The 144,179-nt window shown below is 45.2% G+C and overlaps 1 protein-coding gene across 1 annotated transcript; it reads left to right on the plus strand.

Moving 5' to 3' along the window:
• Positions 1 to 7,585: 7,585 nt before the first annotated feature.
• Positions 7,586 to 98,101, plus strand: FNDC1 (fibronectin type III domain containing 1; the record flags this gene model as incomplete). The annotated part of the gene is made up of 23 exons (XM_080700800.1): positions 7,586 to 7,682; positions 28,527 to 28,721; positions 31,596 to 31,682; positions 32,354 to 32,422; positions 41,930 to 42,136; positions 47,774 to 47,872; positions 49,343 to 49,460; positions 52,128 to 52,315; positions 53,089 to 53,196; positions 56,173 to 56,361; positions 58,426 to 60,978; positions 62,789 to 62,889; positions 65,454 to 65,565; positions 66,809 to 67,294; positions 75,461 to 75,529; positions 78,207 to 78,350; positions 80,924 to 81,154; positions 84,836 to 84,944; positions 91,576 to 91,655; positions 93,409 to 93,438; positions 94,405 to 94,566; positions 95,917 to 96,039; positions 97,986 to 98,101. 23 exons carry the CDS (start codon positions 7,586 to 7,588, stop codon positions 98,099 to 98,101), a joined length of 5,673 nt encoding a protein of 1,890 aa, XP_080556926.1.
• Positions 98,102 to 144,179: the final 46,078 nt, after the last annotated feature.

Genomic DNA, 144,179 nt, shown 5'->3' on the forward strand with positions numbered 1-144,179 from the left:
AAACATGGGGATTGCATTTTATTCTGCCCTGCCGCATAGGAATGCCATGACAAGGTGCCTGAAGAGTGTTGAACTCTTTGGACGCATGGCTATTTAAAACCTGGCGAGAGTCAGAGGTAGAGTATGTGGATGCAGTCTGACGGGTGAAGCTAGAAGTAAACCATAGAACGAAACTGGAGGCGGGCTAGCAAGGGATTGCATGTTAATAGCTGATGCTCTGTCCAGGTCCAGAGTGAATCCTGCTCTGTTTTGTTTTGGTGAATAGAATAAAAGCATCAGCCAGGAGATGAAGAAATTATACGAAAAACTGTGAAATTAACTAGATGAAAATGTGTCTGTAGTTTTTAGATGACCCAGATAACTATAACTCTTAGATAAATTTTTGAGGTCTTACAAACCTAAAATAATGTTACTTTAGAAATATCTTAGAATTTATTTATTAATTTATTTATTTTTGGTACTGGGGACTGAACCCAGAGGCACTTTACCTTTCAGCTACATCTCCTCAGACCTTTTCTTTTTTTTATTTTTGAAACAGAGTCTTGCTAAGTTGCTGAGGCTGGCCTTGAACCTGAGATCCTCCTTCCTCACCCTCCAGGCACTGGAATTACAGGTGCACCTGGCTTAGGATTTTTTATTATTAAATATGCACTCTCAAATTTGTAATCAAATCAGAATTTAGAAGGAATTTTGCATTGTCCTTCACCCTGAAATGTCCATGTAAGAATGTTTCTGCCATAGGTAGCCTTCTGTGGAGGGGAATTAGTGCATGGCCATGTCTTGGAGAAGAAAGGACTCTTTGATTAGCATCTGCAGATTATGTCACAGAATAATTTCCGAATAATAATCTGAATTGAAATCTTTTTTTTAAAAAAATTTTTATTGGCATTGTAATCATATATCACATTGGAATACAAGACCTGAGAGGATATAAAAGCACACATCCAATTAGCCCTCATCCAGCCCCCATCCCATTCCCTCCCCCTCCCTCGATCCCATGCTTGTTTGGTGATTAACTTTGATACATTTGTTTATGTACCTCCTGCATTTTAAAGAGGCCCCATCCTCCCATATTCCATACCCTCTGATTGGTCACCTTAGTTGCTTCACTACAGGGCCCTTTCTATAGCTCGACCTCTGCCTGTTGCCCCTTTCCTCCTAGTTATTGCTGATTAGGGGAAGCATCTGATTTTTATTTTCTGCGATATTTCTCTGTGCATGCCGCGTTGCAAGTACTGATCCCACTCTTGACGGCCCCAGTAGTGGCCTGGCTACCCGGTGGACTGATCCAGACCTTGCTGGCTCACCTCATGGGAGGCCCCGATTCTGGTCTTGCTGGCCCCGACACTGGCCTAACCCCTCAGCTGGCTCTGATCCCGGCCTCGGAGGCCCCAGTAGCGGCCTTGCCTCACAGCAGGCTCCGATGCCGGCCATTGGCCCCAGCACCGGCCTAACCCCTCAGCAGGCTCCGATCCCGGCCTTGGAGTGAATTGAAATCTTAAAATAACAAAAGATCTAAGGGAGAGTTTGTGGCCAGCAAAGGACTAGTGTGACGTTGTACATTGCCAATTTTCTTTCTCCCCATATCCAATTAGAAAGTCCTCCTAGCCATCCCTTCAAGGTATCCCTTAAACTCATCCATTCTCTTGCCCTGCCTGCTCTCCTTCTGGTCTAAGCACTAACTGTACCCTAAGCACTGCTAGGATTACAGGAGCCTGCTTATAGGTCTCTCTCCCGGGAGGCTTCCCTCCTTAGGCTGGTGTGCCTTGCATCTAGAGCCAGAGACTGGGTTTATCTCAGACACTGTATCAGTCTTCTGTGGTTGCTATAACAAAACATACCAGACTCGTTGGCTTAGGCAACATAAACGTACACAAACAGATCTGGAGGCTAGAAGCCTGACATTCTTTCTTCTGGACTGAAATAAGGATGTCACAAACCAGGCGTGGTGGCGCACGCTCGTAATCCCTGCGCTTGGGAGGTGGAGACAGGGGGATCACACAGGTTCAATGCCAGCCTTGCTGGCTTAGGAGACCCTGTTTCCAAATAAAAATAATATAAAAATAGGGAACGTCCGGGAAGATGGCGACCGAGAAAAGCGGGGCTTAAGAGCCCCGCTAACAACCAATCTCCTTACCACAAAATCAGCGCCTTTCATAGCCAGAAAACACCATCAGCAGAGAAACAAAAAAATCACCAGGCTCCAGAGAGAAAGCGGACTGAGAACAGAGCTCAGAGCCACAGAGGAGATACACCGGCCTCACGCCCGAGGACGTGGCAGCAGCGCCATACTGCCGGCGGCAGCGGCGAGTTCATCGGACGGCTACAGCAAGCCGAGGTGAGCCGCTGCGGAACAGCCAGGCGGGATCTTTCGGCGCAGGGACCATCTAAAGCTCCCAGTGGCTGAGCTCAGCACACGCTGCAGGGACTCAGAGTGGAACCCAAAACCAGAGAAGAAAAAATACGCCAGCCTCACGGCCGAGGGCGTGGCAGTGGCGCCATATTGCCACCAGCGGCAGCAGCAGTGAATTCACCGAGTCCAGTACAGCTACATCTGCGTACTCAAGAACAGTAAGTCAAATTGCGGGCCACAGAGGAGAAATCCCAGTACTGTACTCACTGGGACTTGACCCAGTGGGGGAGTGGCAGTGGCAGAGATATCACACCATAGGAGAACGCCCAATCTGGCACCCCCCATAGTCTAAAGCAGCCTCTATCCACTCCCTGGGTCAGAGACTCTGTGATACAACCCAGTAAAGGAGTAGTGGGGTCAGAGATACTACAGACTCGAGATCCAGAGCACCTTAAGTGAAGTCATAGTGACCCAAGGGAAGAACCCAGAGAAGGCACAAACTTCCAAAATCATGGGAAAGAGGAATAACACTGGAGCAATGAATGCCCACAACCCCACAACATCAGAACCCGATAAAACAGAAAATCAGAGATTTCTAGAAGATCAAATCAGGAAAATAACTGTAGAAATAATAGAGGTGCTTCGAAAAGAACTCAGAGAGAGCCAAAAAGAGATAAAGGATGCAATTAATGAAGTAAAGGCCTCAATTCAAAGCATAAACAACCGATTAGACCACATGGAGAATAGAATCAGGCTCTTAGAAGATGATCATTCCAAAAATGAACACATAGTTTTTAATCTAGAAAAAATATCCGACAGCAGGAATCTGACATTGAAGAAATATGGGCCCATTTTAAGAGAGCTAACCTAAGAATAATTGGAATAGAGGAGGGAAAAGAAAGTGAAACCAAAGGGATCAACAATCTCTTCAAGGAAGTAATAGCAGAAAATTTTCCAAACATAGAGCAAGAGGTCGATACACAGATCCAGGAAACTTATAGAACTCCCTTTAGACAGGATCGGAGAAAAGGATCCCCACGCCACATAATTGTCAAAATGACCAATGTGGAAGCCAAGCAGAGAATCTTAAAGGCAACAAAAGCAAAGGGCCAAGTGACATTCAGAGGCAAACCAATTAGAATCACTCCAGACTTCCCAAACCAAGTCATGAGAGCCAGAAGGGCATGGAGTAACATATTCCAAACTCTGAAAGAAAACAACTTCCAGTCGAAAATTTCCTACCCAGCAAAACTTTCTATCAAATTAGATGGAAAAATAAGAAGCTTCCATGACAAACAGAAACTGAAGGAATTTATGTCTTCAAAACCAGCACTAGAGAAAATACTCAAACAGATTAACTACAAAGAAGAAATAGGTAACACTCACCAGAACCAGAGAAACAAGATTTTCCATCCAACAGACAACTAAGATTGGTTATCTGTGGAGATTCATTATTTATGTTAGTCTTTTACCTATCTCTAAATTGTATTGTTTGCCTTTATTGTTGTTAATTTTTAGGATTTCTAGTTGGAATATTAATATACCTTCAGATATAGCATTTGGAAATATTTTATCCAATTCTATTAATAACTTTTAACTCTGTTTACATTGTCTTTGGATATACAATATTTTTTTTTATTTTTTAGGGAGTTTGTATACGCTTCTGTTGCCTGTGTCATTGAAATCATATCCAAGAAATCACTGCCAATTTCAATGTTGTGAGGTTTTATGACCCAGATTTTCTTCTAAAAGTTTATAGTCTTAAGATTTATATTTAGGTCTTTTATCTATTTTGAGTTAATACTTGTATATGGGATTAGGTAAGGGTCCAATTTTATTCTTTTCCATGTAATTATTATTTTTCAACAATATTTAGTTAAAAGATTATTATTTCCACCACCAAATGTTCCTGGAAACCTTGTCAAAAGTAACTTGACAATATAGGGAAGAATTTAGCTCTAGGCTTGTATCTAACTCCAATGGTTTATATATCTGCCTTTAGAACAGTACTACACTGTTTCAATTATTGTAGCTTTATATGGTTTGAAATCAGAAAATATATGTCTTCTAGCTTTGTTCTTTTTCAAGATCGTTTTGGGTATCTAGAAGCCATATTCCATATTAGGATAGATTTTTTCTGAAAAATAAATATATAAATATATGATAGTTTCACCTAAAAAAATAGAAAAAAAATATTCTCTGGTAAGAAAGAAAGCAAAAAGAAATATTGAAATTATATCTTTAAGTCATCAAAAGCTTGGTATCAGACAAATGAAACTGTTATGTGATATTATCATTGTTAATTTTGGATAAATTGCTATAATACTGGATGTCAACCACTAAGCCAAGCATGGGAAGGAGGGATGGGGAGAGAATGGGGTGGGGATCGGGTGGGGGCTGACTGGGTGATGTGTGCATGTATGTCTACAAAAGTTTGTATCCCACTATGATGTATGAATACAGTGCACCAATTAAAAAAATAAAATATATAATAAAAAAATAGGTCTGGGAGTATAGCCTGGAGGTAGAAGGGCTTCCAGGAACCCCAGTACCACCACCACCAAAAAAAAAAAAAAAAAAAAAAAAAGTCACAAGGCCCTGCTCTCTGCCCCAGCTCTACCAGCTTCTGGAAGCTGTCAGCATCCCTTGGCTTGTGGCTGCAGCACTCCTAGTCATACCACTTTCCCTATGTGTATACCAACCAACTCTCCCTCTCCCCCTTCTTCTAAGTACACACGATTGCATTCAGTGTCCACCCAGGCAGTCCTGGATAATCTCTCTCCATCTCAAAATGCTTAATCTCAAGCTGGGCATGGTGGCGCATGCTTGTAATCCCAGCATTCGGGAGACTGAGACCTGGAGGATCAGGGTTCGCGGACAGCCTCAGCTACTTAGTGAGGCCCTCCGCAACTCAGTGAGACCTGGTTTCAAAAATAAAGAATAAAAAATAGGGCAGGGGGTGTAGCTTGGAGGTCAAATGCCCCTGGGTTCCATCCCCAGATCCGCAAAAAAAAAAAAAGCTTAATTTCATCAGTCTTTCCCCATATTAGACAACATATACAAATCCTAGGGATGAGGACCTGGGTATCTTTGGGGGGCCATGTTTCAGGCAACTGTGGCTGCGGCCCTTCAACACCCATACATAACTGGAGGAGACTTTTCCAGAGCTCCAAAGCTTGGGCCACTGGGGCCCTGAGCCAGTGGGGTGGGCAGGGGAAAGGGGACTGTCAATGAGAGCGGGGAGCAGTGACCATTTCCTAAAGAAGGCAGAATGGGGAAGCTGCCAGGTAGACCAGAGTAATAGCTCCGTTAGACATCATGCAGGGCCAGAAATGGTGGAGATAACTTGCAATTCCAGTACTCAGGAGGCTGAGCAGGAGAACAAGTTCAAGGCCAGCGCTTATTTCAAAATATGACCTTGTTTCAAACTATGAAATAAATTGGGTTGGGACATAGTTTAGTGGTAGAGAGACCCTGAGTTCAGTCCCCGGTACCAAATACGTGGTGGTACACACTTGTAATTCCAGCATTTGAGAGGTTGAGACAGGAGGATTGCAATTTGAGGACAGCCTCAGCTACTTAGGCCCTTCGCAACTCAGTGAGACCCTGTTGCAAAATAAAGAATAAAAAGCAGAATTGGGGCCAGGTGTGGTGGTGCACGCTTGTAATCCCCGCGCTTGGGAGGCGGAGATAGAAGGATCACTCAGGTTCGAAACCAGCCACACTGGTTTAGGAGACCCTGTTTCCAAATAAAAATATATAAAATAGGTCTGGGAGTGTAGCCTGGAGGTAGAAGGGCTTCCAGGAACCCCAGGATCACCACCAAAAAAAAAAAAAAAAAAAAAGAAGAGAGCTGGGGGTGTAGCTTGGAAGTATAATGCCCCTGGGTTCCATTTCTAATACACACACACACACACACACACACACACACACACACACGCACGCGCATGCACACACACGCGCATGCACACACACGCACACACACACACACACGCACACACACACACACATGCACACAGGCATGTGGGGACATGTTACAACACTAGGAGTAATGTAGGAAAACGTGTATTCAAAGATTAGGATGTTTGCAAACGGCAAGAGCTGTGGGAATTCACAGGGTAGGCAAGATGACCGAGGGAGAAAGTTTTCCCACAGGGAGAGCTGTCGGTGGATGCCTTTCCCAGGCTGCGGTCAGACCAGAGGGGGCAGCAAGAACGCCTGGAGGCTTGCTCTCTGCCGTTTCCTTTCAGAGTAAGGATTCTTTGCTTCCATTTTTGATCAGTCTACAATTAATTTTTCTCTCTCTCTGCAGAATGCCACAGACCACCTGGTCTAGTTTGGGGTTGTCACCGTGCAGAATTGGTCCCAGGCTCTGGGTAGCATCAGGTCTGCAAACTGGGTGCTGGAGCTCAGGCTTTCCTGGCTCTAGTCCTCGTCGCCCCCAGGGGCGCTGTTCGCCCGCTTGCAGGGCCTGTGCGGTTTCCCCGACGGAGAGCTGACCCAAACCAGGTTGCAATCCGGCACGGAGAGACCTAGGGCAGTGTTAAAATTATAGAAGTGGGAAACGTGAGGTCCTGAAGTCTTCGCCCTTATTAGGCGCACTCACTCGTGGCTTCCTTCTCGGTGGGTATCCTGAGCGCCACAGAAATTGCCCACCAGGAGCAAGTGTCCAAGACATCAGAAAAGCCCTCTCCTGTGCACACTGGCGGCGTGCAAGGAACGCAGGGACGACTGCCACGTGCAGATAGAGGTGAAGCTCCTGCCCAGGGCTCCCAAGGTTGAAACCAGAGGTATTTATTTAAGGGGACAAAGTGCATTCCTGGGCTTGGCAGCGCCTAGACGCCAAGGGCCACTTCCCCAGCCGCAAAGCGAGAGGGCTAGACGAAGGGAGGATCTTCCCTGGCCACTTTGCCCGCATAGCGACCACCGATTTAGCAGATCTGCCAAGTCAGGCCCGGGGACTCCCGAGCCCTGGGACCCGGCGCCCCGCCCGCCTGGGCCGGCCGCCACCCCGCGCCCCGCGCCGCCGGCAGGGGGCGCCCGAGCGCGGCTAAAAGGCCAAGGCGCCGCGGGCGCGGGCGGCCCCAGTGGCGGAGCGGAGCGCGGCGGGTGTGTGCGGGCGGAGGCAGTGCAGACGCACGGCCCGACGGCGCTTCCTTGGGGCTCCCCGACCTGCCTGCGCCCGCGCCCCTCGCCAGCCGCCCGCGCCCTGCCCGGGCGCACCCGCTCCCGATGGCCCCCGAGGCCAGGGCGCCGCGCCCGCTGCCCTGGACGGCGCTGCTGCTCCTGGCCGCGCTGCTGCCCGCCGCCTCCCCGGTGGCCGCCCCAGGTACGCGGCCCGGCTCTCTGCGCCCCGCTGAAGCCGCTCTGCCCGCCGCCGGTCTCCGGGACGCCGCCCCGCGCACCAACCTGGGCGTCCTCATGGCAGGGGCCGGGCGCAGGGCTGGCACGGGGCGCCCGGACCCTGGCACCGGGGATGCGGCGCTTTTATCGCGCACCCACCCGGGGGTCTGGAGCCCTCCGGTTGCCCGGGGAGTTTCTGGCAAAGGCAAAGGGAGAGGAGAGGCGACTCCTGCGATGCGGGAGGGGTATGACTTCATTGGCCCAGAACTTTGTGGGGACGTAGGTGGGCATCCTTCTTCCCTCGCAGTCACCTGTCTGCGGGCGGGATGGCTGCCACGGAGGGGTCACTCAGGAGGCCAGAGGGAGGCAGAGAGCCCGGGCCGGTGTGGAGGGGCAAGGGGAAGGCTGGAGCTGCGGGGGGCCTCGGGGGCCTCACTCTGCTCCAGGACGAGCAGAGCCGCGGGCAGTTGGAGCCAGCGCCCGGGTGGGCACTCGGGAGCTGGGGAAGCCTTCTGTCCTGAGAGGACAGAGAGCGGAGTGGGCACCCGAGAACCTCACCCTTCCCAAAGCCGAGGCTGGAGCCAGGGTGGACGCCTTCTTTAGGAAGGGGGCTTTGGCATCAGAAGATGCCAGCTCTCTCTTGCCCATCTCCTGGCATCTCACCCAGGAAGAGACAAGCCTGTGGTGTGTTTTCATCCTACGCCCTTGGTGGCCCTCGCTCCCACCTGCCCTGCGTGCATGGTCACTCTTGAAACGGTATGGATTTCATTTGTGCCATTAGTTTGGAGAAGTCCAAGGAGTGGACAATTTTGTTGGTAATGTTGTCTCCCAGCTGGATTATAAAGAATTCAACTGCTATTGGGACCAGGGGGACTTGCTTTGTGATACTTTTTAGTGTCTGCGTTGCTTTCTTGCCACAAAGATAAAAGGAGGGAAGTTGCGGGTCGTGGCTGTGTGACTTCTTGTTGGAGAAATCATGCGCTCTGCTTGGTTTGGTTTATGTCCAGTTCCCCAGTGCCAGATGCCGCTCAGTGTCAGCTGGAGGGTCTTTTTTTTCTTCTTCCTGCTAGCGATCTCTAGGAAAGCATTCACTGCATATTTTGTACAGTACTTGAAAGAATAAAACTATTTCAGGCTTCCAACTTCCCCACCTACAGCCCGTGGCTTTTGTTTTTCCAAGTTAAACTTTTCTGAGCACCAAAAAGAGTTTTTATTTCAAAAAACGACCCGAAACTGGAACTGGCACTAAAGGAGCTTCGTGGTGGCCACGGCTTTGTTCATTTTAGATTCCACCGCCACCTGCCCGAAGGAAGGGCTGCTGGCCTGTGTGAGCTGGGTGTTTGGGAGGGCCCTCGCGTCCTGCGAGCTGCGCACCCTTCCTTCTCTTGCCTTCTGCTCTGTGAATCACTGCGCTGTGGAATGCTGGGGCTGGAACGCTTGTTGGCGCTTCTCTGCACTGTGTTGACGTGGGATTTGCAGTAAAATGATGACCAGACTAGAACCGGACAAAGGAAGAAAAGCACATTTCAAAATGAGTATTTACCCCAGCTAAATTAAATAATAGAAGGAAAGGAGCAGACCTGTGGATAGCTCCTCGTGCTGGGGAAGATACCCAGAGGGGGCGCATAATTTATTCTGAGGATTCCTTGGGAAGGCTTCTGTCTTTCTTGCCATACACAGCTGCAGTCGCTGCTCCAGACTCGTGGTCCAGATCCAGCAGCAGGGCCACGGACAGACCGTTCCCTCTCTCCGGTTGAATTAACGCATGGATCCATGCGCGTCCCCCTCCTCTGCACCTCTGGGGCCAGTCTCTGTAAGGAGTTTGCGCAGAGCTGCGTTCTTAGTGGCAGACCAGTGGAAATCCACAGGAGCCTGCCTTATTGTGAAAGTGGTTTACAGGGCACAAACTCTGCAACTCAAGGTCAATAAAAAACCAGACAAAACAAGCAATCACCACCCACCCCCAGACTCTCTGCATTGCTGTAGTAGGCCACTGTGCAAACATTTAAAGTATGATGGTGTTTGCTAGTTTGATATGGTTTATTTTTCTAAAAACATGTGGATACATGTGTGCATTTATAATGGGGATCGAGGAACGGTTAAGGGTGACTTTATTTTCTTCTTTAAAGCCTAAACATCCTTTCAGGGAATCCTCAAGGTCAAATTATCTTAAAAGTAATACTAGGATGCTATTTGCCCTTTCCTCTTTTGAAATTTGCACCGAGGGTGCAGTTTTTCAGACCTTTGCAGTTAAAAAAAAAGGTACGTTAGTTTCAATTAAGAATGTCTTTGGTGCCGCAATCAAATGGTTAACTTCACCAAGTCTCTACCCTCAGATGTGTGTCTTGGAATATTTTGTGAAAGGAAGCGGGAAGGTCACATGCGGCAGTTCTGCTGGCTACCCAAGTTGAGTGGTAGCCCCAAGGAAAAGCACTGCTGTGATAAGTTGAGGTACAGATCAAACTGCTTCTAGATGGATACTGTACTGACGGTATTAACAAAAAAGAATGACTACACATAAGCCGAAGTTACTGGTTTGAGTATCTGGCAGACATTTTTATAAAAAACAAGCAAAAGGAGCCTACTGTGTCCAAAAAACAACTGCTAGTATTTCTTACCAGTGATAAAATTTGAACTTTTCAAGAGAATTTGCATTTAGCCAAGTTTTCTCCACTACTCTAGGCTTGAAACTTCCTGATACTTAGAAACTTTCTAATGAGATCCATGATGATAATATATGCGTGTACTTTTAAAAATATGTTACAAAACATGTCAACATTTGGGCGATTTGCAAAACCAACTGAACCAATAAATGTCCAATGTATAATCTTACAGTTTGTTACCTAGGTAAAGATTCATTTGAAGTGCAAGATGGCCCAAGGAATTTTTCTGAGGTTCTGGGATGGAACCCATGGGCTCGTGCATGTCAAGCAAACAATTTGCCATCGAGCTGCATCTTCAGCTCTGGCTCAGTGAACTTGTTTTTCTTGAAACAAGGTCTACCATGTTGCTCACTGTGGCCTCAAACTTGTGGTCCTCCTGCACCAGCCTCCCGTTAGCCAACATGCCTGGCCTCCAGTGGACTATTAATGTAGCAAAAAGTGAAAAAATCTTTGCATGGTTTCAGATTCTGTGGTGCAGTTAACCTTTAAGAAACTTCTCCTTGATTGGTTTTGGTGAAGTATCAAAGATTTTTCAAAATTACTCAAAAAGGATATTATAATAATTTTCCAACTATATGTCTGTGTAGATTTTTTCAACCAAAATATCACATAGCAATAGAATAAATGAGCAGACCAGAGAGCCAGCCATCTTGGTAAAGGAATTTGCTAATATGTGAAAACAGTGCTACTGTTCTTACTTTTTTGTTTTAGAAAATATACCTATTTATCATAAAATTGGGGGTTTTTTTGGTGGTACTGGGGTTCCTGGAAGCCCTTCTACCTCCAGGCTACACTCCCAGACCTATTTTTATACTTTTTTATTTGGAAACAGGGTCTCTTAAGCCAGCGTGGCTGGCTCCGAACCTGCCTGATCCTCCTGTCTCCACCTCCCAAGTGCGGGGATGACAAGCGTGCGCCACCATGCCCGGCTATAAAATCGATTTTTAATGTAAACATGTAAGGAATGGTTATTGTTATTTAAAATGAGTTAATAAATACATATTTTATTTTTAAATTTCTGTACTGAGGATTAAACCCAGGGCCCTGTGCCTGCTAGGCAAGTGCCTTACACCCTCAGCCCAAAACACATTATAAACTTCTCTTAGTTTGGTTTCTAGTGTAGTCAATAAGGTTAGATTAAAAACCCCAGGAAAAAATAATGGGATTTCCATAAATTTAAGAGTAGAAAGGGATCCAGAGGCCAAAAGTTTGAGAGCCGCTGGAGTAGACAGAGGAAGAAGGTTAACAATCAAGATTCCTGGTACATCTCAGCACCGCCCTCCATCTGATGCACCGTGGGCTAGCCCATCTTCACCGATGGACAGCCCCGCGAATGGAGAGCCATCCTCCTTCGAAGCCCTTAGGAGTTGCCCTGTGGCCCCACCTGCCTGCACCTGTCAGGGTGCCCCTCTTCCACTCCTCCCTCTCTGCAGGGAGGTGCTGATTGTGCCCTGCCCTCTGACCTTGTGCTCTGGAGCCTCGCAGATGGAAGGCCTGTTGTGTTCATTGACTGAGCTCAAAATTCATTGCCGGGAAGTGAGAGGTTGTGATAGGATCGCAGAGTGACAGGTCATGTCCCTAGAGGGTCATCACCAAGAGTGGCAGAGCATTATCAATGCCATTCACAAGGGCATGCTCCCCGGCACGAGGAGGCGAGGGTGGGAGTGGTGGTGTATCTTACTGCTCCTGTAGCAAATGGCCATAGACTTGGGGCTTAAAAGGACACAGATTTATCATCTTATAGTCCTGGGGGCCAGAAGTCCAAAGTGGGTCTCCCTGAGCTGTGTTCTTCTGGAGGATCTGGGATGGTCTGTTTCCTTGCTTTTCCAGCCCCCGAGGTGCCTGCATTCCTCAGCTCTGGGCGCTGGGAGAAGGACATCTTGGGTACCATTACTATGCCCGTCTCAAGGGGCGAGGGGTCTGGAAGCCCAGAAGGAAATGAGGCAGATAGGCCCCTTTGCTCCGGGCTGATTAGGGACCAGACCTCTTTTCATTGTTCCCTATGGGACTTAGGGCCATCTTAGGTTATAATTAAACCTATGCACCAGGAGCTTTTATTGCTGTTAAGTAATACAGAGGTGAGTGTTTAAAGGTATAATAGGAGAGAACACAGTATGTCTATGTCTGTTTTTACTTGTGAATGCATAGACTATGATAAGTTAGAAGTCAGCGTCAAACTTCGGTGCCTTTGGGAGAATGGCGGTGGCTATTCACCCATGGCTTTTACCAGCGTTGGTAGATGTAAACGAAAGCATTTGTAATCCTAAAGTCCTGGCATTTAGGAGTCCCCATCTCTCCCCAGGCCTGGCGGGAGGCTGCACCTGCGCTCCGCGGCCCTTAGAGGGCGCTGCTGGCCTTCCGGAAGCCTTTCCCTTTCCACTCGCCCTAGCTGGAGAGAGGACAAATAGGAGAAACATCTAGTTATTAACACTTGCTGTTTTGCAACTTTGTTACTCACTGGCGCTCCCCCTCAGATCCGACGTTGTCACCCATTGAGCCTACACGACTGCGTAGTCGTCATTTTCAATTCAACACGAATGGGAAAGGGATCTGATGCCTTCACTTAAAGCTGGGGGCAGCAGCTGGTTACAGTTGGGGTCCTCCCGTGCCCCTGCAGGCCCAGGTCGAAGCTGCAGCCGCTGGGAGATGGGGGGAGACCCGGGGATTTGAGAGGGAAACCCTCTCCTCTCCCGTCAGCCCAGCTCCCTCAGTCTCTCCCCTCCACTTGCAATGCTTATTTTCTCTACCAAGGGGAAATAATGCAAACGATCTAATCATAATACTTAGAATACATAATATGCAATTCAACACTTAGGAGAATAGCAAAATAATTCCAGAACTTTTCATGTTGTTATGAAAAGAAGAAATACATTTTTTTCTACCCAGGTGTCCGATTCATGGCAAAAGGTTGCTGTTGTGACTATCATCATAATTGACAAAGTGTAAGCTTCATAATTCTGTTTTCATCTTTATGAGGAGCTCCTAGGTGGACATTTTAATTTTCTTTTAATAACTCCTGGTGGATTGAGTGCCGGGGAATCTACAGTTGCCCGTGTCATCTCACTAAAATGCCACGCTCACTGGGTGAATTTGGTGATGGCCTCCTCTCTCTCCCATGGGACTGAGTTCAGAGTGGTGAACAGATTTCTTCCAAGTCCATTATCTCCTCTGTGCTTGTCCTGGGATCTGCACACAAACCCCACGTTCTCCCTGAAGGCCATGTGGGTTCTTGTGGGTCTGGCCATGGGCGGGGTTCCCCTCATTTCCTTCGCTAGCACCCACATTTCTGATTTGCTCAAAGCACCCTTCTGAGCCCACCGTCCCAGTGTAGCTGCTGCTGTTAAGAACTGACTCTGTGGTGTGCGAGAGTGTTGAACTCGGGTTGGAATTAGCTGAGGAGAAAGCAACAGGGAGTCTAGTTCCTGTTGCAGAATAGATGTGGCATGCGGAGAGGAGCAAGGTCCTCCTGTGGGGAGCATCCTGTAGGAGGTGGGACCTATTGAAACTTGCCCATCAGCCCCTTCAGTCCAGCCTGCCACCTCTGAACTGTTCAGTCCCTTTGCCGTCTAACACCGCTGCTCACTGTCACTGGTCCATTAGAACCCAAATCACAGCTACCAACTGCTGGGGCTGTGTTTTAATGAAAAGGTTCCCTGGAGCCACACTTTGTGCTAAGATGCTCATGTCTATTTACTGTGGACCATTTGATTCAAGAAACAATGCTGATAAATGTTAGTTGCTGACCTATGGGTTAACAGAGCGGGTGAGGTTAAGGCTAATATTACTAAAGGATTTTGAAGTTGTCAGAAGAAACTTGTCATTAAGTGCTGGGATTTGTTGGGCACGGTGGCACCTGCCTGTCATCTCAGTCCTTGGGAGATTGAGACAGAAGGATCACAGGTTCAAGGACACCTTCAGCAACTTAATGAGGCCCTTGGCAACTTAATGAGACCCTGTTTTAAAATAAAAAATAAAATAGGGCTGGGGATATAGCTCAGAGTTAGAATATTCCTGGATTCAATCCTCGGTACCTCAAAAAACTAAAACTAAGGAAATGCTGGGTTTTGTTTTTTAGGCTCTGTTTTATGTGCCCCATCTCGTTGTCCAGTTTTAAAAGTCTGGAACCAACCACTGCTTTGTCCCTTGGGACTTCGTCAGGTCACAAGTTTTCTGACCTTTTTATTATCTGCAAAATGGGGAAAAAAACCGAGAGATTACTAAGAGCCCTCTAATTCCAGCCTTGGGGGAGTCTCCCTTTGCAGGGTATGCATTCATTCATTCATTCATGTCTGCGTGCAAGAATTCATTCATTCAATCAACCAGCAAGTGTCAGTACATGTAAGACACAGGGCTACATACACAGAGAGCACATCACCAGGGCAGGAGAGGGATGACTACAGGTGACTCACGATGGCAGAAGTAACAGGTGTGGCAGCGTGGACCACCTGGAAGGTCAGGGACTTCCTAATTTGGGATGACACTCCGTTTGTCTGGGGATGATGACTCACTGATGGTCACCGCAGGGCTGGGCAGGAGTGATGGGTGTGAATAGGGGAGCCAGCAGGTGCGGTGCCGGGTGCCGAGTCCCCAGCGGCAGATCGTGGTATGTGGTTTCAAATAGGTCTGGGTTTGATATCTCTCTCTCTCTCTCTCTCTCTCTCTCTCTCTCTCTCTCTCTCTCTCTCTCGCTGGGAGCCCTTCTGGGTATTCTGGGTATTGTTTAGCTTTCTAAGACTGAGAGAAATTCCAGTGTGGTGCACAGAGTGGAGTGGGGATTCAAGGGAAAATGACATAACGGAGAATTCTTCTTAGTCATGCTGGTGTCCCCAGCTTAGAATCTGACACCTCGTGGGTCCTCAGTGAGTGTCTGCTGGGTAGTTGGATAGAATGGCTGGAACTAAGTGGACATTCAACCAATGTCCATTTCCTTTCTTCTCCTTTACTTCCTTACAATTTTTAAAAAAATTTTTATTGGTGCATTGTATTCCTACATCATAATGGGGTAACAAACGTGTGTAGACATAGATGCGCACATCACAACAAATGGACTCACTGAAAAGCCCGAACCTTTTGTTCATTGGGTGTGCTGAGCTTTTTCTCCCTCCGTATCCACGGATGGTTTGCTCTACCCATCGTAACCACTAAGTGATTATCTAAATGGTTTTAAAAGTGGCTCATGAGAGACCTGCCTTGCCCTGGGTCCCCAGGGCAGCTAGCTGGCTTCCGTCATGTCTGTCGCGTATCGGGTTCCTACCTACCTCCCCACAACGCTCTAAGGGTAGTTTTTCAGGAAGCTTTTTGAGTTAGGTGCATGGCAATTTGGGGGACAGAAATGCCAATGTGTTTGACATAGCGAGACAAATGTGACTTTCACATTTTGGGAAAAGGCATGAATTTTCAGGGAGTCTTTTGGCTGGCATGCCAAGCAGTTTCTAGTGGGCCGAGTTGAAGCCAGGCCAGCAAACCATGGCAATTCCTTAAGAAACTATTTCTGGATTGCGAACTGAATTTGAAGAATGTGCAAAAGATTCCACAAAAGCCTGGAAAGTACTCCTTTCTACTTGGGTCTCCGATGCTATCAACAGCAGGCATGAGTACAGTATCCCCTTCCCAACCCTAGGCATCGCTTCCAGTCCTTTGCGTTCTTATTGTTGAGATAAGTAAATGCATCCATGGAATCCCCCCCCCCCCGATTCATCTCCCTAAACAATTCTGGAAAGCTGGAGGGTAGATGAAGAAAATTTGTGTTTTATTTTATTTTTTCTTGCAGCAGTAGCTGTTGTTTGTAAATAAAATGTCCCAAAGATTTAAAGCCTCAAATCCCGAGGAGCAAGTTCTGCCAGCTCTGTGAGTCAAGTTAGCTCTACTTTCTACTTTCTGGCTGCATCCTGTTGGGGACAGATGGACGTGCTCAAGCTGATGGCATGCCGACAGAGTGCTGATGTGGTCTACATTACAATTTCAGGGTGGACCCCTTAAAAACAACACACACCAAAAGACTGAGGTCAACTTATAGTTCTCATTTAGAAATGTAGAGAAGAGGTCTCTTGATTTTCTGGATCCAGAAGTGACAACGTGAAAACACATTATCCGATCAACAGTGGCTACACAAAGTAAGGAAATCACTTACTTGTACCCCTGGGAGCAGAGAGACCAGGCCTGGCGGGGGGGATCGCCATGGTGCTGGGGACCCAGGACCACTCCAAGTCCCAGTCTGCCATCACTGGCCATGTTGACATTCTCTGACTCCCCACCTCATGTCTCTAGGTGGCTGCTGCATCTTCTAGGTGTCATGTTGAGGCCCCAGGAAAGGAAAAAAGGGAGGAAGATACAGACACAGGCACATTATAGCTGAGCTGACTCCTTCAAAATCCTTTTCTGGAAGTGGCAAAAAATTTTTTTTTTCCATGTGTGTATGTGTGTGTGGTGCTGGGGATTGAACTCAGGGGCATTCTACCTCTGAGTCACACCCCCCCCCCCAGCCCAGTTTTTTATTCTTTATTTTGAAACAGGGTATCACTGAGTTGTGGAGTGCCTCATTAAGTAGCTAAGGCTCTCCCCAAACCCAGACACGCCTGTCTCAGCCTCCCAAGTGCTAGGATTACAAGTGGGCACCACCACGCCCGGCTCAGCAAAGCATTTCTTTACCTGGGTCACTGGCTAGATGCTCATGTGTTTATCCTAGCTGCAAGGGAAGCAGAAGGGCTGCTGCTGTTTGGTGTTTAGTATTCTAACCTCTACAGTGGAGGGGGGCAAGAACCAAAGAAGTTGGGGCTGACTGGCCACGAGGCAGCCAGTTCATAAGATCTCCCACAGCAGTCTCCAGATTCCATGCACATTGCTAAACTGTTATAAATTAGTTAGGAAACTCGAATGGGATTCATAAAAGTCCAGCTGAAAGCATTTCAGAAACATCTTGAGGGAGAGGGCAGATTTATTTTAAGAGCATCCTTTGGGCAAACTACAGTCAGTTCCTGTTCACTTGAAAATTTGGTTTTAGGTTTCGTCATTTGCCATTTATTTTGAAATAGAAGTCCTTGATGTTTCCTTTTATTATTCCATTTTTATGTTTTCCAGCTCTGCTGTTCTTTCCCAGGTGAGAGAGGAGTGGGGAGGGAGAGTTAGAGCAGGAAGATAATGAAAGCAGATCCTGTAAGAAAAACTATCGATGACTATTCTTTTCACTCCAATTTCACTCCGAATGTAAATAGGGGACATTCTAGGCCAACTTTGTCATAAGAAGCTGTTAAGGCCCAGTGCATCTGAACCGAGGGCTCTGTCTCCTGCAGCGTGTGGCCTGGAGGAGGTCAGGTGGTCTTGGTGGACATCCCCTGTGCCAGCAGCCAGGCCTGGTGGCCTTATGTACAACCAGCTTAGGAGCAGCACCCAGGCAGAGCCAGGCGGTGTGGGGTTTGGGTGCAACTCCTGAAGTCCAAGTGTGGGATTGCCTTTGCTGACATGTGACTTGGAGCTTGGTCCCTGAAACTTGCCAAGGTGGACCATACGTCCCCAGGCACAGGGGAAGGGCATGTGGCATGAACGGCCTACGGTGGCTGGCAGTGGGCTTTGTCACCCTCTACATAAACAGTGGCATGTGGTTTTGTTTTAAGACTAGGATACTTCACCATCTGGCTTTCAGCTAGTAAAGAAGAAACAATGTGATTCACAGTTGTGTTCAGTGGCCCTCCAGGGACCTGTGAGCACACTGGCACGGGTGCACGGGATTTGACCTCCCAGCCCTAATACAATGATGCTCTGTTGCTGTGAAAAGCTGAAAGATGCCGGAGGGGCCAGGGACAACTGCAGGGAACTTAGGTTTAGCCAAGGTGGCTGGAGAGGTGAGCAGGGTGGTTTGACTGGCTCCTGGAGTCATGGGGGAGCCAGAAACAGGGATGCTGCAGCACCTGCCGGGGCCTCCCAGGTGGTACCTGCTGGGGCCTCCCGGGTGGTACCTGCTGGGGCCTCCCGGGTTCTGAGTCTCTATAGCTCCTCCTCAGTACACGTGACAGGGCACTTTGGGGCCAGGAGGTAGCATCCAGGAGGTTAGCATTGTCTGGGGAGTGATCGGGTGCTCAGGGATGGAAACCATCAGCGAGGTCTGCACAGCTGGGGTGTTTCCTTGGCTCTCCGTGCCTTCCTGGAGGCCAGGCAGCTGCTTGTCTTCTTGTCCTGCTGTTTCTCTGACCTGGTGATGGCACCGTGTCGGTAGGGTCAGAGGTTGTGTGTGCAGCTCTTCTAGCTGTTGCCTGGAGTGTTTTATGAGTTCAGATTCCAGAGACCTGGAGTTTGGTCCCTAAAAGTCAACACCCCTGTGGGAAACACTTTGATGAAGCACTTTGATGTTTTCTGTTGCATTCCCAAAAACAGCAGAAGGAACCAGGCTATTGGGGTTTATTTTGGAGGGGGTTGTATTGTTTGTTTATTTTTGTGGTACTGGGAACTGAACCCAAGGCTCTTCACCTACTTACCTACGCCCCCAGTCCTTTTTACTTTTTACTTTAAAACAGAGTCTCACCAAGTTACCTGACACTGGCCTCAAGGCTGTGATCTTCTTGTCTCAGCCTCCCAAATACTGAGAATACAGGTGTGTGTCACCATGCCTGACTCAGGCGATAGTCTGAATACTCAGACTGTGTCTACCCAACACCAACTCTGGTGACCCAGAACCAGTCATCTGCCTATTCTACTCAATTAGTTTTATGTTACACAGTTACAAAACAACCTGTACTTCAGTTCTCTTCCTTTTGGGCAGAGGGATGGAGGTCATAATTATTTGGCAAATACAATTCCAACATCTATTTGAGAAATTATTTAAAATTCAGTCAGTCATTTTAGTGTTTAGGTCATGTCTTGCCAACCATCTGGATGCTTCTGAATTTCCGAGTGTCCTTATCCTGTCTGGTATTATAACAATAAGAGCTGAGTTTTTCCACCTTTCCTCTTGAGTAATAGGCTCAGAGTTGTATATCACATTGCTCTCCCATCCCTGAGCTCTACTGTGGGATTGTAGTACATTCTAGCCTTTTCTGGCTTATTACTGGGATTTTTGGTCAAAGACTTGTGGTTACATTGAGATTTGTGTTTTATTCATTTTAGAGTCTGGGACATATTTGGCAATTTCCAGTGGAAAGTCAAACTTGAATTTCAAAGAAGGATGAAGTAGGGGGATTTATGTAAACATGAAGGTTTTTTGCATTAGAGAGCGCTTTTTGATGTACTTAATAAATCATTTTAACATTTGAGGGGTTTTCTGGAACTAGTCTATTTCAGAAGCCCTTAACATTCCTTTGGGGAGTTTCTTATTGTCCCTGCCTGTCCGTCTGCTCCCACTGCCCAGCTAAGCGGGCCATAGCAAGGACTCAGCTAGGAAGGGCAGCCACCACTACCTGGTGTGTGCCTCCATCTCTTGGGGGGAGGAGGGCTATACTGCAGCTTTTGTGACCAAGCACACTGGCTACTGGGGTAGCTTCCAAAGGTTTTGTTGACTTTCACAAAAGACCTTGCTTAGTAGTGCTGTGCTTTGTTGGTCAGGATCTGAATGCAGATGGCAAAAACTCGATTTGAGCTAATTTGAATTACAGAATTCATTGACCCTTGGGGATGTACCATGAGAAGGGCAGGAATTGAGCGGACCTCACGGAGACTTACAACCAGGGCTCTATATTTGTCTTTTTTCTGTTGCTGTAACAAAACACCCAAGGCTGATTGCTTTATAAAGAAAATATTTAGCTCAGTTTTGGAGACTGAAAGCCTAAGACTAGGGAGCCCTGTTCTTTTGGCTTCTGGTGAGGCCCCTGTGTTGCAACAGAATGTGGCAAAGTAGTAGAGGAGAAATTAATTTCATACAGAAGGGCCAGGCATATGGAGTTGCCTCACTTTATAACAACCTGCTCTTTGGAGAACTAGCTGTGAGCTGCATTAAAGTATCTAGCAAGTGCTACACTAATTCTTCTGAAGGACATGCCCCAATGACATAATTACCTCCAGCAAGGCTCCATGTCTTTTTTTTGTGTGTACTAAGGCTTGAACCCAGGGAATTCTACCTCTGAGCTACCCCTCATCCCTTTTTATTTTGAACTGGGGTCTTACTAAGTTGCTGAGTGGCTCTCTGAGTTGCTGAGTCTGGTCTTGAACCTGTGATCCTCTTGTCTCAGCCTCCCAAGTCCTGTGTTCCACCTCTTACGTTGCCATACTGGAAACCCAAGTTCCCACACATGAACTCTCAGGGATACGCCCAAGCCATATCTCAACCATGCCCTAAACATCTCTCAAGCTCTCTCTTAACCTCCAGTCCCTTTTGCCTGAGACACCAAGAGCTGGCCTCCCCCTCGGCAGCTTCTTGACCAGCGACCAAAGGCAGCAGCTCTAGTTAGAACAAACCCAGGAGGTCTGTGGGTGGTGGAGTCACGTGATCATAGGTCTTTAGGCAGAAGAAGCAGGGAAGGTATACTGGAGAGACAGAACTAAGTGTATCCTCTAGACAGCCCATTTTTTGATTCATTGACTCATTGAAGTTTTGGGGTCTTAGAACCCTAAGAATTCAGAAAAGCGGAGAGCTGTGGATTCAGCTGCTCTTGCTTTGGGGCATCCTGAAGGATCTGCACCAATTTCAGTGAAAGACAGCAGAGGCTGCAGAGGCTGAGGGAGCCCTGCCCCCACCTGGGCACTGAATTAACGGCCTCTGGCAGAGGACAAACAATGAAAAGCAGCAAAGGAAAGATATTTAGACTTTAATTTCTTTCAGTCTCAATCTATAAGACAAAGAAAGCATCACATTCAGACTTTAAATATTCCCTGGGAATTTGTGTCTCAGGAGGGATTTATATGAAAATTGGAGATTTTTCATATCGCTGGCATTGAATTATCAGAATATTTTTAGGCTACCGTGCCATTTCATTGCTTGAAGTGTATTGGGTTCTTTCAGATGTCACAAGCTGGGGAAAATTTGGGATTGGAATATAACAGGCCAGGAGTGGATTTTCATCCTGGACATCGACTTGGAATTGGCCAAAGTATGAGCCAAATGAGTCTGACTTATTTCAGAGCCTTCTGGTCCCTGTGCGGAGGTAGCCCCACCTATAACCCCAGGAAGACACTTGCTGGACGTGGGTGAGCACGGGGTCTCCTGAAGGTGGGGCGAAGTTGTCCTGATCCTTACCCTGAGGGGCACCTGCAGCTTAGCCATAGATTGATTGCTGGGGGGTGTGGAAGGGTCTTTAGGCACTGCTGTTCTCCTGCTTTTCCAAGGAGTCATAACTGGAGTGATGCTTCTGGCCTGTCTCCTAGCTCATCCTCCTCTGCTCCATGGTGAGCGGAGGGTCCAGCCTCCTTGGCTGACTTTCTCTACCTGGTGGCATTTCTGGGTTGGAAGCCACAGGCACATGACTCTCTTCTGTGAGCCTGCCCTGTTGCAGAGCCTGCATTTGGCTCCTCTGGGTCCCCACTGGGGAAGCAGCAGGCTCAGCAACCTTCTGGGTTCATCTGATGGTCCAGAGCTGGGCAGGGAGTCAGGGAAGAAGTGCAGTGTTGGTGGCACATTGGAGCTGCGCTTCATGACTCATCTTCATCAGCAACACACACATTTCAATTTCTGACATCTGTATTTTCCCAATTTGATGTTGAATCCAAATGCTTACAGTGAACACATCCATGACCCATGCTTCCAATTCAGGGAAAATCTGCTTCATAGAAACTTGTCAGGTGAAATAAAATTATAAGGAATTTGTTATTTATTGGTACAGTATGAAACATTTAAGCCCTTTCTATTGCTTGTTCAATGTTTTCTGTTTGCTATTTGAGATAGAAGTGGTGATTCTGAGAATCAGTGACTTGTGGAACCCAGAATGACGAGGAATAATGAGACCCATGGAATTACTCAAACCCACTTTTCAGACTGGGTTTTCAAATCCCATCATGCTAACCTGTAGTTACTTAATTTTCTTCAGTAATTACTAGGTAGGAAAAAAACCAATTAAATTAAAAATAGCAGTTTTTATTCTTACCTCTACCACATTGATCCAATATTTCTCAGGAAATACTTAGTTCTACCTCATCATCATTTTATTTGTGAATTTTCTACCTCAACTGTGGGTTTCAGCATCAGCACCTAAAAGGAATGTCAGTAGTCTCCATTTCATTGCAGTCACAGAAGTTAAAAGTTGTTACATGTTTCTAGAGAATAAATTGCCTGTAAATCAAACTTCAGGCATTCATTTATTCCTCGAGTATTTATTGATTGCTGACTATGTGCCAACACTTTCAGTGGTGTAGCATATTTGGCTAAAATTAGTCAGCTTCAAAATTACAAAAGAGAAAATTCAAAGTAAATGCCAAGTAGGAGAACATTATTCCTTTGTTTCTTCCTGGTTTAGTAGTGCTCTTGAAATCCTGTTCTCTCTCACACATCTATATTCCTTTCTCTTTTTATATAAGCATGTGGCAACTATATAGCGTTGAAGGAAATAAAGCAAAACAAAGAAACAAAGCAACAGAAGCAACATTTTGAATCCAGGAAGATTCAGTTACTGTTTTGAATCCCAGTGTTTCTAAGCATGACATCCCCATGAACTATGTCACCATTGATTCATTTTATTAACTGACTCTGAACTTTCTCTTTGTTCTGAGCAATAGCCCTTGACAGATTACTCTCTAGAAGAAACCTATTTATTTCCATCTGCTGTGGATGTGTTTGTCCACTTGAGATGGTTCTGAGCATCCAGCTCAGGTGTTTGAGTGGCAATGTCTGAACCAAGGGCAGAGCAGTAAGATACTGAGTTTCATTTTCAGCATGCTCAGCTTGACACTTCCAAGGAACTTTCATATAGGGATTAATTTCAAATTAATTTAAAATTGAGAGATTTCACACAAAAATCAGAATGTCTAGTTTCTTCCTTTCTTTTCTTTATATTTGGAACTGGGGATAGAACCCAGAGCGCCACACCTGCAAAGCAGGTGCTTTACCACTGAGCTATATCCTGCCCTAGAATGTCTAGTTTCTTGGTGAATAAAGCATAAACAAAATCAAACACAGAACTTCTAGGGCCTGAATTTTTTCGTGAGTGGGAAAAGGAAACTGAATTCTGCTTCAGGTGGTACCCACTCTTTATGGTGAAACCCCCTTTTCTCCATCTTCCTGGCCCTCCTAAGCATTTGAGTTGGAGATCCATCTTCCTGGACATTGTAGGCATTTGTGTTAGAGATGCTGGGGTTGATTTCAACAGTCTGACATCATTTTCTTTAAAAAAAAGTCTCAGTGAGCCCTAAAAGTGTGTTAGTAGAGAAAGATACGTCAAAGTGGGAAGGTGAGGTGTCCACTCTGAAGAATAGACCCAGCAGATGTTGGTCAGGTTAGCCCTAGACTTAGCTCTGTGCTCAGACTTCCTGAGGACATTCATTAGCCCTGGAAAACTGCCTGATAGATGTGTGTGTGGAAGCTTAAGACTGCCTGAGGACAGGCATTGGAGTTCAGAATTGATCTTTCAAAAGCCCTTGAAAAATCCTCACTTTGGCCCTTTAACTAAACTGGCCTTCGGGGGGTCCTCTGGGATAAGACCTGCAGTTTGGAGCTAGGCAAAAGTGAGGATTCTGGGCTGTGTCCTTTTCCTTTTTTAATTCACAAACAAACCAGTAGGCATCTCACAAAAGTTGTAGCACAGAAATATCCAGTTTCAAAACTGCTGGGTGTCTGAAAGATCACTAAAATATAATTTTGCTTATAAATCAAACTTCAGGCATTCATTCATTCTTCTAGGATTTATTGATTGCTGACTATGTGCCCACACTTTCAGTGATGTAGCATACTTGACTAAACATAAACATGCACAACAAAATATTCTTGAACCTGGAAAATGGACTGGTAGGAACTACTGCAATGACTTTGCTGTGGCGTAAAATTGCTTGAATCAAGCAGACTCTTGCTGGCTTCATCTTCTGTCTGGAGCACCTTACCATCTGTCTCCATTCAAGACAGCCTTGAATGGGGGAGATGGGGAAGGACGCAGGCAGGAAATTCTTTGTACTTAACCCTAAATCTCTTCAGCTGCAGCTCAAGCTCATTTCCTCATGTTGCATGCCACCAAGATACAAAGCAGCCTGTCTCGGCCCTGCCTGTCATGTGTTCTCTGAAATCACCCCCGATGGCCCCATTAGGCTTTATGATTCCTGTTGTACTGACATTTGGGTCTGTCCTTTTTCTTCAGAATCACAAAGTATATATAGCTTTAAAGAATGCACCCAGTATAATCTCCTGTAGATGAGTCTACTGAAAGCTGTTATAAAAAATTATACACTTCAGATGTCTGGAGTACAAGAGGAACTGCCCTCAGCTTGTGAGAATACTTAAGTGTCCACTGTGTTATATTTCAGCCTTATATGACCAGAATACCGAGTCCTTGCCAGGAATCTAGAATTTAGCTTGCAGCCCTGGAGCCACTCTCACCCTCCTAGCTTTATTTTCCACTTAAGGCTTATAGTCACAAGACCTTCCAAACAATGATTAAGTTTAGAAAATATCGTCATACTTTTTGCCTGAAAATATGTTCTCTGTCAGGTATTCTGAGTCTGTGCACATTGGGTTGCTCTGGCCTGAGCGCTAGCTTCAGTTATGAGTTATGTGCTAGTTTGATAAGTTCACTCAGAGCTGGGGCATTGGGGTGAGGGGTGGGGCTGGATGGCTGACAAGATCACTCTTACCAGTCTTGCTGTCCTGAAGTTAGCCCTGGGTTAACTTTGGTTTTTGGTTTTTAATATCAAAGTTGATGGGAATCTAGAAAATGAAAATATCATAACCAAGTCAAGTATTTTGAATCACTAGCTCCAATCTGTGTGTACTGAGAGGTGGTGTGTGTGTGTGTGTGTGTGTGTGTGTGTGTGTGTGTGTTGTTGTTGTTGTTGTTGTTGTTGGGTGTGATCTACTGGATGGATGGTCTTGAGAAACTGAAAATCTGGACTGATCTTCTGAGGATGGACTGTACGGTTGTCTTAAGGGTATGACTTCAGGACTCCAAAAGGCCTTTATGCTCCGAAATCACCTCCACCAGGTGACACTCTAAGGCCTAGAATTCCAACACTAGGAAATCACTCCTGTGGTTAAAACTTCAACCTAAGAAGGCAAATGTCCTAGTGAGACCCATGGTTCACTTGCTCCATCTTTCCAAAAAGAGGGAGGATGGGGTAGCCAACATTAGGTGAGCTGACTCCAGAGCAGTGCTGCAGAGTGTCCCCCAGAAAGGAACATAGAGGAGAGGGAGGGGAAGGGAAAAATGGTAAAATAATTGTGCAGACCTCACAGTCTATTTTAAGATAGGAATGGCTTCCTAAGTTTCTGTAAATATGGTAATTGGTTGTTTATCTTAAGGGACAGACTTCAAGGGTTTGTGAGGTGGGCTTTGGAGTTGGGCAAAGTTTTGCTTGCACTTAGCAAGTCTTCTTTGGTACAGCTGTATGACTCTGGGCTGTTCACCTCACCTCTCTGTCCCAGGTCTTGCTTTTCATGTCTGCAATCTGGAGTAAATGACACTTCACACGATGTGTGTTATGAACACCTCATGCTTAGAATGGCGAATGGCATGTGGTAGCCACTCACTAAGACCGTTGCCCATCCCTCCTCTCTCCTGCCATTACATGTTTTAGAATAGGCACACATGCAGGCACAGAGGGTTGAGTTGAGACACACAGTGTGGTGGTGCTTGGTTATGGCCAGTGGAGAACAAAGTCCCAAGTGAACTTGGAATGCTGATTGGGGAAGCGAATGCTATGATGCTCCTTAGATTTTGGCAACCAGAGGTATTTCCCCTTGCCTTCTCTACTTTGTTCATCGTATCAGAACTCCTGAGGGGTCTGAATGGCTCTCCCCGTGCTGGCTGATGTGTCCAGGTGAATGTGAACTCTCATGAGTTACAAATATCCTAGGCAGTGTGCAGGGACACATGCAAGGCTGTTATGGTTTGGTAATGAAGGCCCATGTGTTCAAGGTTTGGTCTTCAGCCCATGGAGCTATTGGAAGGCAGAGGAATCTTTAATAGCCAGGGCCTAACTGAAGGTCTTAGGTTACTGGGGTGCCTTTGAAGGGAACTGTGGGACTCTACTGTCTCCCTCCCTTTCTCATTTCTTGGCCACCACAAGCTAGGCAGCTGGGCTCTGCCATGTGCCCCCACCATGATGAGCTGCCTGCCCACAGACCCAAGAGCAATGAGGCCCATCGATGATGAACTAAAGTCCCCAAACTGTGAGCCCAAACGCTTTCCTCCTTGCAAGTTGATTATCTCAGGTGTTTTGTTATAGCAGTGGAAAGCTGATGAACACAAAGACAGCAGGCCAGAAAAACCAGTCTTCTTTTCAGATAGCAGTAAGAAAAGTCAATCATTTTCTAGCGTCGGTGGTTATGTGCTGACTGAATCACTAGTGCCTGCTAGTGTTTGGGCTTCATGGAGCTCACATTGCAGAATGTATGTTCAAAAATGGACTGCTCTTCAGGGAGCTTGGGAATTGGACGGTAAAGAAAAGCGTTATTCACGTATTTGTTCATTCGTCATCGTTCATTTTCTTCTCTGGGAGACACACCTACTAGAAGCTTCCCCTCGTAGTTCTTGGATGTCTTGCTTTGCTTCTGCACATGTTTTGGTCAGCGTGAGATGCTGGATCTCTGGGAATTATTTCTGATGAACTTTCTTAGAGTAGAAGAGTAGTCACTACTGCTCACTTATAATACCCTAAAAGCGACTGGCAGGCTGCGTCTACAGTCTGTAGCGTCAGTTTTCTTGCCTGTGTTTCCTCTATCCCAGGGTTCCAGGGCCCTCACGTCTGGAGGTGGGGGAGATGACTTGTGGATTGTATCTACATCATGCTTTTGTCTCCAAAATGGACGTCCTTTCTCTAATGCCTCAAAAACTATCGAGGTCACACTTTTTATTCTTATGTTGAATTTCTCCAATGAGATCTTGGTAAAGTTCTGCCCTCTGTGTTGGAAGGAATGACACAGATGTCGTAACATCTGTATATATTCCTTTCAAAATTTTCATTAAATATTAAAATCACATACTAACCAATGTATGTGCCATCACGAAACATCCTCCTTTCTCCTTCTTCTGTGAGATTTCAAATGAAGTTTTCTTAATGAAACTAAGTTTAAGGTTTTTCTCTTTATTTTTTTCCTGTTCTCAGAGCACCATGCATCATTTTCAGGTCCAAGTTTGCCAAAAGTTAGTTTTCCAGTTGCATGATATCTATCATATATTTACATTATCTTGCATTACTGTATCAGTTACATAGAGAGCTGAGAGGCTTGTTTGACAAAATGTCACATTTCATTCAGGAAATTTTCAAAATACAAGAATATTTTTAGAACCTCATAACTGAAGATAAAATGTGGTGGTGTTTCTTAATGGCTTATTTTTCTTCTGGGACAAAATATGGAAGCATTTAAATTAGATCTCTGGAGATGAAACCAGAAGTTTACTCCCCCCCCCTTTTTTTTTGGTGGTACTGGGGTTCCTGGAAGCCCTTCTACCTCCGGGCTACGCTCCCAGACCTATTTTATATTTTTGAAACAGGGTCCCTTACGCCAGCACTGCTGGCTTCGAACCTGTGCGATCCTCCTGTCTCCGCCTCCCAAGCGCGGGGATTACAAGCGTGCGCCACCACACCTGGCTGTTTACTTCCCTTTTAAGCCAGTAATGATCTTGGTTTGTTTTCTTTGTGGAACCTAATAAGTCTATTATCTAGCTGAATACAAAGGCTGTTCTTCTTAATATTTATCTTATTCTTCTCAGAGGTGTTTTCAGGCTTGTCTAAAAATTATCATACATGAATACTAAGAACTTATTTGATATGTGAATGCCTTTGGAGAAGATGACAAATACATAATTTTTTTTGCATTGGCATGTCAAGGTAATCAAGACAGAGAATGCCTAGAGATTATTTTGATTTGTTTCACTTTTGGTTTAAATTTACCACCCACAGTTATCCTAAGTACACAAAATCTTGTGGGTTTGATGTGTTTGTTTTGCTGCCAGACTGTTAATGATGTGCAAACATGATCATGCTTAAAACCTTTAGGATCAGACAGATTAGATGTCGTTTATGATTTTGCTAACAATATCAGAGAACATTCAAAAGCTTCTTTTCCCAACCTGTATTACTTCAAGTTGATAGTCGTGCTGTTTGCATAGTTGACCACCCACTGAAGCCAAGGCACGTGAAACTGCTGTCCTCTAAAATGGGCCTGAAGGTCATGTGGGACCCACCCAAAGATGCTACCAGTAGACCGGTGGAGTATTACAACATTGCCTATGGGAAGTCCTTGAAAAATCTTAAGTACATCAAGGTGAATGCGGAGACATACTCCTTCCTTATTGAGGATGTGGGTAAGTGACTGTGCTCTCGTTGTGAGTCAGAATAAAGTGTGCGCTAGTGTGTTCAGTGACGTTCATGTGGTAACTGTGTATGAGACAAAGTGTGGCCGGGCTCCAGGTACCTGTGCTTCCATGCGAATGGCAGCCACACTCTGAGACTTGTCCTCAGGCAGGTGCACAGCTGACTTAGCCGTGACCCCCAGCTTCCAACCATGCGCTGAACGCAAGTTTTCCTCTCCCCAAAAGGAAAGAGCAAACCATTTTTGGTTTCTGAATGTGGTTTTGGAAAATATATTGACCCATTTAGTTTCAGAGAAATTTGACTGCTAGAAAAGTTGGTAGCCAAATATGGAGACTTATAATTTATAAATCATCTTATAATTAGAGATTACTCAAGTACAGCTAATCCTTGAACAACACGAGGTTGAACCGTGTGGGTCTCCTTTATATGCAGATTGTTTTTTGGAGATTTGTGACAAGTTGAAAACACTTACAGAAGAATTATAAAGCCTAAAATATAAAAACTCTTAAAAATTGGATATGTAATGAATGCATAAAATGTATGTAGATAATAGTCTATGTTAGCATTCACTTCCAAAATACATATAAATCCATTGTTAGGAAATTAAAATTTGTCAAAACTTGTACACACACGTGCAAACTGTTCCTGATGGCACCCTTTGCAGTAGAGAGAAATCTAAATAAATGTGAAGGTATAATATCAAATTACAAATGGTAAAAATGAACTGTAGCACATACTGCGCTACTGTAATAATTTACCTCTGTAACAAACAAACAAACAAAAAAAACCACCTGTTGCTATTGCAGGGTCTAAGTGTTGCAAGTATCCACTTAAAACGCCATTATGTGATGTTCCACAGTGACCAGCGCGTCTCTCCAGTAACTTGTGTCTGCAGTGTAAAAAAGTCATCCCTCCAATTCTTGCTTATTTTTCACCATAGATAATATGTAACATATAAAATTTGTGTTCCTCCACCATTTATGTTATTGGGAAGGCGTCCTGATAAATAGCAGCCTCTTAGTAGCCAAGTTTTGGGGCTGGCAAGGTTACAAGCATATTTTCAACTGCATGGAGGTTGACGCCCTGAATTCTCAATTTGTCAAGGATCAACTGTTATTTCCTTAAAAGTGGAATAGACCGTTTGTCGCATCAGGTGAAAGATGATACCTCTTTACCCATTTAAGTTTTATTTTGATTCTGGAAGTTGGGAACATTTTAAGTCTCACCTTAATGTACAGGTCCTCTTCGTGCAGATGGAGGTGGTTTGGGACTTTGGCTGCCCCCTCTGTATCCTCTTCTTCCTGCTTTTGATCCCAGCAACGTGAAACCCCACTGGTTTTACCAGCGCGCCAGGGTCCAGCCTTTACATGGACCATTAGGAAGGAGCAGCGGTCAGCATAGAGAACACCAGGTGTCCCTGCGCCACACTAGCGCTTTGATCCTGTGGGTTGTAATCAGCCCGTGACTCCTTAGCAAGACCCCGGCCTCAGCCCGCTGTACTTGTTCCTGCTCCATCTCCTGCGCTGTAAGATAATGAGGCAGAAAGCAAGTAAAAGGGAGATGGAGGAGGCCAGGCGCCATTTCTCTAGGCTTCACCTGATATGCACCTCCCCCCAATCATCTGCTTTCCTGCAGCCCCTCCCAGTCCAGCTGTGAGGGTCAGTGGAGACCCCAGCAGATTGAAGGCATGAGCAGGGTCGTATTTGCTCAAACCTTGGGTTGCTCTGATTGCTGCAGAGAAGAAAAGCATTGGAGAGGAGAGCTGCAGAACTCGGTGGGCAGCCACCCAGCGGCTCACTCACGAGTTCACGGGAATCAGAGACACATATTCCATTTCTTTGGAATACAGATAAGCTTGGAGTGAAGAAAGAGCCTGCAGTAACCCGGGTTCTGTCGGAACCTGGAGCGTTTCCCCTGGAGTCGGCAGGTTATACCAAGCCCCAGCTCCCACCAGGCCCTGCCACAGGCTGACAGAAGTCACAGCAGGCTCCTGAGTGAGGTTCTGCTGAAGGGATGCCCCCCCCTTCTGTGGTTATCGTTACTGCCATGGTAGACGTTTCTCTTGCCTCTCCAGCTGCCTTCCCCAAGGTGCACTCTCGCTTACCTGTCACAAGACCATAATTCGTGTTGAAGAAAACCTGCCCAGGAGGTTTGCTTTCCCGGACTCTCTGTGTCAGGATGGCCTGGCTTCCTTCTGCAGCCTCAGGAGCTCAGCCAAAGAGACCTCTGCCATTTGACCTTGACCTTGAGATAAAAGTAAAAAGGGGAAGCCCACTTATTTCAAGATTAGCATTTTCATGAAAAGGGGTTTTCTAACTTTCTGTTAAAAGGTCAAAAATAATATGCAGACGTTATAACCTAGGGAATAGTTTATTATGAAAAAGGAAATTACATGAAGCTTTATGTAGCGTCATGAAGAACTCTCATGTGCTGTGGTTCAGGAGTCACACTGATATTTTCTTCTTTCTGGAGCTTTCCACTCAGAGCTTCCACGAAGGAAATATTATTTGCCGTTTCTGACACTGTATGTTCAAATAAGAACTAGCAGACTGTGAGTTCCTATTTCCTATGCCGATTCCACATTAAAAACCCTCAGAGCTCTTCTTATTGGCTGTGTTTGATCCAGAGTTAGCACACATGCCATGTGCCTTGTGCACTAAATAAATTCTGTGCTTGGGCCAAGTGTGTTTCTGTTGCATGAGAAGAATATTAGTGAAAACTGAGGAGGAAGTTACTGTTAGTTTGTCATTTAATACTGATTTTGATGTTTGGTTATAAATGGTATAAGGAAGATGACTGGTGAATCAAACTGTGTCGCTCTTGGAGATTTGATACGGTGGCTTGACGTGACCCGTATGTTTCAGAGCCGGGGGTAGTGTACTTTGTGCTGGTTACTGCAGAAAACCCCAGTGGAGTGAGCCGTCCTGTTTACAGAGCTGAAAGCCCACCCGGTAAGTCCTCTCTAGAGTCCAGGCAGTAGGTTTGTTACTCAGATCAGGAGAGATTTTCCTCCCTCTTTTTTCAGGTCCATATAAATTTTGCATTATTATTATTATTATTATTATTATTATCATTATTATCATTTTGTGATACTGGGGGTGGAACCCAGAGGCTTTCTACCTCTGGGTTATACTCCCAGACCTATTTTTGGAAACAGGGTCTCACTAAGTTGCCGAGAGCCTCACTAAGTAGCTGAGGCTGGCTTCGAACCTGTGTGATCCTCCTGTCTCAGCCTCCCAAGTGCAGGGATTACAAGCGTGCGCCACCATGCCCGGCTTTAAATTTTGCATTATTGAAGGGTAACCTAAATAGAATTTTCTAGACTAGTATAGCAAGCCAAAAGATGGTAAACTAGGAGAGGCTTATCCCTTATTTTATCCCTTATTTTATAGTCATTTTAATGTAGGTTATTAGCATTTTATCTGATTTTTTTCAATATGCGCTACAATAAACCCAAAATAGGTATCACCCATGAGACGTAGGTGTGGAACCACTCCTCGGGCCCGAGCAGATCCTCTTCAAGACTCTAATAGCTCATGTGCTCTGTGTTAAGGATGCACCGAGATGTAGGGTGTCCTCTGGTCCTTGTTTCTAACGACCAAGTTGCATTTCCCTGATTTAGGAGGTGAATGGATCACGAGTGATGGTTTGCCCAATAAGGGTCCAGGACCATTTAATGAAACGGCCACAGGTACCACTCGCTCCCCCGGTTCATGTCTTCACTGAAGCCGCGTCTCTCCGGAGGGTCGCGCTTCCGTCACACACATGTTCTCACAAACCTCCGTTCCGTTCCCATCGCTAAACTAACACACGTGCCACACAGTCTCGATGGACCAGACCGCAGCCTGTCACTCATCGCCTGTCCCCCCCTCATGTCCCCTCTGGTGGGGGGGCATCGGCGTCTACATCTGGGGAGACTGTCGTCCTGTTACTAGGCAAATATGGTGGCTGAGATGGTAATACTGGCCCCATTAGGAATTTTACAGTTCTTTTATCTGCGGGCATAGTCAATGAATGAGACCCACAAAGCACCATCTTTTATTGGCTGGTATGCTGCAGCTAGTCTTGCTCTCTTATGCGGCAACCTTGGGATAATGTTGTGACTTGTTAGATCACCTGCCTTCCATCTCTGCTCCATATTTGTATCTGTGTATGTCACACCCCTTAGATGTCGATACTGTCTGGTTGTCTTGTCGTACTTACTGAAGTACAAGCATTGACATTTCCTGTGTGTTGTTCCTCGAATGTATTTAATTGATGGCGAAAGAATAAGCACAATGAATGTAGTTATCCCAGAATGTGGCTGGGCAATATCCCAAAGGCAACACGACGAGGAGCTATGTCCTTTTATCCTGCGACATGTGTGTAAATATATCAATCTGGTGTTATTGTTGGGAGGAAGGTGAGTATGTTAAAACAAATGGCCACGTTATGCTTCTTAAATCAGTTCTGCTGGGGTAGACCATTCAAAGGAAACCGGCTTTGGGGAGAGGCGATATGTTCTTGCTCAGACGTGCCAGGCTTGAGGTGCTCTGGGGCGTGGCAATGCAGGTGTCTTGTAGGTGGCTGGAGGTGAAGGAAGTTGGAAGAGAGGAGTTAGAGCCAGGCATGAATTTAGAGCCGTGCTAGAGAGAGGCGGCTGAAGTAGAGTGTGTGAGTAGAAGACTGGGAGAGAGACGAACAAGAGACCAAGGAAAAACTCAGGAAACATCAACAACGCAGTGAGCCCCCTTTATCTGCAGGGAATACATTCCAAGCCCCCAGTGGATATCTGAAACAGCAGATAATACTGAACTCTACAGGTTGCTATGCTTTTTTTTTTTTGGCTACATGTGCATACCTATAATTTTAACTTATAAATTTGGCACAATGAGAGATTAACAACAATAGCTAATGATAAAATAGAAGAGTTATAACAATACATTGCAATAAAAGTTCTGTGAATGTGACCTCTCTCAAGATAACTGTTTTCACTGTATTCACCCCTCTTCTTCTTGTGGTGATGTGAGGTGATGTGAAATCTATATGAATAGGTGAAGTGCGGTGAATGATGTAGGCACTGTGAGACAGCATTAGGTCACTGAGTAGACACAGCTTGAACAGAAGCATGGTGATATGGTAAGAGTCAGTCTGGTGACCACAAGGCCCCTGAGTGCCCAACAGGAGGCAAGGGTGTACCTCATGGATATGTGACATGGAGGGTTGATTCACATCCTGGGTGGGGTAAAGTGGGAGGGCATGAGATTTTATCCTATTATGCAGAATAGGATAAAAGTGTGAAATTTCAAACTTGGGAATTGCTTATCTCTGGAATTTTCATTTAATATTATTGGGCCACCACTGACTAGTAACTGAATCCCAGAAAGTGAAACTTTGGGTAAGGGAGAATGACTCTATGCCTAGAAAATGTGCAAAGTAGGCAAAGAGTTTACTCCTGAAAATACACACGTAACCAGACAAACACTCACATTTTACTAATGAATGTAAATGCCTTATGTTTGACTCTCATAATTCGTATTTCAAGTGATGATTTTATTTTTATGCTGTTCCTGATAGAGTCTTCTTAATGATAGTAGTCTTAGAACAAGTAAATTTCTTGCTTTTTGGTAGGTAATTAATTTCTCATGCTTTCTCTAATAGAAACGTATGTGTGTGTGTGTGTGTGTGTGTGTGTGTGTGTGTGCGCACGTGTGTCCCTTCTGAGTAAGCAAGTGTTACTACAGAAATCCTGGGGTCAGAGGCAGTTATGCTCCAAATCATTTTTGGTTTTATGTCCAGTGCGATTATTTAGCCTTCTGCTGTAGGAACCTTTGCAGGCTGCAACTGCCAACGTGCTCTGCTAGAAAAGGCAATGCTCCATTTATTATATGGTCTGATAAAAAAGATACTAGGATTGCTAGCCAAAGCCACTTGTAGCACATGATAGAAAAATAACTTAAAAAACAAAACAACCCCTGAATATCTGGAAGGCATAGACTTGGTTATTTTCTTCCAGGTAAAAAGTATCACATTTCATTGTTAAGGAAGATGATAAGATTAATTTATAAGAATTTATTGATAAGTGATCAATATGTATCTATACTTTTACTTATTTTATTTTTGAGATTTTGAAAATCTGCAATGCCCTTGTTTTGATGAATAGTTTAATAGATGATAATTTTGTCAAAGAATAGAAGGATTCAGAGTTGTGCACTTCTTCATTCAAAAAAAAGGGATTTGTCTTCAAACACAGGACCATCCTTTTGATGGTAAGGTATTGAAAATGTTATTTAAAGTTTTAAAACAAACCTGTAATTGCAGTACTTAGGAGGCTGAGACAGGAGGATTGCAGGTTCGAGGCTAACCGCAGCAAATTAGCAATACCCTGTTGAATAAATAAACAAACAAACAAATAAATAAATAAAATCAAATAGGGTTGGTGGGTGTAGCTCAGAGGTAGAATGCCACTGGGTTCAATCCTCAGTACCAAAAAAAAAAAAATTAAACAAACACTAAAATATTATGGAATAGTCTACAAAATTCTAATATAATTTAAAAGTAAAACCAAGACTGCGAATAAACTGCCTTTCTCCAGCCTCCGGGGGAACACGTTTTTTTGTTCATTTTTGTGTGTGTGTTTAGGTATAATTTGGCGAAAAGTTTGAAAAAATAAAAAGCTTGGTTAATTGATACACCTGCTCTTTTGAGAAACACAAAAGCAAAGCGGTGGAAAACCAGCCACCCCGGGATGTCTTGACATGCTGGCTCTGTTCCTGAGGCAGACCAGCTAGGTTTCAAGGACCACATTTTGGCTACGGATGTCAGTGGCCAAGCATGAGCTGCGGACGCCTCCGAGTGCGCCATGGCTGTCTAGACTCACGCTCAGTGGGGCTTCCTGTGGCTTCCTTGTTTGAAGATACCCTGGACGCCTGCAGGATCCTGGAGACTGAGGAAGGAAGATCTCAGTCACAGTTCTAGTAAGCGGCAAAAATCTCCAACCAAAGGCTCCTTTGTTGGTTACTGTGTTTGCAAAATTTGTTTTAAGTGCTTTACAAAGGCTCTACAGACTTCTGCGACCTGTAATGTTATTACTGAACATTCATTAAGTTGGGGGAGAGTGAGTTCTTTTATCCCCATCCTGGTTTTCTTTTAAGACCCTCTCTCTCCTCCAAATCCTGAAAATTCAGCAAGGCTTCCCCGGCCCAGGCACCGGCAGAGGCTGCTGCGCCAGCGCCCTGAGGATGGCAGGGCGCTGGCCTCTTGCTTTGTTTCTTTCTGTTGGGTTCTGACCACTGCCCAGGGTGAGTCAGGCAGTGACCAGGTACGTGCCTCTTCGTCCCACGGACTGTCCTCAGAGCACTAGGTACACTCTAAGTTTAAGAGAACAGTGCAATGAGTTGATCCCAAGGGGACACATGGCACCGATTTTCCCGATGAGCAACCAGGTCCTTGGAAGCCTTGTGGACTCTAAGTGGCTGTGCATGAACGCTGTAGGCAGGGATTCCTGGTGCTAACGCTAGCTTCTTCACTGGCAGTGTTCAGAGATACCCAGGATCTTCTCCCAGAGTCTGCTCCACGATCATGCCACTGTATGGCCACTGGACACAAACATTGGCACCACCAGGAGCTTTGAACTCGAGCTGGAGCAGAGAGACCTGGGGCTGCAGGTGTGGTAGACCTGGCTCCACCTTCTGCTCAGCACCTTCTGCCACCTGTCTATGAAATGTCCCCTCACCTGGCTGAGCCTCCCTCTCTTATTTGTGACAGGTTGTCCTTGGCTGTGTCCTGAGGACATGCACCCAGTGTCTAGAATAAAGATACCTGCTGAGTGATAGTCTGACAGATTTTTTTTTCAAAATAAAGAAATGAGGTTCCCTTTTTCCTATATTTTTGGTAACTACCTGGGCTTATTTAAATAAACTTTTGTAAAGAGCTTAAAGTATGGAGCTCATTTATTAGAGGGGAAAACGTGGTGTTAAAGATACTTTAGCGAAAATACAATCATATGCTGCATAGCCACGGGCCACCCTTCCACATATGGTCCCATGAGTTTATGTCGTCTAGTGATGTCATAGTGGTCTTAGTTTGTGTAAGCACACACTATGATGTTGACGTGACAGAATTACCTAAGGATGCATTTTTCAGAATATGTCCCTGATGTTAAGTGACATATGATTGTACTGCAAATATTGAGTGTCTTGGAGAAGAGTTTTGTGAATCTATTCAAAGATGGTTCTGGAGGACTATGTGTCAGAATTTGCCCAGGAAGAATGGGCTCCTGGCAGAGATAGGCTGGAGAGACATTTGCTGTAACTCCAGCACCTTGGAGGTCTCATTAGGCGTCGGGGGCTGAGGCTCAGAGTGCAGCACCAAGTCCACGTCCTGCTGCCTCCTGGCTGTGGACAGGTGATGTTCACTGCTCTCTAGCGTCTTCCCTCCCTTTGTCTCCCCTCCTTCTTCTCTTTCTCATGCTTGATTTCCTCTTCCTTGTCTTGTTTATGTATCAGAAGTGCACTGCAGGCCAGGAGCCTCTCCGGGTCCCGCCAGTGTGGGCCTGGGGCGTGTTTTCACGGCTCCCGGTGAGTTTGAGCTGCTCGACTTTGCTGTAAGTATATGGACTCCCTCCCACCCTGCTGCTCAGTGTCCACATTATACTGAAGGCTCCAGTTGGCACAGTGGGGCAGTTGCCTGGGCAGAGGATGGGCATTGAAGATCCTTGAGCATGCAGGCCTGCTCCTTTAGGCCACGGGGATGGGGACGGGTTATCTTTGTGAAGCTTTGCGGTCAGCGCTGAGGGCCTTCGGGCAAGGTTGGTGGGACAGTCCAAGTTCTGTGGACTAATGGATGCCCCACAGTCTGCTGGTGTTCTTTATACTAGTGAGGAGTAGGGCCCTTGAGAACTGAGTATGTTAGATGTTGATGAAGATGATTAAGGCTTCTAGTTCATGATGCCAAAAAGTCATCTGAATATAGGTAACTTCATATTTGGAAAGACTGTTAGCGTAAAGGGTTTGGGGTAACAAGTTCTCTTTTGCTCTGATCGGGTTTTAGTGACCCTGTATGCGAGGCATCGAGGTGAGCTCTGGGACACACTCATGTACCTAGGGGCCTGTCCACTCAGGTCACAGAGCTAATGAAAGTGGGATGTCATTTTTTCTGTGACCACTGTGTTACTTAGCTTTATGTCACTGTAATGAATACCCCAGGTATCTAGTTTAGAAAGAGAAAAGGTTTCTTTGGACTCACGGGTTTGGAGTTCCACTCTGTGATCAGTTCACCCATTGCTGTGGGCTGTGGTAAGGCAGCGCTCAGGACAGGAACACACAACAGAGAAAAACAGCTCATCTCACAGCCAGAGTGTCTTCAAGGGCACACCCCCAAGGACATAAAGACCTACCACCAAGCCTCACCTTTCAAAGGTCCCCATCTTCCTTTAAGCTCTATCCTGGGGACCAAGCCTTTATCAAATGGACCTCTAGGGGTGCTTATCACCCAACCTATAGTTACCACAAACATAGATAATGTGCTCAATATATGCTAAATATGATCCTGAATGCTCTAAGTGGACTGTGTTACAAAACCTGGTATGCTATATAGCGTTTTACTGGGGAAGAAACTGAGGCTTAGGAAGAAGTGTAAAAGTTACCCATAAGAAATAGATTCAATGTAGAGTCTGAAATTAGAGCTGTTGTAAGCCCAACTGGGAAGCTGCCACATTTACCAGACATAGGATTATCAGTGGGCAAAGAATAGTGTTAATTTTTTTCAGGCTGGCGTGGTGGCACATGCTTGTAATCCTAGCATTCAGGAGGCGGAGATTGGAGAATCACAGTTTGCAGACAGCCTCAGCTACTTAGCGAGACCCTTTACAACTCAGTGAGACCCTGTTTCAAAATAAAGAATAAAAAATAGGGTTGGGGGTATAGCTCAAAGGTACAATACCCCTAGGTTCCATCTCCAGTATTGCAAAAATTAAATAAATAAATAAAAATAAAAATAAAAAAATTCAGTAATGGGGATGGAATCCAGGGGCATGGTACCTCCGAGCTACACCCCAGCCCTATTTTTTATTCTTTATTTTGAAACAGGGTCTCACTGAGTTGCAAAGGGCCTCTCTAAGTAGTTGAGGCTGTCTGTGAACGGTGATCCTCCTGTCTCAGCCTCCCAAATGCTGGAATACAAGCGTGCGCCACTGCGCCCAGATCAAAAGGACAGATTTTGATTCTGCACAACTTTCAGAATATTTGCCAATTTGTGATGCTGGTGATACACATCAGGAGGAATATCCCAGTCCTACATGGCTTTCTGATGTCTACTATAATCAGAAATAGTTTTGCCCAGCTGTGAAAAGTCTACTACACAAGTAGATGGTGTAATGACCGCTGCAGGTCTTCCATAATGGACCAGCTCTGAGTATGACTTATCTGGTTCTATTGCTCTGGGAACAGTGGAAAGAAGGTGTCTGTCAAGGGTGAACTGCACTCGGCGCTAGCTGATGTGAACCTGATGCTCTCAGCAGTTGTGACTTCCTGTTTTCAAGATAAAAGACCTACAGAGATTTACTAGAGAATCTCAGAAGGCTTTGGCGAGGCTCTCACATACAGCTTAGAGAGAGCACTTCAATAATTTAATTGCAAATGTATTTCAACCATATGGGGAACTTACTTAATGTGCACAGCAGCTTTAAAGTGGATTACCAGCTGATCTATAAAAAATGTTTGATGGTATATATAACTCAGAATACTAAATACAGGAAGGTTTCAAAATACTTGATGAAAAGGTGGTTGGCTTTTCGGAACCCAAAGTTTTGAGAAGCCTGTGTTTAGAGGAATGATGTCCTCACTCCGCCTGTGGTCTTCACCCAGGCGGTGAGCACTAGGTAGTGGTAGAATGGTCAGTTCTCTGGGGGTCACCAGAGTCCTTCTCATTCCATTTGCTACCTGCTAAGGGTCCTGTCTGGTTTTTTATGTTTACTGCCTGCGGGGTAAGGCGGTGTGTTCACAGGCTGCAGGGAGCCTGGGCAGCCCCAAACCCTGGTTTCAAGTTCATGAGTGGAAGGGTCTGGGTGGCTGGTGGACGGGCCCATGGGGTTGAGGAGGGGGCTGAGATGGAGCACAAGGCATCCTTAAGAGGGGACTCACTCGGGATCAGAATGGTGGCATCCATGCCCCTCCCTGCTTGGTACCAGGCAGCCTTGTGACCTCAGGTCAGCGACCTCACTTCTTGGGTCTCAGTTTTCTTGTGGGCGTGAGAATAGCTTTCCCTCTCACCTCGGGGCTATGTTGCAAGATGACCAGCCCTTGATGCAAACTGTGGAGCTCCATGAAGTGGGCAAGCGATGGGTTGGTGAGTCGGCCCTGTTCCCCGCAGCTGTGGGCCTGGCCCCTTTCTGGACCCCCGTGGAGTGGCTGGTGCCTGCGCACAGGGGGAGCCGTGGAGTCTGACTGGACGGCTGCACTCCCTGCCATTGGACAGAGTGTCTGAAGTTCAGAGGGCCTGGCATGTACCAGGACAGAGCCCCGGGGTGGCTACCTCAGGTGACAAACTGGTGCCATCTGTGACCAACACCCTTGTCCTTGGAACTTCACACCTTCTTCCCTGAGGACCCCATCACTTCAGGAAACTCCAGGGGTCTTTTTGCATATGACTGTTGACTGTTTTCTGTCTTTTTTTTTTTTTTGGTGGTACTGGGGTTCCTGGAAGCCCTCCTTCCTCCGGGCTACACTCCCAGACCTATTTTATATTTTTGAAACAGGGTCTCTTACGCCAGCACGGCTGGCTTCGAACCTGCGCGATCCTCCTGTCTCCGCCTCCCAAGCACGGGGATTACAAGCGTGCGCCACCATGCCCGGCTGTTTTTTGTCTTTTTACTGAGGACTGCCATTCAGAATCTCTTGGCCCTGAATAGAGACCTGCCACCATCTGCATGGCCCAGTGGTGACAGAGTGGTCCCAGGACCACTGTGTTTATTTTATGGTGACTCATATAAGACCTATCTTATATGAGATATAAGCACTGTAAACATCTTGTTTCATTTTGCTGGACTATATTATTAGATCAAAATTAAAAAACTTGAATTACTATTTTGTAGATTAGGGAAAATGTTGAGCATTACATGGTATTCTCTTAGTAGCCTTTGGGAACAGGGTGTCCAGTGATTGGTCAGTAACTTTAGCTGATCTACAAAAGAATATTCCTTTGGTTAGATTCGTGTCTTTGGAACCAGGTGTCTGGCAGAATAGCCATCTGCGATGGCTGTTTATTTACATGTTTTTGAGGCTCACACTAACTCATGACATTCGTTTTTATTTTTATGTCTTAGCTGGGAATTTTCCAGTCTCCTAAAATTGGACAGAATTGCTGATGGGGTAATGTACAAAGTACCAGGAGAATACTTGGAAGTAACTGCCTTCCACAGTTAGAAAGACCTTAGTCTGGTTGCATCCTTTAAAGAGGGCTAGCAAATGGTCCACGGTTAGAAATGGGCCATGTGGTAGTCACATGATACATAACACTTGTTTCCAAAGACAGCAGCTCTTAATTGATGTGGAAGCCAAACTTTAAACACTAGTTGGTGACCACCAGAACACATGGCTTTGAGAAAGTTAATAATGAGAGTATTTCTCAGTCAGTTTTAGCAAGAGGATTTCACGAAGCGGATTCATTTTGCAAGAAGAAAATAGATGCTGAGGCTAGCAGCAAGGGTGCCGCACAGTCAGGGCTTGCCTGGAGGGGCTGGACTTACACATGGAAGAAAAATGAACACCGCCAACAGAAATCAGTATTTGGTTCTTAGCAGTTCATTGCAAAGGCAAGGGAAGCCTGTCTTTTCAACATTACAGTGTTAAAGCTTTCTGGAGGACCATTATAAATAGTATGTAATGGTTCTCTGCTATGTTTTTACGTTGACCTTTAGATCTTGCCAGAGAATAGTTTTGGCCTAAAGGGAGAAAAAGGAAATAGATAAAGAGGGACACGGTAAGCATCCAGGGTTTCTGCCTGGCAGCCTGTCCACATGGCACGTTTTCATTTGGTCTAAAGCACTGTGAGGAACGTGTGGCAGGAGTACTGAAACCCTCGGAGAAAGTGATCTTACTGGAATCGGTCGCCAAGCAGGGGTGTGTTAAGCCCTGCATCTATTTGCTGAAGTTCAGTGAGCACCATGGCAGCCTCAAAGTCGTGTCCTCTTTAATGGTTTCTATGTCGTGTCCTCTTTAAGAAAAGGAAGTGCCCAACAAGCCCTTGCGCGTGCGGGTCCGGTCCTCAGACGACAGGCTGTCCGTGGCGTGGAAGGCGCCACGCCTGTCTGGAGCCAAGAGTCCACGCAGATCTCGGGGTTTTCTTCTGGGCTACGGAGAAAGTGGCCGGAAGATGAATTACATTCCACTGACAAGAGATGAGCGGACACATGAAATTGAAAAGTTAGGTGAGTTTAACGTCAAACCGTACGCGTTGCTTTGTGATGGTTGTGTTTGCTATTTCAGTATTTAGGGGCCCATTTGAGACAGGACGCTGTTCCAGTCGTAAGACTCGTGATAGCTTTTCAGAGTTATAACTCCTTCTCTATCACCTGGTCTCCATCACTTTAACCTTTAGTTACGCCTTCCGATAGCACAGAGTCCTTGGGTCGGGACGTTTTTCTGGATGAGGGGAGGGATCTTGGCCCGGTTTTCATCATTTTGTTCTTTGAAGCTTCATCTTAGCATCCTGGGCCCCTGGACGTTGGGTCCCACCAAGATCAACTGTTGTGCCGGGCAAGTAAAACCTGCACATCGGGCCTGCTCTCCTCTCTCCACACCTCTTGCTGGGCAAAGGAGACGATGGAGTGGCGTGCCGATGGGGAACACTTGCTGGGATCTAGAGGTGGTGTGTGCTTGATTGGATCCTGACCTTTGCTGACCCTATTGTCGACGGGCCTGGCCAGCACATGCAGGCCGAGCTCTGAGAGGATACCTCGTGTCCCTCAGGCTCCTGATTCTATTGGCTGCTGAGTTCAGACACCTGGCATTCTGTGTCTTTACCCCCATGAGGAGGCACAGGCATCTCGGAGTCAGACAGAACCTCAAGCCATCTCATAGTAAGGACCCAGAGTTATTCCAGCAAAAAAAACAAACAAACAACAATAAAACTCTCCAGCTACCTCTCTGCTCCCACGCCAAGTGAAATGTCAAAGGATTGCAGGAAGCCAAAGGAGAAATCCAGGCCGAGAGTGCGAGCATGGCTTTAGCATTAGCGGCAGGACCTAGAATTTGAGTCTGAAGTCATCTGAAACCACAGAAGGACACTCCAGTCCTTCATTTCAGAGCCGTCCTCTCCCCAGATGGTTTTTCCATGCAGGTAAATTGGCTCTGTTTGAGGGCTGGGAACCAAATTCCCCCCTGAGTCACTACTTCTGTGTTGTGATTCTTCCTGGGAGGATTTTTCACATGGAAAGCAGTCAGAGTGCCCAGTCTCAGGATGACGTTGTTTGGAGCTGACAAGTTTTTCATCTGTCTGGGTCTCCTACTTTTCACCTCATCCTCAGTTGTACACTACTGGCTCACCTGAAGGTTGCAGAGGGGATTTTATTTGGTTTGGTTTGTTTTTTAGCAAATGTGGACTCCAGTCTGGGCCTGAATGAGGACAGGCCTCTTGGGCTTCTGGTACAACATGTAGTCTTTTGAATTTTCTCCACATAAAAGAGAGGAAGAGGAGGTCTAAGAGAAACTCGCCTCATCATGGGTTGGGGCAGGATGGGGGTGACCCAGACTCCCATGGAAGTCGGAGCCAGCCCGCTGTGTCCTGGGAAGCCTGTCTGTGCTTCACCCTGCACGTGACTTCACTTCTGTTTACACAGAGATGCCACTGATCACGTGGCACTGAGACTGGCCAGGCATGAAGAAATCTTGGGGGAAAGCTGGCCTGAGGTCCTGAGAGCAGGGTCCCTCAAAGCCAGCCATCAAACACTTCTCAGCGGGGTCTTTTGTGTTCCGCACGGCCCCGGGTGAGGCAGCAGTGTTGATAAATGGAGAGAGGTGGCCTTTCAGAGGAGGCGATCGAGCGAGGACCTGCAGGTGGAGGGTGTGTGGGAACAAGGAGAGAGGGGGATGACAAGACCCGGGCCCAAGTAGGAATGGAGTCCTGATTAAGAGCAAGTGAGTTTGGAGCCCTTCAGAAAGACACACAGCCTGAGAGATGACATACAATCTTTGGCTTTCTGAAACTGGTTGATCTCAGCATAATATTTTCCAGTTGCATCCATTTTCCTAAAAATGCCATGACTTTGTTCTTTATGGCTGAGTAATTATTATTATTTTTTTAATTTTTTATTGGTGCACTGTATTCATACATCATAGTGGGATACAAAGAAAACTTTTGTAGACATACATGCACACATCGCTAGTCAACCCCCACCCGATCCCCACCCCATTCCCTCCCCATCCCTCCTTCCCATGCTTGGCTTAGTGGTTGACATCTAGTATTATAGCAATTTATCCAAAATTAAAAATGATAATCTCACATAAGTTTCATTTGTCTGATACCAAGCTTTTGATAACATAAATATAACATTTCAATATTTCTTTTTGCTTTTTTTCTTACCAGAGAATATTTTTTCTTTTTTTTAGGTGAAATTATCATATATTTATATATTTATTTTTCAGAAAAAAAATCTATCCTAATATGGAATATGGATACTAGATACCCAAAACAATCTTGAAAAAGAACAAAGCTACAAGATATATTTTTTTATTTCAAACCATATAAAGCTACAATAATTGAAACAGTGTAGTACTGTTCTAAAGGCAGATATATAAACGATTAGAGTTAAATAAAAGCCTAGAGCTAAATTCTTCCCTATATTGTCAAGTTATTTTTGACAAGGTTTCCACGAACATTTGGTGGTAGAAATAATAATCTTTTAACTAAATATTGTTGAAAAATAATACTTACATGGAAAAGAATAAAATTGGACCCTTACCTAATCCCATATACAAATATTAACTCAAAATAGATAAAAGACCTAAATATAAATCTTAAGACTATAAACTTTTAGAAGAAAATCTGGGTCATAAAACCTCACAACATTGAAATTGGCAGTGATTTCTTAGATGTGATTTCAATGGCACAGGCAACAGAAGAATATACAAACTCCCTAAAAAATAAAAAAATATTGTATATCCAAAGACAATGTAAACAGAGTTAAAAGTTACTAATAGAATGGGATAAAATATTTCCAAATGCTATATCTGAAGGTATATTAATATTCCAACTAGAAATCCTAAAAATTAATAACAATCAAAGCAAACAATACAATTTAGAGATAGGTAAAAGACTAACATAAATAATGAATCTTCACAGATTACCAATCTTAGTTGTCTGTTGGATGGAAAATCTTGTTTCTCTGGTTCTGGTGTGTGTTACCTATTTCTTCTTTGTAGTTAATCTCTTTGAGTATTTTCTCTAGCGCTGGTTTTGAAGACATAAATTCCTTCAGTTTCTGTTTGTCATGGAAGCTTCTTATTTCTCCATCTAATTTGATAGAAAGTTTTGCTGGGTAGGAAATTTTTGGCTGGAAGTTGTTTTCTTTCAGAGTTTGGAATATGTTACTCCAAGCCCTTCTGGCTCTCATGACTTGGTTTGGGAAGTCTGGAGTGATTCTAATTGGTTTGCCTCTGAATGTCACTTGGCTCTTTGTTTTTGTTGCCTTTAAGATTCTCTGCTTGGCTTCCACATTGGTCATTTTGACAATTATGTGGCGTGGGGATCCTCTTCTCCGATCCTGTCTAAAGGGAGTTCTATAAGTTTCCTGGACCTGTGTATCGACCTCTTGCTCTATGTTTGGAAAATTTTCTGCTATTACTTCCTTGAAGAGATTGTTGATCCCTTTGGTTTCACTTTCTTTTCCCTCCTCTATTCCAATTATTCTTAGGTTAGCTCTCTTAAAATGAGCCCATATTTCTTCAATGTCAGATTCCTGCTGTCAGATATTTTTTTCTAGATTAGAAACTATGCGTTCAGTTTTGGAATGATCATCTTCTAAGAGCGAGATTCTGTTCTCCATGTGGTCTAATCGGTTGTTCATGCTTTGAATTGAGGCCTTTACTTCATTAATTGCATCCTTTATCTCTTTTTGGCTCTCTCTGAGTTCTTTTTGAAGCACCGCTATTATTTCTACAATTATTTTCCTGATTTGATCTTCTAGAAATCTCTGATTTTCTGTTTTATCGGGTTCTGATGTTGTGGGGTTGTGGGCATTCATTGCTCCAGTGTTATTCCTCTTTCCCATGATTTCAGAAGTTTTTGCCTTCTCTGGGTTCTTCCCTTGGGTCACTATGACTTCACTTAAGGTGCTCTGGATCTCGAGTCTGTAGTATCTCTGACCCCACTACTCCTTTACTGAGTTGTATCACAGAGTCTCTGTGAATACAGCCGTGAGGCTGGCGTATTTTTTCTTCTCTGGTTTTGAGTTCCACTCTGAGTCCCTGCAGCATGTGCTGAGCTCAGCCACTCGGAGCTTTAGGTGCTCTCTGCGCCGAAAGATCCCGCCTGGCTCACCTCGGCTTGCTGTAGCCATCCGGTGAATTCGCTGCTGCCGCCGGCAGTATGGCGCTGCTGCCGCATCCTTGGGCGTGAGGCCGGTGTATCTCCTCTGTGGCTCTGAGCTCTATTCTCAGTCCGCTTTCTCTCTGGAGCCTGGTGATTTTTTTGTTTCTCTGGTAATGGTGTTTTCTGGCTATGAAAGGCGCTGATTTTGTGGTAATGGAGATTGGTTGTTGGCAGGGCTCTTAAGCCCCGCTTTTCTCGGTCGCCATCCATGGCTGAGTAATTAATCATGTGTATGTATCACATTCTATTCATCCATCCGTCTATTGGTGGTCACCTGAGTTGGTTCCATAATTATTGTGAATTGTGCTGCAAACATGAATACACATGTATTGCTAGAGCATGCTGACTTTGACGCTTTTAGAAAGATACCAAGCAGTAGTTTGATTGGGTCGTATGGTGGTTTCATTTCCAGTCCTTTTAAGAACCTCCCTCCTGATTTCCATAATGGTTGTACTAATTTACAGTGAGATTGAAGTAGAAATAAAACCTTTCAAAACAAAGAAAAGCTAAAAGACTCTTAAATAATAACTAAGAAAAATGCCCCTAAGTCATTCTATGAAACAGCATCTTCTTGATACCAAAATCTAATAAAGATGCCACAAGGAAAGAAAATTGTAGATCAATATTTCTGATGAACATAGGTATAAAATTCATGATAAATACTAGTAATTTGCATTCAGAGCCACATCAAGAAGAGAGTATACCATAATCAGCCTAGTTTCATACCAGGGATGCAAGGTTCATTCAACATATGCAAGTCAATAAATTTAATCAACCCTATTTAATCAATCATAAACAGAATGAATGACAAAAACCACATGAGCATCTCAATAGACAGAAAAGACACTTGACATACCAATACCCATTTATACTAAAAAACTGAAGAAATTAAAGATAGGAGAAACTTAATCTCAGCATCATAAATATAGTATATGATAAACCCAAGGTCAGTATCATACAGAAAGGGGAAAAACTGGTTTACCTAAAATCAGTACTAAGACAAAGTTACTCACTATCAGTATTCATATCAGTATAGTACTTGCAATTTTAGCCAAATAATAAGGCAAGAGAAAGAAATTGAAAGGATACAAATAGGGAAAGAAGAAGTGAAATTACCTTTTTCCCTTTTCTTGATGACAGAGCCCTCTTCTGTCTCTGAAATAAAAATAATCTGGAAGAATTATGTGGGCACATGTGCTATTTTTCTCTCTTTCTTATTTCTTTTTTATTCCAGTGAGATAAAAACCCATTTTCAGGAATTATAAGCCAAAATTCATTCCCCAATTTCAAACAGAATAGTGTTTTTTTGAGTTTAGTTATATAGTTCTTGAGCTCATTTTAATTGTACTAAAGAAGTGGGAATATTCCTGGAAAGATGGAATGGAAAGGGGGGAGGGGAAAGGAACGTAGGCCACCAGGGCACCTGTGCTCCTGAGAAGCCAAGCTGTAGTCTCACACTTCACTTCTTGGTCCACAGCCTCAGAATCAGTGTACGTGGTCTCCCTGCAGTCCCTGAACTCCCAGGGACGGAGCCAGCCAGTCTACAGGGCTGCCCTCACAAAACGCAAGCTTTCAGGTATGTTCCCGAGGATGCATTTGGGTGAAGAGGCCAGTGTGTTTCCACCTAACGCTGGCTGTGATGAATCCCATGGACTTAGTGGAGGATAAAGAAAACAGGAAGGCAGAGTTAACCAGGTTTCGGGTACGTGTGTGTGTTTCATATGCAGAGACTGGAGTGTTCTTGTGAGAAGTCGGCTTCACTGTGTGTCTGCATGGCTTCACCTTGCACTAGTTTTTCCACGATAAGAGGATCCAAGTCTTATTCCATGTAAAGGCACAGTCTGACCCGTGCTCCTGGTGCGATCTCGAGTAAAGCAGGAGAAAGTAAAGCAAGCAGGCCATGCACACAAATGTTATTTCAGCCAACTTTGCATAAAAAGGCATTACCGGGAGTGAGCAAAAATGTAATTGTAGTTTGTAGTAGTCTCATTGGTGTCTCCTTACTAAGGGACATTTTTTTCCCACATCCAATCATGAGTTATTTTCATTTTATTCATATATTAACAGATTATATAAACAATTTCTGGGCCATATGCCTTAATTTTAAAAAGGCAACCTATACTCTGAAATACTCATTTTTATGAATTTATAATGTTATATAAAATTTATTAGGCTTTTATATTGTATAAGTAATATTCACATATCTGATGTTTCATTTTTATTATTTATTAATTGCTGTCTTACAAAAAGTCTCTGTTATCACTATTAGGATAAATATTTACACCTTCACTTATTAGGTAAAATTTAAATTCTTTTGAAACATGGTTTCTGAAAGTGAAAAGAAAAAACAAACAAACCAAAAATCCCAAAACAAAAACCAAGAGATGAAAAAGCAAGACTGAAGACATTTTGTGAGCCTTGGTTTGTTAGGGACTGAGCTGAGGCCATTCCCTTCATGACTGTGAGGTATCCTACAGTCAACAGCCTTTGTCATTCTATAGATCTCTGCAAGAAACTGGGAAACTGGATTCTATCTTATATCTGCACATAAATTTTAATCTGCCATGCAATCATATATTGTAACCCCATGTGATTCTTACAGCCGCTTGAACCAGAATTTTCACTTCCTGTCATGATTGCCAAGAAAATGCAAATTGAGTTTTTCTTCTCCTAAACCTTTACTCTTTATATTTCTCTTACTGTTTTTCAGAAATTTACAGGGTCTGTGAGCAAACGTTGAGTTGCTCGGCGTGTCTTCCACGAGGCAGAACAGCCTGTCTGTGTCATTTTGAACGTGGAATGGGTTGGGCAGCTTTCAAAGTGAACGGCCCACTTTATAGGCTGTGTTTAAGAACAAGGGTGGCGATTTTTGTTTTCTGCCCTGCGCTTTGAAATAATCTCTCAGCTTTCTTTTTATTTCACCTCACCTGCTAAGCATACGCAATCTAAGAGCTATGCAGGGTGAGTAATAGACTCTGAAGGCCAAACGCGCTCAGGCCAGAGCCCGTGGTTAGACGGCCTTCCGCGTGCCCCGCTGTCATTTCAGAAGAGGACGAGCTGGACGTCCCTAAAGACATCAGCGCCCGTGTCATGTCATCGCAATCAGTGCTTGTGGCCTGGGTGGATCCTCTTGTGGAAAAACAGAAGAAAGTTGTTGCATCAAGGTACTTTTGAGTATTTCTTTGTCTTTATGTATGAGGAATACATTTTTTATGTCCTAAAAAAACATATATTTAGCGATTTTACTTTCTCACTTACATGAATGCTGGTCTCTTTTTTTCTATTTTTATTTTCGCGGTACCGGGGATGGAACCCAGGGGCATCCCACCTCCGGGTGACACCCCAGCTCTATTTTTTATTCTTCATTTTGAAGCAAGGTCTCACTGAGTTGCAAAGAGCCTCTCTAAGTAGTAGCTGAGGCTGTCTTCAAACCGCGATCCTCCTGTCTCGGCCTCCCAGATGCTGGGATTTCAAGGGTGCACCACCGCGCCCAGCTGGTCTCTCCTTTGTAGCTGAACAGTAGACTAGTCTCTGGCAACCTCATGTCCATAATGTGAAGGTACCAGAGCCTTGTGTGTGCTACACAGAGCAAGACCTCACACCCACTTGCGTGGAGTTTGTGTCTTGTGTCTGGGAATTCTCTAGATTGCATTTCTTCCTTGGCCTCCATGTGGGCTTGGCTCCATCTCACTGATGTTTTGTTCACGTGCAGCGTCCGCCTTGGGGGTGCTCTTACTGAATTGTTGCAGCAGGATTTTTATGTAGGGACATTTGTCTAGTGCCTTACACCTGGCAGTTCCTCATTTGACATTAGTTGAACAATGAATCACTTCACGTCCGGCTCTTATGTGCATAACAAATGTTCTCAGACGATGATGTTATGCTCCTCTGGGTTTTGACTTCGTTCACAACAGCAATAGAAGAAAAAACAATCACAAGGTTAAAGTAATTTTTATGTTAAAGTGACACTGGTGAACATGACCATCAAAATATGGTAAGATCAATGAGTGAATGAGTAGTTTATATAACCAAGAGAAAGCCAAATATTTGATGGCTCAGTTATTAAATTTTGAATCCGTGTGCAACCAGGAAAGAGAAATAGACTTTAAAATGAATGGAATCTAGCTCGGCGTGGTGGTGCACACATGTAATCCCAGCATTTGGGAAGCTGAGACTGGAGGATTGCATTTTGTGGCCAGCCTCAGCTACCTAGTGAGGCCCTCCAAAATTTAGTGAGACCCTGTTTCAAAATAAAGAATAAAAAATGGGGCATGGCGTATAGCTCGAAGGTCAAATGCCCCTAAGTTCTATCCCCAGACCTGCAAAAAAAAAAAAAAATGGAATATACTGTTAAGACTTCATATACATGCACACACACACACACACACACACACACACACACATACATACACACTGTTATTCATGTTGAATATACAGTTCCTTTGACTGTCTGCTAGTAAAAAAGACATCTTCTTTTGAAAGACATCAGAGATTCACAATGGTTCTCTTAGCAACATGGCCTTCTCCAGCACAAGGTGTTCCTGGTTGCTACTGGGCTCCAACCTCCAACCTCTTGCTGAAAACCAAGGAAGGCTCGAGTGCTCTCCTGACTTATTAAATGTAACAAATAGCATGCTTTTAATTGCAGCAGATGCTATATAGTGCAAAGAGACCACAAAGAAAATTGCTTTAGAAAGGAATCCAATAAACAGCATTCACCACTCTTCCAGTGTTCAGGATGCCTGCCTTCTGGGGTTTTGAGTATTACTGCATATGGTCAAACCATATTTCTTCCCCTGCAATCACACACCGCAGTGCCTTTTACAAGCTCCTCTTGTCCTGCTCCATTTGTTACACATTTTTACTCCATCTCATGGTAATAAGTCTACTCAAAACCACATGCTTCCTTTCCTCCTGGACCTATAGAAAACATGCTGGTTGTAGCATGAAATGGATTTTTTTTTTTTTTTTTTTTGGTGGTACTGGGGTTCCTGGAAATCCTTCTGCCTCTGGGCTACACTCCCAGACCTATTTTTATATTTTTATTTGGAAACAGGGTCTCTTAAGCCAGCATGGCTGGCTTCGAAACAGCGCGATCCTCCTGTCTCCGCCTCCCAAGCACGGGGATTACAAGCGTGCGCCACCATGCCCGGCCAGAAATGGATCTTTTTAATCTTTCTTTTCTGGAGAGGTGGGAAATGTTGAGCCAGTTATGGTCCTTAATATCGTATTGTTACTTTCTATAGAACACACACAAACACACACACACACACACACACACACACACACACACACCCCACCTGAGAAGATAGTTGGCTCATAAAATCTGTCCCTTTCTAGGCCTTCCCTTTATAATCTCTGCTTGGTCTATTGAGTTGGAAAACTCTTTTGATCTCAAAACGGTATAATGTAGCTGGGTGTGATGGAGCAAGTTTGTAATCCCAGCATTTGGGATGCTGAAACAGGAGGATCATGGTTCAAGGAATGCCTCAGCTACTTAGGCTCTTTGCAAATCAGTGTTTCAAAATAAAGAATAGAAAATAGGGCTGGGGGTGTAGAATGCCCCTGGGTTCCATCCCTAGTACCACACACAAAAAAAGGTACAATGTTCCAAGTTTTCTAGGCCAATTTTATACAACTCTGGCTAGAACTTAGATTCTCTGAGCTAGTAACATAATCAAAACTTTAGATTTTTCTCCTTTTTAATTTCCTTACCTCCAAAGTCATCATTTAAGGGAAAGGAAAAAGAACAAGGGATATAGTGCTCTACTGCAGAGGATCTGATTGACTGGACACATTGTACTGTTGTATTTTTTTTTTTTTTTTTACAGACAGTACACTGTGCGCTACCGAGAAAAGGGGGAATCGGCCAGGTGGGATTACAAGCAAATTGCTAATAGGCGTGTGTTGATAGAGAACCTGATACCAGACACCGTGTACGAATTTGCAGTCCGTATTTCCCAGGGCGAAAGAGACGGCCAGTGGAGTACATCAGTCTTCCAGAGAACACCAGAATCTGGTCTGTATTTGAAATGGCCTTCAGAGTCCCTGTTTGGAAATTGCTCCTAAAATAAATTTTAAAGACATTCTAAAAAGCCAGCAGTGACGAAGGCCAGCACAAGCATTTTTTAAAGTTACGTTAACCCTAAATATTGGTACTTTCTCTACTTTAAATGCAAAAAAGTTAGGGTTTGGGTAAAAAATATTTTTTTAAAAAGAAAAATAAATGCAAAGAAGTTAAGGAACCATTTTTTCACATCTCCAGTCGGTTCTTGGCTGGCCTTTCCTGCTAACCTGTTGTCCTGACATGTGGAGCATAGTGATTCCCAGTGTGAAGCATACCTAGGTCATTGTCATGGCTGTGGGTGTCCCTGGTGACACCTAGCTTCTGGTGTGAGAGACCCATCTTTCTCAAGGCTCATATCGTGTTTGAGTCTGGGTGTGAATTTTTCTCTTTATCTAAGGTACTTTTATGTCTTTAAAAGTCACATTAGAATTAAATTGGAGCTTATTCTAAATCTTCTTTGTATATTTCAATATTTAGCCATGTGAGAAATTTTGGATTTCTAGGAACATTTCCTTACATCTGTCTAAATGCACTGTACAGATTAGTAAAAGCAGTGTAAACCATTCCACTCCACAGAGATCAAGTATAGGCTTCTGTCCAATGAATCATAAACTCAGACACAGTAGCTCTTTAGTAAGTAATGTGTACAGAGGGACCCTATGCCGGTTACTTTCAGGATATCTACTGGGGCATTGTGAAATGTGTGATTCCTTGTCGTTCTATAGCTCCCACCACCGCTCCTGAAAACTTGAATGTCTGGCCAGTCAACGGCAAACCGACAGTTGTCACCGTATCTTGGGATGCACTGCCAGAGACCGAAGGGAAAGTGAAAGGTAGGACTTTCCTCCTTTACACTCGGAGTTGTTGACTCTGATAGAGATTGCCTCACAGCTTTGGCAGTTAAAGAAGAAACAAGGAAGCAACATACGAATAAGTGGTGCACAGGGACCAGGATGCTCCTGCAGGGTTTTCATTGTTTAAGATCTGGATAGTCACAGAGGTGATTATTCTTTCCATCTTCCTCTAGGCAGGTGTTTTGGTGTTGCCATCAGTGGGGATGTTTCTCATTGCCCGGGTGCAACATTATTATCTTTACCCATTCTAATGACATCCTCATCTTTTTATGCTGCAAGCTTGTTATCTTGTACAAGTAGGACTGTAAAAGTCAGAGTTAGCTGGAACCTCTTAGCATCTTTCCTGGAACCATAAGTACTTTTAGCAACCTTGAAAAAAATCAGACAACTTCTGGAAAATGGGTTTATTTCCTATTTGTCAGCCTTTGTTTAGAGAAAATCAACATACCACTAAAATAGAAGAAAACACTACTTCTTTAAAATAATAAAAGTTACAAAAAATAAGAAATCGGAAGCTGTCCCTAATATGCAAAACTAGGGAGAAATGGGTCATAGGAGGAACTCCATATGAAGGAGATTCTATAGATGAGCAAATAAGGCGACCTGAGGGGATGGGAGGGAGGAAGAGGGAAACTCTCTAATGCACATGGTGTGCTTTAACAAACATATCAAAGTCAATCACTAAGCCAAACATGAGAAGGAGGGAGGGGGAAGGAATGCAGTGGTGATTGGGTAAGGGCTAACTGGGTGATGTGCATGTACGTCTCCACCATCTTGTATCCCATTAAGATGTATGATGACAATGCACCAGTAAAATTTTTTTAAAAAGCTAAAAAATGAATAAATAAAATAATTAAAGTTGAATAAAATAGTCACACTAGTTAAATTAAAAATAATCTGTTGGGAACACTAAATATGCACACAAGTTTTTTTCATTGCAATGTAAAAGCATGCAAGAAGCTTTCAGAAGCCTAGAGACTTTTTAAAGAGTCATCTCGGGTTTTTTTTTCCCCCTGGTATTGCCTACACAAATGTACCCTAATGGTAGGAAATAATGACATTTTTATTTAAGAAAGAAATAGTTTTTATTGCCATTAGGTTTGGGGAGACAACCTGAGGTCTAATATGCCCAGAAACTATGAAAAGTTAGTATAAACTTAAAGAAACCCAGAAAATTCCTACTGGTCTCCTTTGAGAATGTCTTAATTAAAATATTAAATGGATCTTTTTTTTTGCATTCGGCCATAAGTCGCCTTTGCTGACTTTCAGGGGCTGTGGAGGTTGAGGAAGGTGGCCCTGGACCGGTGTTCCCTGGACTTAGTGCTCCATCAGGTTCCAGCTTTTAAAGAATAGACTGTATGATTCTTGCCTGTTTTTTCCACACTGGGACAAATCAGAAACAAATGAAGAGAATAAATATTTAGTTAGCCCCTTTAAAGCATTGTTTTTAAGCCAGTTGGAACATTTGATCCCTCTGTGGTAAGTTTGCGATGCTGAAAAGTACCTCTGAAAATAGAATAACAATAGTCTTTGGCCAACTGTTCTTTTAGTTCTAAACAGACAATTATGACTGAATTTGTCCCCATGCCACTTATCTTTTCCATTCCACATCTTAGCTTATATTCAGAGCTCTTTGGTGAAGGAAGTTCCTGGTCATTGATTAAATATTGCGGAAATAATAATAGCCACTGAATTTTTATATGTGAAAGAACTCATGTATCTTAATTCTGATTAGTTTTCCTGAGGTTGTAGGGATGGGACTAAAATTTATAATTACATTAGGACTTATCCAATGCATAAGAAATGTAAAGTATAACAGGAAAATAGGTACTTTGGCTCAGTTAAATATTTTTTCCAGAAGCATTGAAGCCATTAAAATTTTTGAATTACAAAATTTTATAGACAGTGAGTTCTTCTCTTAATTTTTACTTTTGACCACCACAAATGACTAGCTTGCTCATTTTCAATGAGAAAAGAATGTTGTATTTTTTCAAGACAAATGATGTGAAAGCATTTTTGGTTAAAAGTTCTTTTTTTAAATTAATGTACTTTTTAAAGATTATAGCTTAGGAAAAAAGAAAAGATCTCCCATTATTCTGATATGTGCTTAATTTGTGATTCAATTACTATTCTTAGGCCATATTAACATTAATTTGATATGTTCTGTAATTCTTGAGTTCATCGAGATTAAAATAGGGATGGTAGGATTTAGTTGAAAGTTAAAATTATGCTCCCAAGTATGACTTCGCATGTTACAATATTTCCATGCAATTAAGGAGATATTTTATTTAGTTCCTTGGGCTATATTTTATATGAATTTCAAAGTTAAAAAGAATTATATCCTTTTACATACAACCAATCAAAGATGGAAGCATAAGACATCACATCAACCTATTACTCAGCCGCTTCACAGTTTTAAATACTGTGAAACAGCCTTATCAGCATAGATTAAGGACTTTTAGAATGCTTTCAGAAGTGAAATTATGTTCCAAATACAGAACGTTTCTGGCTTAAGGTACTAATAAAAGTCACCTAGTTTGATAAACAGTGACCCTCAAAGATGTCAAGAGGTTTTAGTGGTTGTCACCTCTTTTCCTTGATTACTTCTATTCAGGGGATGCCAATCTTACCATAGCAAGTTGGTAAATAAATGCAGAAAAAGTTGTCAATACTTTTGGTAAATCGTATGGACTCTAGCCTCCCGGGTTCCGTGGGTTGAATGTGTTTGGAGTAGCCAGGTGTCAGCTCAGGAGCTCCGCGTCCCCGTCTAGCCACTGCATGTATGTGAGCTCAGCGTCCGCTGCATCCTCTGTCTGCCTCTTGACTCGGCGTGCATTGCCAGTGTGCTAAGTTTTAGTAATGCACGTTCTGATTCATCCTGCCCATACAGTCTGTCTGCTGGACACAGGACTGTTTTCAGTTTCCTCCTTCCAACCGTCTGCCAAATCATTTCAGAATACATTCTCTCATACGCCCCGGCCCTCAAACCATTCGGAGCAAAGTCGCTCACCTACCCCGGACACACTACTTCCGCCCTGGTGGATGGCCTGCAGCCTGGGGAACGCTATCTGTTCAAAATCCGGGCCGCCAACAGGAGAGGCCTGGGGCCGCACTCCAAAGCCTTCGTGGTCGCTATGCCAACAAGTAAGCATCAGTGTGTTCTGGCCTGTCTTTGACCTCTCCATTCCCGCTGTTTGTTTTGTGTTACTTTGAATTGTGCTCTTGGGTTTAGAACTGCAAGCTTGAAAATATGGGAGGCTAAGTTTGCGTATCAATTTCTGAAACACTTTTGCAATCCTTTTAGAAATTAGTTTCCTAAGGACTAAAATGTTATTGGTTGCTAGTAATGTTAATATTATAGAATTATCAATGTCTTAAATATATGATTCACCTTACATCACTATTTAAAGTGAAGCTGTGTTGACAGGGAAAGAACATTTTGCAAGGATACTGTGATGTTTTTCACTGGTAGCCCTCTCCCACATAGCATTTAAAAATCTCAGTTTGTATTCCATTAGTTTGGGGTACAACTTTACTCAAAAGAATTTTGATTGTCTGGTTTATCAGATCAGTAACAAAACCAACAAGTTAATAGAGATCCAGAAATGGAATGGGCTGTTTCTGAGCCATATTTTCTTTTTTGCTTCTCCAAATTTAAGCCAGAGATGGGCAGCTCTCTCTCCTTCAGTTGGTGCTGTGAGGACCCATGGTATTCTGGAGAAAACTGAAATAGACACAGTACATTCCCTTTGCGGCTCACTGTGATGTAAATCCCTTCCCCAGGCAATCCTGTTCTCAAGACAGGGTGAACTGTAGGGTATACTTAATATAATATTTGGCCTATCCCAGGAGTCTTTATTTCAAGCTTTATTTTGGAATTGCAAACGTACTCATCATGAAGGGAATTTTAAGCAAAAAGGAGGAAGCAAAGGGGACTCTTTTAAGGTCTCAAAAATTACAAATTTGTTCCTTACCCTTGTCACTTGTAAATTACACATGTACATTTTCATACAATTTTGAATATAAGTCACTCAACTTTTTGTTTCTGGCTTTTACATATTTCTTGACTATTAATAACAGCTATATGTATTTGTAATATACTGACATTTAGGTTTTTTTGTGGTTTTATTTTTTTTATTGTAATGGAGATTGGTGTGTAGCTCCCAGGCATGTTTTACTTGGGAGCTACACACCCAGCTATTTTTATGTATTTTGATGCAGGGCCTCACTGTTACTGAGGCTCTTGCTAAATTGCTGAGGCTGGCTTTGAACTTGCAACCCTCCTGTCTCAGCCTCCCAAGTACAAGGATTATAGATGCGTATGTACCACTGTGCCCAGATGGCGATTAGTTATTTAAAAATATTTCACCATAAGATTTTGCATTTACAAAATCACCAAATTATAGTCATCCCTCAGTGTTCTTGGGAGGTTGGTTCCAGGACTCCTTTGATACCCAAATCTGCAGATTTGGGTCATATAAACTATAAAGTATCATATAAAATGGAGTAGTATTTGCATGCAACACATGCACATTCTCCTGAATACTTTGCATCATCTCTGGCTTACAGTATCTGATACAATGAAAATGTTGTGGAAAGCCAGGCCTGGGGCACACGCCTGTAATCCCCGCACTTGGGAGGCGGAGACAGGAGGATCACGCAGGTTCGAAGCCAGCCTATCTGGCTTAAGAGACCCTGTTTCCAAATAAAAATATAAAAATAGGTCTGGGCGTGTAGCCTGGAGGTAGAAGGGCTTCCAGAACCCCAGAACCACCAAAAAAAAAAAAAAATGTTGTGGAAATAGTTGTTACGCTGTATCCTTAGGGGAAAGTAACAAGGACAAAAAGCCTGTGCTTGTTTTGCACAGATGCAGCTGTTCTTCCTATCACTCAAGGTTGGCTCTGCGAGAGCAGAGCCCCTGGACCTGGAGGCTGACTATATTTCACATTCATTTCAGAATTCCTGCCAGTAATAAATTGCAACTTAACCTGATTCCATGTATGGAGACTCAATTCGTGTGTGAAATAGAACTTTTAAAAAAAGAATGCTAAGACTGGGAAAATACCTTTCTAGTGTTCCAAGGAACTAGAAGTGACCAGTTATAATGACCGGCTGTGACACCTCCACGCTGCCAGCTTATTAGAGGATCTTGGTGCCAGGCTGCTTTTGAAATTTTTCTTTGACTCCAATTCTCTAAATCTGTTGCAGCTAGTACCAGCCAGTCCGAGGCGCAGCAGAACACAGAGGACAACTGGAAAGCCGAGAAGCCCCAGCCTTCTCCGAAAGTTCCAGAAAGGAACAGCAAGGACCCTCTCCTGGACTTGAAGAACAAAATCTTGGCCAATGGTGGGGTGCCCAGGAAGCCCCAGCTTCGCCCTTGGCAGAGGGAAGAGTTGGATCGCCAGCCCGCGGAGGTGATGGAAGAGGAGGAGCCCGATTCCCTCGAGAACCCACTCAGGTTGCCCTCGGAGACCCAAGACCAGAGGCGAACCCTGAGGCCCCCAAATAGGCCTGGCCACTGGGTCCCGGCTGCGGGCAGGACTCCTATGAGGGCGCGGACGCCAGTGCTGCCCCGAAAGGAGGGCGTGGATAACCGAGGCCGCTCACCGGCTGCCCAGCCTCGCCCAGGGGATGCATCCTCTGCTGAGGCCGCCCCTGCCACCCACCAGGCCACCCAGGGACCCTCTCCCCACTCTACCGACAACGACTCCGTGGACCCAGATGAGGACGAGCCAGCTGCAGGCTCACCCCATCCTAAGGCCGCCTCCTCCCAGCCTCTGCCTCCCAAGAGCCCAGCCCAGGCCCGGCCCGGCCTGTCCTCCAGCCGCCCTCCAGCCTCCAGTGTCCTGCGGGACCGAAGCCCGCTGCACCAAGGCGCAAGACCAGCCTGGTCTGCGCGGGGGGCGTCCCGCTCTGGGGCCCTGGAGGAAGATTCCAGGGCCCCAGCCCCACCCTCCAGACTTTGGCCGCCCCACAGAGGGTCCCAGGCACCTGCTGGCCTCCCGCTCTCCAGGGAGCTTCCCCGGGCCCCGGCCTCCAGCTCCCACGTGCCCTCACGATCCACCAGCTCTTCCTCCATCTCTCCTCTTCCTTCCAGCACAGAGGACTCTGAGGGCGCTGAGGCTTCTGATACCTGGGGTGACGGTGACAGGGGCCCAGAAAATACCGGGAGACAGGCCGAAGCCACCACCCCCACGCTGCGGGCCCGGCCAGCCCCTGGCCGCTGGAGTTTGCTGAGGAACAAGGCCTTCACCAATAGCAGGGCACCAAACAGGTTCGCAGCCGGAGGCCGAGGACCGCGCCTGCAGCCCCCTAGCTCTCCACAGTCCACCGTGGCCTCCCGAGGCCTCTCCAGGGTCCCCGCTCAGCCAGATGCTGACCCTAGGCTTGACTTAGGCATCCCCGCAGACAGGGAGGAGGAGGAGGAAGAGGAAGAGGAAGAGGAGCCGCTTCCAGCCACCGTGGTCAATGACCACAGGCGGGCTTCCTCTAGACAGCCGGCCTCTCGCAGCTGGGACTCTCTAAGAAGAGGCCCCCAGAGAGGAGCCAGCCCGTACCGGAAGGACCCCATCCCAGAGAACCCCAAGTTTGGTGGAGCAGATGCACATCCTCAGGGCCAACGCCCCTCTCTGTCCTCCGAGGCCCAGGACGTTCAACAGAGCACAGACGTGGATGGGGATGGTCACTCTCCCCGAACACAGCCAGTGTCCCCGGGCCGCCCCCCGGCAGCCAGGCCGCAGCCCTATCCCGGGTCCAGGGTGCCCGGAAGGATGGTACCCGGCAGGGCCCCAGAAAGGCTGCCCCCTCCGTCGGTTTCTGCGGCCCAGCGCCGGCCCCCCAGTCCTCGGAACGAGGACTCGGAGCGGTCCCTCTCCCAGCCCAGGCTTGCACTGGCCCACGCCGGGCACCCCAGGTCCACCGCGCAGGGCAGCGCCCACTCCTCTGACCCCCAAACTGCGAGCTCCCAAGGGGTGCTGCGCCCGGGCCCCCGCAGCCAGGACCAGGACTCTCGGAGCAGCTTCGACGAAAACAGCACTGAAGTCGAGACCCCAGATGTTCGGGACCCTGTGCACACCCGTGGCCCGAAGGATGCCGCTCCGCCTCTGCTCAAGCACCGACAGGTGGCGTCTCCCATTGGGAATGGCAAGGAAGACAGACCCCATGCAGGCTTGCCCCCAAGGCCCAGGCCTGCCGCCCCCCACACCCACCTCCGGCCTCAGGGCAGGGCCGGGGTCCAGGCCACACCTGGGAAGAATGAATCCCCTTTCAAGCGGCCTCTGCTGTCCAAATCCCAGCAGTCGGTGTCTGCAGAGGAGGAGGAAGAAGAGGAGGAGGGCCCTGGATTTTTTAAAGGAGGAAAAGAGGACTCTCTGTCTTCCTCTGTTTCCAAGTGGCCTTCATCCTCCAGCCCCAGGGGCGGCAAATATATTGACGGGAGCCTTACCAAGGACCGCACTGCCATTGCGCTGGCCCCTGCAGGAGGAAGGCCTGCACAGGAAGAGGATACCACTCCTGGGAAGCGACCTCCTCCCTCACCTCCAGGCAGCCTCCCCAGAGCCTCGCACCTCCCCACCCGACACCCACCCCGCAGCGCTGCCACCCCGAGTCCTGTCGTGAGCACCCACTCCTGGCCGCGGTACTCCACCCGCGCTCCTCCCAGCTACTCGTCCACCACGCCGATGCTCTCCCTGCGCCAGCGGATGCAGCGCAGATTCCGCACCCCTCTCACGCGCCAGCCTGCGAGACCCGCTCACCTGCCAGGTAACTGGCTTTCAAAAGACTGCTTACTCTTTTGTTCTTTTAAGTGCTCCGTAGTGTGCAGAGAACTTCCTGTGAGGGTTTTATTTCATTAAGCATCTACTACGTCTAGGCGCTGTTGAGATCTTTGTACATGCAACATATAATTTCATCGTGGGAACCATCTGCTAGGATTTGCATGGCTATCCTCTTTTTTCATTTGAGGAAGCCAGGGCCTGGGTATCAGAGTCAGACAGCCTTGAAACTTCTGTACCGCAATTACAGTCCCAAACACAAGTTCTAAGACCTCCTGTTATTTCATTATTTCTTCCTGCCTCTTTGAATCACCTAACACGTGCTCGTAAACTGAGAAAATGTGTCCAAACCATGATGTCCACTTGCCAGCATATGTTTAAGCAATCAGCAGCAACAAACGAGATATGTGTGCAGGCTTATCTTGTTCTTGTTCTTATCCTGTTCTTATCTTCCACTTAACTCTCAACCAAACATACTCAGGGACAAATCGCGAGTCTACAATAGGAACTGCAAAAGATGTTGCAATCAGTGACTGTTGCCCAAAACCTCCAGGAAATGCGTGTTAAAGACAGTTGTCACACAGAGGTGTCAGGCAGATGTGTGCTTCATGGTTCTGTAATATAGGATGGAAGGTTGATGACATTTTCACCACAAATTTGCATTCAAATCAGACTTGAACTCTCCTTACATGCAATAGAACTTTTTTTTTTTTTTCTTCAGTACTAGGGATGGAACCCAGGGGCATTGTACCTCTGGGCTACACCTCCAACCTTATTTTTTAGTCTTTTTATTTTTGAAATCGAGTCTCACTGAGTTGCAAAGGACCTCGCTAAGTAGCTGAAGCTGTCCGGGAACCACGATCCTCTGGCCTCTGCCTCCCGAATGCCGGGATTACAAGCGTGCCCCACCATGCCCGGCTTTGAGAACATTCTTGAATGAAGGAGATAGTATTTATTAATCTGTGCCATACATTGCCATTTTAGCACAAGACAGAGGCCCTGCACAGAGGCCAGTTTCTCATTAAGACTATTTTCAGCAAAACTAAAACTCTGAAAATAGATGTGAAATTCAACATTCTCTTGTACATAGTAGGAACTCAATAAATAGCTGGTGCATAAATAAAGGAGGGAGAACAAGTCTCCAACCTGCAAATAGCTGTCAGAAAGCCGACGCATTTAGTGCAGCAGGCGAGGCTGGACCACCGCGTGCACCCTGCAGCGGTTGCAGGTAGAAACACACTGATGAGAAACAGCAAGAGGCGAGACAGACGGGAATAGCTTACAGGGTGAGCCTCACAGAGGTGAGCAGGCTGTGAGGCAGCTCTGTGTATTTATACATTTATACTTGGCAACTGGTGACTGGGACTTGAATCAGCCAGAAATAGTTGTCCTCTTTGGTATAATATGCAAAATAGTACAACAAAACAAAACAGGACAGCGTGCAGTGCACTTGAGGGATAATTTTCTTCATCCTTCAACTATCCCTTTCCCTCCAAATTCCAATCAGCTAAAATAAAACTATAGCTTTATATGAAAAATTACTTCCAAATCATTCTGATTTTCCCAGTATTGTCAGAGACCTGTGAATTTATTGTGCTTTTTGAAGATATTTTTTATTAGAGAGAAGTCACAGTGCAAGATTATTGTCATCTGACATATGGGAACTATTGGTTTGAAATTCCGTTTAGCGTTTGTTTGAAATAATGTGGTAGAACTTATAGTTTGGTATGAAACTGTCAATCCGGAAATGTTTATCAGGTGCTGCTATTTAAATTTATTTTTATTTCTGCATTGTGTAGGTTATAATGGCAGACCAAATGTAGAAGAGAAAGTACTTCCAAATAATAATGGGAAGCCGAACGGACAAAGAATTATCAATGGCCCTCAAGGAACCAAGTGGGTAGGGTACACTTTATACATTCCGGTGGTTTTCTTGCTATTGGGAAGAGAAAAATTGATACTGTGCATCAGTAGATCAAGTGGTCATTGTCTTCTTCTTCTTTGTTTTTTTTACCATTTATATTTAGAGATACTTGAATGCAGTTGTTTTTCTTGCTCAGAAAATCCTGAGTGATGTTGTCTTGGATAACTAGTTGTTGCTCTCATAGCTGATAGATGAGGCCTGGGCCTGCTTTTCATTTGTCTTGACTGGTAGGAAGGTCATACAGATGTATGGCCAACCATCCAATTAGATGGAGTCTGTGAATGGCCTCTCAAATGAACTTATGTTTTCCCTATCCTCTAGCTTTTTTAAAAATTTTTAGCTTATTGTTTGATTAAATATTAGATGTATTTTCTGTAAGTTGTCTCAAAATCTTTGTGAAAGGAAGCACTGTAAAAAACAAACAAAACACCCCTGACTCAAATAGGTATTTTTATTAGATCACAATTTGGATCATCCAATAATTCTTATTTAAAATAATCACTAGTGCTTGATGTATGTTTGTTTGTTTTGCGGGTCTGGGGATGGAACCCAGGGGCATTCGACCTCCAAGTTACACCCCTTGCCCTATTTTTTATTCTTTATTTTGACATAGAGTCTCACTGAGTTGCAGAGGGCCTCACTAAGTAGCTGAGGCTGTCCGTGAACCATGATCCTCTGGTCTCAGCCTCCCGAATGCTGGGATTACAAGCGTGCACCACCACGTCTGGCTTTGATGTATGTTTAAATAAAACGATTTTTAAAAACTCCTGCCTGGCCAGGTATGGTGGCACACGCTTGTAATCCCAGCACTTGGGAGGCTGAGATAGGAGGATCATGCAGGTTCAGAGCCAGCCTCAGCTACTTAGTGAGGCTCTCAGTAACATAGTGAGACCCTGTTTCCAAATAAAGTATAAAATAGGTCTGGGAGTGTAGCCTGGAGGTAGAAAGCCCCTGGGTTCCATTCCTGATACCACAAACAAACAAACAAACAAACAAACTGCCTGGGGTTAAGAAAAATGTTTAGGGATTCTTATGGACTGAAGTTAATAGATAGGACACTTTACAATGTTCAGGAATTGAAAATATTCTTTCAAAATATGAAGAAATTTTGTATTGGAATTCCCAGTCAGATCTTTCTTTCTTTCTTTCTTTCTTTCTTTCTTTCTTTCTTTCTTTCTTTCTTTCTTTCTTTCTTCCTGGTGGCACTGGGGTTCCTGGAAGCCCTTCTACCTCCGGGCTACACTCCCAGACCCATTTTTATATTTTTATTTGGAAACAGGGGCTCTTAAGCCAGCGCGGCTGGCTTCGAACCAGCGTGATCCTCCTGTCTCCGCCTCCCAAGTGTGGGGATTACAAGCGTGCGCCACCACGCCTGACTTTTGTGATAGTTTTAATCGTAGGTGACCTAAATATGTGGTTTACCACTTCCCAAAGAAACAGAAATTTATAATAGGAAGGATGCGCATTAAAGCAAAATGTCATCCCAAATAATTTTTTAATTGAAACAGTATGGAGTGGATTTCAAAAGGAGACTGTATACAAATAAGTCTTATTTTTATTACCAAAACAGCATGTAGCCAAATGGTCTACTGTAGGAGTTCCTGCAGGGCATGATGGTGAGGAGCTTTGTGTCTCCCCTGTCAGGCAGCTCAGGGTCACCGGGGGCCGCCCATATACAGGTCTAGGGCAGGACCAGGTCATCTCCATATCTGACAAGTTGCCAGGTAATGGGGAGGCATCCAGGCCAGGACCACACTTGGAGAAGATCCAACAGAAACACGAGCTTGTGCCTTAATAGAGATAATAATTTTTCCAAGATTTAGAGTTTCTTAGAATATATTTTTGCATGCATATTATATTAGGCAATATTGTTGTTTTATATTTAATAATCAAATTTTAATGTTATTTTTAATACTGACAGTTAAGCGGAAACATGCTCTAAAACACTTACAACGCATGTTCATGGCAAATGTTAAGAAATTTCAGAAATACATGAAAAATAAAATAGATATCTCCTACCCCAAGCAACAGTGGTCTTAAAGGTGACCACTTTTAACAGTTTGGGGTATGTCCATCCAGATTTTTTTTTCTGGGTAGTTTTACACTTACATGCAAAAAATGAATATATTTTGGGTTTTCAAAATAACTAGTCCTACAAATTGCTGTGTACATCAATATATAGAGAATCATCATATCTCTCTTATTGGCTGCATTAGGCCCTAATTAATTAATCTTTTCACTCATGTTGATGGATTCTTGGTTGTCTGCTACTTTTCAGCATTAGATACACTGTACAAAATGTTACAATATTTCCAGCATCTTTTATATATTTGAGAAACTTGAAACAATTGACTTATTCTAATGGGTAAGCAATTATAATCTGAAATATAACTGTTCTGTACTTGATTTAGTAACACTTTGCCCACTGTACCAACAACAATAATGTTTCCTAAGCACATGATGGCTTCCCATAGCTGGGTTAATGTGAACATTTCTAAATAACTGTCCCTTATATACTCCTATCTGTGTCATGGGTGTAGGTCGTGGACCTTGACCGTGGGTTGGTGTTGAATGCGGAAGGACGGCACCTCCAGGATTCACAGGGAAATCCTCTTCGGGTGAAGCTGGGAGGAGATGGTCGCACCATCGTGGGTAAGTGAGAGGCACCCTGAGGGACCCGAGTACTGAGTTTGCTGAGGAGTGGCCTCTGCCTTCCTCCTACCGTCTTCCTTAAGGGTTGCTCTTAGGCCCGTGATCTTCCTCCAGATGGGAAGACGATCCTCAGAAGAGGCAGGGCTCAGCTGCCCCCACTCCTCAGCTGGTCCTACTCTTCCTGCAGACTCCACCCTCTGGAAAGTGCTCCTCTACTCTGTCCCAGAAAGTGGCTGTATAGAGCAGGGGTCTGAAAACTGTAGCCTGCAGGCCAATCCCTGCCTGCTGCCTGTGTTTGGAAGGCCAGTGAGTTCAGAATAGTTATGTTTTTAAGCTATTGCAAAAAAGATAAAAGATTTCGTAACACAGTAATTATATGAAACTCACATTTCAGTGTTCATGCACAAAGCCTTATCAGAACACGGAAACAGCCGGGCGTGGTGGGGCATGCTTGTAATCCCCGTGCTTGGGAGGCGGAGACAGGAGGATCGCGCTGGTTAGAAGCCAGCCTCACTGGCTTAAGAGACCCTGTTTCCAAATAAAAATATAAAATAGGTCTGGGAGTGTAGCCCTGAGGTAGAAGGGTTTCCAGGAACCCCAGTACCACAAAAAAAAAAAAGAACACGGAAACATTTATTGTCATTTTACTCATTTTCCAGGAACCCCAGTACCACCAAAAAAAAAAAAAAAAAAAGAACATGGAAACATTTATTGTCATTTTACTCATTTGCCACACACTGTGTATGACTGTCTATTGTCTTTTTTGCCCTATAAGGGCTGAGCTGAGTTTGCAGCAGAGACAATCAGGACTATAGTAAAGCTTAAACATACTTGGTCTCTGGCCCTTTACAGAAAAAGTTTGCTAGCCTGGTCCAAAAGAACAATTCTTGTCCTTGGGGATATGAAGGAAGAAGAATAAAAAACAATTTTCCTTATAGGACAGAGTTTTATCAGGATAATGGGGCACACTGAGGAAAGATGCGTGTGTGTGTGTGTGTGTGTGTGTGTGTGTGTGCATGTGCATGTGTCTGTGTGCACATGCATGTGTGTATGGATAGATGGTAATACAGAGCAATGGGATATTTAAGACCAGAAATTCCTGGCCACAGAGAATGTGTTGCCTCAACAGGTCTGTGGCCTTCACGGCCTAGGCCTGGAGCCAGGAGCTCTGAGCAGAAGCGCTTCCGCCTGCTCTGCTGTACGGTTTCACCGGCTGCATAACTCTTTGCGCATTTCCTTTCAGACCTGGGAGGGACCCCGGTGGTGAGTCCTGAAGGCCTTCCCCTCTTTGGGCAGGGGCGACATGGCAAGCCGCTGGCCAATGCCCAGGATAAGCCCATCATGAGTCTCGGAGGGAAGCCCCTGGTGGGCCTGGAGGTCATCCGAACCACCACCCATCCCCCCACCACAACGCCGAGGCCCACCACGACCACCACCCCACAGCCCACCACCTCCACCACCACCACCCCGCGGCCCACGACCGCTGCGCCCCGCCGCACGACCACCACCCAGCGCACGACCACCACCACCACCCGCCGCCCCACCACTACCACCATGCGCCCAAAGACCAGGATCCGAACCACGACACGGACCACCACCACCACCACCACCACCCCGGAGCCCACCACCCCCACCCCCACCTGTCCCCCTGGAACGCTGGAACAGCAGGACGCCGATGGCAACTTGATAATGGGCTCCAATGGGATCCCAGAGTGCTACCCCGAAGAAGGTAACCAGCTTTGTTCTGGTGGTAACCAACCCACCCAGCTAGTGCGCTGCGTTTCAGAGGCGGTGGCAAAGCCAGGGTGAGGGGTGAGTATGAGCTCAGCGAAACTGCAGCCAGAGGCATCGCTAGCCCCGCAGGCTGGTTGGACAGTGCTGTGGCCAGTCACTGTCATCAGACGTAGCAAACAGGAAATGTTGTGTGGGAATCTATACACAGAATGTATTGGCTATTTATCTAAAATTCAGATTTAACTGGGTTGACTTGTGTTTTGTCTGGCAGCCCTGGTTACAATCCAAGTCAGAAATGTAGTGAAAAATTGTGATATTAGGAGTTTGGATAGTGTTTTTCAGAGTACTTCCACTGGATATTAGTAGATAAGTAGTTGTTAAATTTTTATAAAATGGGGGAAGGGTCCTGTTTTGAACTATGCGATTTAAAAAAGTCTCAGTAAATTTCTTATTGTCAGACTGTTTAGATGATTGGATAGTCTCATTGCAAATCTCCAAGAAAAATAGTGTTTCCCAAGCACATTTGGCCGCTGAACACTTCTGGATCAGCCCTCCCTCTGGACAAGTGCTACTTCTCTCTCCACCATTCTCCTGTGGGCGTGTTGGCTTTCCACCGGGTCAGAACGCACTCTTTCCCTGCTTTGCCATACTTGATCTGGGCTATTCAGCAGTCCTTGACGCCTGTCTGTCTTCTTACTGGGAATGGTTCATTCTCCCTAAAGAGCGGGAGCAGAGGCGCCTGTCCAGCCGGTGGCGGGGCTGACGTGCCCACTTCCTTTCTGCTCGGACCCCTTTGTAAACTGCTCTGCAAGAAGCCATCCTAGACCTGCCCCAGGTGCAGCGGAGACACATTCACCTTCCTTCTCTCGGGCTGAAATGTGTAGCAGTGTTGGCTACGAAGCTAACGTCTTCTGCGGCTAATGCAGAGTTGCAAGCCCGGAATACTTACACAGCGACACGGACCACAAGACGGCCCGTCAGTGTGAGCACACGTGCTCTGTGCAAAATGAAAATTCTACTTGAAGTCATTTTTCTCGTGAAAACAGGAAAACTTGACACATCTAGAAAATTCACACCAAAGAACAAGGAGACACATAAGGCCAAGGACCATCAGGAAGAAATCTTCCCTTGTATACCTACCCGGTAAGTATGAATTTGAATTGACTTTTGAATTGCTAGGATTAGAATGACTTTTTTCTTCAGCATACATTAATATGTTTGTTTGTTTGTTTGTTTGTTTTTGGTGGTACTGGGGTTCCTGGAAGCCCTTCTACTACCAGGCTATACTCCCAGACCTATTTTTATATTTTGAAACAGGGTCTCTTACACCAGCGTGGCTGGCTTCGAACCTGCACGATCCTCCTGTCTCTGCCTCCCAAGCGCGGGGATTACAAGTGTGCGCCACCACGCCCGACTTTATTTATTTATTTATTTATTTATTTATTTATTTATTTATTTTGGTGGTACTGGGGTTCCTGGAAGCCCGTCTATCTCCGGGCTACACTCCCAGACCTATTTTATTTTTGGAAACAGGGTCTCCTAAGCCAGCGTGGCTGGCTTCGAACCTGTGCGATCCTCCTGTCTCTGCCTCCCAAGCGCGGGGATTACAAGCATGCACCACCACGCCCGGCCTGTTTATTTATTTTTTTAAAGATTTTTTAATTGGTACATTATGAATATACCTAATAGGTTAATATGTTTATTTCTGAAAATAGAAGAATTGAAATAATTTTTCATAATTGCTTATAAAAAGGTTTTTTATTTTTATTTAATTTAAGTACTATTATTTTGCATTCTGTTTTGCTTGCTTTTCTCTAGGCCCTATAGCTTGTTCTTTTCATTTCCTTTTTATTTTCGGACTTTATTTTGACTTCATGTCAGTATTTTTCTTGGCCTTCCTACCTTCTTCTTCTTTGCAAAACATAATGCATATGTATACATTTTATTTTACTTATGTCTGTTCTTCTGATTCTGTAGTCCAAGCCAAAGAATAATTTGCCTGCAGGCAGCATTTCAAAAATCAGTGCAGATCAATACAAAACCGTGGGGGGGAATAAATCTGGGAAGAGCAACATATCATCCTCACACAATATTATAATGTACTATAAGTTATTATTTAAAAATGTGTCCGCATGACCTATCTTCTTTTTTATTTTTAATTCACAAGTGACTGTATTAAACATTTTCTTCTTTATGTTAATTTGATTGACATAAAAAGCGGCACACAGTTGTGTGGGTTGGGGATGAGAACACACTCACCAAGCCATCGCCACCCTCGGTGCCCACACACTCCCAAAGGCGTCCCCTCCCAAGGTGAGGCCCCTCCTGCCCCGCCCCCGTTATTGTTAGTACTGTGCTTTTCCTTTTAATTTTCTCGATGTCATTTTGATAGAGTAGGTCCATTAGCTAGATATGAACAGGAATGGGAGGGAGGGGGTAGGAGAAAATAGCAACTGTAAAAAATCTTCTAGTGGGGAAATGATCCAGGGGTACTCCTTCCATATTTTAGAAAGATGCCCACACTGTCTCCTATAGATTTATGGGCCCACATCATATTTCCCAAATCGTGCACGTGCCCGCAGCTCTTCTTAGGGGCAGTTGACCCTTCTGTGTGATATGACTTTCTGCCAGCAGTCTTCTCTGGCCAGAAAGCAAGATGACCCAAGCACGCAGGTGCAGGCCTTCCGGGTTAACGCAGAGCGGGCACATGGCTCCCCAACAGGCAACAGTTACCCAAAGCGCTGGGCTCAAAGGGGCTCGGCTGCCACCTCAAGCCCCAGCTTCCATCCTGACCAAAGGAAAAGCCTGGATCATTTCAGTGCATCTTGGCCCCAGCAGATTGCCCCGGGCGGGACTCACTTTCTCCGGCCTTTTCCTTGTCTTGTAATAAGCCTGCTGTGTCTCACCTCTGCATCTGTGCCTTATGTATACTACACCTGGGCGGTGGCTCTAACCCTAAGCAGTCACATCCAAGAACCGAGAAACAAATCACAGAGCTCCGCTGCGGGCTCTCAAGCGCCAGCAATATGTTTCTGGAGTTGCCTTTAGCCCCTGTCTCCAAAAGGGCCCAACACTCAACTCTTGTTCCTTGTTGGGCTCCTTACGCCAAGTCCACTCACCTCCCACCAAGATGGCCAGCTCCTTTACTGACAGTAATGTGTGACGAGCCAGGCTCTGCCTGCCTGGGGAATGCGTGGGAATCCCGGCTTCATCCATCATTGGAAGAAAACACTCAAGGCAGAGCTCAAGAGGGAGAGAGGCAGACAAAGCGTGCACCTTGTGCGAGAATCGGGTTCTGAGGGCGGCACTGGGAAGAAGATTGCTCTAGAAAAGCCCGGGCGCTATCTGTAATCCACAGCGCACTTGCTCTTCCTCGGCTGTAGTGGCAGGATTGCGCAGTAGCATCCTTTAAAGACCACAGTGACTCTGGGAACGAGCAGTGCTTCCAGTGAGGGCTGAGACATCAGATGTGGGACTGTTGCCACACCCCTCCCTGCCACGTAACACACGGAACCCCTGTGCTCCGAACCTGCCCCGGCACCGCCTCTTACATGTGTCTCTCATTCCCTTTTATTCATTGTGCTGAAATAGAATTCAGTGCATGTTGTGCATTTCCAGAAGGGCTCCATCTGTGCACAACCAAGATTCAGCTAGCGATGGCTCGGGCATGGCACCGTCCAGCCTGGGATCCTGGCGTGTTTCTTGTTGTAGAGGTCAGGACTTGAGCCCTGATACCCTGGTGGTCGGCAATAAGCATCAGTGTGGGGGCCTTCTGAGCCCCCTCTACTCACCCCCTTTCAATTGACCATTGGATAGCGCATTCCATTTGCAAAGTCATAACATTTTTTTTATAGTTCTCCAGTTTTTAAAACATCATTTCAGATCTCAAAGCCTTGGCTTCCTTGGTTAAATCCTGCCCTCCCCTTCCTTTAGAACACTACTTTCAAATAATGTTCTAGAAATAACCTTGGGCCATTCAATTTTCCAATAATTAAAGCAGTACTTATGTGTATTTCCTCGTTTGTTATGGATGTTTCTTGTAAGCATAGATGCATATTTTATGCCTGTTTCCTGTGTCTTATTCCATTCACTCCTTTCTCTACACACACACACACACACACACACACACACACACACTCTCTGTTGTTGTTGGCTGTGTTTATTTTTCTTCTTGATCTGACATCTCCATTAGAAATAAACCTCTTGTAGCCACAAGTGTGGCTTCTGCTTCATTTCTCATTCCTCACGGTACCAGTTCTGCATTTCTGGGTAACTCAACAGGATCCTCAGGTGCAGGTGCCTGCTACTGTCTAACTGGAAGTGAAAGCCAGTGATCTCTGTCTTTCAGGTTTTGCTTCTGCGGTAGATCTGATGCACTTTTGTATGTCTGGAGATGTTAGGAGCCGGCTAAACATCAAGAATTAGCCACACGACCTTGTTGCCTGTTGCAGGAAAATATCATTATGGAAAATTCTTCCACCGTACCTTGGCTCACTTCCAACAGAAGACCCAGAGAATAACTGGAATTAACTTGAGCTGGACCCGCTGCACATTGTGGAAGTACCTGAGTCCCGGGGGCTGTTACTTATCCTCTCGGTCTGAGCTTCGGCTGGAAGCAATTCCTTTGTCATATTCTTGAATGTCTAGGCCTGAGGACCTGCTTTTTTGGTGAACATTTGCTCTCATTTTATTTCATGATCTTGGATAAACTACTGAAGAGCGTAAGCTGCCCCACCATGCCTGATAGCTGGCAGCTGCTTTTGTATGAAGAGCTTCAAGCTTTTGCCATGGATGCCAGGTTGACTTTTAAACGTGCAACTTTATGTAGCTCCAAGTGGTTCAGAATGGCATTCGTGTGGGGCAAAGCCAGGTGGTCAGCTTCTCTAGAATATTGTAATTGTACCTCATTACATCTGAAAGTTATTTTTACTTGGAGACAAGACAGTGCTAAGTTAGAACAATTTACCCAAATTTATTTGGTTTTTAAAAAAAGCATTAAATCACTCAGTAGGATGTTCACTATGCCCACGGCCTTAGCTGTCACTCATCCCAAGGAGCCGTCTCAGGCTGCAGGCAAAGGCATCATCTCTGACCTACTGCGTGTACCAGGCACCTTATCATCTCAGGGAACCACCTCAACTCTGGGAACCCCAAAGGGAACAGTACACAGGCCCCTTGCTTGTTCACCCTGGGATGCAAAAACCGCACAACTTTTTTCTTTTTTTTTTAACCTGGATAACTATAAAGAAAAGAAATGGAAGGAATAAGCAGGAGAAGCAATACTATGTTTCTCAAAGTTAAATTGACAAGGCTGAGGAAATGGTAGACCAGAAACCGATGGCAAGAGAACCCCACACTAGAGGGAAACAATGTGATCCTGCCCAGAAGCCATTTGTCTTGGATCTGGGCATATTAACATTGGAATGATCTAAGGAAAAGTTGTGTTTAATAGTTATTTATGGAATGGCCACCCTAGCCACAGAATTCTGGATAATCTACAACTTGTCTAATTTATTTATTTATTTATTTATTTATTTATTTAACTGGGGATGGAACCCAGGGGCATTCTACCTCTAAACCATATCCTCTTCCAGCCTTTTTTTTTTTTCTTAATTTTTGAAACAGTCTCCCCAAGTCACTGAGTATCTAAGTTGTTGAAACTGGACTCAACCTGTGATCCTCCTGACTCAGACTCTTGAGTACTGGGATTACCCTGGAGGGTGTTTCGATGGGGCCAGGGGCAACTTGTCTCTGAACAGTCAGTTAGAACACTGCAGGATAATCCCAGCACTTGGGCAGTATGTGCAGATGCTGGGGTTGGCCAGGCCTCCAAGCTGTGGGGCTTCACCCTGTGACCCGCAGAGGGGCTGGCCAGAGAACTTGAGGTGTGGCCATCCTCCATTGTAGTAATTTGTTCTAACACCATAACATTCATGCTGTTATTCAAACAAGGCTCCAAGCTGGGTGTGGTAGCACACTCCTGTAATCCTGTACTTGGGAGGCTGAGACAGAAGGATTGCTGATTAAAAGATAGACTCAGCAATTTAGCAAGACCCTTGGCAACCTCGCAAGACCTTGTTTCAAAACAAAAATTAAAATATGGCTGGAGGTGTAGCTCAGAGGTAGAATGTTCCTAGGTTCAGCCTCTTGTAGAAATCAAAACAAAACAAACTAGGCTCCAAAAAAGACTGGTAGGATCATTACACTTGAATTTTTCTGGATAATGCTCAATGATTTCCTAACAATAAAATAACACAGGAACCTGGTGCCTGTGACTTTTGTGGTGAAGGGAGTTTCCATACTTTCTACTTTATTTCCCCCTTCATTACACTGTGGGATGATTTTAACAGAGTACCTTAAGTTTTCCAAATAATTGAATTGGTTAGTTCGACTTCTAAAGAGCAAAGGCAGTTTTATGATATCCAAAGTACATAGCCTTTTGAGCTGAAGAGCTGGAAATTCAAAGTCTGTGGCTCACCAGCTGTGACTCCAGGCACGCGATAAATCATCTCAGACCGGGAGGTCCTTACCTGACCTCCCTCAAGCGGGTGTTCTGAGGATTGACTCAAATGATATGTGCGAAAGGCGTCTGTGACCCAGCTCCTTCCTCCTGTTGTCCCCTCTTAAGAATGCATTTCATTTTGTTTAGAGAATACTGTATAATAATTGTGGGTATCATATAAAAGGGAGGGGAGGGATTCCTTTAAGCTGCTTCTTTTTTTTTGGGGGGGGGGTCTGGGGATGGAACCCAGGGGAATTCAACTCCGAGATACACCCCCTGTCCTATTTTTTTTATTCTTTATTTTGAAACCGGGTCTTATTGAGTTGCAGAGGGCCTCACTAAGTAGCGGAGGCTGTCCGCGAACCACGATCCTCCAGTCTCAGCCTCCCAAATGCTGGGATTACAAGTGTGCGCCACCACGCCCAGCTTACCTTTAAGCTTCTTGAGTGAGAACATCTTTTGCCTCCAGGTTTTATCAGCTACAGAGAGATGGCCTTCTTTCTATATCTGCATCTATATTTTCCAAGTGGAGAAATAATGTTATTTTTTCTATCACATCTTCAAGACTTCTGCTTCCAGATAACAGAGACAGAACACCTTTTTTGTTGTTGTTTAAATCATTTATATTTCTTGACCTCATTCTTACAATATCAGTTTAGTCATGATGGCATGTTTTGTGTGTGTGTGTGTGTGTGTGTGTGTGGTACTGGGGATGGAACCCAGCGGAATTCTACCTCCGAGCCACACTCCCAGCCCTATTTTTTATTCCTTATTTTGAAACAGGGTCCCACTGAGTTGCAAAGGGCCTCACTAGGTAGCTGAGGCTGTCCGCAGACTACGATCCTCCTGTCTCAGCCTCCCGCATGCTGGGGTTACAAGCTTGCACCACCACGCCCGGCTATGATGGGAATTTTAATAATAGTTTTTACAATTTGTTTTCCTGAAACACATTTTAAAAACTCATCTGAAATTCTACAAATTGCTTTAAAAGTATAATTGTATAGTCATAACAGACTAGTGGTTATTAAAGCCCAAACTGCCTGAGAGATTTGTAATCATTGGCATATCATTTCCATAGTTTATATGCAAGTTAATTAGTGCATATTTATCTCCAGAGTTGGCTAGAGAGGCTGGGTACATAGGAGAACAGAGAAACACAGGGAACTAGATTGGTACAGTTAACCAAGTTAGAGTATAAGAGAGAGAGGAAAGAGGCCTGCTTCCAGATTATTGCAGAGGCAAGATTTCAGGGTTCAGAGAAGGAAGGCTGTTGAACAGAAGTCCAGGGACTTTGTCACCATCCCGAGCACCAGCCTCACTCTCTCCCGCTTTCTGAACCCCTGTGTGTGGACCTGTGGCGTGGTGGCAAGCGTCTAGCCATGCAGCGTTCCTGGGGCAGCTGGGATGAGGGGTAGGGCTCTGGGGAAGCAGAGAGGCATTTGCTCCTGATCAGAAAGGCATTGGGCTCGCCCTTTTCTGAGCCCAAAGGAGACAAGTCTGGGTTCTGTTGGGTGTCTGACAATCTTGCTGATGAAAAAGCTGAGGGCACACAGGTGTTGGGGGTTTGTTTCCATGATGTGCTCAGGACGGATGAATTGCTGAGCCCTGGAGCCCGTGTCCAAGAAAGCACTGGTGACCTGTCCTTCGTCTTCCTCCTAGATGAGTTCTCAGGGCTGGAGACTGACACAGAGATACCCACGGAAGAGGCCTACGTCGTGTACGATGAAGGTAGGCCCATCCCATAAGCACAGGCACAGGCACTTTCTCCATCCCAGGATCTTATTTAATTACTAAGTGCTGATCTTGATTGCAGATTCCTTCAGGGCCAGCCCAGGGTGGGTAGTTGCAGGACCCCCCCCTTCCAGGTGGCCCCCAGATGCATATTTGATTTAAAGAAAAACAGCATAGTTGATATGCAAGGGCAGCTTCCAGATAAGTCCCTGGAACTCCCTGTCTCTTCCCTTCAATCCTCTTTCTGCTAAAGAAACTCTTACCCAAGCTTACCTCTCTGTAGTAAAACCACGTGGTTTAACCAGCATCTGGGCCTCCTCCTCTGGCCTTTCCCATTCCTTTTCTCTCCTCTCCATATCATATAAAAATGTGCTGCTGAGCTGAGCGTGGTGGTGCACGTTTGTAATCCCAGCATTCGGGAGGCTGAGACAGGAGGATCCAGGTTCGCGGACAGCCTCAGCTTCTACTAAGTGAGGCCCTTTGCAACTCAGTGAGACCCTCTTTAAAAATAAAAAGAATTAAAAATAGGGCTGGGGGTGTAGCTCAGAGGCAGAATAATGTCCCTGGATTCCATCTCAGTACAAAAAAAAAAAAAAAAAAAAAGCCGGACATGGTGGCACACACTTGTAATCCCCACGCTTGGGAGGCGGAGACAGGAGGATCACACAGGTTCGAAGCCAGCCTCGCTGGCTTAAGAGACCCTGTTTCCAAATAAAAAGCATATTAAAAAAATAGGTCTGGGAGTATAGCCGGGAGGTAGAAGGGTTTCCAGGAACCCCAGTACTACCAAAAAAAAAAAAAAAAAAAAAAAAGTGCTGCTGCTGCTGCACTGGCGTTGACTTCTTACCATAGACTCCTTTCAAGTCAAGGTAAAATTAAGAACACGACATGCCTGGACAGTCTCTCCGCAAATGGCAACTAGTGCCCGACGACTCTCGGGGCCTGGGTTGTCCTGTGTGTTCAGTAAGTCACTTCTGCCTCTGGTTCCACTGCTGCTGGGCTCTGACGCTGCCTGGCCGGGGTGTTTTCAGGGTGGCTCACCTCCCGCTCTCACCCACAGGCCCGAGGGCTTTAAATTGCAGCAGTGTGCATAGGCCATTTCTGATGCTCCATTTATTCCTAGTAAGGTTTGATGCAATGGCTTAATCCCACGATAGCTCTCAAAAAGAAAGAAAAAACTGACTTAGAAGAAAAACAATCAATGGTAGAAAACAAAGGAAGACTTCTCAGCCTCCTTGAAAATAGGAAGTGTCATTCTTATCTTTCAAGAGTTGAAACATGGTGACTTGGGTCTGGAAATGGGCTTTTTCTTTTCCAAATGTTGAATGACTAGTTCTCCTAACAAAATGGTTCCTCCTCCCCAGAAAAAAAACAAAACCCACGTGTAGACAATAGATTTTTTTTTTTTTTGGTACCCGGGATGAAACCCAGGGGATTGTACCTTCGAGCTATACTCGCAGCCCTAGTATTTAGCCTTTTTATTTTTGAAACAGGATCTCACTGAGTTGCGAAGGCATTGCTAAGTAGCTGAGACTGTCTGCGAGCTGTGACCCTCTGGTCTCCGCCTCCCGAATGCTGAGATTACAAGTGTGTGCCACCAGGCCCAGATTAGACAATAGATTTTTTAAAAATTCAAGTTTATTTCCTGATGAGGCCTTTTATGACTCTAAAACAGGTAGTTATGCAGGCAGACAACAGCCTTGGAGCAGTGATATGAACCAGATGAATTATTCTAAGGGACTCTCCAGCTGTGATCCTAGAATCTCATGTTTGTAGACATACATGTTTATTCTTCTCTTTTTATCTGCAGCTTCTCTTCTAAGGGAATCAAAATGGGGAAACCAATGATAGAAACCGTTTATGTCTAGTTGTAGCAATTATTCAGGGTGTGTGTGTGTGTGTGTGTGTGTGTGTGCGCGCGCACGCGCGTGCACATGAAGTCTACAGTTGACTCTTAAATATCTTCTGTTCTTTTTTATAGCTGAATAAAATCCCATTGCATGTATATACCAGTCTTAGAAAGCAAACAGGTGTATATTTTCTTTCATATGTGGAAGCTAGAGAGAAAGTAAATAACAAAAGGGACTGCAGATAAAGGAGGAGAGACTTTAGTGGAGGATGGAGGGGGATTGAAGGGGGAGGGAGGAGAAATGATAAAGGCAACAGTTCAAATAGTGCTATGTACATAAACAAAATTATCAATACCAACCTCAGTGATGTGTTGGGATCTGGAGGGACACACACCAAGTGCTGTGTGCAGGTATGTTCCTGTATTCTATACTTATTGTGATGTATATTTACAGTGTACCAATAAAAGTATATATATATATATATATATATATATATATATATATATATATATTTTGTGTGTGTGTGTGTGTGTGTGTGTGTGTGTGTGTGTGTGGTACTGGGGTTCCTGGAAGCCCTTCTACCTCCGGGCTACGCTCCCAGACCTATTTTATATTTTTGAAACAGGGTCTCTTACGCCAGCGCGGCTGGCTTCGAACCTGCGCGATCCTCCTGTCTCCGCCTCCCAAGCGCGGGGATTACAAGCGTGCGCCACCATGCCCGCCCGGCAATAAAAGTATATTTTAAACAAAGGATGTATCTTTTGACTGGGAATGGTGCTCCCTTTCTGACAGTGCCCAATTGTGACACCTTCATATCCTTTCAGATTATGAGTTTGCGACCACGAGGCCCGCGGTCACCACTGAGCCCACGATCATAGCCGCCACCCCCAGGGTCATCCCAGAGGACGGCTTCATCAGCTCCTACCCTGAGCAAGAATTTGACCTGGCTGGAAAGAAACGATTTGTTGGTACATACAACTTTCTATTTTAATCAGAGAAACATGGTTTTTAACTTTTGCCCTTTGAAGAGGAACAGAACTAATCTCTTGGCCTGCCTGAGGCAAGCATTTTGAGAAGTTTTCCCAGAGTGAAGTTTCCATTTGGGGTCACTTAGTGAGTCAGTATTGCATAGATGAATATTAATTTGCTTTCTACAGAAGTCAAAGGAGGGGAAGCTACGGTAGAACCATTGGTGTCCAGCAGAGGAAGGTTTATACAGGTTGTTTTGTGTAGAGAAGAATACTTAAAAATCACCAAGACCAGCTGGGCATGGTAGGGCATACCTGTAACCCCCGTACTTGGGAGAGTGAAACGGGAGGATTGCAAATTTAAGGCCAGCTTTACAATTTAGCAAGGCTTTCAGCAACATAGTGAGACCCTATTTTGAAATAAAAAAATAAAAAATGCTGGAGGTGTAGCTCGAGGGTAGACTGATCCTGAGTTCAATCTTGACCCGCCCCCACAAAAATTAATCGAGACCGGGGAAAGGGACATATGTATTTTTATGGTAGCCAGTTCTAAGACAAAATTTATCACTAGGCATATTTTGTATGTTGTTAAAGTCTTCTTAAAAGGTTTACAGCTTAACTGAATGGAGCCACAATTTTCATAGTGTCACAGAACCAAAGCAGGTTTCCTTCAGTTACTGCCTATCATTTTATGTAGCATCAAGAATTTGAAATCTAGGCATTCATTTTTTTCTCAGAAATTAAAACAGTTTGAATAGAAGATTCTATGTAGCTAAACAGCCTCACTCTCTACCCCAAGTCTTCTTTTCCCATGCCCTTAATGAACTCCCCTAATGAGACAGTTGGATTAACATGTTACTAAGTGGAGACAAGCAACAGCTTATATTAATATCACACTTTTCTGTTTCCAAAACAAATTTCCTCCCATGAGCAGAGAACAAGTCTTGCCAGCCACAATGTGGTGATTGAGTATCTAAACCACACATACTTGAAGAGCAAGAATATTAATTTGAGGAGGAATTCCTGAGGCCATTGGCAGCGCTTACCAGGGCTCCCAGCAGCCCCCTGTGCTCACCAAATGTGCCAGCTTCTCTCCCTTCCAGTTCCATGGCAGTAAGGGAAATGCTTTCAGTGCTGTTCTCAGCTCTTCCATGAGCCTGCCTAAAGACTTACTAACAGTTTACTCTTGTCTAGCTGATTTCTTATGTCTGCAAATCTATGAAGTATAATAGCCCCCTCCCCAAAACATCCTGTTGATATCCACAGACAAGACTTAGAGGCTTAATTTTAATACTGATTTATGGGAAAATAGAGGCACCACAAATTGCATTCAATTACAGGTAGCCACTGGAAATGGGAACCTCTCACCAGAAGGCTTCGAACCTGAGCCATCCTCCTGTCTCCACCTCTCAAGTGCGGGGATTACAAGCATGCGCCACCACGCAGGGCCTTGATGTTTTTAACAACTCCTCCTCCTCCTCTTCCTCCTCCTCTTTCTCTTCCTCCTCCTCCTCCTCTTCTTCTTCTTCTTTCTCCTCCTCTTCCTCCTCCTCCTCCTCCTTCTCCTTCTTCTCCTCCTCTTTCTCCTACTCTTCATACATACTGGGGATTGAAACCAGGGGCATTCTACCTCTGTGCTATATCCCCAAAGTATTTTACTTTTAGTTCAAAACAGGGGTCTCACTAACTTGCTCAGGGCCTTGCTAGGTTGCTGAGACTGGCCTAAAAACTGTGATTCTCCTGTTCAGCCTCCCAAGTACTGGGATTATAGGTGTGCACCATTACATCTGGTTTCTAACTTCTCAAAGAGTGGAACGTACTAAAAAGAGCTGTGGGCTGGAGCCAGAGAGCCTCCTGTTTGGCCCTTACTTGCATGTGTGCTGTCCACAGCAGGAGGCTCAGCTGTAACTGGAGGACCACCCCATGTCCTGGTCTACTCCTGGGCCCCTTTTATTTGCTGAGATGGCCTGGGTTGAAAGAGCTTCCACATTGTCAATGAGTGTGAATCACCACAGACTGAGCAGTGCTGATGTAGAGGGCTGTGGACCAATACAACAGATATTCCAGGTGGCCGCGGACTTTGTGAAGCTCTACCAGAGTACGCTGAGGCTGGAGGCTGTCATCTTGATCAGTGGATATTTTCTTTTCTGTCCCCAAGATAGTGGAGGGAATGAACTGTGATGAGAGAATGCTGGTTAACTGTAGGGTGGGCCTGACGCACACTTTTCCAAATGTGTGGGCACAAAGATGGCGGGAAGCCTCGGGCTTATGTTACATTGAATTACAGTTTGGGGAGCTTTCAAAATCACTTTAAGAACAGAGTGCTCAATGTCCATAGGGCAATAGAATCTTTTGCAACCACCAGACTGAAAACTATAAACACATGGGCTCAGTAAGGAGTGTGAGGGACGTGCTTTTGAGCTTGGCTTCAGGACTGAGGGCCTGGGAGTCTCTGTATGGCAGGGAGATACTGCGTGGTGGGTCTGGTTGCACAGAGCAGATGCCCTGTTTGTGCCTCCAGATGATGCCTTCATCAGTCAGCCTAGCATCTTTGTTTTTTTTTTTTTTTCCAGCTCCCTATGTGACGTACCTAAGCAAAGATCCGTCCGCCCCGTGCTCACTGACTGATGCTCTGGATCACTTCCAAGTGGAGAGCCTGGATGAAATAATTCCAAATGACCTGAGGAAGAATGGCCAGCCTCCTCAGCAAGCACCCCGCAACATCACCGTGGTTGCCATGGAAGGCTGCCACTCATTTGTCATTGTGGACTGGGACAAGGCCACGCCAGGAGATGTGGTGACAGGTGTGTCTTGGGCAGATGCTCAGAGTTCCCTTCCATCTGTAGGTGGGAGATGCAGACAGAAAGGGACAGATCATAGATGGATGGGTTGGATGGAGAATGAAGATGTCTTCATTCAATGGGATGGAGTAGAGGCCCCAATGGAGCCTCATGCCGTGGCATAAGGATCACCAGAAGCAATTAAGAAGTCCTGAATCCTAGTCTTGTATTGGTTTACATGATCTTTAGCTAGCTACTTTACCTCCCTGGTCCTCGGTTTTTTATGTAGAATATCTCTGATATTCTATAATCCTGCAAATGGCAGGGAGCCCAGGGATAAGATCCTCTAGCAAGGATGGTGAAGCTTTGAGTGAATCACAGCTCTGTCTCTTCCCCTCTGTCCATGCCTGCCAGCTGCTTCCAAACTGGCTTCAATGCTTCCCAACTCTTCATGTGTGAATGGGTGTGATGGAAAGATTCCCAAGGATCTTGAGCTACTGGGCCTTGGCTTGTGAGATGTCTGTGATTTCCTATGTCTCCACCAAGGATATGTTTGAGGAAGAATTTTCTAACATAAGCCCTTGAAGAAAGAAATAACTACTTTCTTTGAGTTGTTCTTTACTTTGTGATTGATTCCTTCAGGGCCCATGAGCTGTGTACAGGGAAGGCACAGGGGTGTGGCTGTGCGTGTATGCATCTCGGGCTGATGGGCTTGTTATGAAAGGTCAGAGTTCAACATTATCTGTCATTGTTATGATAGTGGCATTCATGTAATTCTAAATTTCTTTTTCTGATATGTCCCTGTAATGGTTTAGATTTAGAAAGTCCCCCTACTACCTTCATCAGAGGCCACGCTTCGCAGGAGACCTCAGTGTCCTCCTTCACCCACACTGAAGCGGTGCCTCCTGCTCAGTCACATTCATGTGGCTTCAGCAGGATGACACGGACGAGGCGTTTATGGGGATCTGGACACTCCCAGTGTGGAGTCCTGTCGGGCTGATTACCCTGGAACATTTCAGCACATGGCATCCCTGCAGTCTGGAGGAAAGGCAGGAAACTCCAAAAGCCAACAGAGAGGCTAGTGGGGCCCTTCGTCAGTAACTGAACCAAGCACCAGAACAAAGAAGCCAAGTGGGTGCATAGATAGAGCCCCAAGTGAAGCAGGGCACCCATCACCAGGACCCGCTGCAGGACACTTGGTCTGGCGGTGATGTGGGATTGGAGTGTGGAACTGGCTTTCACTTGCCATTCTTTCTCTTACAAGCAGCCAAGTCACTGTGTAGCAACGTGGCGTGGCATCCACACAATGTGAAACTCCCCTAGAGTAAATATGTCCGCCACCAGTTGCTTTCCCAAGTCACTCTTAATAAATTGCTTCACTAGGAGCGAGTCTGTGAGAAATCACCAACACGATGACCCTGGTCTTTCAGGACCAGCTCATTAGTCAGCCTTTTGCAACTGGTTTAATCAAGAACAACAGAGAAATCGAGAGTTACTCTGTGCTTAGTAAGGATGTTAGCAAAAACTTGAATCCTCAAAACCCAAACACAAGGATAAGCAGCCACAGCAGTGCCCCACATGGGAAGCACATGGTTGTGACCAGAGCCAGAGCAGGAGGAGATGAGCTCTGTTGACTCCCATCACAGCCAAGTTTCTGAGGCACACATGGGACCCTCAGTCCACCACTGGGTGGGCCATTGTTGTATACAACACCACAGTAAGCATGAAAAGCTTGTTTTCGCTGTTGTCAGAGAAGGAGGGAATTCTATGGAAAGAGCAGCAACCGTTGGCCAGTTTTTCACCCCTATAAAATAGTACCTGAGATAATTAACTTATAAGGAGAAAAGGTTTATTTGGACTCATGGTTTTGCTGTTTCCTGTTAAGATTGGATGGATCATTGCTTTAGGCTTCTGCTTGGAGTGTCAGGTGTCAATGGTGAAGAGGGTGTTGTAAAACAAAACTGCCCACTACAAAAGAAAGAAGGAGAAGGGACCATAGTCCCTTTGAAGGCACACCCCCAATAACCTAAAGACCTACCCCTAGGATCCCCTCACAAAGATTCCACCACCTCCCAATAGCCCCAGCCTGGGACCAACCCTTTGGCACACGGACCTGTGGGGAACACTTCCAGCCCATAGTGGCAACACTTCACAGGGTTGCAAAATATTTGTTGAAGAACAGCAATCAGCGATGGGGGTGGAATGTGGGAAGGACTTCGGAGCCCAGTTCACCTGGCCCTGGTACCAGGATCAACATTTGTTTGCCATGCCATGCAAATCAGTGATCACAGGCTGCTACACAAAGTTTACCTCTTAGATGCATTTGGTGCCATCGATCTCTTTCTCCTTCTTGAGTTTTGTGACCCAATTCATGTCCCTCACGGCAGGTCAGCTCTCTCTATACTTCCTCTCAAAGCGCCATGGGCCTTTCCTTCTAACCACTAAGCGTCGCTGTATAATTCTGTGTAGGTCTGTGCACCCTCCTGCTCCTTCAGGTCTTGGTCACCAGTTCTGAGGATCCCCAGTCCTTCGTACCATACATGACAAGTAGCAGCCCCATGATATTTGTCAAACAAGTTAACGGATGTGAACTTACCCAAGGCATTTAGCCTGTTTCTCAGACTCAGCTTCCTCATGTGTCAAAATTGGGTTAGCAATACCTCATGAGGGTGATGAGAATTAACCAAAGTAAAACTTAATTGTGTGATTAGCATCATGTCTGAAACAGAGAACGTGCTTCAAAAATGTATTCTTCCTCTGTGTACACATAAAAGACCTAGCACAAAGGGTGCACTGAGCTTGGACAGGGACTTTGCTTTGTCTCCTGGAAGGCTGGGTGGGCATTGGGGCTGCGGGCCCGCGTGCAGGTCTGTGATTAGTAAATTGGATGGTAGAAAGCAGAGCTGCCACCTGCCTTCACTTAGCAGCCAGCAGGTCAAGGGCAGGTGCAGAGAGCCAACTCCTAGAAATCAGAGAGGAGCTTTCACCTCATTGTGAGTCCCAGGTCGTTCAGCCACGCACACATGCCCAGAAATTACAGCCAGCAATCTTCATTTTGTGTGAAAGATAACCTGTATTAAATGTCTCAGGTAGGAAAGTCTCCAGTGTTCATATGGAGGTCACTACCTTTTTGATGTTGTTGTTTCTTTTTTCCACACTAGAGATTGAACCCAGGGTCTCCCGCATGCAAGGCAAAAGCTCTACCACTGAGCCACATCCCCAGATCCCCATCACCTTTTAATTTTTGTTTTGAGATGGTGTCACTAGGTTGCTGAGGCTGGTCTCAAACCTGCAACCCTCCTGCCTTAGCCTCCCGAGTAAGCCGGGGTTACAGGCATGTGCCACCATAACCAACCAAGGTTGCTGTTTTTTATTTTCTCTACCTTTTTCTTTTTTCTTCTGTGCAGGTTAAGATTAGATGTTATTAGTTTTGAGTACCTGAGGAAGGCCAGGGAATGAGGGGGATACGGAGAAGAGAAGTAGGGAGCCAGCAAGTCATCAGGAAGTGTCTGAATTTTGCTGTCCTTACCTGGATTCACCAGAAGGTACCAAGGTCATGTCCACCCTCAGCCCCAGTACCGCCCGCTTGCTTGCTGCATACCTTCTCCCCCAAAGCAGTGGGTCTGCACCACCACATCCCTGCCAAGCTTCTTGTGTGATTGGTTCATTGATGCTCCTGGGGTTCTTCCTTATTCTCGTTTCCAGGATACTTGGTCTACAGTGCATCCTATGAAGACTTCATCAGGAACAAGTGGTCCACGCAGACATCATCAGTAACTCACTTGCCCATTGAGAACCTGAAGCCAAATACAAGGTACGATGTGTCAATCACACATAAATGAAAACTAAGCCTGTGCACCTGGTCACAGGTGTCCTCTGATTGGGAAAGGGGGGGATGAACCAGGATTTTTTTTTTTTTTTGGTGGTACTGGGGTTCCTGGAAGCCCTTCTACCTCCGGGCTACACTCCCAGACCTATTTTATATTTCTGAAACAGGGTCTCTTACGCCAGCGCGGCTGGCTTCGAACCTGAGTGATCCTCCTGTCTCCGCCTCCCAAACGCGGGGATTACAAGCGTGCGCCACCACACCCGGCCATCAGGATGGTTTTTAATGATTTTCTTGAATTCTCTGAATGCTTATGATGTGTCATGCTCTTTCTAAGGAGGAATGACCATACGTCTTGTAACTCTTAGGTTACTGTGTTTATATTTTGTTCTCTATTTTCCTAAACACTTCTCATCACTAGGGAAAGAGTGGTTGTTCTGTGTGTTAAAAGGAAGTTGATTCAGCGTACTCACCAATATGGTGTCCTTAGGTAGCACAGCCTTCATACGTGATGTTAGTTGAGTAGCAAGGGCTAAGTATTTTAATTATCTGGTATTCATGATCTGTGTTATAGAAGTTCGGACCATTCCAACGAGAGGCATTTTATGCACTAGTAAAGGCTACACAAACCAGGCAGTGGCTGGCTGGTCAGAACACCATTCTGAAAGCCAAGTTTTTGGCACTCAGTGAGAAATAGGTAAAGCTGGTAGCCTGGGATGCAAAGAGATGGACAGGCTATCCATGCCTCTTCAGTTTAGTAATGATCAGCAGAAAGCTTCTCTGGTGGGTGAACACGGGTCAAGCACCAAGTGTGTGCTAGTAAATTGGTCCTCTGGGAAAGCATCCCTGGTTTGTGCAGTTTCCAGGTTCTGTGGTGTAAATACTCCCGCCACAGCCAATTTCAAGCTGCCAGTGGACATTCAGAATTCCTGATTGGCATTAATGATGGGCTCCTACAGGCCCACAACTATGGGGTGGCGCTGAGCCAGGGGCTTGCTTAGCAAAGAACTCAGAGCAAAAGGAGGGTGGACCGGAGACCCCGCATTTTGCACAGAGGCAGCGGGACATGGAGAAGGTCGGAGCAAAAATGCTCTCATAAAACAGATACTTAGTAGAGAGGAGAGGACGGGGCAGCATCGCTGGACCAGGAGACTTCTGGGCTAGCAGAGGGCTCTCCTTGGGACAGTTTAATGTGCTGTTTGGGTTTACTTGAACCGAGCTTTCATAAACTGTTATGAATTTCAGGATTTGGCAAATGAAAAAGAAGTAGTAAAATACAAAACCAAAAACGCGCTTTTCTTTATTTTCCCTGCGAGTCATGAAAAACTGAGTAACTAGAGAAAACAAAAACAATGAAATTGGAAGCAATGGGGCAACATGCCTTTTTATGGCGTGCAGAATGACAGTGCTTTTATAGCATAGCCACCGAGCAGGAAGCCGCAGTGTCCTCCAGCTGCCACAGAGCCGCTCGCAGCAGGACTTGAACCCCATCTCCCAGCCCCTCCTGAGTCCAGGGCTGTCCACACAGCTTCTGCTGCTGCACTGAAGTCGACTTTTGACTTTTGAGTACTGTCAGGGGATGTTTATGTAACACAATCGTTTATTCTTTCTTTTTCTTTTTTCTTTTCTTTCTTTCTTTCCTTCTTTTTTTTTTTGGTAGTATTAGGAATTGAACTCAGGGGCATTCCTCCTCCAAGATACACTCCCAGCCCTTTTTGTTTTTTACATTTTGATTTGAAGCAGGGTCTCGCTACATACCTGAGAGGTCTCATTACTTGCTGAGGCTGTCCTTAAACTTGCGATCCTCCTATCTCAGCCTCCCAAGTGCTGGGATTACAGGCAGGCACCGTATGCCTGCCTTATTTGTTCTTTTGACAGGCATTCATCCATCCCAGGATTCATTCAGGGAGCTCTTCTTGTGTGTTTTCTGTTAAAAACACAGGGCTTGGGACATGGGGTGCCACCTCATGGCTCAAAGCTCTATGGAACTTACAGTCCTGTCCTTGTGGGGCTTACAGTCTGCCAGTGGTTAATATTTTTTTTAAAGATAACAACATAAACAACTTCCACTTGTCAGTGTCATGAGAGAGAAGTACACTATGCTAGAAGAATTCATAACAAGAAAATATTGTTTTTTCTCAGCCTAGAAGAAGGCAGTCAGGGGAGATTCCCTGGGCACACTGGATCTAAAAATTATCCCCTTATTATGATTTCTTCTAGCAGTTACGCTGGGGAAAAATTGGATGAGGGAAAACTGTGTGTCCCCAAGCCTAGAGTGTCCTAGGAGGCTGAGGGGCAGGGCAGAGGCGGAGGAGGCTGATGGACAGTGGGGGCTCTGCACTCCCCACACGCAGCCTCCCCACTACAGGGTGCTGCTGCTTTTCCACCTCCAGCCCAGGATGCGATTGTCATTGGCTCTGGGATGCAGCAGACATGGCTCCTCCTTCACAATTTCTCTCAAAACTCTTCTGAACAGCCTGGGCAGTGCCAATGTAGTGTGAAGATGCTCATTTTCCCCAGTGGCTCAAAGGCAGAGCAGCTCCACCGAGCCATTTGGTGGTCCAGGTGCGCCTCCTGCTGAGGCCATGCCCCCCAGGCCCATCCCAGGCCTCAGGGCTGGGAAACCCACCTCCAAGTTAGTGTAGAGGCGAGAAGTCAGTTTGCTCAAAAGAGGAGCCAGACTCTGCTTCCCAGGATGTGTTACTCAACTCTTAGTCTCCGTGATGAAAATTCCTTAGGGGAGCTTTACTTCAGCTGATGGTTTCCATCTGTGGTTAGCCGCTCTGTTGCTGGGGCCTGAGGTGAGGCGGACACCATGCTGGAAAGGCATGACAGTAAGCTGCTTGGCTCCTGACCGCCGGGAAGCCAAGGGGGAGGAAGGAGGGGCAGGAGACAAGATAGACCCTTCCAGGACTTCCCCCTGGGACCTCCTTCTGCTGCTGGGCCTCCCCTTCTGCAATCCCCACCCCCAGTAGCCATTACCTTATTAACCCATCAATGGGTTATTCCATCGAGGAGGTCAGAGCTCAGAATCTACTCTCCAAGAGACCCACTTCTGAACATTGCCACACTGGGGACCAAGCCCTCAACATGAGACCCTTTGGGGGACAGTCCAGATCCAAACCATCACAGAGGAAAAACATGTCATACTTGTCCTTCCAAGTCTGGCTTATTTTGCTTAACATTACAATCTTTATTTCCATCTATTTTCCTGCAAATGATGTGATTTTGTTCTTTTTATGGCTGAATAATACTCCTATATGTAGATATGCCACATTTTCTGTATCCACTCATGCATTCATTGGTGGCCACCTAGTTTGAAGCCATAACTTGGCAATTGTGAATTCTACTGCAGTAAACATGGAATGCAGGTGTTTCAATAGATGCTGACTTTAATTTCTTTAGGCATATACTGAGGAATGGTGTAGCATGATTATATAGTAGTTATATTTTTAGTGTTTTTGATGACTCTCCCTACTCATTGTCATAGTAACTACTAATTTATGTTCCCACCAACAGTGTAGAAGAATTTTTTCCCCTAAATTCTTACAACATTGGTTATTTTTATATACCTTTTCCCTCTTATGCTAGGGATTGAACCCAGGGATGTTTTATCTCTAAGCTACACCCCAGCCCCTTTTATTTTTTGTTTTGAAACAGTCTTGCTAAGTTCCTAAAGGTCTTTCTAAATTGCTGAGGCTATTCTTAAGCCCATGATCATCTTGTCTCAGCCTCCCAAGTACTAGGATTATAAGTGTCTGCCACCACACCAGCTTATCTTTTATATTCTTGATATAATTCATTCTGATTGACTGTAAGAGAATCAGGAAAGAGATTGGGGGGGAGAGAGAAGAAAATGAGGTGGATATGATAAAAAGTATGTTATTTTCATATACAAATATGCCACAATTAAACCCATTATTCCATACAATTGAAATACTTTTTAAAAAGAGGAATCAGGTTGGGCATCATGGAACATATCTGTAATCTCAGTATCTGGGAGGCTGAGACAGAAGGATGGCAGGTTTGAGGCCACCCTCAGCAACTTAACAAGACCCTCAACAACCTAGGGAGACCCTGTTTCAAAATAAAAAGGGCAGGGGGTATAACTTGGTGGCAGGATGCCCCTAGGTTCAATCCCCAGCACCCCCAAAATAATAGGGAGCAGAGCCTAACAGTCAGCTTTGGTTGTCCACGATCCGGTTGTGACCATCATTGTCCCTATTCATTAAACTCAGCCCCATTGCTCCTCGGAGTCTGCATCTTTTAAACCCCTTCTTATAGTACCAAGATTTGTCACCACTGAGGCTACTCAATGGGCTGCCAAAAGCTTGTGTAAGAAGGCGAGGCTTGGCTGCCTTTGTTGCTTGGACGAGGCAAAGGCTGTTATTCAGAGTATGAAATACATTATTTTGGTTGGTAGGGAAAAAAAAGCTTAATGTGGTTTTTTAAAATGAGGATTTCGCTCTTTTTTATTTTAAAATTTCATGTTGCTTTTCACTCGGCATGTTTAAATTTGCTTTGACACGGTAGGAGAAGTTCATACGGAAATCAGTATGTGGTTCTCGAGGGCTTTCTGGAGGGCTGGACTCTTGTGTCAACAGGAAAGGTGGGCTTGGCGAATACTTGGGCTTCAGTGGTAAAACCAAAGGGAGCGAGCCAGCAGATCTGACCAGGCTCGGTCTTGGCCTGAGAGTCATCCCTCCGGCGGCACAGAGGCGCTTCCTCTGCAGAGCCCAGGACAGGATATTAGGATGGTTCCATCCCAGGCAGGAGGACGTCTTCAGTAGGCTGTCTCGCGTACCTGCTAAGTGTTGCTCCTTATTCTGTAGTTTCCCTCTTTAAAGGAAAAGAAGTATCTGTAAAACTGGTCAGGAGCGTGCTACGTACCAAGCCCACTGCTCGACCTGCCTGCAGTTCTGCCGGAACCTCTCCGCCCCTGCTGAGCAAGCGTGCGCATAGCTGGAGAAGCACCCGCGGCCAGCAAATTGAGATCTAGAAACACATGTGTTCTTAATTGTGCATATCTTTGGGAAAGCATTGAAATTTTAAAATGAACATGCCTAAATGAGATGTGACTGACTCAAGACTCACTTTATCAAGCACCTTCTCTTCACTGCTTAGCCAAACCCACAGGAAAGGTCTGTGTCCCGTGAGGTCCGAGCCGCGCTCACCCTTGGCATCCCTGAGCTCAGCTGGCTTGCTGTTGGAACAGCTGGCACCGCAGCACAGCCCCCTGCCCTCTGGATATAAATACATCACCTTTTAAAACTTTAGTGCATTTTTAATTACTCCATATGATCTGTGAGCCTGACTTCAACGGATAAAGAATTATGGAACATTTCAGTGTGACATTCTCGTTGGCCAAAACCAGAGGAGACTCTGAAGTGCAGACAGCACCACCACTCACGGGGATTTTTAACTCCTCGTCACCTATAAGTGACAGCGTCCTAGGAGAGCCAGACTGACGGCTGGAATCCCAGAGGGAGGGAGTCACAGTCCTGAGGATGGCGGGGCATGAGGACAGTGCTGGTCTCCAGCACTTCTCCAAGCACCACTCTTACTGTTCACTCCTGAGAGGGCAAAGTAAGATGCTCGGGGCTCAGTCTCCCTCTAGATGAGCTAGCTGACTCTGACCGTGTATTCCCAGCACATTCTCTGTTCCAAAACAAAGTTTAGCCCTACAGCAAACCTCTCTCTCCAAGCCTTCTCTACCTCCCCCTTCTTGGACTTGCTTTTCTTCCCTTGGCGTGCAGAAGCTCACAGCTCAGTTACTCGTAGTGCTGTCCAGTCCTTGCACCATAGCCAACCACAGTGCTTCTAATGCACCCCAGACATTGTTGCAGGAGATCCCATGTCTGGCCCGTCCTCCCTCTGCCTGCCAGTCAAGGCTGCGCCATTGTTGGGTCAAATGCCCTGCTTTACTACCTGACGAGAGTTAGGTTCATACTTCTGGGTATTGTGTTGCTCCAACTCCTCCCTCTTGGGCTGTCGGAGCTCAGGCTGGAGCCAGAGTCCTCGGCTGGAACAAGAGCAGGTCTCAGAAGAGATGACCTGGGGCCCCTCCCTGCAGCAGATGCTCCAGGAAATGGCCGCAGCCTGAGCAACCTTTTGCCTCAAACTTCTGTTCTGTTCTCATTAGCCTCATGTCTATGTTAATTGCATCATTTCAACAACTTATTAGACGAGAGGACATTTAGAGAAAATGTGAAGGTCCCAATGACATACACATTTGTAAAAACTAGGACTGCAATCCTACCACCAAGAAGGTGCTGGGACCTGAATCACTACAGTAAGTTTCTCTTTAAAAGATGCTTTCTTCTGGGCGAGGTGGCGCATGCTTGTAATCCCTGCGCTTGGGAGGCTGAGACAGGAGGATCACACAGGTTTGGAGCCAGCCTCAGCTACTTAGTGAAGCTCTCAGCAACTTAGTGAGACCCTGTTTCCAAATAAAATATTAAAAAATAGGTCTGGGAGTATAGCCTGGAGGTAGAAAGCCTCTGGGTTCCACTCCCAGTGCTACCAAAATAAATAAATAAATAAATAAATAAATAAATAAACAAATAAATAAATAAATTTAATTAAATAAAAAATAAAAGTATCTTTTTTCCAATTGCAGGTATTACTTTAAAGTTCAAGCCAAAAACCCTCATGGCTATGGACCCATCAGCCCTTCAGTCTCGTTTGTTACAGAATCAGGTATGGGTGACTTCACGTTCTTATTTACTTTTCTTAAAAATGAAATCAGTAGTCTAGAATACGGACTATAATAGAGTAGAAAATTAAAGCAAGGAAATCTTTCTTTTCTAATTTGAAGAGTTATAGTAGATTTTTCCTTATATAATACGTTTTATTTTCTTTTCTGCTAGGTTAAAATTTGGGTAATAAAATTAAAAGAAGTCTTCACTGGCTTCTTGGGGTAAACAGAAGTCAAATTCTAATGAAAGGCAAAAAAATCTAGTTTAAAATCAGGTGGGAAAGATAAGTTTGAACCAATATGTACAAAGTTATTTCAGGATTTAAAAAACTTTTTTAAAACTGTAACTACCTGAAGAGCATTCATGTCAGATGAGAGAGGCAGATACTTCTCTAATTAGTCAAGTATCTAAAATCTTTACTAGGACAAAGAGATGTCTGGGTTGTGTTGTTGTTGTTCTTGTTGTTGTTTGTTTGTTTGCTGCGATCCTGGGATTGAACCAAGAGTATCTGCTTCTGAGTTTAATTTAAATATTTTTCAGTCCTACAAGCACTATGTCTCAGAGCATGTGCTTGCGTTTTGGGATGCTGGTGGGCAGAGCTCTTGGACCCATTAAGGAAGGTTCCTGTGGCCTATGATCTGAGAGAGGTTGTACACACAAAGATGGCCCACTGTGACAGTTCTCAGTTTACTGACTTTTCTATGAAGGAAGTTGAGCGAGAGTTCAGAACAACCACGGCTGGGCCCTCTCTGCACTCATGTGGCTCCAGCTGCTGTTTGGCTCGATTATTTCCTACATTTAGACTGATGCCAGAAGATCTGTTGTTGGAAGATATTAGAAACATAATTATTTAAAATCTATGGAGCATGGTGGTGCAGGGTTGTAATCCTAGTACATGGGTGGCTGTGACAGGAGAATCACAGGTTCGAGGACAGTTTCAGCAAATAGACTCTTATCAATTAGTGAGATCCTGTTTCCAAATAAAAATAAAATGGAGGTATATCTCAGGATAGAATGCTCTTGAGTTCAATCCCCTGTACCACTAAATAAATGAAATGTACTGAATCAAAATATGTGAACAATATATTTTCTACTGGAAATGTAGGCAAAGAACCTCAATTCATTTTACCTGTTTCATGAAATAAACATGCTTCTCTTTAGTAATTAAGAAAGAGCAAGAGATGGGACTGGGGGCACACTCCTGTACTCCTAGTACTTGGGAGCCTGGGACAGGAGGGCTGCATGTTCACAGCCAGCTTCAGCAATGTAGTGAGACCCTATTTCAAAATAAATAGGGCTAGGGTGTAGCTCAGGGGTAGAATGCCTCTGGATTCAATCCCTAGTACCAAAAAAAAAAAGAAGAAAAAATGTGGGTATGTTTATCAACATTCTGCATTTGAGATGTATCTATATCATTAGATAAATATTAATAGCTCATTCTCCTTTATTACTGATCAAATTTTCATTGTATGACTATGCCACAATTTGTTTATTCAGTCCAAACACCTGTTGATAAACATTTGAGTTATGTCTTTTTTTCTGGCTATTACAAAGAAAGATGCCGTATTTATCAAAATGTTTGTACAGACACAATTCTAACTTCTCTTGGGTGAATACTTCTCTTGGACTGCAATTTTCTTAGTTATTTCCTATAAATTCAGTTTGGTTAGTTCTTTCCATTGCAGTAAAAATTCCAACATTGGTATGATTTTGAAATGTGATATGAAGTCAATTATTTCTCTTTCATTCTACAGACAACCCTCTGCTTGTTGTAAGGCCGCCAGGTACGTGTCTGTTCTTGACGGTCTTGACATTGTGGTTATCAGACTGAACATGGAACATGAGATTGCCATGCTTATCCACAAGTAGAAATGCTGCCCCATTTCTACATATTCACAATTTTCTGACAATTTGTATCCATCATCCAACATCCATCCTGATCTATGGAAAGGAATGGTCTGGGAATGTCTTCATAGGCTGATACCACGCAGTATTTATGAAATATGATGGGGTAGCCAATATCTATAAAATAAATACTTTATTTACATAATCTCCGTCAATATGGTAAATTGCTGAAAAGATAGCAAAATACGCCGGGCGTGGTGGTGCACGCTTGTAATCCCCGCGCTTGGGAGGCTGAGACAGGAGGATCGCGCAGGTTCGAAGCCAGCTGCGCTGACTTAAGAGACCCTGTTTCCAAATAAAAATATAAAATAGGTCTGGGAGTGTAGCCTGGAGGTATAAGGGCTTCCAGGAACCCCAGTACCACCAAAAAAAAAAAAAGATAGCAAAATACATTAAGTATACAATGAAGTTTTACTTTGCTTTCCAAACAAACTGAGAAAGCCCTTCTGTTTTAGTTCAAGACAGCCCTTATTAGTGGGAAGAAGAATAGAAGTGTACACTGAGAAACTTGGGGATGGAACAGCATGCCCCAGAGGATCAAATCTGCTACTATGGCTGAAGCCACATCCATGAGGCTGAAGCCTGTCATTAACTCTGAGAATCCCTTACTGAAATACAAATGCCTTAAATAAATATGTCCAAGTAAAAGTAACACCATAATTGTACTTTGATACTTAAAAGAAGGGACACCAAGAGAGTACTCATTCGGGAGGTGGGAAAGCCTTGCTCAGAGAAGCCCAGGAGGGAAGGGAAGGCCCAGTGAAAAAGTCTAGTTTTCTGGTACTTTGTTCAAGAATAAACTCATGAGCCACTGTAACCTAGAGCTTTCACTTTGTGCTGTCAAGGTGGTGAGCCCATCTGGATCCCATTTGCTTTCAAGCATGACCTGGGCTACACAGATTGCCATGGCCGGCAATACGTGAAACGGACGTGGTACAGAAAGTTTGTGGGAGTCGTCCTGTGTAACTCTCTGAGGTATAAGATCTACCTCAGTGACAACCTGAAAGGTAAGTCCTTGAAGGTGACTGCCTGTGGCAGATGCACCATTTTCATTGTATAAGGTGCTCACTAACACAGCCGGTGCCTTGGAGTGTGTCTGAGTCCTGGATCTATCATGACTCCCTCTGGCTCAGATACAACTTGACTCTGTAGGCTTGACTTCAGTATTACTCATTTGTATGCTGACATTCAAAAATATATACTTTTAAAAAGCCACTACATTTTAGGGAGGAGTCCGAGATTCTGTTAGCAATCTAAGAGCCTGTGGTGTGTTTTTTGCTATTAATTCAGTAATCATAGATATGAGTATGAACTAGAAGAACTAAATTAAAGAAAAGTCCCCCCTTCATGCCCTGCCACCACCATAGCTTCACAGCAAAGAAAGAAGGGGTGAAACACATTGGTTGTGCCAGTTGTTCTGGTCAGAACAAGCCATGCCATTTTCATCACGATGAAGGGGATTAGGACAAAGAGTGACACGGGACCTTGAACTACTAACACTTCAAAATACCTTTCCTCCCCAGCTGGCTGCAACTCCCCCACCTACACCAGCTTGTTTTTATTTCAAAACTTACACATTAATTTTTAGCATATAAATTTCTAGGATATCCTCCAACTCTTGTGTATTTTGTCATTGGTCAGGTTTTTATTTTATTTTTCTTGCTATCAGGGATCATTTAAAGATAGTGTCAAAACAGAGTCATTCCCCATTCTGGGGATTTCCATGTATCTGCCTCTCCCTAAAGTACTTCTGTGCTCATATGCTTTCTCTCCTCTCCTCTAGTCTTCTCTTTCCTTTCTCTCACATCCTTTCCCTCCTCCATGTCAGAGTTTCTAGAAGAAATTGCACAAGTGTCTCCAGTTTCTAATGGCGGGGAGACTTGACTTTGCCCTACTGTGTAGCTGTGGTTCAGCACCACGGACAGCAACTCATGCTACCTCCTAGCTCTACATGAAAATAGGTTCTATTTTTACAGACTGGCCTGTTTTTCATAATTATTTCATAATCAGTTTTCTTCATCATGGTTTTCTTCATTCTTTTTTTAAACTAAGACATAAAAAGTCTCATTTATAAGTCGAAATTCTCTAGATTGCTCACAGTTTCCACCTACTGAATATTTGCTAAGTAGTATAGATGATCTTGCTGAATCCTTACAACCTAACAAGGTTGGTGCTATTTTTCAGACATGGAACATGCAATTTAAGGAATGTGCCCTGTTTGTACATGTACATATACATACAATTTAAGGAACGTGCACCGCCCTGTTCAGATGGTTTTGAAAGCTTGTTTCAACTCTTAAGCCAGCTGTGACATACTTCGCCTACTTGCTGACCCATTCTTCTATTCCTCTTTGCAGATACCTTCTACAGCATTGGAGATAGCTGGGGAAGAGGTGAAGACCACTGCCAATTTGTGGATTCCCATCTTGATGGGAGAACAGGACCCCAGTCCTATGTAGAAGCCCTCCCTACCATTCAAGGTAATATGATCAAATGCCTCTCCCTGGAGTGGGAAAGGCAGCTTAATATAAAAAGAAAATGTATTGTGCCCTTGCCTTTGATTTAACATTTGAAGATGGATGTTGGGAGCACTTTGAATCATAAAAATGAGAAAAAAGAACCAAGGAATCAAAATACATCTACCAGATGCTGGGCTTGGGTTGAGCGCTGAGGAGTTAGGGCTAAAAAGAAACACAGAAGGCCTCATCCCTGCTCTCAAAAACGTGCTCTGAAACCACAAAGAGAACCCCCAGAGAGAACATCAGGACATAGAGAGAAGGACAAGCTAGGCCACGTGTTGTTATATTGTCAGGCAGATGTATGTGTCACAGTCACTGTATGAGTGCAGAGGAGGCGAATGCCGAGGCGCTACGAAGGTTTTAGGAGAGGAGGAGTCTGAGCAGAGCCCCTAACTAAGTACTGGCTGAATGTGCAGAGTGGAGACCGGCATGAGGAAGAGTACAGAAAAGGCAAAGATGAAAGCGAAAACCCACCAGCATGCATTTCAGAAACAGTGCGCCCCCTCAACCATGGCAGTAGAAGGGAGGACAAGTATACAGATTTCAAAGGTTAGCTCCTGGTAACGTGCTACTTATTCCCTCAACCCTCCACACCACACAAAAACAGAACGGCTGAATGAAGCCCCTTCCCCATTGCAGGCTCAATTGTGACGTGGCATGTTCAGGGCATGAGGTACGCTGTTCTAGCATGCTTATTATTTGGGAAAAATATTGTGGGCTGGTATATGCATTACCCATTCTCAAAGAATCAAAATATACCAAGCATTAAATAGGGAACCAGGGCTTTCTCATGGAGAGAAACAGAATCAGCAGGATTTATCTGCTTTCTAGACTGACTTTAAGAAATTGGCTTACTTTATTGCAAAAGCTGGTAAGTTTAAAGGCTGCAGAGTCAGAAGGCAGGATGGAGGCCCAGAGACAAGCTGGTGTAGAGGGTCAAGGCTGATTGGAGGCAGAGTTCCCTCCAGTTTCCAGGGTGGGGATAGTCAGTCTTTTTCTAATAAGACTTTCAACTGATTGGATATGGCCCACTTACATTGTGGAGATAATCTGTCTTCCTCAGGTTGCTGATTTAAATTTTAAAATTATCTAAAAAGACATTTTCACAGAAACATCTAGAGTCATGTTGGATCAAACGTCTAGCTTCACTCACTTGGCCATCACAGTAAATAAATAAAACATACACTGTTCACATTTATTTCAGGCTCTTGCAGGGCCCTGGGGTTTCTGTCAGGTGCCTGTATTGTGTGCATTCTGCTGTGTTTATGTGACTGGGTCGTGGCATTGGCTCTGAAGAGAGGTGCTGATTACTCAGTACTCTCACTGGCAGAGGGGCAAATTGTTGAAGAATGAAAGTGATTGTTGAGTATCTGGAAAAATTTGAAGAGGTTGGAGCATCTTTTCTACCTCAAGGGAGAAGTGATCAGAAATGAAATAGGAGTCTTTCCTTCAAAAGATTTCCTGAAATATCGAAGAGCCTGCCCTAGATCCCCAAAATGAAACCTTGGGGTTCCTGGGTTCTGGCAAGGTGGAGGCGCTAAGCTCATTGAGAAGAGGACCCCTGCTCAGAGCCCTTACCCGGCTCAGGCCTGCCCCCGGGGGCTGCTCACCACTGATTGGCTACAGTTCCTTGCTTTTGTGGAGCAAGAAGAGGGTGTCACAATCACTCTTTCCTATCTGTGTTTCACTTGTGCGTGGGGACTAGATTATCCTCACAAGTCACACTTTGGAAAGACTTAGGCTGTCGTGACCCCACCCCAAAGTGGCTCTGTTATTCAGAAATACCCTTGGTCATATGAACAATTTACCAAAGGCCCTCTCTCCGGAGGGAGGTTGTGAGGATGAGAATTGTTCCTGTTGGTTAGATGATGACACATTTTCTTGTCCTCTTTCTGTTCCTTTCCCAGGTTACTATCGCCAGTATCGCCAGGAGCCTGTCAGCTTTGGGCACATTGGTTTCGGAACCCCTTATTACTACGTGGGCTGGTACGAGTGCGGGGTCTCTATCCCAGGGAAGTGGTGACCCCAGGCACGTCGTGCCGTGAGCTCCCTGCCCGGCCCTGTTGACTAACTCGCACTAGGGACCACGAGCAGGAGAAAGACGGTGCCCCAAGCCCCACTGCCCCAGGGAGTCATGATGGCCACTGTGGACACTGGACATTCTGGCCATCTTTAGTCTGGAACTCAGTCTTGCTTCTTGGCCTGGACTATGAACAGGATTCAGTTGCATTGAAACCTCGCTTCTCCGTGTTTTTGGTTTGTAATAGCACATCCCAGAGACGTCAGAAACCAGCAGTTGATCCACTGTGATTCTCTGACTCTTTTGGGCACAAAATTCAGACACTTCAGTATCTCCAGGGAATGGCGGCAGCACGCCATGCTTGCTTCATGGAACGCTTTCTATTTTTCTCAACTTCGACTCCTCCAAAGTCCTCTGAATTTAAGTTTCACTTCTCTTTGTATGCACCAGAACTGAACTTCTAAAAATATCACCAAAGGAAATGTACCCTACCTGAGATTATTTCTACAGACTCGCCCATCACTAGACTAAATGCATAAAATTTTTATTTGTAAATTCTCAATTTTGATATATATATATATATGTATATTTGCATATACACATTCACACTTGTCTGCAAGAATATCGATTAAAATTGCTAAATTTGTACTTGTTCACTAGATACATGTGTGTGGGACTTTTTGGACAAAGATGCTGTTGATTAACATTGTTCAGAAGTGTTCTGGGCATACGGGCTCTGTGTAGTATAGCACCCACCAGGCAGGTAATGTACTACTGAGTTACACTCCTAGCCCTCTTCTGGTTTTGCTTTATGGGCCCCAACAGATTGGATGGTTCTACTCACTTGGTGGTGGGTCTTCATACATCAGTCTTCTGTGGAAATACCCTCATACACAGGCCCAGAAGTAATATTTTAACCAGTTCTCCAGGTAATCTCAATGCCATCAAAGTGACACCTAAAATTAACCATCATCATTCTGTTAAATTAGGTTATGATATAAGTCAAAAAGAGTCTGTAGTGGTCACATAAAATTTTAGAACGCAAATTCTGGAAGCCACACTTTAGGAAGACCATTGGCTGTGAGATGCCAAGATGGGGTGTTTGAGAGCATGAAAACAGATTACCTAGTTAGGATGCCATCAATGGGAATTTTTACCCTAAGGAGAGAAAACTCCATCTCCTCATGTAGTCTTTGAGGGAGAAGAGAACTCGCCAGTTCCAGAGGTCAGAAGTAAACATATGTGGAAATCACAGGGAAAGAAATTCTTACTCAATATGACAAAGAATTTTAGAACAGTCCAACCACCTAATGAGCTTCATTGGAAAATGGAGACGTGTCCGCCCTGAAAACCTTTAGATATAGCTGGGAATATCTAAACCCGCCACTCAAGGCCCTGTTTGTATATGATCTGTGAGCCCAGAATGTTTTCACATATTGAAAGTGTTGTAAGCCAGGTGTGGTGGTGCACACTTATAATGCCAGCCTGTGGGAGGCTGAGACAGGAGGATCATAGGTCTGAAGACAGCCTCAGCAATGTGGGGAGACTCAGCAACCTAGCGAGAACCTGTTTCAAAACAAAAAATTAAAAAAAGATGGTTTAAGAGTATAGCCCAGAGGTAGAGCACCCCTGGATTCAACCCCAAGTACCACAAAAATATAAAGTCAAGTGTAGTAAATGATGAAAACAAGACAAAACAAACAAAAAACCCAAACAATCAGTAATATGGACCAGGACTATCTGTGGTTTGCAAGTCATAAAATATTTGCTATCTGGTCCTTGAAGGAAAAGTTTACAAAGTCATGAACTTTCAGTTTTCATGAGGTTTAAAGATGGTTTGAACTACGTCGTAATTTAAAAACTAGCATGTGCTACTTAATAGGTGACTGTTCTCTTTTCTCTACTTAAATTATCCTTATTTTCTGATCATCATCTCCCCATGTCCCAAACCTGAACTCCACATTCCGTGGCTGGTTCCTCCCTCTTGGCAAGTGCCCAGCCAGTGCTGTGGCCCAGGGAAGTGTTATGCCTTTTAGGCGACTTCACGCATATTTAACGTAACCACTCGGTCAAAACATAATTTCCAGTGTTTATTGGATGAGTTTTGACTTCATTTACCCCTTGACCTATTCGAGCCACATATCTGGGTCAGCTTGGGAGGGCTGGGAATTTGAGAATGTGGCGAAGAAGGAGGTTAGGATGAGTTTGTCTCTCTCAGCACAGAAACAGCTCACAGTCATTGTGGGTCATTACGGAACAATTCCACTGATAGTTTCAGCCCAGGCTCCTGTAATTTCTTACAAGTCAGGCATGCCTTAGCATCATTTCCAGGAGATGGAACCACTTTGCAGTTGGGAGTTAAAAAGTGAGTTTAAACAGTGAAATATCTTCCCAACCATCCCCCTGCCTCAGTCATGGATTAGGTTGAGCTTAGGAAAATAATATGAGAACACAGAGGTATCCTGTCCGGAAGGGTGAGAAAGTCAAGAACCCATGTGCAAGGCCAGAGCCTCCACCTCAGGACTGCTGGGCTGCTATCGGCCTCCTGGGGCTGTTCGGGCCTCTTTTGCCCGCATAGACCCTCTCTCATTCTGTGTATACATTACTCCTTCCTCCTCCCCAGGCAAACATGGCCCAAATGACCCAAATAGCCACCAGCCCCTCATCTATGTGCAGGACTGCTGGGCACAGTGGTCCAATCTTCCACGACTGTAGCTGCTCTGTCTACAAGACCTGGGGATACAGCTTCCCTGAACACACCATTCAAGTCACTTAGATCTAGACCCAAAGATGAGGCTCTGAGGGAATCTCTTGTGTCCAGTGTGTACACACTGGCCCAATTGGCCACTCCTGTGTGTGTGTGTGTGTGTGTGTGTGTGTGTGTGTGTGGTGGGGGGATGATCACTGGCTGTCTAGTCCCACCCAGTGAGTGGATGATATGTGGCATCTCTAAGACAAGTATACAGACAGCTGAGGAATGCAATGTTAAGAAAGTGAACCATCTAAGTAGGTGACTGGTAATTTTAAAATGACTTCACTTAGGATACACGGAAAGCTTTATGCGTCTTCAATAAAAGCCTCTGATCTTTTTTTCTTACATACTTTTATTGGCGCATTGTAACTATGCATTATGGCAGGATTCAAAGTGATACATTCATACAGAGCTTGGCGCATCCCCTCCTCCCTCCCAGCCCATGCTGGCGAGATTGATAGTGATATCTTTACATATGGACGTAGCATTATTTAAACTGTTCCCTTCCTCAAGCCTCCCAATCCCCTTCCACTACTCTGCTTGTGTCTCTCCTCATGAACTGATGTTTCTTTTGTTTTCTATTTTCTGGCTTCTACAAACAGGAGAAGACCCGTGACCCTTGGCTTTCTGAGAATGGCTGGGTCACTTAGCATGATAATCTCTATTTCCATCCGTGTTCCTGCAAATGACAAATTTGGTTCTAAGGCTCCAGTCTTTCCCATTGGAGTAGCTTTCCTTTTTAAGCTAAAGGAAGTTTTGAGAAATATTTCCTCACTTATAATAAATTATGAGCTAGATTCACTCTACTGGACTTGGGTTTTTTTTTTAAATGCATATCTGCCTCATTTTCTGAGATGTTCCCACGGAGAACTTATTTTTTTTTAATAAAAATATGATAATCAAATACACAAAGTCTTTCTGTCACATTCTGTTATTGGGCCAACTATGAAATAAATAACCAATGTCAGAACAGAATTCCTGAAAGGGATAAAATAGATAAGCCAGAGACAAAAAATTCTCAAGAAGCACTGGCCAGTAGCTTGCCTGAGTGCTCAGTTGGGGAGGCAGGGTGGTTTTGGAATAATGTGAGGATGAACTTTGCTGGGGGCTGGGAGGTATCTGGCTTCATCTGGGTAGAATTTCAAATCTTCCCACAGCCTCCATGGTCTGGCATGATCTGCTTCCATCCCTAGCACCTGCCCATGAAGGAGGACTGCTGTTTCTCTATATTGTTAAGAATCTTGGACATCACCTGTAAGGAGAGAGTTTAGCGGAGACCAATGAGAAAGGCAGTGTTGAAAGCAATCTCCGTGATGGCGGTGGAGACTTATATTCAGGAGAAGCAGAAATCGGATCCTACCAACCTTATTTTTTTAGAGAAATTACACCAAATGTCGAATGCTACCGTCACGCATGCTTAGGAACACTGGACAACATTCAGAGTGGAAAAAGAGCTTGGGAAAGATTTGAAATGGTGGAGGCAGTGGCAATGGCAGTGGCCAGTATTCAGGAGAGGCAGAGATCTGATGCATTACACCTGGAACCTTTGAAGTAATAACCCTAGAGGCAGAATGCTACCACCACACACCCTCGAGAACGTGGGACAATTGGTTGGGTGAAGAGGGTGCTCGGATTGGAGTCTGCTGAGGGGTGAGGCTGGCGACGGACACAGCAAAGCTGGGATTGGAGCCTGCCATGAGGCCAGGCTGGTGCTGGAGCCTCCAAGGCCAGGATTGGAGCCTGCCGAGGGGTTAGGCCGGTGCTGGGGCCAGTGAGGCTGGGATCGGAGCCTGCCATGAGGCAAGGCCGGAGCTGGGGCCTCTGAGGCCGGGATCAGAGCCTGCCAAGGGGTTAGGCTGGTGCCGGGGCCAGCGGCTGACATCGGAGCCTTCCGTGAGGCAAGGCCGCTACTGAGGCTGCCGAGGCCGGTATCAGAGCCTGCCTTGAGGCTAGGCCAGTGCTGGGGCCAGCGAGGCCGGGATCGGAGCCAGCTGAGGGGTTAGACTGGTGTTGGGGCCAGCGAGACCAGAATTGGAGCCTTCCATGAGGCAAGGCTGCTGCTTGAGCCAGCGAGGTCTAGATCAGTCTACCGGGTAGCCAGGCCACTACTGGGGCTATCAAGAGTAGGATCAGTACTTGCAACACGGCATGCACAGAGAAATATCGCAGAAAATAAAAATCAGATGCTTCCCCTAAGCAGCAATAACTAGGGGGAAAGGGGTAACAGGAAGAGGTCGAGCTGTAGAAAGGGCCCTATAGTGAAGCAATTAAGGTGACCAATCAGAGGGTATGGAATAGGGGAGGATGGAGTCTCTTTAAAACGAAGGAGGTACATAAACAAATGTATCAAAGTTAATCTCCAAACAAGCATGGGATGGAGGGAGGGGGAAGGAATGGGATGGGGGCTGGTTGAGGGCTAATTGGATGATGTGTGCTTGTATATCCTCTCAAGTCTTGTATTCCAATGTGATATATGATTACAATGTACCCAATAAAAAATGTAAAATAAATAAATAAATAAAAAGGGCTGGGGGTGCTGCTCAGAGGTAGAATACCTCCTGGGTTTAATACCTAGCACAAAAGCAAAACAAAGCAAATAAAACCCAGACCTTATACAGACATTCATTAGGCAAACACTCATTACTTATTAATTTTGTATAAGGCAGTGTGATGAGGGACCAGCATCCCAATGTATACAAATGTCACACTCAAATTAGGATAATCGAGGAGGGGTTTTGTGTGTGTGTGTGTGTGTGTGTGTGTGTGTGGTACTGGGGTTCCTGGAAACCCTTCTACCTCCAGGCTACACTCCCAGACCTATTTTATACTTTTTTATTTGGAAACAGGGACTCTTAAGCCAGTGCGACTGGCTTTGAACCTGCGCAATCCTCCAGTCTCTGCCTCCCAAGGGCATGATTACAAGTGTGCGCCACCACGCCCGGCAAGGAGGTTTAACAAACAGATCATCTATATTGCTGTGGGTTGGTGCTGCATTGGTGAGCTGGATAAAAAAAGGAGTGGTTGGCAGAATCTCAGAGAACAGTCCAGTTTCAGAGACATGATGATGTCACTCAGGGTCCACGCCACCTTGATGCTGCCCTGCAGGGAGGAGCCCGGGCCTCTGTTCCCATTCTCCGGCCTTGCCTTTCCCTTCTCTCCCTCCCCTCTTCCTCCTAGCGCTCTCTATTGGGCAAGGCCATCCGGAAGCCGGAAGCTGGAAGCCGGAAGTCCGGGGAAAGGAAGCTGGTGAACGGGGTTGACAAAGGTCGCACCCTGTAACAGCAGAGGACACTAAGAGCATCTGCCAGAGCTGAGGATGGATGGTGCTTTTGCCACCAGCCATCACTTCCTTCAGCGCATTATCCTACGAAAGGACCATCTTATAAAGGTAGGCCGGGCATGGGTGGCTCATGCTTAGTAATCCCAGTGTTCGGGAGGCAGAGACTGGAGGATCGTGGTTTGCAGACAGCCTCAGCTACTTAGTGCGGCCTTTCACAACTCAGTGAAACTCTGTTTCAAAAACAAAATGACTAAAAAGTATATATATATAGGGCTGGGAATGTAGCTCAGAGGTACAATGCCCCTGGGTTCCATCCCCGGTATCACAAAAAGGGGGGGGGGCCTTGCTGGGCATGGGGGCACACAACTGTAATTTCAGTACGTGGGAGGCTGCGCAGGAGAATCACAAGTTGTTTACATCAGCCTCAGCAACTTAGCGAGACCCTGTCTCACAAAATAAAAAATAAAAAGGGCTGGGGTTGTAGCTTGAGGTAAAATTTTCCTGGGTTCAATCCCCAGCAAAACACACAAACACATACACACACACACACACACACACACACACACACACACACACTCAGGCTTCACACACACACTCACACACTCAGGCTTATAAACTCCTTTTCCTTCCTGGACATGGCAGAGACTTTTAAAGGGCATTCCGTTGAGCCAGTCAAAGAAACAGAGATGGAGAGAGTTGAAATAAAGTCACATGAATACCCAGCCATCAGCCTAGTGAGGACTCTGAGCCCCAGTTCTTTCCACGGGCACACAGGCAGGCCACTACCCCCTTTCCCTGCCATATGACATACAAGTAATCGGTCAAGGCCTGCTCCCCCACAGAACCTGCGCAGGGCTAGAACGTGACCATTGACTCCGACCCTGGGCAGTTCTCTCAGGCAAACAGCGCCAGACGTCAGCGCAGTCCATCTGCCATCTCTGCACCTTGACCATGGCAAACAGCTCTAGCTTTCTGACAAGAGAGAAACTTCTACCCTCATGAACCCATAATATATGATCAGAAGAGGGGAGAGAGAATACTTTAAATTAAATCAAAGTTCTCCACACAAGGAATTCCAGCCTTTTAATTTACATGGACCAATTTTGGCTTCCTTCAGAACTTTCTCATTTAGTTCAGTTTATCAAGTATTTGTTCAAACTATGTTATGACTTGGTGCTGTCAAGCCGGTGCTTGTTGTCCTCAAAAAGTTTAATCAGATTTAGAAAAGAAAGCACGAAGCTGATGTGGGTGGGTGGAATGCCCCCCCCATGTATTTCTTTGGTATATTTTGAGCTGATTGTTTGCAGAAACTGTAGGCCTTTGCAGACACAGGAATGGCCCAGAAAAGCTGTCTTTTTTGGAACAGAAGTTAACATCTACCTACATCAGTTAACAGTATGGATTTTTCTATCTGACACCTCCTTTTTGCTTAGGAAAAAATCTTTTTACAGGAAGAAGAGATAAAGGGTCTGACACTTAGCCTAGACAGAGATGGCCTCAGCTAGCCCTCACCCGGGAGACTCATCTACCTAACAAGACCTCCCTTGCAGCCTATGCACACCCCAAACCCCGTTCCAGAGCCTTTGCCACCTCCCTTTGCCCCAGAAGCACAAGCTCCTGTCCCTTTGTTAAGCTCTGTTGAAGGTCTAGCCATCTTTCTTATTATTATGATTTAGATACAAAATGTCTCCCCAGCCTTGTGTGTTGAGGGCAGTGTTGGGAGGCGGGCCCATGGGAGGTGATTAGGTCACGAGGGCACTGACCTCATCAAGGGATTAACACACAGTGGAATTGTAGCTTCATGGTGCTGTTGGCAGGTGGTGGGAACTTTAGGAGGTGGATGGGGTTAGAGGAAGTAGGTCATTGGGGGTGTTTCCTTGAAGAGGATATTTATCCCTGCCCCCCTTGCTTCCTGGCCACCATAAGGTGGGCGGATTTGCTCTAGCAGGTGCTCCCCACCATGGTGTTTATGCCTTGCCACAGGGATAAAAGCAATAGGACCAAGTGAAATAAAATACCTGAGGTAGGCAACTTAAAAGCTAAAATAGCCAGGCATGGTGGCACATGCTTGTAATCCCAGCATTCAGGAGGCTGAGACTGGAGGATCGTGGTTTGCAGACAGCCTCAGCTACTTAGGCCCTCTGCAACTCAGTGAGACCCTGTTTCAAAATAAAGAATAAAATAGGGCAGGGGGTGTAGCTTGGAGGTCAAATGCCCCTGGGTTCCATCCCCAGACCCACACACACCAAAAAAAAGCTAAAATAAACCTTTCCTCTTTTTAAGTTGTTTACCAGGGGTATTTTGTTACAGTGATGGAAAGCTGATTGACTCACCCCTCTTAAGTTTCATCCTGAATGTAAACAACTATCATGCTTAGGCACATATTAAAACTTATATGTACTTTTTCCTGTTCATTATGAGTTTGTTTGATAGATGAAAGTGATCTAACCTTCAGAGAGAAAAGTAAATTTAGAATTTCTCTCCCTGTTCCTCCCCATCCTGGGCTCACGGGGTCCTTACTTCTCAGCTGTGCTCTACAGCCACCTCTTGTGCTCTGAATTCAGAGGAGCTGCACATGCTCCCAAGGGCCACCCATGGGGCCCTAGACAAGCCTGGCCTGCGTTCCACCTGGCCAGCCCAACAATTTCCCAATGAGCACCACCCAACTGCCACCTCCTGGAAAGGTCTAGATGTGTAGAGATCTTCTTTGGAATGAAAAAGTAGGGGAACCTGGGGGTTCAAAGGTGGATGTTGAACGTCGTACAGGGGAGCTCAGGCTGATGTATAAGGTAGAGGTTGATTGGGGAATTAAGGTGTGGTGAGGAGCACCTGGGTGTGAGGCGATAGCAGCCACTCTCCTCCTCCCCAGGCTCTAGGGTGATGTTGGGAGAATGGGTACAGTCAAACTCGTGCCACCACACCCTTATTTTTAGAAACTATGTCAGGCTTTCTTTATTGTTTAACATGTATACATCCTTTCTTCAATCAACAGACACTTAACATGTGGTGTGTAAGAACAAATGAAAACCACAAACAGCTCATGCCCCCCTCCGAGTCCACGGTCTACACTGAAATAGCTGGAAAAGTTATATTTAAAAAAAATAAGATTGGGAAAACTGTACCTAAAAATGTTGATTTCTTTGTTTATTTGTTTCTCGGAGTGTAGTCATCTCAACTGTTGGGTTTCCACATGAAGCGCAGCTGCTTTGAGACTCTCTAAATTCCATTTACAATGTTTTTGGGTGGGCTCCTTGTATAGGAAATATTTATTTGGTGACCACAGCTCCTTTCTGTTTTTGATGCCGAGTTGGAAAATGCTGTTTACCCTTTGGGAATGCTCGAGCTAATGAAAAACACATGGGGGCCAAGAGGTACAAACTTGCTGGCCAGTCCAGCAGGTTTTCTTGGGCTTCATCTGTAGTCAGGATATTTCTGAGTGCATTTGGAATTGTTTAGTTGAAATAGTTTGTACTCTGTTTACAGCTAAAATAAATGCAAGGTAATTATTAATAATGTATCTATCCAGGTACCAATAATAGTTCATTTTAAGAAGTGTTTACTGAGTCCCAGAGACTCTTTTACATGGAGATAGAGTCATTTTTGTTTGATTTTTATTTCCTTTTAAAAATTATTCACAGTAGTATTTGCTATTTTTAGTGTACCATTTTTATGTTTAGACAAATGCATATAGTCACATAAGTATTTCTCAAATGAAAATGGACAAGAGTTCCTTCACTTCAAATAATCCCTCTTCCTCCACCCTCTGCCCTTCAACCACAGATCTATTTTTTGAAACATACAGACTTTTTTTGTACTGGAAATGAATTCAGGAGCATTCTACCTCTGAGCTAAACTCTCAGCCCTATTTTATTTTTTAATTTTGAAACACAGTCTCACTAAGTTTGGCCTCTAATTTACACTCTTCCTGCCTCAGCCTTCCAAATACCGGGCTTACCGGCTTGCACCAGCGTTCCCAGCTCACACAGACTTTTGAATCTGCATTCTGATGAAGCGCAGTGCATTTGGGTTTCCTGCATGTTGTCCCAAACATCAGGTTTATCCCTTTTAAAAATATACTTCTGAATTAGAGATGGGGAGGGAATGGGGGCGGAAATTGGGGAAGGGCTACCTGGGCGATGTGTGCATGTATGTCTCCACCATCTTTTATCCCATTAAGATGTATGACTACATGCACCAATAAAAAATTTAAAAATACATACTTCTATTGGTGCATTGTAATTATACATTATAATGAGGATTAGAGTGAAACACATATGCACATAGCACTTGGTGTGTTTACCTCTGGATCCCACCTCGCTCCTTCCCCATCCCAATACATGTTATTGAGATTGGCATTGATAACTTCATATATGTACATAGGATTAAACCATTCCCTTCGTCAAGTCTCTTTCTCCCTCCCCAACCCTCTTCCACTGTTCTACTTGTATCTTTCCTCAGTTTTCTAAAACCCCTTTTGTCTTTCAATTTCTCTCTAGCTTCCACATAGGAGAAAAAACATATGACTCGATTTTCTGAGAATGGCTAATCTTATTTAACACAATATTTTCTAGTTCCATTCATTTTTATGCAAATGAAATAATTTTGTTCTTTATGGATGAGTAAACTTCCAGTGTGTGTGTGTGTGTGTGTGTGTGTGTGTGTGTGTGTGTGGCATAGTTTCATAATCTATTCATCTATTAACAGACATGTAACTTGATTCCATAATGTGACTATTGTGAATTCTGCTGCTATAAATATGGATACGCATATATCATTGTAGTATTCTGACTTCAGTTCCTTTAAAAGATACTGAGGAGCCGGGCGTGGTAGCGCACACTTGTAATCCCTGCGCTTGGGAGGCGAAGACAGGAGGATCGCGCAGGTTTGAAGCCAGCCGTGCTGGCTTAAGAGACCCTGTTTCCACATTAAAAAAAAAAATGTATAAAATAGGTCTGGGAGTGTAGCCCGTGGGACTGTAGCCCGGAGGTAGAAGGGCTTCCAGGAACCCCAGTACCACCAAAAAAAAAAAAAAAAAAAAGATACTGAGGAACAGTTTAGCTGGATCATAGGGTAATTCCATCCCCAGGCTTCTGAGGAAACTCCACACTGAAATATCTGGTATTTTTTATTTAAAAATTACTATAATTACTCAAGTCCCCTGGCTTTCCTAACTCAATTTTAGAATCAGTGTGTGAATTACTACAAAGATTTTCTGTCATATTTTGATTGTTATTGCATTGAATCTATAGATGAATTTTAGAAGATCTCATATCTCAACAATAGGGTCTCCCAAGCCATCAATATGATATAATCTTTTTGGAGGGTATAAGGGGGTTGAACTCAGGGCATTTTACCTCCAAGCAAAACTCCAACATTTTATGTATTTTATTTTGATACAGGGTCTTTCTTAGTCCCTAAGGGTCTCACTAAGTTGCTGAAGTTGGCCTCAAATCTGCCATCTTCCTGTCTCAGTTTCCTAAGTACTGGGATTACTGGATTACTGCACCACCACCCCAGCTGATATAATCTTTTGACTTATTTAAATCTTGTCTGATTTCTTTTAGAGTGTTTATAGTTTTCAGTGTACAAGTCGTTTGTGCCTTTTGTTGGACTTATACCTAGGCAGTACACATTCACTTGTGCTGTTGTAAATTATACATTCAGAAATTTTTAATTTCCAGTAGTGTATTGTTAATATATGGAATTTTAATTCTCTTTGTGGGTTAGCCTTGTATTCTTGACCTTGATAAACTCATTTATTGGTTGTAGGAGATTGATTCTTGTCGACATCTTCGGATGGTCTATGTATGTCATCTGTGAATAGAGACAGCTCTAGATCTTCCTTCCAGTCTATGTGTACCTTACGTTTCTTGTTTAACACTCTGGCTAGCTCCTCTAGCATAATGCTGGACAGGAATGGTGAAAGAGGGCATCTTTCCTTGATTCTGGTCGCAGGGGAAAGCGCGCAGTATTTTATCACTAAGTATGATGTTAGTTATAAGCTGCTTCTGTGGATTTGTTTTATCCTGTTAAGAATACTCTTTCTGTTCCTTTATTGCTTGGAGTTTGTATCTTGAATGAACGTGACACTTTGTCAAAAGTCTTTTCTTCTTTTACTCACCAGTGTAAATAGTTTTCAGTATTTAGTCTATTGATATGGTGAACTGCATGATTAGAACTGAACGTAGACTAAACCATCATTCAAGTTTCCAACTGACATCCAAGGGGTGAACATGTGCAGCCACCGGGCACCATAGTAAAAGTTTTGAAACCTGGCGTGAGAATATGAATGAATGAATTACCTAGAAGTAAACGCAGGCCCAGAGACTTCAGCTCCTAGATGGCTGTGCTCTTAGCAGCCAAGCAAGAAGAACTTTCGTGAATCCCTCTTTTCTCTTTTTCTCTCCATGTTTCAATCTGCAGGCAGCAAAAGGGGCACAGGAGTAAGAGTGAGCTGGAGCAGAGGAGACACTAAACACAGTCGCACTGCTGGGCTGCAAGTTTTGGGAGATCTGACTTGGGTGCGGGAAAGGCCTTAGCTCTAAAGCAAGTTTGGAATTGAACATTTTCATTAATAATTGAAACTTCTTTTCCTAGAAGTAACCATAAGCTTTTACCTGAGAGTAACCAGAGATGAAATGTGATGATGTTTTTTAATCCCAAAACAGAAAAAGAATCAGCTCTATTAAATAACTGTCCAGGGTGAGGGGGGGCAGTGGTGTTTCTTTGTGATTCTGTTCCATGAGTCAGGCTTATTAATGGTTGCATCTGAGTTCCTTTAAAAAATGAGATTTTACTATTCTGGCTGTTTTGTAACTTTTTCCCCACCTACAGTATATTATAAATGTCTTGTCATATGTTACACAGCATTTTGATATATGGCTGTAATGTACTTTACTTAGCTTCCTGTCATGGGACATTTAGCTTGGTTCCAGGCTGTCACTATTATAAATATTACCGTTAATGCATCTTTTTTTCACTTATTTGGAATTTTCCCCTTAGAATAAAGTCCTTGAAATTAAATGAGTGGGCTAGAGGATCTGTTTGTTCTTTGATGAAGTTTTAATGGTTTACTTTCCCATGCAGTATATTGGAGTCTTTTTATTTCCCAAAACTCTTACCAACATTAGATTTTTTTCAACTTTTAAGAAACTTGCCAATTTTATAGGACAAATAAACACCTTCCTATGGTTTTAATTTTCAGTTCTTCAAATCACAGTGACATTAAATGTTTCTCATATTGGTTTCCTTTGGGCCATACTCTTATATATTATACTAACTTAGCTCTTTCATTCAAAAAGTAGAAAACAGCTTGTTAATTTTAGTTGCACTCAAGCACTGTTGCCTATGTATAGTATTTTTCTTTTTTGTCTAGTTTCTTTTGCCTGGAATCATATTGATTCACTGAAAATAAAAATAAGTTAGGCTTGGAGATGTCTCTAGTCTCTAGAAAGTAAAAACTCTGAGAAGCAAATTGATTACAATGATTTAAAGAAGATATCTCAGGGAACTGGATAGTAAAGAATTTATAGGGAGATAGAATTAGTATTTGGAGCATAATTTTTAGAAGCTACATTGAATATTATTGCACATTTTCTTCTACCTCTAAATTTTCTTGATACGCAGGAAGGAGACTTAATGGTGACATTTTTCTATTAAGCTAAGTGCTATATAATTAGTGTGACCATTTGGCCTTCTTTGCTAGAGTCCTGGTTTGTGCTGGTCCAAACACAGTTATTAAAATTGCCACTTTTGCTCTTGTGCATGTGCTCTAGTCTTATTTTAATAAACAAATTTGTTTTAATAAAGAAGCCGATAATAAATGATTTGTTAAAATGTAAAAATAATCTCAGCACAGTTGGGTACACATGCAATCCCAGTACTTGGGAGACTGAGACGGGAGGATTATAAGTTAGAGGCCAGCCTCAGCAACTTAGCAAGACTATTTCAAAATAAAATAGAGCCGGGTGTATAGCTGAGAGGTTGAATGCCCCTGGGTTTCACACTCCCAGCCCTTTTTATTTTATTTTATTTTGAAACAGGGTCTTGCTAGGTTGCTGAGAGACTTGCTAGGTTGCTGAGGCTGGCCTCTTACAATCCCCCTATCTCAACCTCCCAAGTACTGAGATTAGAGGCACAATGGCTTTCTGCAGTAGTGCAAGCAGACTAAACAGGATACAGCATCCTCCTGTGCCCTCCCTCCCTGCAGAACGCGGGGACAGTGGGTGTGCAGACCTGAGACCAGCTCAATGCAGAGGAACCACCACAGCAGGCTCCCGAGGCTTCCAGGAGCAAGGTCTGGAAAGCACAGGGAAGAGGGAGGATAAAAGAGGGCTGCCCCTGAGTGACGGCAGAGATGGTGTCTTCAGAACCCCTTCCCTGATGAAGGCTGAACAGAGGGGCTGGGGAGGCCTCCGTCACAGGAAGGTGCCAGGGAAGAGGCTGGGAGTGGAGGTGGGTGGGGCAGGGATGTCGCCAGGCATAACGGACAAGAGGACCGAGTCTCTGGGCAGCTCCCTGCAGAGAGGGCCATGCCCTGGCTGTCCCCCAAGTCTACTGCAGGGGGAGCAGTGTCTCCCATAGCACCTGCCAGGTAGGGCCTTTGAGATTGCCTACGGCACACGTGGCCTGACACTCGAGCCTCCCGGCTGTGTCCCTGTCCCACCACAAACACCTGTGGACCCCAGGGTCAAGGAACACACAGAGGCCCAGGTACCATGTCTCGACGTGAACTAACAGACCCAAATAACCGACTTGAAATAAGATCCCTTCCATCCCCTACCCTGACAGAAATGCTCTTGTAATTAAAAATAATATGGAAAAGGTGAGAAAAATTAAGGGAAACTAAATATGTCAGAATAAAAATATGCATAAAACTAGGGTCTTCAAATGACTAAATGTCCAGGAATTATCAAAGATGGCTGTATTTCATAATTATTGTGACATCTTGGTATTCTGTGGGTAGACTGGAGATCTTAGATGGGTAATAAAGACATTCATAAAATTATTTTATATGTATTCCTTAAGATTGATTTTTTGCCCATATTTCAGATAATGATTGGTATAATAATTTCACATAATTTTAATTTTATTGATAGTAATAAAGTAAGCATTAAAAATTAAAATGGAGCCGGGCATGGTGGCGCATGCTTATAATCCCAGCATTCTGGAGGCTGAGACAGGAGGATCACGTTTTGTGGATAGCCTCAGCTACTTAGCGGGGCCCTCTGCAACTCAGTGAGACCCTGTTTTAAAATAAGGAATAAAAAATAGGACTAAGGGTGTAGCTCAGAGGTAGAATGCCCCTGGGTTCCATCCACAGTATTGCAAAAAAGAATTAAAATAGATTTGTAGTCAAAGTCTACAAAATTTAATGAAAATATAAAATACAAATGAAATGTAGATAGTTAAAAATTAAAAGCCAGGTGTGGTGGTGCGCACTTATAATCCCAGCATTTGGGAGGCTAAGACAGGAGGATCACAGATTCATGGCCAGCCTCAGCTACTTAGTGAGGCCCTTTGCAACTCAGTGAGACCCTGTTTCAAAATAAAGAATAAAAAATAGGGCTGAGGATGTCACTCAAAGGTAGAATGCCCCTGGGTTTCATCCCTAGTACTGCAAAAAAGAAAAAAAATCTCTTCACGTGTGTGTGTGTGTGTGTGTGTGTGTGTGTGTGTGTGTGTGATGCTGGGGATTGAACCCAGAGGCATTATACCTCTGAGCTCCATCCTCAGTCCATTTTTTTATCCTTTATTTTGAGTCTCACTAAGTTGTGGAGGGCCTCCCAAGTTGGTAAGGCTGGCTGCAAACCTGCAATCTGCTTGTCTCAGGCTCCCAAGTACTGGGATTAAAAGTGTGTGCCACCACGCCCAGTGTATCTCTTCACATTTTAAAAGTTACTTTTTAGTCAGTTTCACACTTAATATTTTGAGATTTTGATTTAGGAGTATTAAATATTTTTAAGCTGGGCATGGTGGCACACTTTTGTAATCTCTTGGGAGGCTGAGACAGGAAAATCACAGGTTTGTAGCCAGCCTCAGCAACTTGTGAGGCCCTCTGCAACTTAGTAAGACCCTGTCAGTTATGGGAGTCAAGAGTACCTTTCGAGTGTAAGTCGGTTTGAGTTGAATTTGGAACTTGACCCTAAAAGAACCTTGACTAGGCTGTGTGTGGTGGTGCACGCCTGTGATCCCAGTACTTGGGAAGCTGAGACAGGAGGGTTGCTGGTTCAAAGCCAGCCTCAGCTACCTAGTGAGACTCTTAGCAACCTAGTGAGACCCTGTTTCTAAATAAAAAACAAAATAGGTCTGAGGGTATAGCTCAGAAGTAGAACACTCCTGGATTCAATCCCAGCACCACAAATAAATAAATAATTCCTGACTAAAACACTTAGGGAAACCATGAGTGATGAAGAATTCCCAGGCTTATCAACCTCTTGAGGTGAAGTAGGGCAGGAATCAGTAATTAGGAGCCACTGAGCAGTGAGTTAAAGGAGAGGTGAGAAAGGCAAGTGGGGTGGCAGGGGGTGTTAGTAAATGATTCTGAGTCCAAGAGCACATGTTTAGATCTTCAAGAGACTGCACATAATGATGGAAGTCCTTTCTAACTACGTTTGGCTTTCAAGCCCGGCTCCTGGAGCCCGACATCACTCTGATTCCAAGCCACACGAGTCTAGGTTTATTTTGTACATGTATTTGTAGAGCCCAGTTTTTATGGTTACTTAGAATGGAACACTTTCTTCCTCCTCAATTTTAATTCATCTGTTTATAACTTCTGTTTTGACTTGCAAAATCTTCAGAACTGTCCACTAATTTTATTTTTATTCAGTATTAATATTCTTAGAAAAATGATAAAGTAATATCAGGAAATGACTCATATGAGACTATAAAAATGTCCAAGTTATGAGTATAATTTTATTTGTTAAAAAAAGGAAGAAAAAGATTCTGTTTTATTCTGAAATTCCTTTTAGAAAGCATGAAAGTTATATTTCCTAATGAATCAGTGCTGAACAAAGGCCGTTTGTTTTTGTTGCCTTGATGATGTAACTTTCTAGAGGCCAGATCTTGGATAGCCCTACAAACAGACAATGATTTACTCAGGACTAAGGGCCTCTGAGTTACAGAGACCTGACCGGAGCCTTCTGCCCAAAACAGGGCTGTTGGGGTTGATGGCATTGTAGTTCTTGATTTTTCAAGCTAGTTTGAAGGGCTTAAACATAGAATGTCATGTTTAGCAGGCTACATATGAAATCCAACTGGGGTAAATGTTACTTGAGATTTAGGGAGATCAGTGTGGAGATTCCTTAGAAAACTGGGAATGAGTAAACCACATAGTCTGGCTATACCACTACTGGGTATCTTTCCAAAGGGGGTGAAATCAGAGAACTACAGTAACATATGTATACCCATGTTCATAGCAGCACAATTTGTAATAGACAAAATATGGAACCTAGGTGTCCATCAACAGATGAATAGATTACCAAATTATGAGAAATACACACAATGGAATTCTACTCAGCAATAAAAAAAAGAACAAAATTATGTCATTTGTAAGAAGATGGAAAGACCTGGAGAACATTATGTTAAGCAAGATTAGCCAAGCACAGAAAGAGAAGGGACATATGTTTTCTCTAATATGCTCAAGCTAGGGAGTATTAGGGATACCAGAGGGACTCCAGATAATGGAGGGGAAACCTCAGCAAAGCCAGGAAGGAAGGGTAGGGAAGGAAGAAGGCTGAAGTTCATTAATGAAAAACTACATATGACTATGTGATGTGAATATAACATTGTTAACCTAGACATTCCATATTGGGAGGAAGAGAAATGGGGAAGGTGGGGGGAGGGCACCAAGTACTGTGTGAATGTATGTCATTGTCAACATGACTCACATTATAATGTGAGATTATAGTGTACCAATAAAATAAATAAATAAATGGTCATTCTAAAAAAATAAAAAAAGAAATACTAATTGCTCTCAGTTGAAAGAATAAAGGGATGAAAGATACAGTTAAGAATGGAACACCGGGCATGGTGGCACACGCTTGTAACCCCAGCATTCAGGAGGCTGAGATAGGAGGATCGCAGTTTGCGGACAGCCTCATCTATTTAATGAGGCCCTCCACAACTCATTGAGACCTGGTTTCAAAATAAAGAATAAAAAATAGGGCAGGGGGTGTAGCTCAGAGGTTGAATGCCCCTTGGTTCCATCCCCAGACCCACAAAAAAAAATAAGAAGAATGGATACTCTTTATTCTTGGTAAGGCCCTTTCCAGAGCATTCGTTTGAGTTTTATTCTTATTTCTTTAGAGGAGATGTGAAAGAATTCAGAGGGAAATCATCTAAAGGAAGAGGTAGGAGCACCTGTGAAGTTAGTTTCACAGAACCAGCAGCATCTCTGCAGAAGAGGAGGCTGAGCAGAGAGCCGGGCTCTGAGAATTGAGCGGGGACGTGGAGACCACAGGCTGAGCGCAGGTGTTCTCCACCGGGAGAGGGACAGGAGGCAGTGGATGATGTACAGGCTGCTAGCAAGATTTAGATTAGCACCAAGGAGAGTTGTAATGGCAAAAGGTGCCTCTAAGAAATCTGCGTTCTCTGCCGGGCGTGGTGGCGCACGCTTGTAATCCCCGCGCTTGGGAGGCAGAGACAGGAGGATCGCGCAGGTTCGAAGCCAGCCGCGCGCGCTGGCTTAGGAGATCCTGTTTCCAAATGAAAATGTAAAAATAGGTCTGGGAGTGTAGCCCGGAGGTAGAAGGGCTTCCAGGAACCCCAGTACCACCAAAAAAAAAAAAAAAAAAAAGAAATCTGCGTTCTCATCCAAGAAAACATTTGAATAGCAGAGACCTCCAGGCTCTTTGCAAGGCTTAAGGTAAAGGACTGGGCAGGAGGGCTGGTAAGATGTGCTCTGGGGGAACCCAGGTCTGACTCCGAGCACGTGCCTCTCCAGGCCTGTGTGGCATGGCACCTTGCTGTCCTGCCCACCTCAGTGGCCTCTCTTTGTCTGCCCACCACTGACACCCCCTTTTCCAGAGTATGTGAAGGGCTGATCCTCTGTGAGCTGACCAGGCCCGGCTCTCTGCTCCACTCCACTCTGCTGGGCACTCTGCACTTTGCACTGGGAGTAGGAAGCTCTGCACGGCGAGCTGAGGGCAAAGCTTCACGGGGAGAGTAGTTCACTTAGGCATAGCAGCATGGACAGGTAACATCCAGTCCTAGGTTGCATCCACATCTCTGAGGGTTGCTTCCTTTCTGTAATCCAGTTTGCTCCTGTTTCTAATTGTTCTTTTAGAAATGCCGGAGAACTGCTTTTCCCATCATTGACACCCCCACTTTTCATGACTCCCTATGACTCACTAGCCAAGGATAGCACAGTAACAAAATGCATTTTATTTTGTTTAGGTTTCATTTTGTTCTAAGACCTGAAGTTTCCATACCCTAGACCAAAACTTGCTTTGAAAAGCATATGCGATTTCGATTAACTTGGGAAATCTCAAATATGTTTTAGTCTTAAAGTATTGCTGAAAATATTTTTGGCCTCAGAGTAGGTGTGCATTCTTTGTACACCTGGTGTACTCTGGGTGTGCATTCTTATTCTAGGCATTGACCAAAATGGCAGGCTGAGGGTCTGGGGTGCAGCTCAGCGGTAGAGTGCTCACAGAGCATGACAAAGGTCTTGGGTAGCTTTGATGTTGGAGAGAAGCCACTTAATTCAATTCAATTTTATTCCACTTTATTTGATCCAGTTAACTCAGCTCAAGTCTTTCATGCGTGTGCAGAGTTGTTAACACCTACATTCACATATAGCAGTTTGCTAAGGCATTCCAGTCACGGTTCCTAACTTTGAAAGCTAGCAGTCTAATCAGGAAAATAGAGTGATTGCAAGATCATTTGTAAGCCAAAGCATAGTGCTGAGGAGAGGGCGGGATGACAGAGATGCAACAACCATTACGTATTTCCCCTCGTGTATCCATGGCAGACTTCACCCATCGTCGCCGCACAAGCCGTGTCCAGGGTGGTCTCCGACGCTTTCTCATCAGTCACTACCAATCAATCGAAATTGGCATGTTAGCTAAGCGTTTCTTATCTTTCTCTGGAATAAATTATTTAACTGCTCAGAGGGATTCCAAATTGGAGAATTTTGTTTGGGTCTGTGCCTGTAGGCTTTGTGCTTAAGAAAATAAAGTAGCTTGGTAATTACAAGGATATGTGGGTCAAGAATGGATCCAAGCAATATGAGTCCTTCGCAGATTTTTTCCAATCAGCTCATGGCATGGATTCATACAGTATTGCAAAGAAGCATTTGAGAGATTAATCAAGAGAGTTTTGAAATCTGAAATTTGGATAAATTTGTAAATTGTTTTGAGGCCCAGAGGAACAAGATTCCATTGTACATTGCCACTAACTAATTATGTGAATTTGGCCAATCCTCAATCTTTCTCTACATTTGAACTTCATCATGGGAGTGGGAAGGGCAAGTAACATTTTTAAAGCATTTTTCCCCCAAAATGATCTGGACTCAGCATGCTAATATAAATAACAAATAAAAATGCTATAGTTCTGCTTGAAGCTGATGCCTGGAGTCTGGGCCCCCACCCCCTCAGCCTCTGCCTCAGTCCTGTGGAAGCCCCTGGAACACCTGCAAGGAACATTAGCAATCTGAGGAACAGATTTGGAAAGGCCCACGACAGGAGATTCTTTGGATACTCTTCCAATAGTGTATGTTAATAGATGTAAATTAGCAAGACCTGACTCAATACAGTTATGTTGAACGTTAACCAAAATAACAGATTCTAGGGCTGGGGATGTAGTCCAGGGGTAGAGTGCCTAGCGTGAGAAAGGCCTTGGGTTCGATCCCCAGCACCAAAAATACTAATAATGATGATAATAGATTCTGGATATTAGTTTTATTGGGGAAATTCTGAGCAGCTAAAGTAGAGGGTTCATTGCTCCGTTTGGGGCAATCTGCTTCCCCCCTCACTCAAGGACTCCTGTCTTTGGGATTTCTGTGCAGTCTGCCTGATTATTTTGATATTACATTGCTCTCACTACCATGTGACAGTGTGAGGTCACATTTGTGTATCTAAAATGGGAGGAACAAGTAAACTTCTAATGGCCAGGAAGCCAGATTTTTTACTCAGTCTGTTTTCAGTATTTTGACATTTTCTTCTTGACACCAGTTCAGTAACACATTAAAAGCTTTTCAAGGTCTGAGTTGATTATGATGCTGGCAAACAGACTCATTGGATCCTGCGCTTCAAGCTCAGGAAACGTACTGTTGAGCTTAACACGTATTTCAGCTGGGTATCTATATGGATGAACGATGCTGATGGAGGAGAAGCAATCTGTGAGCTCTGGCGGTAGCAAAGGCGGGTGTCTGCTGGCTTGGCGCTTGCCTCTTGGGTCCCAGCTGTGTGAACCTTGTCAAGGCTGGGAGCGCTGGAGGCCTCTGCAGGTTCTCACCTGAGCCGTTTACTCATTTGGTCCTGCTGGGTTTGAAGTTGGATTCACACAAGGTCAAATTAAATCATGCAACAAATTCCTGCTTATGATTGCTCATTCCTAAATAACTAAATGGAACTCTCATCTGTCCCTTCTGGGATCAACTTTCATAATGAGTTTTCCAAGCTCCAGAGTTCTGAAGGAACTGGATCAGTTACGGGGGATCCAGGCCTCACCCAGGGACTAGTAAGTGGCAAAAAGATCTTAAGGAGAAATGCCACTGAAAACAACTTTATGTACGTATGCAAGTATTCTTTTATGGTACGGGGGATTGAACCCACGGGTTCTCTACCTCTGAGCTACAGTCACAGGCCTATTTTATTTTGAAACAGGGTCTGATAGGTTACTGCACACTGGCCTTGAACTTGTGACCCCCCTGTCTCAGTCTTCCAAATACTGAGATTACAGGTGTGCACCACTGCACCCAGCAGCATCGCCACCTTTAACCTGAGCTGCAGATGGCAAGCAGTAGAAGTGTCAACATTTATTTCCTTGTAGTGGAGTTGTGTTTAAAAATGGGAAAACTGAAAGAGAACCAGAATATGTTCTAATGACTCTGAAGCTGGGGAGATGTTGGATTTATTTGAACTTGCTTTTTTACCCCTGATCTTCCCAGTGACATGTTGTAGCCATATAGCACCGTGTTTCACCTCCTCAGTGGCCTGAGCCACTCAGTGGTCATGGCCTGCCTCCCTGAGGCTCCTGCGATGGAGAGCAATTTTGATCCAACCTCTAAGAGGTACCCTCCTGGGCCACCTTGGACGTGCATCGGGATGTCTGAAGGGGGTTCTGCAGATCAGTGTGTTGACTCTGCCTCTGCTTACTGACCTCTTGCCCAGCGACTCCTGCATGTCCGGCAGAGTTGAGTGTGAGCTCTGCTCCCCGGAAAAGCCTCCCTGACCTTATGGCATTGGGTGCCGCACTGATTCTAGATTCATTTCCATGACGTCTGATTATTAACTGCCATCCCCATATGACCAGCACTCTGCAAGAGCTGGGACAGTGGTACTCACACTCGCCCTTGAATATGGGGTCCTAGCACAATGCTTGGTACCTTGATACATCACAGTATTGAGTGGTATCTGTTGAATGATCAAATAACTGAACAGACAGATTGGTCAATGGATGAAGATGGTGAAGGGACCAATCAGTGAGCACCAAGCTACAGCGATGCTATCGAGGGCCAAGTTCATTCACAGATAAACTACGTTTATTACTCACTCCTTACGATGGGACTGTGTTGCTATGACGATTGAAGGGAAGGAGGAAAGTGAGTTAGGAGCAGAATTTACAATGTGGAGCAGAATATCAACTATGCAAATTCTCGTCAGAGCTTACTGCCATGAGTAGGGATCACTGTGTCATGCCACCAGCTGAAGGAGGGCCACCGTTATCAACAAGGACACTGATACTGCCAAGCTGTCTTTGTGTGTGTGTGTGTGTGTGTGTGTGTGTGTGTGTGTGTGTGTACATGTGGTACTGGGGGCAGAACCCAGGGGTTTTTCTACCTCTGGGCCACATTTCCAGCTCTGTTCTTATTTTAAAACAGGCTCTCACCAAGTTGCTGAGAGCCTCACTAAGTAGCTGAAGCTGGCTTCGAACCTGTGCGATTCTCCTGTCTCAGCCTCCCAAGCGCTGGGATTACAAGTGTGCACCACCACATCTGGTTTCCAAGCTGTCTTTTGTACATTATCCTGGGCTCAAAGGAAACCATTCCCTCTGAAAAGCTCTATGGAGGTGACAGCTTTATGACAGAGGACTGGTGGATGCAGCCACCTCTTGTGATTGTTCAGCACGTATTGAATTCTGTCGTGGGCGATGTTCACACACCACACAGCTGTTGAATAGTAAGAACCTCATCTGGGCTGGTTATTTTACCTGGCACAGGTCTTCAGACTTAATTGCTAGACAGAACTGGCTTCTTTCAATCCACTTTCTTTGACAATGGTATGCACAAGGCCAGAGGGAATGAACAAGATCTTGCATGTTGTGTAGACTTCACAGATAACCCAGTTACGGGGCCCAGAAAAAATGCAAATGAGTCTCTCTAGGGCATGAACTCAACAGATGCAACAGAGACAAGAAGGACAAGAGGTGGTTACAGTGTATGATGGGTAAGGAGCCTACCTTTCTAGAAGCCAAAATAAGTGAGGAGTCAGGAGGCCGGGACCCAGCCAGGCCTGCGGGCAGAAGGCGGTGGAAACAAGCTCTGGTGACTAAAGTCCATCCCTACGAGCCCAGCAGCTAACTGATTAGGCCTGAAACAAACCTGTGGGCAAGAACTTGGAGCTTCTGCCATGTCCGAAGACTCCCCCCCACCCCCGAGGCCAGCGCAAGTTCAGATTCAGCACACATCGCCCTCCACAGCTGCCAGGCACCCGCACACTCAGAGAGTCAGTACCATCACGACTACCCACCATGACACTGGGCCATGCTTCTGTCATGGGAAACAAGACAGGTAGAGGCGTTCCCAGTGGGGGAGAGGAGGGGAGAGAAGGGAACTCAACTCAGGACCAGCTGGGGACCCAGCTTACTTGACAGAAAAGAATTTCAGCACAGGCCATTTAGAGATAGAGACTTGGTTAGGAGAGCAGAAACACACATTCCAGAGAGAATGAGGCCATCTCCAGAGTGAGGGAGGTGGGTTTGGGGGATGCATGGCTCTTCTTTTATAGGAGCGTTTTAAATAGACAGCAGAAAAGGTACATTTTCCTTTAAACGAAAGATACTTGGGGCGGCCTCAGCCTACTGAGCTGGATGCCTTTGATCGGGGAGCACCAGCAGGTTATAAGGGTCTGGTTCTTGTCAGAATCTTCAGGTTGACAGCCGGGTGTGGTGGGCACGCTCGTCATCCCAGCACTCGGGAGGCTGAGACAGGAGGATCGCAGTTCGCGGACAGCCTCAGCTACTTAGGCCCTCTGCAACTCAGTGAGACCTGGTCTCAAAATAAAGAATAAAAAATAGGGCAGGGGGTGTAGCTTGGAGGTCGAATGCCCCTGGGTTCCATCCCCAGACCCGCCAAAAAAAAAAAAAAAAAAAAAAAAAAAGAATCTTCAGGTTGACATTATCTAGCTGATGGATGGCACATGGATTGTATTCACATCACTGGGCTTTGAATAATGTCTTTCTCTAGACTTCTTTTGATCAGTCTATAAATACATTCTGTAAAATAAAGTATACATTTGATGTGTACATGTATGCCTTTGCCATCTTGTACCCCATTAAAATGTATGACTACAATGCACCAATATAAAAAATGGAAAAAAAAAAGATTTCTGAACCTTTTAAGAATTCAGGCCTGGAGGAAAGCAGGCCAGGAATAGAGCGTAAGCACATCCATAGAGTTTTTAGACTTAAACGTCCACTCCCTCTCTCCTTCCCTGTTTCTCTCCTTTCTACCTATTTCTTTTTTTTAAATTTATTTATTTTTTAAATTGGTGCATTGTAGTCATATATCAATCACATTGGAGTACAAGACTTGAGAGGATATACAAGCACACATCATCCAATTAGCCCTCCTCCAGCCCCCATCCCATTCCCTCCCTCTCCCTCCATCCCATGCTTCTTTGGTGATTTACTTTGATACATTTGTTTATGTACCTCCTGCGTTTTAAAGAGGCTCCGTCCTCCAGTATTACATACCCTCTGATTGGTCACATTAGTTGCTTCACTATAGGGCCCTTTCTATAGCTCAACCTCTTCCTGTTGCCCTTTTCCTCCTAGTTATTGCTGATTAAGAGAAGCATCTGATTTATATTTTCTGCGATATTTCTCTGTGCATGCTGCGTTGCAAGTACCGATCCCACTCTTGATGGTCCCAGTAGTGGCCTGGCTACTCAGTGGACTGATCCAGACCTCGCTGGCTCAAGCAGCGGCCTTGCCTCATGGGAGGCCCCAGTTCTGGTCTCGCTGGCCCCTGCACCAGTCTAACCCCTAAGCTGGCTTCGGGGCCGGCCTTGGAGGCCGCAGGAGTGAACTTGCCTCACGCCAGGCTCCGATGCTGGCCATTGGCCCCTGCACCAGCCTAACCCCTTGGCAGGATTCCAATCCCGGCCTCGGAGGCCCCAGCACAGGCCTAGCCTCACGGCAGGCTCCAATGCCGGCCTCGTTGGCCCCAGCACCGGCCTAACCCCTCGGCAGGTTCTGTTCCCAGGTTAGGAGGCCCCAGCACTGGCCATGTCTCACAGCAGGCTCCGATGCTGGCCTCGCCTCACGGCAAGCTCCGATGCCAGCCTTGCTGGCCCCAGCACCAGTCTAGCCCTTCGGCAGGTTGTTATCCTAACCTCGGAGGCCCCAGTACCGGCCTTGCCTCAAGGCAGGCTCCGATGCCGGCCTCACTGGCCCCAGCACCGGCCTAACCCCTCGGCAGGTTCCGTTCCCGGGTTAGGAGGCCCCAGCACTGGCCATGTCTCACAGCAGGCTCCGATGCTGGCCTCGCCTCACGGCAAGCTCCGATGCCAGCCTTGCTGGCCCCAGCACCGGTCTAGCCCTTCGGCAGGTTGTTATCCTAACCTCGGAGGCCCCAGTACCGGCCTTGCCTCAAGGCAGGCTCCGATGCCGGCCTCACTGGCCCCAGCACCGGCCTAACCCCTCGGCAGGCTCCGATCCCGGCCTCGGAGGCCCCAGCACTGGTCATGCCTCATGGCAGGCTCCGATGCCGGCCTCGCTGGCCCCAGCACCGGCCTAACCCCTCGGTAGGCTCTTATCCTGGCCTCGAGGCCCCAGTACCGGCCTTGCCTCAAGGCAGGCTCTGATGCCGGCCTCACTGGCCCCAGCACCGGCCTAACCCCTCGGCAGACTCCGATCCCGGCCTCGGAGGCCCCAGCACTGGTCATGCCTCACGGCAGGCTCCGATGCCGGCCTCGCTGACCCCAGCACTGGCCTAACCCCTCGGCAGGCTATTATCCTGGCCTCGGAGGCCCCAGTACCGGCCTTGCCTCACGGCAGGCTCTGATGCCGGCCTCGCTGGCCCCAGCACCGGCCTAACCCCTCAGCAGGTTCCGGACCCGACCTTGGAGGCCCCAGCACAAGCCTTGCCTCATGGCAGGCTCCAATGCCGGCCTCGCTGACCCCAGCATCGGTCTAACCCCTCGGCAGGTTCCAATCCCGGCCACGGAGGCCTCAGTAGTGGCCTTGCCTCACAGCAGGCTCCGATGTCGGCCACTGGCCCCGCCACCCGCCTAACCCCTCAGCAGGTTCCGATCACTGTCTCTGTGGTTATTATTTCAAAGGTTCCAGGTGTAATGTATCAGATCTCTGCTTCCCCCGAGTATTGGCCACTGGCATTGCCACTGCCTCTATCGTTTCAAATCCTTCCCAGGCTCTTTTTCCACTCTGAATGTTGTCCAGTGTTCCTAAGCATGCGTGATGGTAGCATTCGACATTTGGTGTAATTTCTCCAAAAAAATAAAGTTGGTAGGATCCGGTTTCTGCTTCTCCTGAATACAAGTCTCCACCACCATCGCGGAGAACTCTTTCAACACCGCATTTCTCCTTGGTCACCGCTAAACTCTCTCCTTACAGGTGATGTCTGAGATTCTTAACAATATAGAGAAATAGCAGTCCTCTTTCACGGCGAATTTTTCCATAAGTTCCAGTGCATTTAGATAAGTTTTGTCTGCATCTCCAGTGTCCTGGTATCCATAACGGCTTTCTTACCTCCTCTCCGATATTTTTCTTTATCTTTTTCTGTTCTGGGCCCTGTTTCTCCAGGCGTCTGGCGTGCTACTTGCAGTTCGGCCGGGGCCCAGAGTCCCGCGACCCGGGCCCCAGCTGGCGTGCCCCGCGCACGACCCCCGCCCAGAACCCAGCGTCTTACTGGGCCCGGTTTCTCCAGGGGTCTGGTGTCCTACGCGCAGTTCGGCCCGGGGCCCAGGGTCCCGCGACCCCGGCCCGGCTGGTGTGCGCTGCGCGCGACCCCGCCCAGAACCCAGCAGGACCTACCTATTTCTTTTACTTCTTTTTTCCAACCGTAGTTTCAGATAGTAATAGTAGAATAGTTATCATTTAGTGAGTACAGATATCCCATCAGCATGCGGCGATTCAGTTGATTCTCAAAATCCAGCAAATACTTACTGAACGCCCACTGCACAGCCCGTGAGGCATCTAAAGAGAAAGACAACATGTGCATGGTCTTCACGCGCTTTGGGTCTACAGGTGGCTCTCACCTGGGGCCACCTGCCTCCCAGAGGACGCGTGGCAATGCCGGGCAGAAGTTCTGGCTGTCACTATTGGGGGAGGGCCTGATAGAGGCACTTAGCAAACAGAGATCAGAGATGCTGTGAAATACCTTGCAATACACAGGACAGCATTTATTTATTTATATATTTATTTATTTATTTATTGTGGTCCTAGACATTGAATTCAGGGGCATTCTACCTCTGAGCTACACTCACAGCCCTCATTTATTTCTCTACTTTTGAAACAGGTCTCACTAAGTTGCGGAGGGCCTCATTATGTTGCTGAGGCTGGCGGCGAAACTGTGATCCTCCTGTCTCAGCTCCCAGGTACTGGGATTACAAGCATGCGCCACCAAGCACGGCTGGCAGGACAGCTTTAATAGCAACACATTTTCTGTCCCCAAATGTCAGTAGTCCGGAGATTGAGAAAGTCTGTTTGGGAAAGTGGGGTCCACATGAAAGCCTACGAGAGCGAGACAGTGCTGCACGTGGTGTGATCAGCTTTTACAAATGTCGTGGCGTTCCCCCAGGAAGGGCTCCACTGTGGTGGATTCTGGAATAGTTGGAGAATGGAAGGCACTCAGGGAAGACCTCATTGAACAGGTGGGTCTTAAAGGTTGAGAGGGTAGATGGGGCTTGAGGTTGACGTAGGCCGTGTCCTCCTATCAGGGCAGCCAAGAGAACACGGGCCAGGACCCGGCAGGCTGTGGCCACTTGGTGCCAACGAGGTTGCCAAGTCCTTGGTGTTAGGCTCCACACAGTTACAAAACCCACTTTTTAGATAGCCACATAAAAAGGTAATGACACAAGCCTAGCATGGTGATGTAGCCCTGTAATCCCAGTACTGGGGAGGCTGAGACAGAAGGATCACAAATTCATAGACAGCCTCAGCAACTTAGTGAGACCCTGTTTCAAAATTAAAAAAAAAAAAAGGGCTGGGTGTCCCTCCGGTAAGATGCCCCTGAGTTCAATCCCCAGTACTAAATATATGTATTACACATCAATTTTGCCCACAAAGAGCCCCAATTGTATGAAACCAGTCATACCTCTTAATCAAAATAATCCCTCCTGTCAAGTTTCTGCTTGAGCACACAACTGAGAAAATGTAAGTTGGGAAATTCCCAGCGTTGACTCTGAATTGTATTAGAAGGCATGATCAATCATTGCGCTCACTTTGAAGAATGAAGTTCAAATCAAGGAAACCAATTTGTCCCGGTGAGAGCCCTGAGCTTCCAGCTGAGAAGTATAAGGAAGTCACGAAATAGCACAATACTTTCCTTTTCCAAAGAGGGCCGAATGTTATCAAGAGCCTGTAATAAGCTTTGGGATAGGCTAGAACTTCTTCACTTTCCCTCAGGGCGATCACTTTGTTAATTTCTTTCTTTTTTATTTTTTCTTTCTTTTTTTCTTTCTTTTTTTTCTCAGTATTGGGGATGGAATCCAGGGGCCTTCTACCTCCAAGCTACACTCCCAGCCCTATTTTTATTCTTTATTTTGGAACAGGGTCTCACTAAGTAGCCGAGGCTGGTAGTGAACCCAGATCCTTCTGTCTCAGCCTCTCAAGTGCTGGGATTACACGTGTGTGACACCACACCTGGCTTTGTTAGTAACATTTTCTCAGTTTGGTCTGGTTGCCCAGGGGCGAGGTCAGCCGAGGAGTCCAGGAGTCTGTCGCCCTGCTGGGGACTCGTGGTAGCAGAGGGCAGAAAGGCGTTTCATGGAATTGTCAATTGTTGGCATCTGTGGCTGGAATTTAAATGTACTCCAGCATATTAAGACACCGAGTAACGAGAAGTCAGGATAAAACCAAATGGTCGATATCTGAAAACACAAGAGAAAATGTACTCAGGTTACATAAATCTCTGTCTGACGTGGCCAACAGATTTTCCTAACCCCTGGTATCCTAACCCTCTTCTTATGGCATAAGATAGGGTTACAGGGACATAATGTGCCTGTGAATTGATCAAACCATTAAAAACAACAACCTCGAAGTTTAAAGCTTTGACAGGCTAGATTCTTTTCAGAATACAGTCTTTTCAGTCTTGCAGAAGTGCTGATGTGTATCTTTGCAAAGTCCTATAAAACTGTGGTGAGAAAAGGGAAATTTATATTGGAAATCCTCCACTCGTCAGCTGAATTTCCATTACCCTGTTCCCTGGGCTGGCTGGCTGGCTGGCTGTGGCATGGGCTGGGAGAAGCCTGGACCTCCTGTTCAAACGCAGGAGGCTGCGCCTCGGAGGACTGGGGGAACTGGAACCTGAGGACCTGGGGCCAAAGCACCCACAGGACACAGGGATAGGTGCTGAAGAAAGAAGGACCCAGTCCCTGAATGCACCTGCAGAAGAGGTGCCAATTCTGTGAACAGATGTGACCTCCACCTGGTCAGCGTAGAGAAGAAAACACATTTACCCAATGGCTTGCCTGTGTGCAAGAGTGGCGACCCAGGACTGCAGGGAAGTTCGAAATATTTATACGACGGTGCCCCTCATGTCTTCCCGGGAGGGCAAACAGAGAGCCCTGTTTTCTTGTCCACTGGCGTTGCACGCTGGTCCCTGGAACCCTGAGATCAAAGGGATGCTTATGTAAAACGGTGTCCTGTGTTTGGCAAAACCGAGCTCCTGTCTCTTAAATCATCATCTCGGTATTCTCTTGCTTTTACTGAGTTACTCCCCTCACCCCCCACCCCATTGGCTAATCTTGCTTTTTATTTTCTTGCCCATGTTCTGGGGAGGAGGGAGGAAGAGAGAGACCACATTATGGGAGGGGTCTGCGGGCTTTGGGTTGGCTCTACCTGACTGGACAGTGCCATGGTGAGGGGCGCCAGGGACTGAGGCCCACCCACAGCCCCACCTACTCTGCCAAGCCCGGTCCCTGGCTTGGAGCTGCCGGGCAGCCTTTTCCTGAGTCATTCACAAAGATGGCACTCCCGTGACTCAGCCACCAGAGGGGCCCCTCTGCAGCAGTCCCACCCAGGGAGATACGGTACGTGCCGCGTGGCCCTGGTCTGAGGATTCTCATCTCCTTGATTTCTTGAATCCCCTGTAGCTGCTGGCCAGGCCGGGTCTGCAATGCAGATTGAGCACCAAAAGAGAGGACAGGTGCCACTGAGGGTCCAGGGAGGCACTTCTGTTGGAAGGGCTGAGGAGGGGCTGAGCCACGGGTGTCAGCTGTGTCCACAAGGAGCCAGTGTGGGTGTAGCCTTAGCCTCAGGAGCGAAATCAGCTGAGGATCATGCCATGGAGAATCATCCCAGATTGGGGGAGCAAGCAGAGACGGAGCAGGAGGAGCATGGGCGAAAATAGTGCTCAGACGCTGAAAATAGACACTTCACAACATCTACAACTCTCTCCATTCCTCTCAAACAATAGTTAAGAAGAGACACAGCATCTTTTTTTCTCCTAATGGTCCTTCATTGGGCTTCCAACTGCTCCATTGTGGCCAATTCCTGAAGATGAGACCATGTTGACAAAGGGACATTACTACCTTCTTCAAATGCAGCTGCTTGAGCCGGTCTCTCCCCAGGTGAGGGCAGGGTTCTGTGCCCAGAGAAGTGGTCCAACAGCTACTTTGGTGGCCTTCTTGACCTCAGAGGTGGTGGCCAGGCATGGCCTCACAGTGAGGCAGCTACTGTCAAAAGTAGGTGGGTACCTGTGGCTCCTGTTCTGGACTCTGAGAAGGTGTCCTGTTGCCAATCTCATATCTTTTTTTTGGTTTTTTTGGTGGTACTGGGGTTCCTGGAAGCCCTTTTACCTTAGGGCTATACTCCCAGACCTATTTTATATTGTTTTTATTTGGAAACAGGGTCTCTTAAGCCAGTGCGGCTGGCTTCGAACCTGTGCGATCCTCCTGTCTCCGCCTCCCAAGCACGGGGATTACAAGCGTGCGCCACCACAACCAGCTCTCATATCTTTTTTTGTGCATTGTAGTCGTACATCTTAATGTGATACAAGATGATAGAGGCATACATACGCACATCACTCATTTAGCCCTCAGTTCCCACCCCATTTCCTCCCCTCTCTGTCCTTCTCATGCTTGGCTTAGTGACTGACTTTGATATGTTTGTGAATGTACATCATGTACATTAGGGAATTTTCCTCTTCCCCCTTCCCACTCCCCCTCAGTTAGGTGCCTTATTTGCTCCTCTATGGTTTTTCCTTCTTCGTCTAGATTTCCTCCTATGACCCATTTTCTCTCTAGCTTCTGCTTATTAGGGAGAACATTCAATTTTTTACTTTTTGTGACTGACTAATCTCACTTAGCATAATGTTCTCCAGTTTCATCCATTTCTCTGCAAATGATACAATTTTGTTCTTCTTTATGGCTGAGTAAGCTTCTATCCTATAGTTAGAAAACTAATATCTAGACTATACAGAGAGCTCAGGAAACTCAGCACTAAGCAAACAACCCAATCAAAAATGGGCAAATGACTAAATAGATGCTTCACAAAAGAAGAAATTCAAATGGCTAATAAATATATGAAAAAAAGTTCAACATCATTAGCAATCAGAGAGATGAAAATCAAAACTACCCTGAGATTTTACCTAACTCCGTTTAAAATGGCAATCATTAAAAACATAAACAATAAATGCTGGTGAGAGTGTGGAGAAGTGGGAACTCTAATACATTGTTGGTGGGATTAAAAATTAATCCACTTTGGAAAACAGTATGGAGGATCTTCAGAAGAATAAAAATGAACTTACCATATGATCTAGCAATACCACTTCTGGGTATTTATCCAAAAGAACAGAAACCAAACTACAAAACTAATGCATGCGTATCTATATTCATAGCTGCACAATTCACCATTGCCAAACTAAAACCAGCCAAAATGTCCATCAACAGATGAATGCATTACAAAACTGTGGCATATGCCAATCCATATCTGTCCACAGTGCCTAGCGCAGTCTATGACAAACATCTGCCATTTTTGTTCGTATTGAGAGTCATAAACAAATCAACCAAAAGTCTCCTGTTACTTCGTAATAAATGCAAATGCTCAGGCTTTTCAACAATGGTGCTTTATGTAGGGTGTTTTCCTACTGAAATAAAAAAAAAAGCAAAACAAATTTTTTACTTTAAAATATTTAAATAATTGCCACAGCCCATTTCATATGAACAATTCACATGCAAAAATATCAATGGTGAGCCGGGCATGGTGGCGCACGCTTGTAATCCCCGTGCTTGGGAGGCAGAGACAGGAGGATCGTGCAGGTTCAAAGCCAGCCACGCTGGCTTAAGAGACCCTGTTTCCAAATAAAAAAGTATACAAAATAGGTCTGGGAGTGTAGCCCAGAGGTAGAAGGGCTTCCAAGAACCCCAGTACCACCAAAAAAAAAAAATTATATATATATCTCAATGGTAATGCCTGTAAAAAGGCCTGACATTGTGACATTGTCTAGATTTGGGAAAGGTGCATTCCTTCAAGAAATACAACTAACATTCAATATTTGGTCTGAAAAATCTAATTGCTATCAATAGCTAAAGAAAACAAGATTCCTTGATATCTTTGATACACGAGGAATTTTATTTTTAGGACTATCAGGTCAATACTAACCAAGATAATTTGGAGGGAAAAAAAAGACAGGCTTTTCCCCACATCTCTTTAAGTTATTTTCTCTGGAGATCTAAGCTGCACTGTACAGACCTTGCTTCCACCCAGACAACCTTGTGACATTGTTGATATTGTATGTGATGGTCCAGGGCTTCCCAACACGGGGCAATGGCTTCATCATGGGTGATGAGCAAGGACTCCATGAACCCCTGTGGGCAGCGAATACTGCATGTAATAGTTCCCAAATGTGTGTAGATCTTGCTGGGATGGGCAAAATACGAATGAATTTTAAAGCATTGCTCTATAACATTGCCCCCTTTCTGACTTCAGGGATATTAAGACTCTTGTTGGGGAAACATGGGAAGCCGGCAGTGACATCCTACAAGGTGCTCATGTTAGAAAGTTGACAATCACACCAGTAAAGCTCTTGCAGGCTTCTACATTTGATTACTCATTTTTTTAAATCATAGTTTTAGAACTTTCTTATAACATTATTCACTGGAGAGGGAACTCATCCCAAACTGGGTCTTCCTTGTCACAGTATTTTTGAAAGCACATGAAACCTCATTATGTCTCTGTTTTATTCCAAAGATAGCTTTTTAGGGCTGGAGATGTAGCTTGTTGGCAGGCCACTTGGCTAGCGTGTGTGAGGCCCTGGGTTCAATCTCCAGTAACACACACACACACACACACACACACACACACACACACACACACAATCAAAGATGACTTTTTGGTGAGATTTTTATAAAGTTCTGGTTTATACTTTGTCCTTCCTGCTGTCTCTGTGATATTCAAGTAATGACTACGGAGTTGGTAGCAAAGAGGATTATGGACTAGTATTAGTGATGAGCCATCTCAGACTGTAGCTCCACCTAATGATATCCAATTAGGTTTGTCCAATTAGATGAGCAACTATTTGACCCTAGTGTTCTGCCAGTTGGCACAGGTTCCTCTGCTGACAAGCTTAGGGGTGCGATGACTGTGGTCTAGATAAGGGCGATGTGATGGCTAATCTGGATGGTCAGCTTGGTTGGACTGAGACACCCTTGGGACTAGGAGGCCCTGTGGTGAAGATGATGCAAGGATTGACATGTGGAACAGCAACAGAGGGGACCAGCCAGCCCTGCATGCGGCGGCACTGTCCAGCAGGCTGGGCGGGATGGAGCGCAGACTGGAGGGAGCAACACGGGCTAGGAGGAGGCAGCTCCATCCTTCCCCAGCAGGTGCCCCGCTGCTCTCAGCCTGAGGACGTGACTGGGCTCCTTCGCTCCCAGCGTGGGCTCTCACCTGCCACCTCCAGGGAGCTTCCGGGCCTCTCCTCCTTGGCCGGGGCTGCCTCCTCGGTCCTATGCTCTGAGGCTCCAGCTCCTTGGACTGAGCAGCTGCTGGCTCGTCTGGCTCTCCAGCATGCAAGGGGCCCCTTTGACAACACAGCTTCTGAGTGTGTGAGCCAACTTGATAGATGCCCTTTTATAATCTACATGTCCTGTGGGTCCTGTTACTCGAGAGAACCTGGACTAATACGAGCCCATTGGACTGAGCTGCTTCTGCAAACACGTTAAGGAGAAAAGCTGGATGGAAGAAGCAGGTGTGAGAGCAGAGCCATGACGGGGTGCCGGAATGGTTAAGAAGGCTGCAGCACAGAACAGCCCCAGGTCACCAGCAGCAACCATGGAAGGAACAGGAAACCCTGCTGCCACCGGCAGGCCTTGCAGGCATAAAGGGACTTTCGTATATAAAGGAATTATCTAGGATTCTAATGTAATAAAAAAATCCATCATCCATTGTGATGATCTGGATATTCAACCACGTGTGCTTTCTTTCTGGATTCATAAGTGAAGCATCCGTCCAGCACACTGGTTTCTCTCTGGGACTGGCTTCTCGGAACATCCACTCGTAGGTATCCATGCCTTTTGTGGGCAGGGAGGGAATGTTGTCCTGGATATTGTTAGACAGCAGGATAACAGGAGTGTTTTCCTGCTAGAGTAATACCCCTGCCCTCATGCAAGGACCGCCCTGAGGTCCCACCCATTGTTTGATCTTGTCTCTTATGTCCAGATTTGAAACGAATGATCCAGACTGGTGGCATGACAACCCCGTGCTGTGGAAGGCTGAGTTGGAAGATGGCCGCGTCCTGGTGCCTTATTAAATCAGGGCAGTTGAAACACCCTTGGAGACGGTGTGTTTACACATCTGACCTCCAACAACAAAGGAAATCAGAGCATGTTAACGAGGAAGTCTGGGTGCGTTGCGGGCAACACACCCGGGTGCTCTGACAGCTTGGAGCTATTGCTTCTTGCCGCCTCCTCATTTCTGACTTCCTGGATTCCTGTGCACATTTGATCGTCTTCAATGGCAGGCATTTGCTCCCACTGGAGGCGCCCTGTAGCCTCTCCAGTGAGGTGTGCGAGTGCCTGGCACCTAACACACCCTGGCTTGTCTCAGAGAAGAACTGCGCTGCCTTGTGCAGCAGCCGCCTGACTGTATGAGGTCGCCAAACAGTTTTCTCATCAACAGCTATGAGAGAGAACACTCAGTGAATACAGTTTTTACTTTTCCTGCATGGCTCAGGCTTCTTTCTTTCTTTTTCTTTCTTTGTTTCTTCCTTTCTTTTCCTTTCTTCTTATACAATCCTTCTTATATACAATCCTTGTAGATAAAGGATGTTGTTAGTGCAATTTTTGTTTACTTATTTGTTGTGGTACTGGGGATTGAGCCCAGGGACATTCTACCTCCAAGCTATACCCTCCAGCCCTTATTTTTTATTTAAAACAGGGTCAGCCGGGCGTGGTGGCACACGCTTGTAATCCCCACACTTGGGAGGTTGAGACAGGAGGATCAAAGCCAGCCTCAGCTACTTAGTGAGGCTCTCAGCAATGTAGTGAGACCCTGTTTCCAAATAAAAATATAAAATAGGTCTGGGAGTATAGCCTGGAGGTAGAAAGCCTCTGGGTTCAACCCCTAGTACCACCAAAATAAAACAGTCTCACTATGTTGCTGGGAATCTGACTAGGCTGCTGAGACTGGCCTCTGTCAGTGCAGTTGTGCCCCTCATTTCAGTCTATAGAGAACTTCAAAATTTCAGGTGTTAAAAGTTTTTCTTCACTGGTTATTGTGGTGCACACCTATAATCCCAGTGTTTGGGAGGCTGAGACGGGATAATCAGAGATTCCAGGCCAACCTCAACAACTTAACAAGTCCTTGTTTCAAAACAGAGACAGACAGATGGCATAGCTCAGAGGTAGAGCACTCCTGGGCTCAGTTTTCAGCGCCAAGAAAAATGTTTGTCACCCAGGATGGCACCACTTGGAGGGCGAGGAAACTCTAAGAGGTGGGGCCTAGCGGGAGGTCTTTAGGACATTGGGGCCAGGCTCTTGAAGGACCCCAGCCCCCCTTCTCTTGTTTCCCTCCTGGCCATGAGGTGAGCATTTTTGCACTGCTACACATTCCCGTCATGATGTGTTGCTTCCTCATGACCCATGAATCAGGGCCAATAGCTCATGCACTGGTGTCTCCAAACCTGAGAGCCAAATAGACCTTCTCCTGGTAAGCGGATCATCGCAGGCATCTGCTATTGCAATGAGAGGCCGAGTCACTCACTTCAGAATTCTATGTGTAAATTTGTTCACTTGTGGGAACGTGACAATAGTTCTATCTGCAGCAGATTTAATTCATGATTATCAGATGAAAAAGGTACATCCAGAATGGACCTGAATGCTTTTCCAGTGCTCTTTTGATTTTGTTATTTGGAGGAGGGTTTTTTTATGGGGGGGGTGAGAATATTGATTTATGATTGTGCAAAGATTATGTATAGTCTCATATCTTCTCTAAATGTCACAGAAAAGGAAAACCACAGAAAATACAAAAATTATAATGTAATGAAAATAGTAAATAACTAAATGATCGAATTCAATGTACAAACATTTTTAAATTCATCTAAAGTTAACGACATATTTAAGTTGGAACACAGACCATTTATCAAACTCTTCCCACTTTCAATCTGTGCTCCTCTGGGCTCAGCCTCCTCTCACACCAGAGTGTAGGACCCTGCTCTGTTTTGGGGTTCCCGCTTCCAGCCAAGAGAGAGAAACGGGGACAAGACTTACCTTCTCACTTGAAACAACCAGAAAAACAGACAAGATATGTAAAATAAGTAGAGAGAAATTGAGGATGAATATAAATGTGTCAACAATCCTATATCAACCCAGCTGCCCTTTTCAACATTCAAAGACTTTGTCATCTCCGAACAGCAGAGCACACATTCATTTCAGAGGCACAGAAGACAGATCTTTTTCTCATCCATGCAAAAGGCCTCCATAAATAAATTAAAAGAGGATTAAAATCATAGAAAGTATGTGTTTTGACCACATGGATCAAATTATAATCAATAAACTAACCTAGAATTCATCAACTATTTGGAAAATAAATGACATACTTCCAAAAAGCCAATTGTTTAATGAGAATTATTTTTTTAATATTTTGAAAATATAAATAAAAACAAATGGTGTGAGAGAGAACACATTCCTAAAATCAAGAATGAGAAAATTGAGACTGTAAACTGGGTGTGGTGACGCTCACTTGTAATTCCAGCATTCAGAAGGCTGAGACCAGGGGATCGCAATTTGCAGACAGCCTCAGCTACTTAGTGAGGCCCTTCACAACTCAGTGAGACCCTGTCTCAAAAATAAAAAGAGTAACAAATAGGGCACGGGGTATAGCTCAGAGGTACAATGCCCCTGGGTTCCATCCCCAGTACCAAAAAAAAAGCAAGACTGTTAGGACATCTACATATATTAAAAGGAGACATAGGAAATATTCTGAGTGTCCTTATACCAATAAATTTGACAATTTAGATGAAATGGAAGCTGGGCATGGTGGCACATGTCTATAATCTCAGTACTTGAGAGACTGTGATAGGAAGATCACAGGTTTGAGAACAGTTTCAGCAACTCGGCAAGATCCTGTTTCAAAATAATTAAAAAATAATAGTTGAGGTATAGCTCTAAGGTATAATGTCCCTGGGTTCAATTTCTTGCATTACTAAAGAAAAAAAAGAAGAAAAAAATTATTGACAGACACAAATTGCAAAGCTCACTCAAAAACAAATAGACAACCTGAAAATCCATCTATCCTTTAAACAAATTAAATTTTTAATTAAAACTTCCTCTATAAGTCTGTTCTGTTGTTATAACAAAATATATTACCTTATACTGGATAATTTATAAACAATAGAAATTAATTGCTTGCCATTCAGAAGGCTAGGAAGCCCAAGATGAAGGTGCCAGAAGATTTATTGTCTGGTGAGGGCTCCTTCCTCATATATGACACTTTCTTGTTATGTCCTCATATGTTGGAATGAGAGCAACAGCCTCTCTAAAGCTATTAAAAGCATTATAAGCTTTTCTAGTCAGATGTGCATTGCTATAACAAAATACCTAAGATGATCAATTTATCAAGAGAAAAGGTTTGTCTTGGCTCACAGTGGTAGAGGTTCAAACTCCAATCAGTTAGTTGGTCCCATCACTTTGATCATATGGTCAGGCAGCACGTCAAGATGGAAACATCTGGTGGAGCAAAACCATATCTGGTGTGGCCAGGAAGAAAGGAAAAAAAGGAAGAGGAAGGGAGCATGGTCCTACTATCCCTTTTGAGACCTAAATTACCACAGTCAATAAACTCGGTGACTGCCACCAATGACCTAAAGACCTCCTGCTAAGCTCCATCCTACAGTAGCATCACTGCAGGGACCAAGTATTTCACACATAGGTCTTGGGGAAAATGCCAGGTCTAATTTAGATTGGTGCGTAGGCACCAGTCACATTGGTAGATGTTCTGGAGTCATGACGAATCACCTCCTAATGGTTTCACTCTTAACACTGTCACACTGGGGACCGCTTTCTAACATGCCCATTTGGCAAGAGCACCAACATTCAGACCATGGCGCTTTCCCACCAGAAAATGCCAGACCCAGATGGCTTCACTGGCTGATTGTGTAAGGTGGAAATAAAATACAGGTAGCTTTTCACAAACTCCTCATACAGAGAAAGGAACACTCTTGAAACCATTCTAGGAAGCTGGGATTATCCTGTTGAAAAAACCTGTCAAAGACATTTCAAGAAAAGCAAACTGTAGACAAATATTCTTTCATGAACATAAAAACAGAAATTTATGTCAAAACCTGGGCAAATCAGATGTGATAATTTATCAATAATATTAAAAAAGATCATTGCTGTCGTGACCAAGTATGTTTGACCTTTGGAATTCCAAATTGGTTTAACAATTTAAAAAAACTTTCAGTGGCCGGGCGTGGTGGCGCACGCTTGTAATCCCCATGCTTGGGAGGTGGAGACAGGAGGATCATACAGGTTTGAAGCCAGCCGTGCTGGCTTAAGAGACCCTGTTTCCAAATAAAAATATATATAAAAAAATAGGTCTGGGAGTGTATCCTGGAGGTAGAAGGGCTTCCAGGAACCCCAGTACCATAAAAAAAAAACTTTCTGTGAATTTCAACTTATTAACAATTAATAAAGACCATGATGATCTGAATACACTCAGAAGAAACACTGGGGGGGGGGACCCTCACATCTATTCATAATAAAAATTCTCAAAAAAATAGCTTAAGTAGGAACTTTCTCAACTTGAAAAAGGGCATATAGGAGAAAAGGTACAGTTAATGTAATATTACTACTGAGAGACTAACTGCTTAATGCTTTTTCTCTGAGATCAGGTATAAGGCAAAGATGTCCATAATAGCTTTTCTGCTCAACCTTGTCACAGAGATTCTAGCTAGCGTAATTAAGCAAAACATAGAAAAGAGAAACACATCCCATTGAAAAGATTTTAGTGTATATAGAAAATCTGATGCAAATCACAAAGCATTTTGTTACAGAGTGACTACCAGAGAAGACCACTCAGACTTAGTTTAAGCCTAATAGAAAGCCTGTATTAGCCGGGCGGCGATTATCCCGCAGGGTGTTTCGTCCTGAGCGCAGCCCCAACCTGTTTCTCAGGGCTCCTTTTATACATCAAAACCACAAGCTCAGGAGTGAAGAGTTTAGGTTCTCACAGATATGGACAACTGCCAACAGTTTCTTTCAGTGGGTGTGCAATTCGGAGGAAAAGGCCAGAGGCCAGGAACAGCGCTGCGCAGCTCAGTAACCCACGTCCTCTCAATAACCCACGTCCTCTCCATAACCCACGTCCTCTCCCTAACCCACGTCCTCTCCATAACCCACGTCCTCTCCATAACCCACGTCCTCCTGATTGTTTTAAGGATGGGAAGTTCCTAACAGCCTTTGTTTCTCTGCAGGTGCTGCAGCAGCCAAATAGGCAGTTATGCGTGACTAGCAGGTGCCCGGTGGCCCTTTTCTCAGGCTGATGAACATTAGTGCCTTGGGGTAGCCAAGGCCTAGGATCACTTTTTCACAGTTTCTAGGGTGAGTATAGCAAGGGTGTAAATGCAAAATTAACATATGAAAAAGCCAGCTATATTTCTACATATTGGAAATTAATAGTTTGGCTGGGAGTGGTGGCGGAGACCGGAAGACCATAGTTCGCGGACAGCCTCAGCTACTTAGCGAGGCCTTTCACAACTCAGTGAGACCCTGTTTTAAAAAAATAAAAAAGACTAAAAATAGGACTGGGGGTGTAGCTCGGAGGTACAATGCCCCTGGATTCCATCCCCAGTACTGCAAAAAAAAAAGAAATTAATAGTTTGAATTTGAAATTAATAAAATAATACCAGTTACAATAAGATTCAATATTTATAAATTCATCTGATAAAAGAAATATAATACCTGTGCATTGAAAAATTACAAAACCCTCTTAAAAGAGTGTGTGTGTGTGTGTGTGCGTGTGCGTGTGCGTGTGTGTGTGCGTGTGTGTGTGTGTGTGTGTTGCTGGGAATTGAATCCAGGAGCATTCTACCTCCTAGATACATCCCCAGTCCTTATAAAAAATAATTTTTTTATTTGGAAACACGTTCTCCCTGAGTTGCTGAGCCAGTAAGCTGATGAGGCTGGCTTCAAACTGTGGTCCTGCCTCAGCCTCTCCAGGCTAATATGCATACACCACTTTGCCCAGCTGAGAAGTTTTAAAAGATCTAAACAACCAGAGAGATGTACTTGGAAAGCTATTATTAAGATATTGCTCTTCACCAATTTAATCAAATGTCATTCTAATCAAAATCTCATCAAGATTGTATTTTTAGAAATTCACAAACTGACTCTAAAATTTGCAGGGAAACTCAAAGGCTAAAACTCAAAAGCTAGAGTGTCTTATTTTCAAGGCACTCCACTATGTCCCTCTGATGTAGTGCTCTTCTGTCCCTTTTTTTCTGACTTTGTAATAATAAAATTGCTTCAGCTTACAAAAAAAAACTCAAAAGCTAAAATACTTTGAAAAGAAGAGCTAAATTGGAAGACTTGTGCCATGTGAAATTAAGACTTATAAGGGTACATGAATGAAGGCAATAGAGACTGGCAACAGGAAGAGGGCGGGAGAGACTATTCAGGCTTCACTTCTCCCCACAGCTAGCAACTATCCACAGACTACGACGCCTTTGCAAAAAAAAAATAAATACAACAAAAAGCCAAAACCCAAGTTGGGAATAAGCCTTAGACATCTTTCTAAGCCACATACTTGAATAAAAATACCAAGAAAGGGTAAGAGAAATGGCCTTGCTCTGAACACGTCAGCCCTGCCTCTCCCTCAAGTGGACACAGTGCCATGCAGGGAGTTCTCAGAGATCTGTCTTACAGGAGCAGAAGAGAAGCAGAAGCCAGGTGTGGTGGTGTGCACCTGTAATCCCAGTGTTTGGGAGGCTGAGACAGGAGGATCACAGGTTTGAGGCCAGCCTCAGCAACTTAGTGAGGTTCTCAGAAATTTAGTGAGTCCCTTTTCAAAATAAAAACATAAAATAAAATAGGGCTGAGGGTGTAGCTCAGAGGTAGAATGGCCCCGATTCAATCCTTAATACCACAAATAATACAAAACAAAATAAAACAAAGAACTAGAGGCTGGCATCCAGCTTCTCTAGCAACCTGATGCACTTCCCTGGAGTCCCACCCGGCTCGCCGCATGGAGAATGGAAGGGCAGCAGCGGAGCAGCTCACCCGGTAGACGGATGGGAGGAGAAGGCTGAGCTCCAGCAACCAGCACACGCAGGCCTTGGTGGCAGCTCAGTGCACCTGCCACTGGTGGCACCTGATCAGGGTTCCAGCCAATGTTACAGCCCAACCAAAAGGCCAAGCTGGACACTCCGAGAAAAGCCGGGAACCTTTACGCGGCTCGAGTCCATAGGCAGCCAGCCTCCAGGCTGGTTCTGTCACACCTGGCAGTGTGAACAGTGCCCATCGCAGCTTCAAAGCCCAACCAAGGTCTCACCCAAAGAGGGAAACCACTGCCACAGCACATCTGGGCCAAGAACAAGGGCTAGTTCTGCCACGCCCAGAAGTGTAATCAGTCAGTGTGAACTCGAAGCCCATCCCTAGGCTGTGCCTGGCAGGGAGGCAAACCCCCGCGGCATTTCTGCTGAGCATAGCGGCTGATCCTGTCCATCCCCAGCAGTGTCTCCATCTAACTGTGGGGCCCCAGCCTGCAGATACCCACTGCACGGCCAACAGCAGGTACTAAGTACCAGGACCACCTGGACTAGCCACTGTCAAAGGCTAGACTAGATAGTGAAGGGCTCTCCCCGCCAAAAGACACCTGCAAAAGTCAGAAGAGGAGGCTCTCTCTTTGAATGCAAAGCCGCCAATGCAAGGACACAGGATTATAAAGAATGCAGAACCAGGCGTGGTGGCCCGCACTTGGAATCCCAGCATTTGGGAGTCTGAGACAGGAGGTTGGCGGACAGCCTCAGCTACTTAGTGAGGCTCTTCACAACTCAGTGAGACTCTGTTTCAAAAATTTTAAAAAGATAAAAAAAAATAGGGCTGGGGGTGTAGCTCAGAGGTATAATGCCCCTGGGTTCCATCCCCGGTACGAGAGAGAGAGAGAGAGAGAGAGAGAGAGAGAGAGAGAGAGGAGAGGAGAGGAGAGGAGAGGAGAGGAGAGGAGAGGAGAGGAGAGGAGAGAGAGAGAGAGAGAGAGAGAGAGAGGAAACCATGATACTTTCAGGAGAAATTAACAAAGTTCTAACAATGGACCCTAAAAAAGGTAGCTACCACACAATTCTCCAAATCTTCTAAGAAATCAGCTCCAGGCATTAGTGATGATGAGTCACTGAACTCTTCTGTGGTTTTCTAAGTATTAAACACCCCATGACTCACTTCTAGGGTTCCCATCACACGGATCTCAGTGCTGGGCAGTGAGTGTGCACTTTGCTCTGTTCACAGGGTGAAAAGACGTGAACAAGAAGGTCGGTCTGAGGCCAAAAACAAGATCAGGATGTTCTTTTTTTTTTTTTTTTTCAGTACTGGGGATGGAGCCCAGGGGCATTTGACCTCCGAGCTACACCCCCTGCCCTATTTTTTATTCTTTATTTTGAAACCGGGTCTCACTGAGTTGAAGAGGACCTCACTAAGAAGTAGCTGAGGCTGTCCGCGAACCGCGATCCTCCAGTCTCAGCCTCCTGAATGCTAAGATTACAAGCGTGCGCCACCATGCCCGGCTCTGGATGTTCTTTTGATAGCACAGCATCCAGCCACCGAGGGTTGTGTGCAGCAGGCGGCGTCTGATAGAGCGCACCAGCAGGACCCCGCTCGCTCCCTCCAACATAGGCGCTGTCCTGGCAGTCAACACAACTGAATGGCTCAAGATTGAACACAGCCTGCCGCGATTCAGGGCTGGCTGTGCGCTCCTTCCCGTGGCTCTTTCCTCTCTGCCAACCAGGCAGCTCTTGGCCCCTTGTCATGGTGCATGGAAAAGCTGGGGGGGGGCGCCAAAATTGGGGACCAGCGGGACCAGCGGGACTACACGATGGAGGCTGTGTGTCAAATGATAGAAATGTGCCCAAACCTAGGACCCCGTGGTAGACCCCTGTGCCCCCTGGAAGAACAATGTTAAATCACAAAGAAATTCTATCTGACCGGCCAGTTGAAACACCTACAAACACCTTTCCTGCTGAGGGTTCAGCTGCAACAGAGCCCAGCCTTCCCTGGCCCCTGCTGGCCCAAGCTTTTTCCTTCTTTCATTCTAAAAGGAGACAAGGGCCTGGGGTTTCTCTCCCCCAAGAGCTTGGCTTCCCGTACCACAGGCATTGATGGCTGCTTAGGTCTCCTTTCCAGAAGGTAGCCTCATGGAGGCCGGGAAAGTCATAGTGGATAATACATAATGGAATATTCTGACACGAGTGATCTCTGCTTTGCCTTGACTCTAAACCTCCTGGAAGCCTTTTCTGTGACCTACGTGTCTTGAGACAGCAATGCTCCTCTGGGCTTTGCGCCTGGATATCACGGCATGATGGCCAAGACCCCCCCGAACAGACCGCAGGCCACTCGGGAGCTCCGGCTGCGTCCCTGGGCAAGGCGTTCAGCCTCTCGGGGCCTGGGTTTCCTCCTCTGAAGTGGGGATAATAATAGCACCTGCCTTGCAGGTTGTCATGAGAACAGAGTTAATGTCTACAAGGTGCTGGGAGGAGTACCTGGCGCACAGCAAGTTTGGGGCACTTGTTCAGCACGATGCGTTAGTTCTAGCAGCTTCCTTGAAGCAGGTGCACAGCAGGATGTGTGCACCACCCTAACCACTCCCCTTTCTGGCTTCCCGCGCTCTTCCAGAGCTTCCTGAAGCTGACGCATCTCCTGAATGGCAGCAAAGCCCAGCACCCGCTGCCTCTGAGTGGGAAGGGCCTTCGCTGGGAGAACACCGGCCTCTATTGCATTTCAGACAGAATTGCCCCGGCGCTAATCAGCCCCCAGCTGCACCCCAATGTGCAAACTCTAGTTCAAGACATTGTGTGGCTTGCGCCAATGTTTAAAAAGGTGCTGCATTTGAAAATGCGTTGAGGAAAGGAGCAAAAATATAGAAAGTACTGGAAAATTCTGTATTGGAAAGTCTTCACTATTGGAGGGGGGAGACTGGGAATTTTAACCCAGGGCATTCTACCTTCAAGCTACACCCAACCCTTTTTTAAATTATTATTATTATAAAACAGGGTCTCACCAGTTTGTTGAGGGACTTACTAAGTTGCTGAGGCTGGCCTCAAACCCATGATCCTTCTGTTTCAGCCTCCCAAGTACTGAGATTACAGCGTGTACCATCGTGCCTGGCTACCATTCTTCACTAAATGTTTGCATGTGTACATACATACATACACATATCCATACATACATACATACATACATACTGGGGATTGAACCCAGGGGAAATCTACCTCCAAGCTATACCACTAGCCCTTTTTATTTTTTGTTTGGGAACAGGGTCTCAGTGGGTTGCTGAATGTCTCACGACATTCCTGAGGCTGGCCTCAACCCTGGGATCCTCCTGGCTCAGATTGTGCTGACTGCACACAGTGCCTCTCCAGCCCTTTTTATTTCTTTATTTATGTTTGGTGAAGGTGTGGCCCACAGTCCATAGCACAGCCTCTTTGAGGCTCTCCCCCGGAATCCCAGGAGACTGCACCTCATTTCCTCTCTGCTCCGTATTACGGAGAGCACACTTGCATCTGTTGCTATAGAACAAGCCACCCAGAACCTAGCGGCTCAAAGCAACCATCGTCCTCCTCTGCAGGGCTGAGCTGAGGAACGTGGGCGGGAGCAGCAGAGATCTTTCCTCCGCGGTGCCAGCGAGGGCGCTAAGTCTTCACCCACATCGCCTCCCTCTTCCCCTCAGCACTCGAGGGTCCAGCTGGGTGCCTGAGAGTCCATGCATGGAGGCCGCAA

This window comes from Muscardinus avellanarius (assembly GCF_963383645.1).
Source record: "Muscardinus avellanarius genome assembly, chromosome: 8".
NCBI classification, from domain to species: Eukaryota; Metazoa; Chordata; class Mammalia; order Rodentia; family Gliridae; genus Muscardinus; species Muscardinus avellanarius.